Here is a 144,179-nt window from a genome sequence, read left to right on the forward strand (position 1 = left end):
TCTAATATGGGATGGTGACATCTGGCTCAGTGCATTAGAAAATCTTGACTCCCCAGGTCTCTCTGAACCTTCTGAGTCTGCAGAAAATGCACAATACTGCCCTCTTCCTTGAAAATAATACAGAAGCCTCTGTCAAGCAGGACAATGTGAAACCCCTCAGGATTTAAACCCATCTAATATTCTGGCTACAGGACCAATAACTAGAGTTAAATCACAATACAACTCATCTGTGGAGATGCTGGACCTGCTAACAAAAGATAGGAGGAACTGCAAGATCTCACCAACCTGGACTAGAAGCAGCTGGGAGAATATATACAGAACTGGGTCATGGGATACTGAGTGAAGGGAAGTTATAATGAAGGAAAGAATATCAACATGGGCTCCCATTTTTCCATGATACAGGACTTAACTCCTTTGGCAATCACTCTGGGAAACCATGACTTGGAAATTTGAAGAAAGTGAAGGTTTACACAAGTAAAGTTGAAATTCAAGGACTGATATGCAGACAGTGGGAAAATGAATCAAAAGGCTCAAAGCAGAGAGTGAGCTAGAATACACATACAACCCAAGGTCAGAAGACCCACCAGCTGACTGTGTTCTAAGGAAGGGTCTTGAGGACAGTCCGTTTATCAATGTGGTAAAGAACACTCTGGTGAAAGGGCACCAATTCACTGAAATTCTCATTGCTGGCTGTCCCTGTAGACTAGACCTGATGATAGGAGATGGTAATAGAGAGCTGCTTGCTGATGACACAGAGATATCAGGATTGCAAAATAATAAAGAACAGTGGTGGTATGTAACCATCAGAAAACAATGAAACTGGGGCTGGGGCTGTGGCTCAGTGGTAGAGCGCTTGCCTTGCATGTGTGAGGCCCTGGGTTCAATTCTCAGCACCACATAAAAATAAAATAAACGTATTGTGTCCACCTACAACTAAAAAATATATTAAAAAAAAAAAGAAAACAATGAAACTATAAAATCAGAGCGTTGTGGGGACAGGGTGACATGGGTCTGAACTGTTAAGAAAGCTAAAAAATTGGTTAATAGAAGATGTACTACTTAAGAACAAGATAGATGGGCAGGCAATAAGGGTTTGTTTAATTTATGCAATTCAGAGAAATAAAGGATGGATGATAAAACCAGAATGCAGTCAGCCCAATAAAAAGCCATGATCTCTTGGTAGGTTTCCAGGTCAGATTTAAGACACAGATCCAATGAATTAAGGAGAAACCATGTGTCCAGGAGGAAGGACTGCAACACCATGGGACGTGTTCATGGCCATGCTTCCCCTAACCCTTCCCCAGAGAGACGTATGGCTATTTACTCAGTTAAGTAGTCACTGGGGGAAAAGGGAATACCCAAACATTTGAAGGGCCACTGGACAAGTTGGCATTGGAATCTTGGAACCCAGTGCATTTTTGTGGACCATTGTTATCATGGGGACAAAAGGGAGGTCAGGTAATAAACAGAGTCGCAGTGGGTTTTCCGGGTCCAAAGATCCACCAGTGGTAATTTCCCTGGCCCCTGTGTTGGTATATGGCAGAATCTCCACATTGACTCCTTGACCTGAAGGATAAGAAACCACAGTGAGAAAGTCTTAGAAATTTATCTCCTGCCCACTGCAGCATCAAAACTGTATTATATCCTCATAGAAAATAGTACAGATTAACATTCTAAAGGATGTAGGTGTAGTGGTCCCCACAGTGGTCCCATTTAAGTCACAAATTGGCCACTTTAAAAACCTGAAGGATTACAGACGACCAAAACTTAATCTGGCCATATCTCAAAATGCTGTTGCTATGCCAAATATGGAAATCTTTGCTAGTGCAGATGAACAAGACCTTAAGTGCATTAACTGTAGTCAATGACCGAATGAATGTGTCTTTTCAATTCCTACCAAGATGGAGGATCAGAAACAGTTTCTATTTACCAAAGATGGACAACATTATATTCTTACCTTGAGCCACTTCTCTTTCCACATAAAGCGCATGACCTGGTTATAGTCCAAAGTTCTGCTCATTGTGAACATTCTCCTCACTGTTGTGTTTTAGGATCACCCCCAAAGAGACCATAGCAGAGCAGGGTCCATTTCCAATTTTATGTACCTCTCCATTAGCTGGTTGTAAGAGGCTTTATCACATATAGCTGTAGGTCCCGGCTAAAGGAGAGGGAATGATAAATTCACTTAGAATGTGTTCTTCTGCATTGTACCAATTGATTTTTGCCACCTCAACTCGGTTTAATCTTGGTACCATAGTTTAAAAGTGGAGCAAACTATTAGAACAACTCAGAACTTCTTGAGTTAGCACATTGAATCCAGATCCCTGGGGAAGGTGAGGATACATCTATCAGTCAGTGTTCAGCTAGAGAAACAGAATGAGAAGAAGTTATATATGAAGAGATTTATTGTGTGGAATTGGCTTACATGGTTGGGGAGGTTGGAAAGGTAAGTCCAGAATTCATAGGACCAGTCATCAGAAATGGCAGACTGGAATTCTTGGGTAGGAACCTTAGTTGCTAAACAAGTGGAATTTCTTCTTCCTCAGTAAAGCCTCAGTTCTTTAAAACCTTTTGACTGACAAACCTATCCATATAATTTAGCATTATATAACCTAGGTTAATCTCCCTTACTTAAAGAAAATACTTAAAGTAAGGGAGATTTGATTATGGATTTTAATCACATCAGAAAATACCTTCACAGCAGCACTTAGATGGGTGTTTGATTGAATAACTGGGGAATTATGGCACAGACAAGTTGACACATAAAACTGAACATTACAAGAAAATGTGGTATGTATACCCAGTGAAATACTATTCAACCATAAAAAGGATGAAATCCTGTCATTTGTGGCAATATGGATAGAATTGGAGGATATTATGTTAAGTGAAATAAGTAGGAACAGAAAGACAGATACTGTAATGTTCTCACTCAGATGCAGAACTTCAAAAAAGTTGATCTCCTGAAGAGGAGAGTAGAGTAGTGATCAGCAGAGGGGAGTGGACAGAGAGAGGTTGGATAGAAGTAGGAGGAATACGTTCTAGTGTTCTGTAGCACAATAGGTTGACTAGAGTGTACGATGGTTATTTTAAACCTTAAAATATCTAACAGAAGAGGAGTTTGAAGCTTCCCAACACAAAGAAATGCTAATTACCCAGAGTTAGTCATTATAAGTTGTATATGTGTATGAAATTATTGCATCATGCCCCACAATATGTACAATTATTACATCAGTTTAAAATTTGACCATCACTTTACCCATAACATTAAATTCAATCCTACTTAAAAATGAAATCTAGATATTTTACTTGATTAAAAATTCTCAGAATGTAGTCTCATACATTTCTGCTAATGTGAATTACTAAAATATTCTAATTCTTTTGTATTTAAGTCATCTTCTTCAAACTTGGCTTTTTCATTGAACCTTTGGGAAACAGGATTAGACTCCAAATATGGGAAGAAGGGCTCGATCAAGGAAGCTTGGTGGTGTGGAGGGCTTGCAGGGACCAAGTACTCTCACATGTTTTCCTTCCTAATCTCAGAATGCCACTCCCTACTCGTCTGTTCCTCAACTTTCATGTAAGAGACCTAAAAAAGCATTACGTTTGACTGAAGTTGCCCATCAGGAAATGGCAGGACCAAACTGTGTTTGCTTTCAGCCTGACTTTGCCCTGTAACTGGAAGAATTGAGTCCCTAGGTTTCAGTTTGTCTTGAGTTAAGCAGACAAGTGTTTGAGCTTGTTTGGCTGCTTCCAAAACAGAATATAAAACAGTTGAGAAATTCAGAGACGTAGGGATGGGGTAACAGCATTGGGAATCTCTTTAAAAACAGAATGACAGGAGGACGCAAGTGGAGGCTCAGCTTGGTCAAGTACGGGTCAAGTGACCTTTCTAAAATAGGATGCTTCACATCTAAAAAAGGGACAGATGTCTACCTAGGGAGAAAGGGGTTAAGTTCAAGGATAGTGTGATGGTTGGAGATGAAATGAGACTCGGAAGAGGTGAGGGACAGGAGTTGGGTGATGCTCAGGGAACAGGTAGCTGATTAGGAGTGGAATGAAGTTGTGGTCAAGGATGAGGTGAGGGTCAGGAATGGGTTGAGATCAGGGTTAGGAAAAGGGTTAGGAAAGGGGATAGAAATTGTGTAATGGTGATGAATAAAGTTACGGTCAGGGAAGAGGCTCATTATTATATCAATGGCATCCTATCTTTCTATATGTCAAAGTTTCAAGGCATCTAAATATTTTTTGTTAAATTATGAAACATTCTGACTTGGAGGGTAGGTTAGATATAAAATGTTGACGTTTGTTACCTGTTTCACCCCCTTCTGTGTTCTGCATTTATCACAGTGCGTGAGAAACTCCCAGACTCCCTCGCTGCTCAAATACGGGAGGCAACTCTTGACAGAGTGGCGAACAGAAGTGAGGAAGACCATTGCCCCGTGGCAGATGGTGGGCTCTGGCAGGCATGAATCTTCCAAGGAGCCACACTCATGTTCTATAGTTCAGTCACCCTCTGTTATGGCTTTTAGATATGAGGTGTCCCCCAAAAGCTCATGTGTGAGACAAAGCAAGAATGTTTAGAGGTGAAATGATTGGGTTATAAGAACTTTAACCTAATCAGTACATTAATCCTCTGATAGGGATTAACTGGGTGGTACTCATAGGCAGATAGGTAGGGAGTGGCTGGAGTCAGTGGGTGCTGGGGGAGTGCCTTTTGGGTACATATTTTGTGAGGTGAGCTCTGTCTGAGCTTTCTGGTGGCATGTCCTGAACTGCTTTCCTTCACCACACTCTTCAGCCATGATGTCCTGTCACATCTTGAACCCAGAGCAGTGGAGCTGGTCATCTGTGAACTGAGACCTCTGAAACCATTAGCTTCAAAATAAACTTTCCTTCTCTAAAATTGTTCCTGTCAGGTCTTTTGGTCACAGCAGAAAAAAAAAAAAAAAAAAAAAAAAAAGACTGAAACACCATTTTTGGAGCAAAGGGCAGTGGAGTCAGAAGTTGTGGCAAGAGTTTTTAGCCTTGACATTGCACTAAGGTGGTATATCCTTCTGGAAAAACCTAACCGAGATCTCCAGTTCTGCTCGTCCAGACTCCAGCAATTTTTTTTCTTAGTTGGAGAGTAGTTTAAAACAGTACAATCACCCTATAACTTACATTTATTTTCTTAAAATGATGTATACCTACAATTAGAATTAGGTAAATTTAGTGCAGATCAAGAAATATAACTAATATCAAATCTATTCTCCAGGGTTGGTATAATACCATCTCTAGAAATTTGACTTTCCTGTCCACCTGTTATAATTTTCTGGACCAGAAACATATTCCAACTCCTGGCACAGTGCCTGGTGCAAAACAGGGCTCCATATAGAGCACTGAACAAAAAATTACTGGTGGAAGTAACAGGCAGAAGTTTTATACCAAGAGAATCTGTTAAAGTGAACATTAAGAAAAATAAAAGTTGTTTTAAAAAGTTTGGGAGGTATGTAGAGGGAGTTAAATACACGAACACAAAGCAACTTCCAGTAGTTTTTTAAGCATCTAAATCTCTGTGTTAAGGCCCTTTCTGTTTCAAATACCTATGGTGTTTCCATTTCCTTCAGTAATACCTGACTGATAAGGAGGAAAGTTAATCGGAAGGAAGGAAAAGTAGAAAGGAAGACATTAAGTTTGATGACTTCCAATTTGCAAAGTGTGATTATAACCTAAGAGGACTAATTCTGGATATTGAAACAACAGGAACTGCTGATGGGAGAACTCTGATTTCTGCTTGGGTGGAATGTGGGAAATTCCACAAATATTATTTTCCATTTAGGATAGGGCTGATGAGAAAGTTGACTTTGGAAACTGTAGACCTTTAGGCTCGATTTTCACATTGGGATGGGGATGGAGAACTTGGAAAAGAATTAGGAGATCAATTTGTAAATTCTTTCATGGAAACTGGATAAACATGGCCTAACTCTATAACAGAGCAAGCACGTCAGGATGCTGTAAGGACCGACAGGAGGAAAGTTAATGTCGAGTTCATGCTACTGTCCTTATTCCAGAAGAATATTTTATCTTGTTTCTTTTTGTTCTTTCTTGATAGTTTACTACTAATTGACCCTAAGCCTAAAGACTCCATAGGAAGAGGCAATGGGATGATTTAAACTTGATTTGCAAGACTAGAGTCTATATTTGTTTTTCATGTGTTGTAATTATATGGTTAAAACTACCAGTTCTCAGCTCTTTGCACACTTGGCCCCCTTCCCCAAGGAAACTTCATCGTCTTCTTTTTTTTTGGACTGGGGATTGAACCCAGGAGTACTTAACCACTGAACGACATCCCCAGAGATTTTTTTTTTTTAAATTTTTGACTTTTATTTTGAGACAGAGTCTTGCTGAGTTGCGTAGGGCCTCACTAAGTTGCTAAGGCTGACTTCAAACTTGGTGGTCTTCCTGCCCCAACCTCCTACTTGCACCACCATACCTGGCTCCCAGGGAAACTTCTAACTTGTTCAGTTCTTCATAATTTAGAATTAGGTGAATGATCATCAGAAGGTATCCTCAGGTGAACATTAGAAGCTATCAGTTGTCCTATCTGTGGGGGCTTTGCCAATGTTTATCTTCAGTTTGTCTGGTGGTTGATGTCAGGAGAAATCGACATTGTCTTATATTCTGCTAACAGAATATCATTCAACCTTCCTTTGAGAGCAATGGGCAAAAAATCAGGCAAAGGGAAACATATTCATATTCTCTTTTGAATTTAGTTCTGGTGGAAGTTTGCTAAGTTAAAGTAGTATAGTTGTTTCTAAATTCTGTGACACATTAGTTTTATTATATTGTATCCTTGCTCAAAAGTCCTCAGGCTCTCTCAAGGTTTCAGGAGAAACACTCAAGCCCTAAAATGTCACTAAATGCTTTCTCTATTCTCCTCTCATCCCATCTCTCCAAACAAACTTCCTTCAACTCTCACTATCAACCCTGGCTCCCAATGAGTCCCATTCCTCTGGGTCTGCCCAGCATGCTACACTCTGATGGAAAGCTCATGCTTATGTCAAACCCATATATGAAATATATATTCCTTGTCATTTCATTTCTGTCCAAGTGTTTTCCATCTTTTAAAGAATGGCTCAAGGTCTTTCTGATGGCTCTCCAGGGTCTATAAAGAGAATGTACTTTTCTTAGTGAATCAGAAAGTCTAATGTTCATCTAACAATGTGTTCAAGTGGAAAAGGGAAACTCCTTTGTGTTCCTAATTATGTTCCCTTGAGTGTCTTCTCATTTTGTTATTATCACCACCAGCACCACCACTATGTTGACCCCTGGGTGAGCCATACTCAATCTGTGTATAGGCAAAATCCTCTCTCCTTGTATTTGCTGGGCACAATGAAACAATGACAGACCTTCAAAAGACTTTTCTTTATAACAGAAGAGCACAGAAGAAAAATAAATACCAGGTTTCAAGAAGCCACAAATAGCTCACTTTACCTAATACAATAACTCAATCTATCTTGCTATATTAGGATTAGGTTCAGATGCATTGGGCCAACACTCAAAGAATAGCATAAAATATATGAGTTTACTCACTCTCGTAAAAGAAGCCTGCTGGTCCATTATCAGTCATTCAGACCCTTAGTATGAGGGCTCCATTCTCAGGGCCACTTCAGAACCTAATAGGAATGCTAGAGTTTCAGCCATCATGTACACATTCCAGGCAGGAAGAAGAGAAAGGGCCAAAGGCCTCGCGTGTGCTCTCCTTTAAAGAGCCTTCTTGGGCCGAGTGTGATGGTGCACTCTTGCCTATAATCCTAGCAACTCGGGAGGCTGAAGCAGGAGGATCACAAGTTCAAAGCATCCTCAGCAACTTAGCAAGGCCCAAAGAGACTTAGAGAGAACCTGTTTCAAAATCAAAAATGAAAAGGGCTGGGATGCTGCTCAGTGGTTAAGCACCCCTGGGTTTAATTCCAGTGCCAAAAGAAAAAAGTCTTCTCAGAACTTTCCCCAACATCTCCCTTTTCCATTTGATTAGCCATAGTTTCAATTTCAAGGGAGGCTAGGTAGTATAATTTTTAAGCAGGGAAGATTGTTGCCTTGAATAAAATAGGGTTCCGTTAGTGCAGACAAAGGCTAGAGTGGACATTGGATGGGCAGCTAACCATCCCTGCCACAGATCAATTACATGGCTCAGGAGCCCTGTTCAGTAGATGTCTCAGCTCCACAAACCTGGCTCAAGCACAAAGCCCATCACTGCATTTTGCCTGTGTGCTCAGCATTGCTCTAGTCTTCATGTGGAGGTGTCATCTTAAGGGCCCATTACCTTGGTGCTTGCTCCTTATGCTATGGGTTGATTTAAGCTAGAAAAGCCAGGTGTTTTCTGGGCTGGTCATACTTGATTTTGGTTCTTGGCTTAGCAGTCATACCTCTTCTTAGGTGATTTTTAGTGAAACTCTCAATTTCAGGGTAAGAAGCTCTGGAATGGTCCTCTAGCATGGCCCATTGTTATTTCATGGTCTCCGGTGAATCACGTTCTTGATGCTCAGCCCCTTCGCAGCGCCTTCCTACAATGATGCCATGTGATATGCTGTGGTCAGTGGGACATCAGCAAGTGTTATGTTAGAGGCTGAGAAGTACTTATGCATTGGGACTTGCCTTCCTGGAAGGCTGCCACCACTCTGTGAAAACCCAGTTATCCTGCTGGAAAAGATGCAAGGCCAAGAACTGAGATGTTCTGGTTGATGTCTCTTGCTAACCTCCAGACATGTGACTGAGGCTCTCTCTCTCTCTGTCTCTCTCTTCTTTTCTTTTCTTTTTTTTTTTGCGGTGCTGGGGATTGAACCCAGGCACTCGGGCTTGCAAAGGCAAGCACTCTACCAACTGAGCTATATCCTAAGTCCCATGACTGAGACTATCTTGGATCTACTTGCCCCAAATAAACTGCCAGATGGCTGTAGCCACATAAGCAATCTCAGGCACAATACCGGAAGAACCACCCAGTTGAACTTAGCTACAGAATCACAGGTAAATAAATGGTTGCTGTTTTAAGACATTAAGTTTTGGGGTGGCTTATTATGCGGAAGTAGAAAACTGAGGCATCTTGCTCAGAGAAGTTGTGACTTGGGTTAGGTTGTGCGTTGGTCATACTCCTAACTACAAGGTGATAGTTTTAAGCATACACAGGTGGCCTTCTGTATCTCCCTCCTGTGGGTTCCACATTTGTGGATTCAACCAACTACTGATCAAAAGCCTTCAGGAAAAAATTGCATCTGTACTGAACATGTGCAGATATTTTTCCTGTCATTAATTTCTAAACAATACATAATAAGGGCTATTTACATGTCACTTATAGTTTTGTGTATTATAAGTAATCTAGAGATGATTCAAAATATATGGATATGTGTAAGTGATATGCAAATCTATCAGTTTATATGAAAGATGTGAACATCCATGGATTTTGATATTCATAAGGAGTCCTGGAACCAATTCTCCACGGATACCAAAGGATGACTTATTTTCCAATTAGCTCTCTGTTTTTGGTCATTCATCATCCATTTCTCCCTGTTTTGGCAACAACAATGGGATTTTACTTAGGGCAATCAATTATTAAGTAATCACATGCAATTCTTTCGTCCACAGTGTTTGAACAGAAAGAAGTAAATGACCTGGTTAAGATCAATTAGAGGTCAATTTCAGGCCTTGTGTTCAAACTCTTTTCATCTAGAAAAAAAGAGTCTGAAGCTAGGAAGGATCTCAGGAAACAGATTCATCTCTTCTCTTTGGTAATACAGACACACTAGGACAGGCATTAGAAACATACTGATATAAAGTAACTCTATTCTTCTGTAGCTGCCACCCACCCCCATGGTGAATTAGCATCTGTATATCAGACAAAACATTCGCCTTTGGTTAAAAAAAAAAAAAAAAAAAAAAAAAAAAAACTTTAAATTTGCACTAAAGAAAACCCTCCTATAGAGCTGGTGGAAGTGCAGGCTGATGCTGCCATTCTGCAGAGTAATCTAGCATACTAAGTAAAATAAAAATTCATATATCATTGAACCAGAAACTTGAACCTCGGGGAAATGCTCATGTGAGTCCATAAGGGAACACAGATGAAGATCCTCATGAAGGCAGTTTCCGGTAGCAGAGAATTAACACAGGTTTCAAAATCTTGGAGAATGGATAAGTAAAATATGGTAGAATATTAGGCAACATGCAGAAGTCATGAGATAAATATTACACTTAGTATGTGTGCAGACCTATCCACGTTTCTCTGAGAAAACAAAAAAGAATACAGAACAATTTCTCCATTGGAATGAAACATGCATGCACAAAGAACACTTTTTCAAAAATGTGAATTTATCTGTGGCTTATATTAATCACATTAAAAAAGATCCTAAGTAAAAGGCATGTGAAGAGAAAAAAGAAAGGGAGAAATCAAATAAGGCAAGAACCTATGGGATGATGATGAATGTGCTTAGGATTAAGGATATGGTTAATTAAAAAATTTGTACCTGAGGTTCAAAAAGAACCCAAAGGGATTCACTAGAACACTGAATGATTTGCAATTTGAGATAATTTATACATTTATATACACTTGAATATGAGAGCTCATCCACGAAGGAGGTTGTTTCCAGGTCAGACCTAAAGGCAATCAAGTCTGCGAAGCAGCAGGGTTCAGGTTAAAATAGTCCTCACTATTTCTCCAGGCAGATGGCGAAGGGAAAAAGAACAAAAGGGCTGAAAGGAGAATATATTTTTAGGTCAGATAAAAAGCAAAGAAGAACATGAAATGTTAAGGAGTTACCAAAAATCAAACAGGAACAATGTCAACTTGATGAGACAATTTTCTCCCTTAATATGAGGGTGAAAGTTGATGTCACAACATGATTACCAAAAATATGAGAGGGCAAATGACAAGAATTTTCCTGATGTTTTCCTCATGGCATTCTATTCTATTTTAGTCTCATGCATCAGCTATCCAAGATTTAATGCCAAGTGGAATGTACTTGCTGGAAAGAAATAAAAAACTGTATCTCACAACATTGCACATGGTGGTAACAGAAAATTTCCTTCTCACCTTTAATTCCTGTTCAGAGGATGATAAAAGATAATGCACTGATGTTTTTTAGAATGTGTGTACTGCATTTTTATCATTAGCAAGAAAATAATCAAGAATTAAATGTGAATGATGAGACACTGGTAAAAAAAAATCAATGTGCTAAGATCACTTAAAATTGGTATTTAGGCAGGGCACAGTGGTGCACACCTGTAATCCCAGTGATTTGGGAGGCCAAGGCAGGAGGATCACAAGTTCGAAGCCAGCCTCCCCAACTTAGCAAAACCTTATGCAAAATAAAAAATTAAAAAAAGGGGCTAGGGATATGGCTTAGTGGTTAAAGATGGGATGTAATTCAGTGGTTCAGTGCCTTTGGGTTCAATCCCTGGTATCTCTCTCTCTCTCTCTCTCTCTCTCTCTCTCACACACACACACACACACACACACACACACAAAGGCAGCAATAACAAAAAATCCATAAAAAATGAGTATTTGACCTCTTACATTGTTTACATAATCAGAAATCCAACATGACCATATCTGAATGTTCTGGAAATTTTGATTTTAAAACTTCATATACATGGATTTATATATAAGAGCTAATTTCTCTGAATTATCCTTTTTCCTTTTATTGCTTCATTATTTCTCTTCTAAATTGTGTTTCGTAATAATCTTTGTATTCTGTGGATACATCATTGGTAAAATAAAAATCTAAGCGTCTACATGTTGTTCTTGAAGGAGGGAATACAGGACTGAAGAAAAAAAGTTCAGTCTTTATGGCGTCTATATTTTAATGATTTAATGGTGATTTAATTTAGATTGTAAAATGTTCAATATTATGATATAAGATCAGACAAATAATTTTATGAGATGTTTTTGAAATTTGGCATATTATTGTCTTGATAATGTTGCTCTTGAACTTAGCACATTTGACATTATAACTTATCTGGCTATTACACAGGTTTAAATATAACATATCTTCAAACAAAAGAATAAATGTCCGATATAATAGGGTAAAGCTATAGAACACCGTAGGCTAAGGCCTACACATTGTAGGTATTTAAAAAAGTTTGAATTGAACAAAAGCATTAAGGTCTGGGTCAAACATTTTTTAATTAATTTTTTTATTTGTCCTAATTGGTTGTACATGGCAGTAGAATGCATTTATACATTTTGATAAATCATTCATAAATGGAGTGTAATCTCTCATTTTTCTGATTATACATATTGCAGGATCACATGGGTCACGCAGTCATACATGTACATGATATAATGATGTCTGTTTCACTCTACTAGTATTCCTACCCCACACCCCGTCCCCTCCCTTCACTCCCCTCTACCTAATGTAAAGCAACTCTATTCTTCCCTGTTCCCTCCACCCCCTTATTGTGAATTAGCATTCACGTATCAGAGAAAACATTCGGCCTTTGGTTTTTGGGGTTTGGCTTATGTCACTTAGCATGTATTCTCTAGCTCCATTCATTTACCAACAAATGCCATAATTTCATTCTTTGAAGCTGAGTTGTATAGCCTGTGTATTTAGTACATTATGATACATTCTGTTACTCCCTCATTTATGATTACATCCATGATTTGGAAATTAGATCCATTCTTCCTAATTTAATCCTCTTTGTGCTTTCTGATCCCTCCCCATCCTCAAAGTCCTGTGCCTTGCATGGCCTCTCCTGTTACCCACTTCATTTTCATTATTCCCCAATTGACCCTTGTCTCTCCTTATTCTCTTCAGTCCTCTCAGCCTGAATTTCTAGAGGAGCCTGATCACTTTTATGGGGAGGTGCAGGGTGGCAAGCATCAGCTCCTGCTCTCTTTGCCCAGTTATAGAGAAGAAAGAATATCGAGCAGACTTGTCACAAGCTTACCAGGAAATAGCTGAGACTGGGAATCCAGGGCCAATACCAAAGTGATTGCCAGAAGGGTTTCCCCAGGGAGGCCACTGTTAGCAAACAAACGTTATAAAATAAGGTCTGTTGTAATCAAGTTACACATAAATCATATTTTTTAGAGTTTTGAATTCATTTACTTATTTTTATTTTTATTTATTTATTTTTGGTACCAGGTCTTGAATCCAGCAGTGCTTAACCACTGAGCCACATCCTCAACCTTTTTAATATTTTATTTAGAGACAGGGTCTCTCTAAGTTGCTTAGGCCTTGCTAAGTTGCTGAGGTTGACTTTGAACTTAGGATCCTTCTGCCTCAGTGTATGGAGCTGCTGGGATTATAGGCGTGGATCACTGCACCTGGCCCTTGAATTCATTCATTTATTCATTCATTCCACAAACACTAATCGCTAATTACTTGGTGTAATATATATTTTTTAAATGAGCATTGAAGGGAATGTTATTACAAGGGCTGCTGTTTATTAATTTCCTACTGTATACTAAGCATTTAGCCCCCGTTTTTTCTCTACCTTACTTCTATAACACAAGGACAATACCTCCATTTAAAAAGTGTGTGAATAGAGGAAACTGAAAGTCAAATAGGTCAGACGATAATCTAGGAACTTATTTGTGAGGCTTCTGAATACATGCTTTTTTCATACTGCAAAACCCAGGAGACTGTATTTCAACCCAGAGAGACCTCCTTGTTAAATGGAAACACAATTCAGTGTGATCATGAACCAGGAATGTTATGGAAACTCAGATGGGAGAGCAGAATATTTCTGAGGCTTGGGTCCACTACTAAAGGCTTAGGAGGAAAGTAAATTCTAAGAGAGTAGGACCCAATGACTGTTCATGTTGCCCTAAGTGAAGTTTTCCAAAATTCCATTTTATATATTTATGTGCCTTCTAAAATGCCTTTTGGAAGAACACCGTGTATAACTAAAGAAACCAATTTAATGTAGTCTATATTGCTACCCACGAAGTTCAAGTACAGACACTTTGGAGGTAATGTAATGTTTTGTTTTGTAATATAATAATCTACACAAAATAAATTTTCTATAAGTCAGAGATACCTGGTAGCTTGCATTTCTTATGCCAGTACTGAGGTCAAATCACAGGTGAGCAAAACATTTTTCAGAAATCTTCCTAGTTCCACTTTGTCTCAGAACATCTTCAAGTAAATGGAAAAAAAGATTGCAGTTGATGGGCTAAATGGATAGTAATACAGAAAGTGGGTTTTCAAAAGAAGCCTTCTTAAGTCCACATTTAACTGCAGTTTCAGATGAAATTGAATCATAAATTTAAGTAGAAAAAACAATTGCTATTCTTTTAGTGATGGCAAAAAAGCCTAGATTTGTATAGTACAAGAAAAGGAGTCAAATAATAGAGTTCCTACAAGGAAAGCTGAAACCCAGGGGCAGTTTTGATTTGATTTTTTCAAGTCTGATGAGTTTTCTCCCACTTCTTAAACAGTTAGTTCCCTTTGAAACATCAACTCTATGTTAAAAATGAAGATCTCGACAGTCATTAAATTACAGAAATGCTCTTATGTGTCATGTTCTTTCATCTTTTCTGCCTCTAGGGGGAAGTGTGTTTTCAACAATTCTGTCCCCAGAAGGTATTTTCTTGTAGGCTGCCTATAGGCTTTAGGAGTGCTCTTGAGTGTGACTTCAGAGCTGGCTGAACAAGGAAGAGGCCCCTTGAAAATCTGAACAGGCCATTTTAAAGGTTGCAGCCAGGATTCTGAGGGAGCAGGGTTATAGAGATTGTTACAAATGGTAGAGAAAACTTCATTACAGTAGCATTTCTACTACATTACCTAGAATCCAGCTAGGTTCCCTATAGAGGTACTGTCTTTCTGGAGAGTAGCGGAATAATATATGGACACGAATTTCAATTCACAGAGCTGGAAATTAAACAGTTGAATACTCTATAGAACTCTTACCTCCTTATTTTAGTGGTTTAAAGTAAAAAAAAAAACAACATGTTTTTTGGATATTGATGAAAACATATCTAAAAAGTCTTAATTTTTATAATATCACATTTAGGACTATTATTGTCTTTAGACTTTTGATAGGCTAATTTTGAGCCCAAGGGATGAGTTATTTCTATTTTTTCACCCCTTCTTTCTTGTTTTACTTTGGTTTTATGATAGTATTACAAATTCTTATAAAATGGTATTATTTTCAGTTTTACAGGGCCCTATAGCTTGAAAATAGCAATCTATAAGATTAAAAAATTGATACAAATTAATGTTATTAAAGTGGGAGTTTGCTTTGTCTCTAACCCTCTTTTGTACTTGGTATAATAAGATTATTTCTAATCCAATCTCATTTAAAGATGTTCTCAAGGGACAAAGAGGTATTTACATGCATGATTTATACTTTTTCAACTAGAGAACTGGAGATGTCAGGCCGAGTGACTATACACAAACTCTCAGCTGGCTGCTAAAAAAATCTATTTGATGGGGGGAAAAAAAAACCCAAGTCTATACCATTAAATTTCATGTGCTTATATTACTTGGTGAGGTTTTCAATAATCGTGTGCCTGTTTGTATTTGAAGAACTTTTTTTGAAATCCTAATTTCTGTTCGTTGGAATTTTTAAGGGGTGTTTGGAATATGTGCAAGAGCAGGACCACCAGCTTTTTTGGTTGGACCCTCTAGTTTGTGGGAGCTCTTCCCTTCCAAAACTTCCATCTGTGGGAATGGTTGAGCTACAAGCTGGCGGTTGAGAGCGCCTATCTAAAGGCCGCGGGAAGGCTAAGGTGCTCACACTAACGTAATCGCACTGCCCTGCGGCTGACCTTCGGGCCAGGCTGGCCAGCGCCTGGGATAAGAGAGGCGTTCATGCCGGTCGCCACTGAAACCCCAGACTCTCTGAGTAAGCCCACATCACACATTGCAGAATCATATCGCCCTTGGCCGGTGTCCCCCAGACACTGGGCATACCGGGGAGTAATCAGAAACCTCGGTCCTTCACGTCTCCTGGCAACCAGTTGAAATCCATTAAGACCCTTGGAATTCTGGATTTAGCTGTTGTCCTGTTGTCTTTTTTTTTTTTAAATAACTACGATCCTATAAACAAACGTTGGTCAGGAAGGATTTAATTGCTGTGAAGCGCTAAATCTGTTTCCAGTGTGAGTGGATTAGCCTGTTCGTGGAATTAAATTTTACGTAGATGCCTCTTTTGCTACTGGTTAGCAGCTCTAACTAAATTAGTTCTCGCAGGAGTTAGACGCTCCTACTTTGGGATTTAGGCATCAGGGTGCATAATCTGAAATCTAAATGACTGAGAGGCTGAAACGTTACCCATAATTACGTTTATGATGCCAGAAAGAGCGATAAGGAATGTCGTTAACGGTGAAGAGAACTGATGCCAAAACTTGCCACATCTCCGGAAACCTCAATTTGCCTTTTCACGGTCACAAATGAGAGCAAGGGCCTCAATGTTTAGGAAAAAAAAAAAAAAAAAAAAAAAAAAAAGCAAAAGCAGCGCCTGGGACCTGGCACCGGAGTTAAGATGCAAGTTTCTGCCGAAAGAGGGCGTACGTTTAAAAGACTAATAGAAATTTGTGGACAGGGACGCCCAGTCAAATGAAAGGACATTTTAAAACATTTTCAATTTATTTTAATTTGCGGGACTTCAGAGTTAGAATTCTCTGGTGCAATGGAGCGCGTTCACAGCGCAAATGATTTCGGTGTGTTACAGCGTACAGAGGGTCCCTTCTGACCTGCCTGGCTGCGCGGCGAACTCCCTCCTGCGATGCTCCTCTGGCGATGGACTTCTACACAGTTGTTTCCACCGCGTCTCTACTACTGTTGTGGCTGTGACCACTGAATAGACTGGATCTGGGAAGCAGGACCCTCCTTGGCATCGCCAATCAGGAGCACAGTGCCTAGCGCGCCGGGGAGAAGCGGATGGATCTCTGGGAGTTCGGTCTGGTGGGGCGCGTTCGTCCGAACTCAGGGGATCTTCCAGGAAGCCGTTCGGGGAGACGGTCCCTTTATTTAGTTACCTGGTTTAGCAGAGTCTGGAGGACGTCTTGGCGATGCATTTCAAGCTTTGTGCCATTTCCAGGAGCCGAACCGTTCTCTCGTTTTCGGGAGCAACAAGTTTCACTTTCCTGCTCTCAGTGCGTCGGCGGAGGGTCTTTGTGAGGGTACACAGTGACCCTGGAACCGCTGCGACTCCCAGAGTGAAGCCGCGCGGCTCTGAGGGAGGGGGCCGGCGGAGTCCGGGAAGGAAAGATGAGGGTAATGCCCGGGTCAGCTGGGTATATTGGCTTCAAATGAGCCTTTTGCCCTGGGATCTTGCTTCTTGTTCCCTGACCTTTCGCCGGGGAACCAGGAAGGTCAGGTGCCGACCCGAGTAGGTTCACCAGGAAGGAATGTACCCTGATCATTAAAGAGGTGAGAGCGAACAGGACCTACGGATTTTTGCACGAGACCATCAATTTCGAGAACCACTCCCTTTCCCTAATCCTGCTGTTGTTTTTTTTGCACTGTGTGTGTGTGTGTGTGTGTGTGTGTGCGCGCGCGCGCATTTCTTTACTTTCAAACACATTTCCTTTTTTAAAGCCTGGAGCTGGAGAGAGCGTGGCCAGGGAGAGGCGGGGATCGTAGAGGCGCGCGGATCCGTAGGGGCTCCCGCCGGTGCAGACGTGGGCGGTTGCGGCTTTAAAGAACAGGCAGGCATAGGGCCGGCCAGCACTGAGGGCTAGGGGAAGGGGAGCGGCGGGCCGGGAAGGGGCGCGGGGAGGAGCCCTGATGTAAGAATGTTAATGAGAGGCTCCCCCCAGCCCAGCCCCCACCTTTCCCCACCCCCACTCACTCCACCCGCTGGAAATACAAGTCCGGCCTCGACGCGCCATGTGTGGTAACACGCTCCGCCGCTGCCACGCTATTTAAACGCGGGCTATGGATCCAGGAACCGGCGCGAATCAATGAGATCAAACGCGAAGGAGATGCACCGTCAATTACAAGCACTTGGACAAGTCTAACTTTTTTTTTTTCTTTTACAAATACGCTTTCAAAAGCAACCTTAGCAACGCCCAAATAAGAAGCCACCTCTAAGCAAATAGCATATGTATAAAGGGAGGGCGAATATATATATTTATAATAAGTATATATGTATATTACAGACGCACAGGTTTACACTCGGTGAACTTTTTTCTTTCTTTCTTTCTTTTTTTAAAAACTAGTGACATTGCAGAGAAGGACTGTTCCTCTCTATCTTTTGGCGCGTTAGTGAAGGGGGTATTCTGTTTTCTTAGATCGCCCAAGGGGGCGCAGGGACCTCGGAAAGAAGAGTGGGGAAGAAAGAGGAAGGGTGGGTGGGGGGCAGGAGGCGAGTCGGCGGCGAAGGCGACCGCTTTCTTGCGGCACGATGCCGTCCTTGCTGGTGCTCACTTTCTCCGCGTGCGTCCTGCTCGGCTGGGCGTTGCTGGCTGGCGGCACGGGTGGCGGTGGCGGCGGGGGCACGGGCCCAGGCAGCGGGCGCCGGGAAAGAGAGGCGCTGCCGCCTCAGAAGATCGAGGTGCTGGTGCTGTTGCCCCAGGACGACTCGTACTTGTTCTCACTGGCTCGGGTGCGGCCAGCCATCGAGTATGCCCTGCGCAGCGTGGAGGGCAACGGGACCGGGAGACGGCTTCTGCCGCCCGGCACTAGCTTCCAGGTGGCCTACGAGGACTCGGACTGCGGTAACCGTGCACTCTTCAGTTTGGTGGACCGCGTGGCGGCTGCACGAGGCGCCAAGCCGGACCTCATCCTGGGGCCTGTGTGCGAGTACGCTGCCGCGCCGGTGGCTCGACTTGCGTCGCACTGGGATCTGCCCATGTTGTCGGCCGGAGCACTGGCCGCGGGCTTCCAACACAAGGAAACTGAGTACTCGCACCTCACGCGTGTGGCGCCTGCCTACTCCAAGATGGGCGAGATGATGCTAGCCTTGTTCCGCCACCACCACTGGAGCCGCGCTGCTCTGGTCTACAGCGACGACAAACTGGAACGGAACTGTTACTTTACCCTCGAGGGGGTTCACGAGGTTTTCCAGGAGGAGGGTTTGCATACGTCCGCCTACAATTTCGACGAGACCAAAGATTTGGATCTGGACGACATCGTGCGCTACATCCAGGCCAGTGAGCGAGGTGAGCAGGAGCGCGTCCCGGACCCCTGGTCCTAACCCATCCTCTCTCCTCGGCTCTCCTTACACACCGGTCCTGTCCTCTGCAGATCTCACTGTTCCCTGCGGCGTTGAGGATCCCGGGAGGGTGCGTGCGGGGATTCTTCAGGTGTGAGCTGTCTGGCAGCGACCTTTGAGGGTCACCCATCGCTGTGTACCTAGAGGGTCCTGGGGAGTTGGAGGGGTCTGGGCAAGGAAAAGTCATCTTCTGCGGGTCCAGGTTTAACAGGTGCTGTCAAACCACCTGAGGTTTTTCTTGCCCGCTCCCTCTTTGCCAGCGCAGGGTTGGCGATTAGAGTCGCACAACCAGTGCCCTGCTCCAGGGTTTGAAGCATGCCAAGACCGAAAGAAGTTGTTACCCTGTCCATTGCTGTTGTGCGCTCCTACTTAGTGGAGGCGTCTTAGGACGCTGTGCAGCTGCGCGCCCCCACTTGGCTCATGCCCGGGCCTCTCGGTTTCCCAAGCTGCTCTTACCCAGACCCCAGGCTTCTTTTAAAGGCTCATTGTATCGCTCTCTCATTCCTTCCATGACCCCTCTAGTCCCTTATAAACAAGCTTCTGTGGTTTCCACCCAAAATGCCTCGTAGTGTTTGGACTCGGGCGACACTCATTTTCCCTGGCGCGTTTGGCATCACAGTGTAAAGCGCCCAGAACTAGACTTTGCGGCAGCTCTGGAGAAATGGCCATCGAATCTCCTTTCTACCTGACCCGCTCCGGGCCAAATTTTCTCCTCCGGTCTCTGTGGGGTTTAGAATAATACCCAAACAAGACAAAGAGCTCAAGACTGGGAATGGTGGCTATGGCTGCAGGGAGTAGGTGGTCGAGGAAAGGTAATCGCGGAAGCCCCCCTTGCCGCCCATTTTACTGCAGGTAGACTGCGAGGAGGCGGGGTGAGATTCCAGCACAGCGCAGTTTCCTCCTGGGTAGTGTAGGGTTGGCGTGAACTGCACTCCGGGAATCCCGCCTCTAATTTCCTTCAGTGCGCACGCGCTTGGAGTGCCAGTGGTGAAACCCCAGCAAAACTCTCCGCAACCTTGGTGCCACCGGGTGAGACTCAAAGCTGAGCCATGCGCGGGTTTTAACTACAGCTTGGTAAGGACGGGAACCTGGGCTTTGGCCGTTGGGGCCAGCACAACTTGAGGCTGGGAATCTCAGGAGCAGGTGAGAGTGGGCAGAGAGGCTATTGAGGTGGCGCTGTAGCCACCCCGCTTCCGAAGTTGGCCTCGGACTCGAGTGACACACCCTTTAGAACGAAGGGGCAGGAGGTGTTGACAGTAGGCTGCCTGGCATGTTTTGAGCATTCGAACTCCAGGCCGTCTGCGCCGAATCCCTGCCAGCTAAGCAGGCGGGGTGCCGGCTCTGCTGATTATGAAAAAGGGCATTTGTGCTCAACGCCTGTGAACTCGCCACGCTTGGCCTGGGATTTCACATGTTTCTCTCCACACTTGTAGTCCCCGGGTTACTGCAGCCTCCTTGCAGACCTCGGGCTACTCTAGACTTCGGAACCTGCTTCTTCAGCTCTCAGATTTCCAGGGCCAGGAGCTAGAAGTTGGAGACTTAGGACTGGTTGGGGTTGGGGGTGTGTGTCCCTCTATGGGCGAGATCCGCGGTTTGCAAGCACTTGTGTACTGCCTTTGCTGCTTTGGTTCCAGTGGGCAGTCAGACTTCAGCGCACGTGGCTTAGGGTACCAGGGAGAGGGGATCTGTTTGCTCAAGTGAGGGCAGATCTCAGCCAAGGGCCTCTCAGCCTCGCAATGGTTGCTGAGGCCATGGCACAGGGAGGGCAGTAGTCCCCTGGTGGGCCTGGGATGTTGGTGGCCTCACGCTTCAGAGGATTTGGGCTGCATTCTGCTGGTACTGCTATGTAGATATCTCTGTGTGATTGATATATATATATATATATATATATGTATATATATGTATATATATAAATAAATATATAGACATTACATGTAATTACATATGTAATTTGTGTATGTAATATAATTTATGTATGTAATATATATATACATATATTTATATATTTCAAAGTCTCATAGATATTACCAAGTCTCTTTGCTGTTTTTTCTTCCTGATTTTAATTAGTGATGAAAGTTGGCTGGGCTCACGTTTATATTTCACAGGTGATAAAGTTATGATTTTATGATTCTTACTTGAAAACATATTTCCAACAGGAACCTGAAATATATTCAGAAATATGAAATAAAATAGTTTCTTTCCTAAACCATTTTCCCTACCTTCCAAATTCCTTACTCTCAGGAGAGAAAGTTGCTTGATAACAAAGCTCTCCCAGGGGATCTTCCACAAACACATCAGTTATTACTTCACCATCAACAGTTAATATGTTAAATAGGGGTTCGATATATGGTTTCAGTGGAGTCTGTAGCTCAGCCACTCACTGGCTGGTGAACTCTACTATCGAACTGCTATTGAAGTCTGTACCTTGGGCCCTCAGGTAAAGGTGGGGTAGAGGGAGTGCCCCCATCTTTGGGAAGATGGAGGAACTAACCCATGAAATATGCTGAAACAGTGCCAGACCCATAGTCAGGGCTCAACATATGTGTAGTTTTTATCATAATGGTTGTTACTTTATATATATGATGATAAGCACCCTTCCTGAGAAGGGGTGGTCATGCCTTAGGAGAGAACCCTGGACTGAGAAGCAGATGCTTCAGGATCTGGTGTCTTAACTTATCAGCTTGGGGATCTGTGCAAAATATTGAACTTCTCTGTGCTGAGCATCCTCCCCTGTGTACAGAGACTCTGGTGAGAATCAGTCCTCTTCAAACTGATGTTCAGTGGTTCTGATTTGTGCATAAGCTATTTTAAAAAATAATGATCTTTATTTAAAATGGAATTCACTTGTGCACATGACCACTACCCTGATATTCCACACTTAATGATAAATTTATTTTTAAAAGACAGACTGAGGGTTGACTAGTTTTTTCAAGCAATGAAAGCCAGTCATTTTTTTTTAAATATACCTTAGAAGTGTACAAATGTAACTGACAGTATTTCCGTCTTTGGAAATTCCTTATTAAGCATTATAAACTAGAGCGGGCTTTAGAGAGTTCCTTTTCTCTCTTTTGCAGAGAACGTTTTTAGCACTTGTTTTTGTATTATATTGAGTTTATATTTAAAACCAAATTATGAATATTTGAATCTCTTAAATGGCAAAAACTGACAATGGTAATATCCCAAATAATAATATGACTAAATTTTTATTTGGCTATGGGCTGAACTGTAGAAAAACTAAAATACTTCAGTTATTCTTTCATCTTAGGGATTTACTATATATAAGTCAATAATTTTAAACAACTTTTCCTCTCATGTCTTTAGTTCATGCCACCAACATACACGTACCTGAGCATATTTTTTTAAAAAATGATGATCTTTATTTAAAATGGACTCACTTATGCATATGACCATTGCCCTAAACAGTCCACACTTAATGATAGATTTATCTTTAAAAAAACAGAATTAAATGATTTCTCAGGCAATAAAAGCCAGTGGTTGTTTTGTTGATACCACTTATAAAATGCAGAACTAGAAGTATTCTACATACAAGATTTTTAAAAAATTTTAGTTACTAGTATGTCATCAAACTGGGCCTAGATAATAACTGTAGCGATAATAGTAATTAATCAGTACAGGAATTATTTATTTTTAGTAGTCTGGGGTAAATGATCAAGTGGTTGATCAGCAGAATTTTTAAATAACACACTATGAGTGTAAAACAACTGACACAAAATAACATGGGAAAAGAGAAGCACTGTAGCCTGCAATGTAGAAGTTCCAGACCTTTGGAGCAGATAGAGCTTTGTGAACAACAAAAAAGAAACTGTAATCTCAGTTTTGCAAATGATATCCCTTAAGTGTAGGAAATAGCCAGAGAAACCTTTGTTGAAAAAAAATAAACTTTAATTTACCAGAATTAAATTTATAGTTACATAATTTAAAGTCAGAAAATTACACAAATCTTATTAGGAAAACTTTTATTGTCTTCTACTCCCCATTTCTGACTTTCCAGAGGCAACCATTTTTAGCTTTTTTAACTGTTCTGTAGATATTTGTCTTTATATCTCTAAATAACATGTTACTTTTGATTTTTTCAGTTTTAGGCCTTATCTCTTGGTATCCCCATGGAGATGAACATTGAGATCTCTTCGACTGTCTGTTAACCACATACACACTTTCTTTCTAACATGGACCTGTCAAAATTTTGTTTAGCTCAGTATTCAGTATCAATATTATTATTCTCTTTTAAATACTATTCACAGTTGAGACATACAGTCTACTAGGATGACATTTCCTTTCTTGCCCCACTTTCTGGTTTAGGGTAAAAATTAACAAAACAAAACAAAACAAAAATGCTTTTTAGTTCGTTTTTTAAAGTTTCCTATGGCCTTAAAACTAAATCATCTTATAATTCTGTTTTAGCAAGGTTGTGGTTGAAGTATACTGCACAGTCCTCATTCTGGGTTGTTCCTTTAATATCTTCCTTGGTCTCTGGTCACTTCCATCTCTGAGCTAGGTCCTTGTGTGCTCCTCTTTTTGCTTTTGCCCTTGTTTTGGGGATGTACGTCCTCCAGGAGCTTTCTGAGAAAGAATGAATGAGAACTGAATTTTGAGAACTTTCATGAATGGAAATTTCTTCATCCTGCCCTTAAACATAAGTATAGAATTCTAGGTTGGAAATCATTTTCTCCCAACATTTGACAGCATCATCCCATTGTTTCTAAGCCCTGATGTTACTGTTAGGAAGTTTGAACTGATTCAGATTCTGAATTTTCCCCCCTACTGAAAAGTTTTACAGTCTTCTCTTTGCTCCCAGTGTTTTAACATTTCATTATGATGTGCATTAGTGCCAGAATTTTGCCTATTACCCTTGGGTCACTTCTTTCCAGAAACTCATGTCTTTTAATTCTTGGAAAATTTCTTAAATTATTTCTTTGATGAGTATTTATGTGTGTGTGTGTGTGTGTGTGTGTGTGTGTGTGCATTGTGTTGTGTGTGTGTGTGTGTGTATTTTGTATATACTGAGCCATATCCTCAGTCCTCCTTTGATGATTTTTATCCCACTCCTTTTCTCTTTCTAGATTTTTTCCCCTCTTATTTGGATTGACCTCTATTTTTCTGATTTTTTTCCTATTTACCACCTGGTTTATTTTTTAATTTTTTATTTCTCATGCTTGGAGGGTTTTTAATTTTTATTTTTGTATTTCTTCCAAAATTACCGTTGAGTTTTGGTTTTTCATTTGTGCTTTTACATTTTCAGCTCACAGGATGTGGTACACTTTGTTTTGCCTCCATGCCGCGACATCTCTCTTTCCATTCTAAATTTAGACTTAAAAGGAACATAGGTGCAGAAGTCAGATGGAGAATTGAAAATACCTTGTTCATTATTGCTGAAATGGATTGGAGAACACGGATTTAGATCTGATGCCAAAAGGGCCTGCTTACTATCACTTCCTCCCCAAATTAGGCAGAGACATCCACCAGATCACAGTGCCTTGCAGCTTCAAGTCCCTCTCCAGGAGCAGGCCTCTTACCCTGTGACAGAAGTAGCCCATAACGTGTGCTCTCTGTAAGTAGACACATCTCAAAGGGGACGAAAGAGGACAGAGCCTGGAATGCTCAGTGTCTTCTTTCAGACTCACCAAGCAGACAGTCTCTCCTTTTCCTCTTGCTGGGAAACGTTACTGTTGCGGGTAGGTAGTATATATCTCTGGAGTATTCCAGACACCTCTCATACTTTCCAAATCTGTTTATGTCTCTTGTTATTATGCTGCTTATTATTAATTTAATTAGTTATTGTATAAACTGATGAAACATGAATAGGAAAACTATTTCAATGAAAACTATTTAAAACCTTTTGATAGACTGTATAAAGACAAGTTGCTAAAAATACTTGCTGTTCACTTAGGCATGACTAAGACAACTGAAAGAAGATTGGAGGACATCCTGAAAATTTGGGATTCTGCACTCTGACTGCTTTGGTAGTGTCATTAAGTACGTGCTTCAGCTTGCATGAACTTGATGATAATGTGGGTTTGGTTTATTCAAGAAAGACCGTGCCCTGTCCGTGAACTTGGGAATTAGGGGTTCCTTTTGAGAGTAAATCACATAGTTAAACACAAAATGGTAAGATTGAAAGTAAAGTCTGCATAGTTAGAAAAATGCTGTGCTATAACACTTTTGCTCAGACTAAGTGGGTACTAACATTTGAAGAAAGAATGTACCCTGCAGATGGCTTGGAGTGGTGTTGGAAGGAGAGAGAAGGAAATGGGCCAGGAGTATATAAACAGGAGAAGTGCCACAGAATACAGTGTTGGGCAGAGCCTGCCCATGACCTGGGGAAGCCTGTGCTCTTGCCCTGAGGTATAACCTCTTCAGTCATAGTGGTGTTGTCAGTGGCTGGTGCCTTTGGATGCCTGAATCCTTCAAAGGACCTCCTTGATTCTGATCCCATCCTTGCTAGCATCCTGTTGCTCATTATTTGGCTGCCCAGTTGGCATGCTGAGGGTACAGGGCATGTTGATACACATGTATTCATGACCATTCTGGTCTCCATGAAACTTAAATAATCTGCAGCTTAGATGATCTATACATATCTGATGTAGGTTATTGGAAATCTGCTCCTAAGCAATGACTTTACTCTTTATGTGCTGGCAAAATCAGGTTTTGCACATAGGGACTGAGAAATAGACCCTAGACTACAAGCAGTTGATTAACAAATGGTAAGGGCTGCCTGGTAGGCAGGCAGACAGACAGCTTTCTGGTTCCTTTTTGGAGGCGCTTACTCCTGGAATCCATATTCTTCAAACTCGTCCTTACCCCCTAGCTGACTATTTTGTGGAACATCTTGACTGTTTTTTTACTTTTTTAATTGAAGGGGCAAGATTTGAATGAGAGCTAAAACAAAGGTCTGTTATAATGAATGATTAGGAGTTTCTTTGGGAGCTTCTTCACTGAGATCTCATGATATCTGTTTATCTCAAATGTAAATAACTATATTTTCATGCACAAGCAATACCTGCTCCCATAGTTATAGGTCTTTAGCAGTTTTGCACTGTTTTAAAAACTTGTTCTCTAAAGCTTTTATCCTCTTCATGGAGCCCCTTTGTAATGTGAAATATCAGAGCCAAGACCTAGCACTCTTGAATTAATTTGTGCAGTAAACGAAATATCAGCAAGATCCCAACCTTCCACACAGGTTGCCAAAGCTGCTCAGGCACAGCCTGCACTTTAAACCTTTCAGCACCCATGCTTTTACAAAGAACATACACACCCTGGAGATCTGGCATGCATTGTGATAATGCGGTTTACAGCCCTCAGGTCTCTGTGGGTCTCTCCTCCACACAGGGTGTATGCAGCAAATACATGGTCGTGGAGTTTGGGGGCCATCAGTAGTGACCAGACTGGACAACAGCCAAGTCCTCACTTTACTTCTGCTGGTGTCACTCTTAGGTGTCAGGCAACAATCATCTGGAGCTGCTTAAAGACTCACAAATCCCATAGTGTGGCTATAAACTGAGAAGACATGGAAAGGGAACGTGGGACCTTGGTAACTATTTCCTCTGTGTGTTGAGACGAACCGAGAATAATGTTTTAAAATGCGGACAGCAGAATGCCTCTCTTCTGATCTGAGTTTGCAGGGAAAATGCATTGAGTTTTTAAGGAAAATGCATTTACCATGCTCTTGAGTATGAAGAGCAGTTGGTACCCTTTCTTATCTTATAATGAGAACATCTAGTGATTTATTTAATGTATTATTTAGGTAAAAAAAGCTTTCATTTGGAGATATTAGAATTGAACCCAGGGCCTTTCACACACTAGGCAAGCATCTGCCATTGAGCTGCTTCCCCAACCTGATGATTGTTTCTTTCCTTCTAAACATTTCAGGGTGTGTTTCCTAAGAACAAATATGTTTGCTTAAATAACCACAGTAGAGTTGTGAAAAGTGATAATGCAGTTCTATTATCTAGATTACAGATGTTAGTCATATTTCTTTTTTTTTTGCAGTGCTGGGGATTGAACCCAGGGCCTTGTGCTTGCAAGGCAAGCACTCTGCCAACTGAGCTATAGCCCCAGCCCCTAGTCATATTTCACCATCTGTTTTAACAGTGCCTTTTACAGCAACACACACACACACACACACACACACACACACACACACACGGTCCAGAATCCTGTTAAGTATCCTATATTGTATTCAGTGTTCTAAGTCTCTTTCAGTCTAGAATGTATCCTCAGCCTGTATTTGTTTTTCATGAAATTGACCATTTTAAAGAGCCCAGGCCAGTTATTCTACAGACTGACCCCACCTGGATTTGTGGCTGCTTCCTCCTGACTAGGTGTAGGTTGCCCACTGGACTTGTTCTGTCAGGAGGCTGGTGAGCCTTCTTTCCCTCAGTTGGTGAGGTTGGCTCACTTGTTTATGGTGGTATCTGCTAGGTCCCCCTTAATAGTTACTATGTTTTAAATTTTTAAATACAACTTTGTTTTATAGGAAGACTAGACAACATTAAAGATTATTTCCAAATCTTTGATTTAGAAAAATTTTCACTTATTCATCAATAAAAGTTTCTCAAGTATTTTTTATAGAAGCTGGCCATGCATAAATTAATAAATTTAATTCAACAAATATTATAATGAATTTTTCTTTACAGTGTTAGCATCAAAGAGATAAATATTAAGTGAAATAGTTTAAATGATTTATTGTTCTTTGAATTTGCAGGTACAAGTAATAAGAAAATATTAAAGAACTATTCCCCCTCATATTTTCTTTCAGTGATTTTGTTAATTTCCATAAAGTTACAATTTTCCCCTTTGTAATTATAGTAGTCTCCCCCTTATCTGTCGTTTTGTGGTCTGAGGTTTCAGTTACCTGCTTTGAATTGTGGTCTGAAAGTATTAAATGAAAAATTCCAAAAAATAAATGATTCATGTATTTTAAACACCTTTGTTATTGCATATTGTTATAATTGTTCTATTTCGTTATTAATTATTATTGTTAGTCTCTTACTCTGCCTACTTTACAAATTAAGCTCTATCACAGGTCCTTGTTTATAGGAAGAAACATGGTATGTGTAGGGTTTGGGATTATCCACAGTTTCAGGCATCCAGTGGGTCCTTGGAACATTTCTCCTGCAGAGAAGACGGACTACTGTAGAAAGTAATTTACGTGAGGAGATACCTCAGGACTATTTAACTGCTGTGTCCCAAGCCCAGTATCCCAAGTTGGTTTTGGTGTGCTTACTGTCTGCTGTGTTGGGTGTCTCACGAGTGTCGTTTGTTCTTCTCCCCAGTGGTGATCATGTGTGCAAGTGGCGACACCATCCGGAGTATCATGCTGGCAGCACACAGACATGGCATGACCAGTGGAGACTATGCCTTCTTCAACATTGAACTCTTCAACAGTTCTTCCTACGGTAACTCTACTTCCAGCTTCCCCCGCCCACTGATGCCAGGGTGTCAAAGAGGGTTTGGAAGGAGACGTCAAAAATTTGAGTTATGTCCATAGATGTGATTTCTGTAAATGAGATTTTGAACACTTCTGTAGCATATCATGATTTCTCAAGCTTTTCTTCTTCAAGAACTCAACAAGAGCAGAAATACACTATGTACCTGTGGTGCCAAGGCACATGTCTGGGGGTCATCATAGCTCACTCTCAAACTCCAAATGATTATAAACGCAGGCCCCAAAGATCCCTTGCTCAGTACTTTTCCAATTTCAGGTTGCTGTCATAATGATGGACTATCAGAATAATTTTAGTGAAATCTGGGTAGAAATTTAAACTTAATGAATGCACTGGAACATAACATCGTAGAATAGAACAAGGTGTATCACACAGCTTATGTATTGCTTCCCCCAAATTTTTATTTTAAGAAAGTAAGTGCATGTGTTTATATTTATTCACAGTGCACATATGCTTATATAGGTCACAATGGGAAATAAAATAACAATTACTGTACATTGAGGAAAAAACGTGAAAGCCACTGCTCCAAGACCGTCTTCCTTCCAAGTTCCTACACCTTAATGTAGAATTTTGGGAGCCATCAGCATAGAGAATTGAAAACATTTAATTCCTTACAATGGGTCTGGGCAGTTCCCAGGGTCCCTGTGATGAAGGCTGTTTAGGAAGATCACCATGGTCACGGATGTATTTACCTGAGATATGGTTAGGGCTCTCTCTGAATTAGATATGAGGGCTGTAGAGTATTTTCTCAAGCCCTAACACTGGCTGCTCAAAGCTGAGAAGTTCTAGGGGAACAATAAGTGTGCAGCCACACATGGCATGTCTATACTGAGTGTTACTTCTGGATTCTTGCTGATGATATGCGGTTAGACAGGATCTAAATCTTAAAACATAGTCGTTGTTTCCTGCCTTGGTATCTGTCCTGGCTTACTTAAGCAGTAGATCATTGTGTATACATAGAGACTATAACACACTTCTCATGGGGATAAAGAAAAGTCGACAACACAAAAGTAGACACTATTTTCAGTCACAGGTAAAACAGGAGATTTGAGGCTTGCAGGATCAACATGCTATGTTGCCCTCATGGCTGCCAGAATGATCTTTTTCTTTCTCCTTTACACAAATGGAGTGTTGCTTTCACTTCTTGGCCTAACATTAGAATGTCATTACATTATTGGTTGCAGCTTTGAACCAGTGGTTGAAACTGGTGAAAATGAAAATCATTAATTCTAAGTTTTGAAAGGCGGAAACTGCAAATAATAGAATTTAGAGGCAATGCATATTAATGCACATGGGTGCACATTATAAATGAGCAAGTGCATTTATAACGCACATTCACATTCATTGTGCATTTAGTACTTAAGGCAAACTTCGTGCTGGAGTTCTTCTAACCACAGATATGACTATTATTTTCCCCTGCTAATTATAATACATAAGTATTGTCGAAAATTTGGAAAATGTAGAAAAAACACAGGGAAGAAGACAAGTTATAATTATCCCACCCTGATGAAAGTCCATTGTAATTTTTAGAAGTAAGTACACCCAACTTTATAAACACACACACATAAACATATACATTTATTTTACAAAATATTTTTCAATACAATGATCATATCATTTACAGTAAGGCTACATAGTATTTTATAATATTGACAAGATTTCTTTAATTGTCTCTTATTTTTCAATATTTATGTTGTTTCCAGCTTTTTGCTGTTAAGAATGGTACCACATTAAGTAACTTTGTGTGCACACATGCATTCATTCACATATTTATACATATATATTTTCTGTAAGATAAATTTCTAGAAGAAGAATTGCTGACTCAAAGGTTATGTGCATTTAAGTTTTAACAAGTATTGCTCAGTTGCCCTATGAAGAGGTTTACCAAGTTACACTTTTGCATACAAAAGTATGAGATTATCTGTTTTTCTATATGCTTGACAACTTTGTATAATCTTTCAAATTATTTTATTTATTTGAATTTCTTGCTATATTCATAAGCAAAGTTATGTAGTTTTATTTTTTAACATAAATATTTTTAAATTAATTTTGATTTTTTTGGGGGGGTTCTGGGATTTGAACTCAGGGGCACTCAACCACTGACCACATCCCCAGCCCTATTTTGTATTTCATATAGAGACAGGATCTCACTGAGTTGCTTAGTGCCTCACTTTTGCTGAGGCTGACTTTGAACTCAAGCTTCTCCTGCCTCAGTCTCTGGAGCCACTGGGAATAAAGGTGTGTGCCATTGTGCTCAGCTTAAATTTTAATAATATAAAATCAGTCAACAGTTTTGTGACTCTTACTACATTGACAATGTGGTTCAACCACTACCTTTTAAATTTATATTTTAAAAAATATGCAAATCATAATTGTCATATGTTTATGGAGTACAGTGCAATGTTTTGATTATGTGTACAATGTGGAGTCACTAAATCAAATGAATTAAATATTTTTCATGTCATTTATGGTATTTTTATGGTGATAATTTCAAAACTTACTCAGTTGTTTTGGAACATGTTTCCCTTCTGTAACACTTTTGTTGAGTTTAGTCTCAGGTATCATATGGTTTTGGTTATTATTATCATCATGATCTTTTCCGTTACATTTTGTACTGTAGTTATATAGAAAAGCCTATGAGTTTTTATTTACTTAGCAAGAATTCCACTTATTGAATCCTCTGTTCTAATTGCTTTTTTTAAAATTTATTTTTATTGTAAACAAATGGGATACATGTTGTTTCTGTTTGTACATGGAGTAACAGCATACCATTTGCGTAATCATACATTTACATAGGGTAATGATGTTTGATTCATTCTGTTGTTTTTTCCTCCCCCCACCCCTCCCACCCCTCTTTTCCCTCTATACAGTCCCTCCTTCCTCCATTCTTGCCCCCCTCCCAACTCCCATTATGTGTCATCATCCACTTATTAGTGAGATCATTCGTCTTTTGGATTTTTGAGATTGGCTTATCTCACTTAGCATGCTATTCTCCAATTTCATCCATTTGCCTGCAAATGCCATAATTTTATTATTCTTTATAGCTGAGTAATATTCCAATGTGTGTATATATATATATATATATATATATATATATATATACATACCACATTTTCTTTATCTATTCATCAATTGAAGGACATCTAGGTTGGTTCCACAGTCTGGCTATTGTGAATTGAGCAGCTATGAACATTGATGAAGCTGTATCTCTGTAATATGCTGATTTTAAGTCCTTTGGGTATAGGCCGAGGAGTGGGATAGCTGGGTCTCTAATTGCTTTTGTGTCATTATCACATAACAATAGAAGTGTTTCCTCCTTTGATAGTTGAACATCTTATTTCTTATTCTTTTCTTATTACATTGGCAAGATCCTAAAAAATTAACATAACAGTGGTGATACTTAAGTTTCTAACTTCTTGTCTTGAAGTAGATGTTAAGTATATTTTTATACTTTAACGTATGTGAAATGTGATTTTGAAAATAAAGGATGAATGTTGATTTTGTCAAATGTTTTTATCCCATATTTTTAGTAAATTTTTTAATAATAAGCTATTAGAACATTCTTGCAAATAAGCATACTGTATTATGATGATATTTTGAGATGCATTACTGAATTTAAGGTTTTAATATTTTATTTGGATTTTGAATTTGTATTCATGAGTGAGATTGTACAGTAGATTTCCTGGCTTAAGGTGATATTGCCAGATTTGAATGTCAGGTTTGCATTAACTTTATAGAATGAATTGGGACACTTTCTGTTGTTTTAAATGCTCTAGAACAGTATTATATACTGTAGGTATATCCCTTGAAATATGAAAACTATCCAGCTCTGTATTTGTATTTGAAATTCACTTCTAGAGGTAAGTGTTGGACATCTTTTAACAAAAACCTTCTTATTTTCAAATGATTTTAAACTTACAGAAAACTTGCAAAATTAATACATAGAGTTTATGTATATGCTTTACCACACTTCCTCCATTTCAATAATAACTAAACCAATTATCAAAATAAGACAATTAAAATTTTTAGAGTACTACTAACTAAACCACAAACCTTATTTGAAATTTACCACCTTTCTTCCTAATGTTTGTGTTCTGTTCCATAATTTGATCCTAGTGGTATAGCTGGGTCATATGGTGGTTCCATGCCTAGTCTTTTGAGAAACCTCCATGCTGATTTCCACAGTGGTTGTACTAATTTACAATCCCACAACAGTATAAAGGTATTCCTTTTTTCTTCACATTCTCTTCAGTCTTTATTATTGCTTGTATTCTTGATGGCTGCCATTCTGAGTGGTGTAAGTTGAAATCTCAGTGTAGTTTTGATTTGCATTTCCCTACTTGCTAATGTTGTTGAATATTTTTTCATATATTTGTTGGCCATTCGTATTTCTTCTTTTGAGAAATATTTTTTTTAGTTTATTTCCCACTTACTTATTTTATTTTTTTTTTTGGTGTTCAGTTTTCGGAGTTCTTTATATATTCTGGACATTAATCCTCTGTCAGAAGAATAGTTAGCAAAGACTTTTGCCCATTCTGTAGGCTCTCTCTTAATTCTTGTTTCCTTTACTCTGAAAGAGCTTTTAAATTTTATGCCATGCCATTTATTAATCCTTGGCATTATTTCTTGAACTTTAGTGTTCCTATTGAGAAAGTTATTGCTTATGCCCATATGCTGAGTGTTAATCTTACATTTTCTTCTAGGAATTGCATAGTTTTGGTCTAATAACTAGCTCTTTGATTCACTTTGAGTTGACTTTATGCAGGTTGAGAGAGAAGAAATTTGTCTCATTCTTCTACATATGAATAACTAATTCTTCTAGCATCATTTGTTAAAAAGGTCATTTTCTCCAGTGTATGTTCTTGGCTTCTTACCATTGTATCAGATGACTGTATTCATGGGATTTTTCTCCAAGTCTTCTATTGTGTACTGTTGGTGTATGTGTATGGGGATTGCATTGAGCTTGTATATTGCTTTTGGTAGTATGATATTCTGCCTACCCTTGAATATGGAGATTTTTCCATCTTCTTGTGTCTTCTTCAATTTCTTTAGTGTCCTATAGTTTTCATTGTACAGGTAGTTCACTTCCTTGGTAGATTTATTCCTGCCTTTTTTTTTTTTAAGGCTATTGCAAATGGGATTGTTTTCTTGAGTTATTTCTCAGTGGATTCATTATTAGTGTATAAGAAAGGTATTAATTTTTGTATGTTGACTTTGTAACTTGCTACTTTGGTGAATTTGCTTATTAGTTCTAGCAGGCTTCTGGTGGAGCATTTTGGATATTCTAAATATAGGATCATATCATCTGCAAATAGGGATAATTTAACTTCTTCCTTTCCTATTTTTTATCCCTATTAGTTTCTTCTCTTGACTAATTGCTCTGGTTAGAATTTCTAGTACTGTATTGATTAGGAGTGGTAAGAAATGGGCATCCTTGTCTTGTCTCAGATTTTAAAGAAAATACTTTCAATTTTTCCCCATTCACTATAATATTGACTTTTGGTTTGTCATATGTAGCCTTTATGATGTTGAGGTAGGTTCCTTCTCTCCCTAGTTTCTTCAGTGTTTTTATCATGAAAGAGTGCTGAATTTTGTCAGAGGCTTTCCCTGCATTTATTCGGATGATGGTGATTTTTGTCCTTCTCTAAGTGATGAGTTACATTTATTAATTTGCAAATGTTAAACCATGCTTGCAACTCTGGGATAAAACCGACTTGGTCATGATGTACAATATTCTTGCTATGTTGTTGAATATGATTTGCTAACATTTTATGAAGAATTTTTGCCTCTAAGTTCATTAGGGATATTGGTCTATAGTTTTTTTTTTCTTTATGTGTCCTTATCTGGTTTTCATATGAGGAGGATACTGGCTTCATAGAATGAATTTGGAAGTGTTCCATCTCTTTATATTTTATGGAATAATTTGAAGAACATTTGGTATTAATCTTCTTTAGAGGTCTGATAGAACTTGGCTGAGAATCCATCTGGTCTTGGGCTTACAATGTTGGAAGGCTTTTAAAAATATTACTACTTCTATCCAGTTGATTGCTGTTGATCTGTTTACATTTTCTGTGTTCTTTTGATTCTGTTTTTGCAGGTCAGCTGAGTCTATAAATGTATCCACATCTTCTAGGTTTTCCAATATATTGGAGTATAACTTTTCAAAATAGTCCCTAATGATCCTCTAGATTTCTGTGATGTATATGGTGTTTTCCCCTTTCTCATGTCTAATTTTGTTAATTTAGATTTTTTCTCTTTTTGTTTTGGTTACTTTGATTATGGGTTTGTCAATCTTGTTTATCTTTTCAAAGAACCAGCTCTGTTTCATTGATCCTTTGTATTTTGTATTCTCTATTTCATTGATTTTGCCTCTGATCCTAATTTTTCTTCTACTTGTTTTGGAATTGGTTTGTTCTTGTTTTTCTAGGGTCTTGAGATGCATCATTAGGTTTTTTATTTGAGATCTTTCCGATTTTCTTATGTAGACACTCATAGCTGTAAATGTTCTTAGAACCGCCTTCATAGTATCCAGAGGTTTTGTTATGTTGTATCATTTTCCTTGTTTGATTCTAGGAATTTTTTAAAACTCATCCCCTGATTTCTTCTGTCATCCATTCATTCAGAAGTGTATTGTTCAATGTCCATGTGTTTATGTTTTCTGTAGCTTTTTTTGGTGTGTGTATGTTGATTTCTAATGTCATTCTGTCATAATCAGATAAAATGCAAAGAATAATATCAATATTTTGTGTGTTTGTTAAGAGTTGCTTTATGGCCTAAAATATGTTCTATTTGGAGAGTCCATGAACTGCTGAAAAGGAAGCATATTTTGCTGTTGTTGGATGAAATATTCTTTGATGTCTGTTAAGTCTTTTTGATTTATAATATTTTTTGGTCTAAAAAGTTTATCAAGTTTATGCATATATGACCTGTCTATTGGTGAGAGAATTGTGTTGAAACCACTCTATATTATTGTACTGGGGTCTGTCTGAGTCTTTAATTTGAGTTGTGCCTGTTTATGTAATTAGGTGCAACAATGTTTGGAGCATGAATATTTATGATTGTTATATCTTCTTGTTGGATTATTCCCTTTAAAAATATGACATCCTTGTCTCTTTGGCTAATTTTAGCTTGAACTCTGCTTTCTCAGATGTGAGAGTAACTATTCCTACTTGACTTCAGGCTCCATTTGCACAGTTTTTCAATTTCTATCCTTTAACTTTCAGCCTGTGACTGTCTTTGCCTCTAAAGTGAGTCTTTTGTAAACAATATAGAGTTGGATCTTGTTCATAAATTCATTCTACCAGCCTGTGTCTTTTGATTGGAGACTTGAGACCATTTGCATACCATGTTATTTTAGAGAGATGTTTATTGATCCCTGTCATTTTGATTTTTTTTCTTTTGGTCCTGTTTCTCATTTGCTTACTTTTCAAGTAAGATTTGTTTATTTGTGAGCTCTGGGGTTTGTTTTCTTTTGTGTGTTTCTTTAAGTATTTTCTGTAGTGCCATCTTAGTAGTCATGAATTCTTCTAATTTCTGCTTAATGTGGAAGCTTTTAATTTCTCCTTTGGTTATGAAGGTAGCATTAAATATTGCGATCTTCATTACAATTACTTTCTTTCAGGCTTTGGAACACATCACTTCAAGCCTTCCTGGATTTCAGAATTTGTGCTTAGAAATTGGAAGTAATTCTTTGATTAGCTTTGCCTGTAAATGTGACCTAATGGTTTTTCTCTTGAGTTTTTAAAAATTCTATCTTTGTTCTATATATTAGACATTTTAATTATATAATGTGTCATGGAGAGTTTCTTTTCTGATTTTGTCTATTTGGAGTTCTGAATTTCTCATGCATCTGGAAGTACATCTCATTCTCAAAGTTTGGAAAATTTTCTGTTATTATTTCTCTGAAGAGGATTGTTCTTGCCATTAGTCTTTATCTCACAGAACTCTTCAATTCCAGTGATTCTTCAATTTTGTCTCAGTGTTGTCCCAGAGTTCTTGCATATTCTGGTCATGGTTCCTATTATGATTTAGATATTAGGTGTCCCCCAAAAGCTCATGTGCGAGATGATGCAAGAACATTCAGAAGTGAAATGATTGGATTATGAGAGCTTGACTCAATCGGTGAATTTATCCCCCAGTGGGGATTAACTGAGAGGTAACTGAAGGCAGTTGGGGTGTGGCTGAGGCGGTGGTTTGTTGGGGGTATGCCTTTGGGGTATATATTTTGCATCTAAGCAGGTGGAGTCTCTCTTCTTCCTGATGGTCATGTGTGGAGCCACTTTCCTGCACCACACCCTTCTGCTGTGATGGTCAACTTCATCTTGAGCCCCAAGGAATGGAGCCAGCTGTCCATGAACTGAGACCTCTGAAACCATGAGCCCCAAAATAAACTTTTCCTCTTCTTTGTTGTTCTTGTCAGCTTTTTTTTGTCACAGCAGTAAAAAGAGCTGACTAGAACAGTAGTTTTTCTTTTCTTTGATACTGTTTGAATATTCAAGGTTGGCCACTTTGTCTTCCAGCTCTGAAATTTCTGTCTGCAGCATGGTCTGCTCTATTAGAGAGACTTTTGACTGGACATTTTATTTGATTTGTTGTGTTTTTCATTTCCAAGATTTCTCTTTGGTTCTTTTGCAATATGTCTGTCTCCTTATTGAATTTCTCATTCATTCCTTAACTCATTCTTTTTCTGTGTTCTCTTGGAATTTATTTTTATAATGAATCATTTTTATAATGATTCTTTTGAATTCTTATTTCATCCACTTCAATATCTTTGGAGTCATTTGCTAGTGAATTATGAACTTTAGGAGGACTTACCCTGTTTTTTCATATTTCTTGCATTCCTGTGTTTGGTTTTGTGCATCTCTTGGATGTATTTCTCTTCCATTCTTATGTGTTGACCTTTTTAGGGTACAGCCTTCTCTTGCCAAATGTCTTAGAGTGGTCTAAAATGAGACCCCTTTTAGTCATGGTATCCACAGCCTTTGTGTTAATTCTATTTTTGCTGTAGGAGTTGATGTTGATTAGTGTGATCTGTGGGTGTCTCCTGGCCTTTCCCACTTGGGACATGGTCATTAGTTGGGGTTTCTGTCTCTTCTATTCTATTCTTGTTATTAAAAGTATCGCTGAAGTTTGAGTGTGGTTAATCTGTGTGTGGAGCAAGGTGCACTGTCTGTTGGCTGGATTTAGCTCAGCAGCAAAATCTCTTCCCTGGGAATTTGTGATGTCCTAGTAGATTCCCAGAACCTCACAGAAAAAGGGGGAACAAACAATAGTAATAATAAAGCAAGTAGTATACAGTACTAAAATAAATACCTGGTGCCTACTATGACACCTAAAACACATTAACATAAAAATAGGGATGGTGGGGTCAGCAATGGCCAACAGCATAAACAAGAAACAATAGTTGCGAATTAGATCTTGAATTAAAGTAAACAGCAGTTATCAACTATGCCATCCACAGTATAATGACTTCAACAACTTGAACGGTGGGAGTGGGAGTTATATAAACCAAATAATTATAAAAAGATGGTAAAATATAGTTCTTTAAGAGAAAGAAAACAGGAAGGTGAAAGAAAGTTCAGAATGTTCAAAATGCAAGCAGAGAGAAAGCAGAAAAGATGTATCAAGAAGGGGGAGAAAAAATAAATTAAAAAAATAACAAAGTAAAAGGAGAGAGAAAAGGACAAGAGAATTTGACTGTTAGAGGGAGAAGTAAGGAAAGAAAGAGAAACAAGAGAAATAATCAAAACCAAAAGAAAACCAAAACAGGCAAGTAGAAAACCCTAACCCTTGAAAGATAAAAATAGTAATCATAAAAAATGCTAAAAATGAGAAAAAAGAAACAGACATGTATATGTATTTTCATCCATGAACCAGTCAGCACATCAAGAAAACACACACACACACACACGCATACACACTCACAGAAAAGGAAAAAAAGATTAATGAAAAATGAAAGAATTATCTCTACTGAGGTGGTCAAAGCTATTGATAAGGATGGGTGGTTACTACTTATGAACAGAGAATATGAACATGCAAACGTGCATGCACACAGGGGCTGAGGGTTATGAACCCCTTCCTCTTTTTGTGATGCTCACTGAGTTGCCAGGTGGAATGGCCTGAAACTGAAGCTGGTTGAAGTAGATTTCAACGTCCTTTCTTACAGTACAAGGTTGGGAAGGAATTCTGGGGAATCTGTCAGTAGGAGCTTTGTCTGGACACGTCAGTCTGTGTACTCCATGGGTGAGGCTGTAGAGTTCTGAGATGGGAGTCTCATGATTGGGACTTAGCTCTCGTCAGGCCGTAGGGACTTTGTTGGGTGGTAGGTTAGATAAACAAGCCCCTGGGGCTGGGAAGATACGGATCTCTGCTGGGGTCTGGATCTCAGGAACCTCTCAAAAATCATACTCCTGAATCAGGGTAGCCAGACCTTCTCTGCGTGTCTCACGTACTCTGCTGTCCATGGATACTGCCTTCCCAGCCTGTCTGCCTGAGTGTATAAACGCCCTTCTATTCAATGTCCTGACTTGCTGGGACAGTTGACAATATTTGTTATAATCTCCTGTTGTGGGAACCACACCAAGCGTCAGTGTGAACTTTTCAAGATGGCGCCCTGATTCTGCTCTCCACGTTCCAGTTGCAAAACAGCACTTTTCAAACACTGGTTTGCTGTGCAGACTCTGGATCAATTAAATTCAACTGCTCTTCTGTTCTAAGAGTTTTCCTGTGCCATATTTTATCCATTGTGTTTCTCTGTATTATTCCTCTCCTCTGTGGTTAACTGGCACTACTGCTGCTGCTGCTGCAGTCCGCTTGGCTCCCGTGTACTCTTTCTTTGTTCAATGCACCCAGGTTTCTGAGACTCTAAGATACTTGGCCTATCCAACTTTGAATTTTGGTGAATTCCCTCTTCCACTCACATTGTTCAGAAGCAGTACTCCTACTGCTTGGATCCCAAACCATAGGGCAATGAAAAATGCAACCTTCCTCTAATCTGCCATCTTAAATCACCTCTTGATTGTAGGAATTTTAAAATTTCCCCCATAATTTCTTCAGTGATTCACTGTTCATTTGATGGTGTGTTGTTCATTCTCCATGAGTTTGTATAACTTCTGTAGTTCTTCTTGCTGTTAGTTTCTAGTTTCAATCCACTGTGATCTGATAAGATGCAAAAATTATTTCAGTTTTTTGAATTTGTTATGATTTACATTGTGGCCTAATTTTTGATCTATTTTGAAAAAAGTTTCATGTGCTGATAAAAAGAACATGTATTCTGTAGCTGTCATATGGAATATTCTGTAGATGTCTATTGAATTCATTTGATATATAGTGTAATTCAACTCTAATATTTCTTTGTTGATTTTTTTGGCTTGGATGATTAATCTACTAGAGAGAGGGTTTTGAAGTCACCTACTATTATTGTATTGGGACCTATCTATCTCTAGCAGTGTCTGTTTTATACAATTTGTGTTCTGATGTTTAGTGCATATATATTTATAATCATTATATTTTCTTATTGAATTATGCCCTTAATTAATATGTAGTTACTTTCTTTGTCTCTTCCAATTGATTTTGGCTTAAAGTTTGTTTTGAGTATTGCTACTTCTGCTTGCTTTTGAGTTCCATTTGCTTGGAATGCCTTTTTTTATACACTTTTAAAAAAATACACTTTCAGTCTGCGTATGCCTTTGTAGGACGGGAGAGTTTCTTACAGGTAGCATATTTTTGTGTCTTGTTTTTTTTTTAAATCCATTTATCCAAACTATATCTTTTAATTGAAGAATTAAGATGGTTTACATTCAGGGTTATTCATGAAAGGTTTGTAGTTGTTCTTTTTTAAATTAATTTTTAAGTTTATTCTGATTTGTAAATGACAGTAGAATGCATTTATACATTTTGATAAATCATACATAAATGGAGTGTAAGCTCTCATTTTTCTGATTATACATATTGTAGGATCATATCAGTCATGCAGTCATATATGTACATGAGGTAATAGTGTCTGTTTCACTCTACTATCATTCCTACTCCCATACCCCTTCCCTTCCCTTCACTCCCCTCTATCTAATATAAAGTAACTCTGTTCTTCCCTATTCTCCCACCCCTTACGGTGAATTAGTATCCAAATAGCAGAGAAAACATTCGGCTTTTGGTTTTTTGGGTTTGGCTTATTTCACTAAGCATGATATTCTCTAACTCCATGCATTTACCAACAAATACCATAATTTCATTCTTCTTTAAAGCTGAGTAATATTCCATATATGTTGATTTTAAGTCCTTTGGGTATAAACCAAGGAGTGGGATAACTGAGTCTAATGGTGGTTCCATTCCAAGTTTTCTGAGGAATCTCCATGCTGTTTTCTATAATGATTGCACATTTTGAAGTCCCACCAGCAATATATGAATGTACCTTTTCCCCCACATCCTCACCAACATTTATTGTTGCTTGTATTCTTGATAATTGCCATTCTGATTGAAGTAAGATGAAATCTTAGAGTAGTTTTGATTTGCATTTCTCTAATTTCTAGAGAAGATGAATATTTTTTCATATATTTGCTGATTGATTGTATATCTTCTTCTGTGAAGTGTCTGTTCAGTTCCTTAGCCCATTTATCGACTGGGTTATTTGTTTTTTGTTATTAAGTTTTTTGAGTTCTTTATATATTCTACAGATTAGTGCTTTATCTGAGGTGCATGTGGTGAAGTTTTTCTCCCAATCTATAGGCTCTCTCTTTATGTTATTGATTTGTTTCTTTTGCTGAGAGGAAACTTTTTAGTTTGAGTTGATCCCATTTATTGATTCTTGATTTAACTTCTTGTGCTTTAGGCGTCTTGTTAAGGAAGTCAGATCCTAGCTACACATGGTGAAGATTTAGACCTACTTTTTTGTCTAGTAGTCGCAGGATCTCTGTTCTAGTGCCTAAGTGTTTGATCCACTGTGAGTTGAGTTTCATGCAGGGTAAGAGATAAAAAGTTTAATTTCATTTTGTTATATGTGGCTTTCCATTTTTCCCAGCACCATTTGTTGAATAGGTTATCTTTTCTCTGTGAATGTTTTTGGCACCTTTGTCTAGAATGAGATATCTGTGTTTATGTGGGTTTGTCCATATCTTCTATTCAGTACCATTGGTCTACATGTCTATTTTGGTGCCAATCCCATGCTGGTTTTGTTATTATAGCTCTGTAGTATAATTTGAGGTCTCGTATTGTGATGCCTCCTGCTTCACTTTTCTTGCTAAGAATTGCTTTGGCATTCTGATCTTTTATTTTTCCAAATGCATTTCATGATTGCTTTTTCTAGTTCTATGAAGAATGTCATTGGGATTTTAATAGAAATTGCATTAAATTTGTATAATGCTTTTGGTAGTATAGCCATTTTGACAATATTAATTCTGCCTATCCAGGAGCATGGGAGGTCTTTCCATCTTCTAAGGTCTTCCTCAATTTCTTTTTTTAGTGTTCTGTAGTTTTAATTGTAGAGGTCTTTCACCTCTTTTGTTAGATTGATTCCCAAGTGTTTTTTTTTTTTTTTTTTTTAGGTAATTGTGAATGGAGTAGTGTTCTTTATTTCTCTTTCAGTGAATTCATTACTGATGTATAGGAATGAATTTGATTTATGGGTATTGATTTTATATCCTGCTACTTTGCTGAATTCATTTATTAGTTCTAGAATTTTTTTGTGGAATTTTTTGAATTATTTAAATATAGAACCATATCATCAGCAAATTGTGATAGTTTGAGTTCTTCTTTACCTATTTGTTTACGTTTAATTTCTTTCTTTTGCCTAATTGCTCTAGCTAGAGTTTCAAGGATAGTGTTGAATAAAAGTGGTGAAACAGGACATCCTTGTCTTGTTCTAGTTTTAGAGGGAATTCTTCCAATTTTTCTCCATTTAGAATTATGTTGGCCTTGGGTTTAGCATATATGGCTTTTATGATGTTGAGGTATGTTCCTAGTATCCCTAGTTTTTCTAGTGTATTGAACATGAAGGGGTGCTGTATTTTGTCAAATGCCTTTTCTGCATCTATTGAGATGATCATCTGATTCTTGTTTTTAAGTCTATTGATATGATAAATTACATTTATTGATTTCTGTATGTTGAACCAACCCTGCATCCCTGGGATGAATCCCACTTGATCATGGTGCACTATCTTTTTAAATATGTTTTTGCATGTGATTTGCCAGAATTTTATTGAGAATTTTTGCAAGTATGTTCATCAGGGATATTGGTCTGAAGTTTTCTTTCCTTGATGTGTCTTTGTCTCATTTTAATATCAAGATGATATTAGCTTCATAGAATGAGTTTGGAAGGGTTCCTTCCTTTCTCATTTCATGAAATAATTTTGGGAGTATTGGTGTTAATTTTTCTTTGAAGGTGTAGTTGTTCTTGTCATTTTGTTGAATTTCTTTGGATTATTTTGAATATTCTATGTTCATTTCTTATTGTTTTGATGGTTTACTATATTGATAATATTTGATTCTTTTCATTTTTCATTTGCATGTCTGCAAATCTAGTAAGATTCATTCTTTTCCATGCTCTTGTGATTGTTCATCTTTTTCCCTCTTCTGGATGTAGGATTCCCTTCAATATCTTCTATAATACTGGTCTAGTGGTCATTTATTCCATAAGTTTATGAATATCTTGTAAGGTCTGTACTTCTACTTCCGTAGGAAGTTTAGCCTTGATAGGCACAGTTATTTTGATTGACATTTATTTTCTTTCAAGGCCTGAAATGCATCATTCCATGCCCTTCTGTCCTTTAGAGTTTCTACTGAGAAATCTGCTGAAAGGTTTGACTTTAAATGTGACTTGGCATGTCTCTGTTGCAACCTTTATTCTTTCTTTGTTCCGTATTTTTGACAATTTATCTATAATATGTAGTGGAGAAGTTCTCTTCTGGTCATGTCTATTTGGGGTTCTAAATACATCTCGTACCTGAGTGTTCATGTCTTTCCTAAAATGTGGGAACTTTTCTGCTGTCATTTCACTGAATAGGTTTTCAGTGCCCTTAGAACGTAACTCTTTTCTCTTCAGTATGACAGTTATTCAGATGTTTGAACTTTTAATGGTATTTCAGAGTTATTGTCTGTTATCTTCATTCTTGTCTTTTTTCCTTTGTATTTGGTAACGATTTTGGCAGAGTTGCCTTCAGACTCTGATGTTCTTTCTTTTGCTTTTGTTCTAGTTTGTTGTTAGACTTCCAACTGAGATTATTATTTGATTTATTGTGCTTTTCATTTATAAGACTTCTACTTGGTTCTTTTTCAAAATTTTTATCTCTTTATTGAAGTGCTCATCCACTATCTCTTCACTGACATGCTCATTCATGTCTTTCTTAATACACTCAGCTCTTTATTTGTACTCTCTTGGATTTCACTGAGCTTCTAAAAAATAATTCTTTTGAACTATTTGTCCAGCATTTCATCCACTTTGATATCTTTGACATCCATTATTAGAGTTATGAACTTTAGGAGTGTCTTATTGCCTTGCTTTTTCTTATTTCTAGTGATTCTGTGTTGAGATTTGCACATCTTTTAGGATGAATATTTCTTTCAGTTTTATGTTAGAGTCTTTTTAGTAAGCAACCTTATCTTCATGATGTGTCTTGGGATATTGGTTTGCAGTGTAGTGTTGAGTTTAATTCTTCAGAATACACTTTGGACTTAAGAATACACTTTTTCTCTGGTTGCTTTGATTGTGGTTAGTGGGTTTTGACACAATTCATACTATGTTGGAACTGGAGGGAGCTGCTTTTTATGTAGGTCTTGCAAGAGTGGGGTTCCTTTAGTTCAGGCAGGTATGTGTAGATAGCAGAGTATGTGGTTACTCCTACTTTAGGAATGGAAGCCTTTACCAGATGTTAGGTATTTCCTTGGTATCTGTTGATATTGATGCTGTTACTTGAAAACTATTATGTTACTGGCTGTTATAATTGTGGTGATAGACTTGAGAGCTTTTATCTTCTGTGTGGACACTAGTTCAGCTCCAGTTGTTTCATGGGGAGGGTCAAAGGCTGGGTCACAACTCTCCCTTGGTGGCATTCACTTCCAGTCTTGTCAGCAATGTGTGATCTGATAGGATATGGGAACCACTGATGCAGAGGTCCCTTGTAAATGTGGTGTTCACAATAGCTATATTGTTTCTCTCTGCTGTTGCTGTGTGGTGAATGTCTGGGGAGTAGGAATCCCCCTTGCCATACCTACTTGGGGTTGAACTGTTGGCTGGGGACTTTTATCCCTCCTTTTATTTAATATATATATATAGTTGTTGATGGACCTTTATTTTATTTTTTCATATGTGGTGCTGAGAATAGAACCTAGTGCCTCACACATGCCAGGCAAGTGCTCTACCACTGAGCCACAACGCCAGCCCTCCTCTTGTTCTTTATGTTGAAGTATCCACCAAGACTTGAGCAAGACTGGATCATGGTTTGAGTAAGTTGCAATTCCTCTCAGCTGGACTGAGAATGTAGCTCAGTGGCCAAGCACCCATTCAACAAGTTCAATGTGCCAGATTCAGTTTTTATCACCACAAGGAAAGAAGAGTGAAAAAAAAGATGAATAAAGTTAAAAAAAAAAAAAGAGGGGGGAATATAGAATAAAATAAAGTTAAAAAAAATAAAAATAAGAGAAAAAAGGTAGCAGGTAAAAAGTAAAAAAGTGAGAAAAGGGAGAAAGAGATGGACAGAAAAAAATTAAATATTAAAAAGAAGAGGAGGAGGTAAGAAACAAACATGAAACAGCAACAACAGAAAGTATTAATAAAAATTCTCCTTTGTTAAAATGTGCTAGTAGAATCTCCCATCCTATGCTGATCAGATCTCTTCTCCATGTCTTCTTAGGCTGTGCACCCTTTGATCAGAGCAAAACCTGGAGATTATTCACCCCCTCTTCTTTCCTTGTGGTGCTCCTCAGGTGACCTGCCAGAGTGATCAGTGACTGTCATCAGTTGTAGGGCAGAACACAGAACTCCCTAGAAACACATTCTCTTCAGAGCAGTTTGGGTTATGCACTCTGAGAAGAGGAATGAAGCTGGTGCTGTTGCTTCTCGGGGAGCTAGTGCAGAATGCAGATCTCCCCCAAAGTGCTCTGAAACTATGCCCTCAGAGGAAAGGGGGAACACCAGCCCTGTAGCATGCCCCTCCACCCCAGGTCCCTCAGGGCATAACCTCTCTCTGCCCATAGCGACACAGAGGCAGGGGAATGCTGCAGAGTGAGGTTATGGGGTTTCAAAGATTTGCGCTGTGCAGGGGAATGTTGGCAGGCTTCGAGTGATCCACCACCCACCGTTCTGGTGTTTGTAGACCTGACTCTCATGTACCATAACACGTGACTGCTTGCTTCTCCAGGCTTCCATAGCTGGCCTGGCAAACCACTGATTTCAAAACGAAGTGCCTTCTGTGCCTCTATGTGCTGATTCCTAAAGCAGTAAGCTCAGACAACAGGGCCTTTCTCAAATGGCTCCTGGCTATGGTACCATGAGAAAGTTCAGAGAACTTCTCCAGAGCCAGTTCACCATGCAGATCTTAGGACTGTTGTTTATTTAGCGTGTATTTCTGCAGGATGCTGGGTCCTGGGCCAGTGGTGCTCACAGGGACACTCCCCTCTCTCTTCTACTCTTGCGGGGGCCCTTCGCCTCCTTCTCTCCTGCTTCTCTGCCATTGGTGCTGGGGTTTTCTTTTACTCTTTGTTCCCTAACCCATGTCTCTGGGTTTCTCCATGTCCTGGCTGTCCACTGTTGTACTTTGGTGTTCTCCCATGGTCACCCAACTCAAGGAGCAGCTAAATTCTAGTTATTTTAATCCTGTCAGGTGGAGACACAGGGGAGCATTCTAATTGGCCATCTTGGGAAGCTGGACAACTTTTAAAAACTTGTTTTCCTATAAGTTGAGTTCTCTCCATCTTGAAAATTTAATTGCACAGAATTATGCAACTTACAAAAATACTTGAAGTTGCTGATTAAATCCCCTTCATTCATAAATCTTACACTGGTTGGTCAGACTATGGGGCGGTGGGTCAGTCTATCTGAGAGATTGAGTCACATATTAACTCAATTTTCTTTTGGGTACTGGGGATTGAACCTGGGGGTGGAAGCTAGAAAGGGTTTTTTTAGGACACTGAGGACTTGCTAAGTTGCAGAGGCTGGCCTTTGATTTGTGATATCCTTCCTCAACCTCCCAAGTCACTGGGATTATAGGAGGGCACCGCACACCTGACACTGACTCTTAATTCTAAGAGCTAAAGGTTAATATCTACCCTCAACCCTGGCAAAGTGACTTAACCCTGTCTCTTTGGTGAGCCTTAGTTTCTTCTGACAGCACTTGCCTTATGGCATCAGACTGAGTAATGAATGAGGGGTGTATGTAAAATACCTAGCAACCCTTTTGGAACACAACTTAAACAAATGTTAGTTTTATTTATTATAATCTTATATGTTATAGTTCTCTTTGGCCATTATACATGGTGCTTAAAATTATAGTTCAGTTTGCACATTTTTCTCTAGTAGGAGTTTTGTAGATAGATTTAGGGCCACACATTCTGTTATCAAACTAATAAACTTGTATCTACTATAACCTAAGGACCTGGGTTGGCATTGGGAATTACATCTGCATGCATAAGACCAAGACTCTCAATACAGTGATTTAAACAAAGGTAGAGGTTTATTCTCTCACTTGAAAGAATTCCTTAGGTGAAAGGTCCAAGGCAAAGATAAGAATCTATAATGTCATCAGGGATACAAGCTTCTTCTGTTTTCCTGTTCCCTCAGTCTTAGTGCATGGTATCCATTTTCAAGATCAAAGATAGTGTCCAGGGCTCCAGAAATCATGTCTTCTAGGCAAGAACAGGGGAAAGGCATCAGGTGAAAGGGGATCCTTCCAGTTGACCTGGCTCTTTCAGGGTTCTCCTGGAAGCCCCACTCATTAACCTTTGGTTACATAAGACTGGCTATCCCTGATTGCAAGGGAGGTCAGGAATTGTGTGCTTTGCTTTGGACTCACTGACACCCTCAATCCATTGGACAATCTCTCAGTCAGGAAAAAAGGTGAACGTTTGTAGAGAGGCAAGTGTCCATCTTTGTTCTTTTAGAAGAAACCGCAGAATCATATGATGTGCATATTCATCTAGACCAAAGTTCTGTTGTACATCATTAATAAAGGGCCTTCCTAGAGATTTTATGTTTTAAAATATGTTTATGAAAAGTTCTTCAATACCCACTCTCCCTATGCCTCCTCACACCAAATACTTATACTTGCTCTAGAGAAAGCCATCTATTTTAATCAATACTTCCTTGATAATGGAATTTTAGAATATTTGTTGGTAGTATGTTCATTTTTACCTAATTACTAGATTGTTTGATCTTGGTGAGCACTCAAAAAATTCAGATTTGTCCAAATTATATGGTTATAATTCAGTGAATAATATATTATGTGGGAATTCAAATGGTTTAAAACCAGATTTAAAAGATAGGTTTTAAAAATCAAGAGAAAATAATAGATACATTGCCCTATAAAGTTTTTAATAGTATCTATTGGCATTTTTTGTCCATTGTCATTATCTTCTTAGAATGTAAGTAAGGTGGAAAGTTATTTGGGAAATCCTATCTGGGATAGTTGAAATTGTTATTATTAAAATGATTACAGAGCTTTCCTGCCTTCCAAGAACTCAGAAGGCATTAATTAAGGTGCTTCCATGCTTCTAGTGGAACTTTCTGTGTGATGTCTAGCTTCATTCTGTGCTACTCAATATGGTAGCCACTAGCCACGTGTGGCTAGTGAACATTTGAAATGTGGCTAGTATGACTGACAAATTTTTAATTTTAATGAATTAAACAGTCACACATGTGTCTAGTGGCTACTATGTTAGCATGACACTAGTGCATCCAGTATTGTTTCCATCCACCTCTCCTGGAAATCCTATGCTCCCAGCTTTGATGACACGGCATTCTTCTGGTTCTGTTAGCTACTCTCTATCTCTTCTTACTCCTCCCCTCTAAAAATAGCCTCCCCAAAGTGGTGCCTGTGCTTAACGCTTCCCCTTTTTCTTCCTGTACCCTTTTATCCAGGGCAAGTAGACCCTGAGTTCTAACAGCAAGCTCTGTGGAAATGACACCCAACTCTTGTTATTCCTCACTCCCCTTTCTGACTTCAGACCACTGTTCCCACCTTCGGCCTGCCAGCCTGGTGGTGTTCCTTGGACATTCTGCAGTGGATTTATTGTGACCCTAACTGAAGCCATCATTTCCATGTCTGTGCCACACCTCTCTCCCCATGACCCCGCCATTTCTTCTCATGATCACCTGATTTCCTGTTCTCCTTGGCATCCTCCCTCTCTGTCATCCCTGCCTCTCTAACTGTTGTAGAGTTTTGAAATTCTTCTTGCACAGTCCTCTACTTTCATTCTCAAGCGTGCTAGCTCTTTTTATGATTATAAAAAGTAGTAAATGTTTGTTGTTGAAAACTTAATACACAGAGAAAAATGCAAAAAAATAGGAAAAGAGTGAAAGTCTGTCATAAACCTATGCACCCAGAGTACCAGTTTAATTTTTGGGTTGTGACTTCCCCCATGTGACCTCTCTCAACCTCTGGCCTGCATTACTGGGACTGTGAATGCTCAGCGTCTCCCCACTCTAATCCACTGCTATTTCCCAAGGCATGATTCTCATCATGTCACTCTTCTGTTCCGCCCATAAATCTCCAGAGGCACCCAGTTGTCTACTGAATTAAATTTGTCTCCACTGATGGGGTGTCACGCCAAGCCGACCTTTGCTTTCCTGGTGTTCAACAGCGTTGATATGGGAGCTGTTACTGACACATCACAGCAAGAAATGCCCACAAAAGCAGGCTGTGCTGGTTGTGAACGGTTACTTATTTCACTTGGCTTCGCTTCATGAAGCCCTGTTGTTTTCCTTCTTTCTTCAAGAAAACAAAACTCCAAAATTATTACCTGTTAGACTGGGGTAGACAGATTTATTGGACTAGATTTCACTTCTTTCCCCCCCAAAATATGTTTTTTCCATTTCTGTAACTGAGATAGTTGCTGTTTCTATATTTTCTAATTACATAGTATAAAGTCCTACCGGGCTAAGTATTTTCCTTCATGTGCCCCTGGAGAGAATTCTTGCCCTGAACTGAGAAACTCTGACTCTCCTTGCCTTAGAAATTTCACTTCTGTGGAGTCTCGAGACCTCAAGTCAATTAAAAATGAATCAATAAGTGTTTATTGCAGGTCTGTAAGAAATGGGCTCCTTCATGGGATAAAAATTTCCTAGGCATTCTTGAATTTGGGGTCTTTCTGGCCAATGAATTTCAACCTTAGCAAACACCACCACATTGTGTTTTGGAACTTAGGCACCCTGCTGGGTTTACCCTGCCTGGTGATGGTGAAGTTGGACTCACTAGCTCCGTGAGTCCAGGCTGTAGCCTCTTCTGGGTTCGGGAGGATTCTCAGCAGAGGAGGAGGACTTTGTCAAGTTTGGTTTGGTGGCTTGAAATTTAATCTACTGCTCATTGAGCATGGATCTACTCCTTAATGAATTATGTCCTCAGCTCTGTCTTATTTATCTTTTAACAGCTCCCTGGCACACAGTAAGCAATTAATAAATGGTTGCTATTATTAGGATTATGATGCTACTGATGCCTCCACAAACACATTCTTTGTCTCTGCTTTTTCTCATGCTGCAGACTGAGGTTTCCAGCTGCCCACTGGATGTCATGCACATTTGCACCTTTGCCCGTGTTGTGGACGCTGCCAGGCGTGCCTTTCCACCCTCCTCTCCTCCTATTAAAATCCTATTCACACATTTAGGACCAGGCTAATGCCTCCTTCTTGCATGAAACCTTCCCCCTGGTTGGAGCTCATTGCCTCTTCACCTACATTCTGCTCTGCTTCCTTGTCCCTTCTCCCCGACCTCTCCTTCCCTCCCTGGCATAGTCAGCTGTTAGTTCTACCCTGTAATAACTTTAGTCGTTTACATGCCTGATGCTAAATCTCTCTTGAATTTGATGGAGGCTGTTCAGGACGTTTTGATGCCCACCATGGCTATCACAGAACCCTGCATAGAACATGCACACAGTTAAAATATCTTTGATTCAAGCTGTGATAGAAATTCCAGAGCCTCCAGATCTTTATTGGAATTCTGGAAGAGTCCAGTGAGTGCCGTGGATCTGGCCACTTGTCTCAGAGACATCCTTGCTGCTTGGCTGTTGGGCTTCAGGCATCTGCTGTGTGCTGGGGGCTTGAGGTGCACAAATGACTTGAGATGGACTCCAACAGGTTGTGTTCCTTATTGTATTTTCAGAGATCTCCAGGAATTAGAATAATTCAGAGGAAAAAAATATCGAAAGCTGCATGTTGCTACTGTCTTTTAGTACCCTACAAGCCACAGGTTTCTCAAAAATGAAATAAATAGAAGAATAATGATTCTTATCCTTATAACTTGCCTTTGCTTTGGTGAAAGGCAGAGCTGTGAAGCAGCCAGCTATCCAGTGCCTTGGTTTCCTCATCTGTAAAATAGAAAAGATAATAGTACTCCTATTATAGCATCTCATGAGCGTACACAAAGGGCTCAATAAATAAAACCTTTATTATTATTACATCCATACTGAATCCATTTATTACCATCAGTGTATTGATGGAAATCATTCAGTAAATGAGATACAAATGCTTGTTTACCTCAGTTACTTTTCACCCTGCAGAGATGCAAACTCTGTCAAATTTTAATACTCATGCATATCCATTGCTGTACCTAGCTATAACCTGCCATTCCATGCCTACATGACATCAAGTTTATTATACCATGCAATTTGGTTCACCTCCTTGGTTGACTGTAGGTATTAAAAAATAAGTGTGAATGGAAAGGAACAAAGACTTACTTCTTGCTCTTGGAGTTCTGCAATTCTGAGGGGCTGAAAATTGCAGTTACATGGTTCGTACAAAGCAATGACATCAACAGAACTTCTCTTTCTCTCTCACCTTTCAAAGGAACATGAGTCCCAAGAGCCTTCTTCTCCTTTAAAGATCTTGACCTTGTCACATTATACCCAAGTGTAAATCTATAACAATGCCTTTTGCCCTGGCCACCTAAAGTAACATGTAGGACACATCGTGGTTGCAAAGAGAGAATGGCCTCTTTATGGTGACTGGCCTGGAATTATAAATATTTTTATTTCTCCCGTAGGAGATGGCTCATGGAAGAGAGGAGACAAACACGACTTTGAAGCTAAGCAAGCGTACTCATCCCTCCAAACAGTCACTCTACTGAGGACCGTGAAACCTGAGTTTGAGAAGTTTTCCATGGAGGTGAAAAGTTCTGTTGAGAAACAAGGACTCAATGAGGAGGATTACGTAAGTGCTTGATTATGAGCCCAGCCCTTCAGCATCCTGAAAACAGTCTTATAATTAAGTCAGAGGTGACAAAGTGTCCTGTTCTGAACCATTCAGAAATTCCGAGTTCAGGTCTGAATGTCACTGTTGCCCTCTGTGTTTTTTTTTTTTTTTTTTTCCTGCCCAGTTTTCCTCCCTCCTTCCCCGACCACAGCTCCATCATCCCTGCCCTTCACCTACACTTTTTCAGGAAGGAAAATTGCCTTTTTGTGGGGATCTGTAATGCTGAGCAGAATGTCTGCAGATGTCCCTCACCTATTCAGCTAGAAGGGTATCAGGACAAGATGACTGAAGGAGACCCCGGCTTCTGCATGCCTGATTTCTCCACAGCATGGCGGCAGAAGTTATTTTTGGATTTGGAAGTCCCCATTGGCAATCTGTCTCTGCTTTGTGGCTCGTCCTCTTCTCCTTCTTGCAGAGGGTGCTGTTGCCCCCTTCTGCCACAAGCTGCTTCTTTTTAAGTGTTCAGAGCTTCCCACTCCTGTAGTGCTGTTGTGACTGTTGCATTTTCTAAGAAAGAACTAAAGTCAGGAGCTTAGCCTGGGCTAAGGATTAAGCAGGGGAACTTGACTAAGAACTGCCAAAGGCAGCCAACCCACTTTCCTGGGTGTCAGTGTTTCACCACGGGTCTGAGGTGTCCACGGTGTCACCGTGGCAGAGTTCTTTGTCAGAGCAGGATGAATGGTGGGCCCTTGACCTAACTGAGTAGGTGTATTGATGCTCAAAACTCCTTACTCTATATTGTCCAAAACAGAAAAGAAGCCTCCTTAATGATAGGTGTTTGGCTTGGATAGTCCCTGCTCAAGTTGGATCATGACCAACTTTAAAAGAGGTGGTCACTTCCAAACAGGTCCTGTCCCAGGGTCTTTGTTGAAGTGTGACAGTGTGCTGGTACTGGTCCCAGACAGAACTGCACTCAGAGCCTGTAGCTAGCACTTCTGCACGCCGTGCAACCTTGGACAGATTACTCAGTCTCCTAGATCCAAATGACACTTCGCTGCTGGGAAGGTGCAGATAATTTGTCTGATGCCTTTAGCACTCTCCCTGTCAAAAGGTTGGAACTAAATAAATAGGACCTCTGTTATAAATAGTCTTATAAGATTATATATTTCTTTATAAGAATTTCCTTAACAAACATCTTATATCTTATAAACATATTTATCCATGTTTTCAATGTTTTGTATGTATATATAGTATAAACACATCATTTAAAATACCTTTGATTTAATTGGTGCTGTCAATTAAGTGCAAGCCACAAGTGTGAACCACATAAGTAATTTAAATTTTCTTTTTTTAAAATTATTTTTTACTTTTACAGACTGCATTTTGATTCATTGTACACAAATGGGGTATATCTTTTCGTTTGTATGCTTGTGCACGATGTAGATTCAGACCATTTGTGTAATCACACATGTACACAGAGTCATGATGTCTGTCTCATTCCATCATCTTTCATACCCCCGCCCCCTCCTTCCTCTTATTTCCCTCTGTGTAATCTAAAGTTCCTTCATTTTCTAATAGACATTTAAAAAAATGAAAAGAAAAAAAAAAACCCAGGGGAAATTAACTTTAAAAATACATTTTAGTTAAAGTAAAAATGTCATTTCAACATTTAATCAAGGCAAAGATTACTAATAAGATCTGATGTTCTTTTTATTGTACAAAATCTTTGAAATCCATGGTGTATTTGACACAGCATGTTAAGCCCTTGTTCAAGTGATTAATATCCACATGCAACTAGGTGCTATCATATTTGAATTAAGAAATCATGTTCTGAATTAAGAGAAAAGAAGGATTTCCGTCTCAGAGCCCAGGTGTTAAGGAAATCTATAATTGTATTGCCATGGTCTGTACCAGTTGCCTCTGGACTATACAGAGCACAGAGGGTACTGAACTTCCTTCCATAACTCTGCTGATGGTGAACTGTACCAATGTTGAAAATATCAAAATCTTACATATGCCTCTGTATCTTTCTTTGCTTTCTAAGTCCATATTTTGTGGCTTAAAAACTCAATAATTGTGTCAGTCTGTCTGACTTCTTCCTTGAGATTATTCAAGTTCTATTATTCAGCATATGTTATCAAGCATAACAGTACGCATTGGGCAAAAGTCAGCATCCCAATATACTTCCCGGTAATTCTTTTTGATCATAATTCTGTGTTCAGAATATCACATCTTATTTTAATGGCGATCTAAGCAAAATCTTATTGGCAAGGTATACCTGCTATAAAAATCCATAATACATTCCAAATCGAATACTAGTCTTTTAGAAATGATTCACCATTGTGGATTATAAAACTGATTTCTCCATGCTGGTGGGACCTTTAGAACTGACTTTATAAATAAATAAATATGTAGCATTATCATTTTAAGTGGAAGCTAGAGCTCATTATAGTAATTTGTCCAGTTCTGAAGACATGTGCATCTTTTGCATGCGTTTTAGTTAGTTGAACTCTTGAGTGCTGGTGGTAGCTGCTTGTCAGGCTGATTTGGACAGGTGACTGTGGTGGTGTCTTGGGAGAGAGCAATGGCAGCCTCAGAGCCAGGAACCACGTGACTTCCAAGCCAGGAGCCTAGGCTCCCGTGGATTCTGCACCTTGATCTAGTGCAGCAGAAGATGCTTCTCAGGGGTTGGTGGGCTTTGCTTGAAGCTCAGCTCTTTTCTAGGCCTTTTGCTTCTCTTATTTGTCTCATCTGCTGACTTAGAACTTCAGGTCACAGCGTCCTTCATGGACTCTTCAGCCTTTGCCCACCATCTCATGTCTCGTAACTCTGGTGGACGCTTAGGAGTTCTAAAATGTACCCTTATTTTCTAAAGAATCAATGGCCCGTGAATAGTGACTGTTTCGTTTCTGATTCTTGTACTTTTAAGTATGCTTAATTAAATGTGCACTTGGTTTAATTTATTTATTAAGTATATTGGATTAAAATGAAATATAATTAATTAAGTTAAAAATTTTAATGGCACTGGCTAGGATCCCAATATGATATTGAATATGAGTAGTGGTGGTAGTGATCTTAGCTTTAAAATGAAGAGCATGTAACAGATTTCATATCTTTTACATCACTACTTAAGCATGATTTTACTGTGGGGTTTTTGAGAGTCTTTACTAGTTTAAAAATTCCTTCCTATTTTTTGGTGAAGTTTATTAGGATAAATGAAAAAAAAATCACACAGCAAGCATTGAGGATTGTATAATGCAGGCTAAGGAAAGGTTCTTTGGACCTTGTTTTTTGTTTTAGGCATTATAAATTGTATTCTGCTCCTAATTGTATTTCATATGTGTTAGAATCACGTTCATATTAGTATATGGTCTGCATCCTTGGAAAGGTCATGAACTTCTCAAAGTGCAAAAAAATTTTGAAACTTAAATTTTTTTTATAGGCTATTCTGCAGTACTGGAAAGATGAAGTGGCAAAGTTTTTTAAAAAAGTGAGATTAATTTCCTATATTTTGTTAGCTAAATTTTGGTGGATTAGTGCAATTTCATTTCTGTTAAATTGATCTGTCCTCTCTTGCCCTCTTTAAAAAAAAACTGACCTTGCAACTGAGATAATTAAAGATCTACATGCAGTTTTAATGTGCAATACAGAGAAATTCCTTGGGTACATTGCCCAGTTTTCCCCAATAGTAACATTTTGGAATTTGGAAAATTATTTATAATCTCACAAGAGGATATTGACACTGATACAATGCACTGATCATCCTCAGATTTCTCCCCTTCCTTCCTTTCTTCCCTCCCTTTCTCCTCCCTCCCTCACTCCTTCCCTCCCTTCCTCACTTCCTTCCTCCCTCCCCCTTTCCTTCCTTCCTTCCTTCCTTCCTTCCTTCCTGGAATTGAAGCCAAGGATGTCCTACCACTGAGCTAGATCCCCAACACAGGGTCTCCCAGAGTTGCTGAGGCTGGGCTTGAATTGATAATTCTCCTGCCTTAGCCTCCAAGTTGCTGGGATTACAGGCATGTGCCTCTGTACCCAGCTCTGATTTCCTGCGTGTGTGTGCGTGTGTGTGTGTGTGTGTGTGTGTGTGTGTGTGTATTGAGTTCTATGCAATTTTATCACCTGTATGTATTTGGAGCTTTGAATTTTATCAAATGCCTTTTGTACATCTATTGAGATAATTGTTAGATTTTATTTTTTATTTGTTCTTTTTAGATCTACATGACAGTAGAGCATACTTAGACATATTATACATATGTGAAGTATAATTTATTCTAATTAGGATCCCATTCTTGTGGTTGTACATGATGTGGAGTTACACTGGTCATGTATTCATACATAAGTATAGGAAAGTTATGTCTGATTCATCCTAATGTCTTTCCCATTCCCATCTCCCTCCCTTCCCTTCATTCCCCTTTGTCCAATCCCATGAACTTCTATTCTTCCTCTCCCTCCCCTCCCCTGTTGTGGGTTAGCATCCACATATCAGGGAGAATATTAGCCTTTGGTTTTTGGGGACTGGTTTTTTCACTTGGCATGATAGTCTCCGGTTCTATCCATTTACCAGCAAATTCGATAATTTCATTCTTCTTTAAGGCTGAGTAATATTCCATTGTGTATATATACCACATTTTCTTTACCATTCATCTGTTGTAGGCATCTAGGTTGATTCCATAGCTTAGCTATTGTGAATTGAGCTGCTGTAAACCTTGGCTGTGTCACTCTAGTATGCTGATATTAAGTCCTTTGGGTATAAACAAAGGAGTTTATTCTGTTATAAAATTATAATGCAGTGAATTGCATTACTAGATTTTTCATAATTTTCTCCATCTCTGTATTCTTTCTGCCTCAAGACTTTGAGCTTCTCTCTCTCAGTTCATATTTTGGACAGTATAATTTTTAAAAACATATCTTTTGTTTTTTAGTTGTTCATGGACATTTATTTATTTATTTATTTATATGTGGTATTGAGAATCGAACTCAGTGCCTCACGCATGTGTGGCAAGCATTCTTTGTCACTGAGCTACAACCCCAGCCCTGGGACATGTAATTATGGCCAGTCCTTTACCTGCTTGTTCAGATGGAGCTCTTCAGGCTGGGCCATCCTAACGGCTATGGCAGCCTGTGAATTGATTTCTCTGGGTCAACTGTGTCCACTCCTGCTTTTCTGAACTTTGGTGGTTGGTTGGGCGGTGTGCATGTGTGGTGTGATAGCAGCTAGGGATGCTTAGGGCTGGCTCCCGTCAGGACTGGGTGTTACATGTGCTGCAACCACCTAGTTACTGGTGCATGTATGTTACAGTGGTGTCTCCACCATGTATATTCCTTTGGACAACATTTTATAAGTACATTTTCTCTGGCTTGTGAACCTGGTAGAAGCCTATCCATTCTGATGAACAAGCTTTAGCAGGGGCAGTGGCCACCCTTGGAGGAACCGTGCCCAGTGGTTGAACACGCAGCCTTGGAGTTTTCACAGACCTGGCTTTGCCTCTTACCAAGTAATTGTTTTCTTGGTCACATTTCTGAAACTGCCTTAGTTTTTACTCACTATTAAATGAGGACAATAATTTTATTTTTAAAAATTTATTGTTTTTTTTTTAGTTATACATGACAGCAGAATCCACTTTGATATAATTATATAAGCATAGAATTTCTTATTCTAGTTAGGATTCCATTCTTATGAACGTACATGATGATGGGATTCACTGTGTTGTTTTCATATTATACATAGGAAAATTATGTTAGATTCATTCCACTGTCTTTCCTATTCCTATCCCACTTCCATTCCCCATTGTCTAGTCTACTGAATTTCTATTCTTCTGCCTACCCCCATCTTATTGTGGGTTAGCTTCCACATATCAGAGAAAATAATTGACCTTTGGCTTTTTGGGATTGGCTTATTTCACTTAGCCTGATATTCCCCAGCTCCATCCACTTACCTGCAAATGCCATAATTTCATTCTTCTTTAAGGCTGAGTAATATTCCATTGTTATATATACCACATTTTCTTTACCTATCCATCTGTTGAAGGGCATCTAGGTTGGTTCCTGCAATACACTAGCGACATTTGGAAAGACCACCCCACTTCTCTGAGTCTTAGTTTCCACCACCGGACAAGTAGTGGGTTGGATCTGAGATCCTTCTGATTCAATAATGTCAAAAATACTAAGCAAGCATAATACAGGTTGAATATCCTTTATCTGAAATGCCTGGGACCAGAAGTATTTCAGATTTTTTTTTTTGACATATACCTGATGAGATATCTTGGCAATGGGACTCAAGTCTAAAGAAGAAATTCACTTGTGTTTCACATACACCTTATACACCTAGTCTGAAGGTAATACGGTACCACATCTTTAGTGTATCTGTATTTCAACTGTGAACACAGGCAGGTGGGAACAGGGTCAGGTGGGCAGTCTTCCTCTTGCGATGCTACGTCAGTGCTGAGAAAGCTTCAGATTTTGGAGCGTTTGGGGTTTTGGATTTTCAGGTTGAGGATGCTCCTGCTGTCACAACAGTTCCTTCATTAGCGTCATTAGCATGTTGATGGGGAAGGGGTCCTGTGCTTAGACCTCTCAGGTACACAAAACCAGGTGTTCAGCTGCTCGGGGACTGTGGGAGATGGTGTTGGGGAGCAGTGAAAGGGCCACACGTGGGGGTCCTGGAGATACTGTGGGGCTCATCAGACAGGAAAGAAAAGCCCCGCTGGAGAGGCCCTCAAGCATCAAGGGCTCCAGGCGTGGCTGCGACGAGGTTTTGCCCAGCGCTTGCCTGGCCATCTTTAGCAGTTTTTATTGGGTTGCCTACATGTGCCGTGGCTCTCGCTCAAGGGCATCTTAATGGAGCTGCTTGGCCTCTGCCACACGAGCTGTTCCAATTCCAGAGCCCTGGCATTTGGCTTTAGAAAGCGCTGTGTGGTGGCCAAACCAAGATTAGTTGCATCCCCTAACTCCCGGGCCAGTGACTTTCTTTTTCCACTACATCAGTCTGACCCTTTAAACAACAAGGTGCCCAATAAGGAGGCAAACCCATGACCCGGAGATTAAGTGTCTCAGGCACTGGGTGAGCCTGGCCGGGACCCCAGGCTGTAGCATTTCCTTCCTTTCCTTGCACGACCTACTCAAATACACACTTCTAAGATATCAGTTTCGTTTTACTCTTCTGCACCCTCAACGGAGTCTGGCTAAGACTCTGTCTTCATCTAGAGTGACCCGTTATCCTTATTTTTTTCTAAAGTGTAAACTTTTGTTTCCTTGATCATCAGATGCTGTTTGTGGAGCGCTCCAGGGAGCGTGATTGGCAGCTTGCTTCTGGATAGTGAGTGGGACCCTCAGGGGCAGGATCCTCACCCCTACAGATCCTAAGTAGGCATATAAATAAATACCTGTGTCCATGAGCTCCGGGGGCTCATAAGAGCTGCATCCCCTTGCTAGCACACACAGAAAACATCATTCACCTTGGTGTGACGACTCTGAAACACTGGCACACACAAGTGTGGGCACCAATTTTGGAGCATTGTGTGAAAATCTCCATTTTCCTCGGTAGATGAGATAAACCTTAGCAGGAGGCTACTTTTCACATTCATCCAAGTTTCTATGAGTTCTTGAAGTGGACAAGGTTTCTTGACTTAAGTTGCATTACCTTTTCATAATTATGCACAAAACTTGGGTATAAGTGCACATGTGTGTACTTTTGGAGAGAGGAGTCAGTATTCCTCATCTGATCCTTAGTGGGATCAGTGTAGCACAAAGCGGAGAATCACTGAAGGAGACCATGACTGGTTAGCATACCATTTGCTCAGTTATTGTCCTGACCCTGTTTATTCACATGGGTAGGGTATGATAACATTGTGCAAACAGGGTTGCATTGAAAAAATCACTCTCTGGAAGAGAATGAAAAACACATAAATGCTCAACTACTACCTCGTTTTATTTTAAAAAGTCACTTAGTTTTATTTCTGAGATGAATGAGGTATCCATCCATCCATCCATCCATCCACCCATTCATTCATTCATTCCAGAATAGAGGATCAGTCCAGTCTTTCCAATTCTGTTCTTGTGTTATGTCTTTAAAAGGTAGACTTAAATTTGTCCCTGCTACTCTTTCTCAGGTTAGACTGAGCCAACGTTGGAGACACTTTTTCCGCTCTGGCAGCCTCTCTGGCTTCTCCTCCCCGTAAATCCTGCTCTTGGCCTTAACCCGTTCTCCCTATTGTGTTTGGCATTTTTGAGACCCATTCACTGGCTGGCCCTTTAACAGCTGGCTGTGCCCTTCCATGAAGCTCACCTTCTTTCCTTGATGTTGTTGTTTAAATCAGGACAATACATGACTTTCCAGATTGGGAGGGCCCAACACAATGAGTGCAAATAACTTCCAATTAGAAATAACTCCAAGGGGCTGGGGATGTAGCTCAGTTGGTAGAACTGCTTGCCTCACACGCACAAGGCCCTGGGTTTAATCCCCAGCACCACACTTAAATAAATAAATAAATAAAAATAACTTCATAGTACCATGAGAGTTATAGACAAACATGCATTCTTTCTTGTTCTGCTCTTCTCTATTTCTGATTTTCAGTTCTTTGGGGCAATAATCCTTCATGTTTCTATCTGATTTTATTTCTAAAATATTAGAAATATTATAAAATATTTCTATTGCTTTTTTTGAGTTTTATAATTTGTTCTTTTTAGATATACATGACAGTGGAGTGTATTTTGACATATTATACATACATGGAGTAAAACTTACTCTAATTAGGATCCCATTCTCTATTGCTATTTTTGATATTTTAATATTGTCTTTTAATTTCCTAAAATGGGAAAATATTTACCTTTTTTTACATATTCTTCCTTTGCCAATATTGCCTTTTCCTCCCACTATTTTATAACACTGTTTTGGGTTAAAGAGATATTCACAAAATAAAATTTGAAGAAATGCTAAAAAAAAATCACATTCAGAACTTTTGTTATTATGCCCATATAAATATCCCTTTTGTATTCTCTGGAATTATAAATTGTCTTGATTTGTTATTTGCTTCCTTGTAGTCCTAATCAGAAAAATAGAACCTAGGCCAGATAATTCAACAGGAGGGTTTTTTTTTTTTTTTTTTTTTTTTTTTTTTGATACTGCTGGATAAAACCCAGGGGCACTTAACCACTAAGCTACACCCCCAGCCCTTTTAATTTATTTTTTTAATATTTTGAGATAGTCTTACTAAGTTGCTTAGGGTCTTGCCAGTTGCTGAGGCTGGCTTTGAACTAGTGATCCTCCTGCCTGAGCCACTGGGATTACAGGTGTGCACAACAGCGCTCGGCCTGAAGGAATTTAATAGGAGGAATTTACTTTACAGCGTAGGAAGAGCTGAGATGCAAAAGGGAAGAGTAAGATAAGTCAGAGATAAGCCACGGCAATAAGATATTAGCACCCCAGGACTGGAAGGTCCAAGAACAAGAGAACTATTACCAGAACTCAAAAATTAGGACTGTCCATGGGAGCTAGAAGCTTGCAGTAATACAGTCTCTGCTGGAGAATGGTATCCAAGGCCACAGGGATGAGGAGAAATAAATCTCCTGACTTTTCCTCCTTCTGCCTCTATGTTCCCACCCATTCTTGTTGGAGCTGTCATAGAGCTTTCTAGAAGCTCTGGGTGTGGGTGAAGCTTGTCTAGTGGTACACTTTACAGTAGGGTAATGTGTCTTTTCAAATGATTATACCAAATATAACTATCGAGAAGTTGTTTCCCTTAGGCTGGTCAGTTTCACTAGAGAATTCTCCTCTGAGCCCTTTTCGAGGGTCATAAGGCTGCACTGCATCCTGGGAGCCAGGGAAGGGGAGTGTCTCTTGCCTTCAGGATTGCACACTTAGCACTTACAGCTCGTTTTCAGTTTCATGTCTCAGCCAGTCTCCATGCTTGCCAGGCAGCCTCCTGTTGGGATCTCTCTGTTTTTCTTCAGCTCCAAATCACTCACCATTTCCATGGCATATAACTGAACATGCACACCCCACTGTTGTCCCACAGATTAAATAATGGTAGTGCTCTCTGTTCAGTTTGCATCTGCAAAGATACAACTGCTGGTGTAGTTTTGCAAGCACAGAATTAGATGCTACTTTTATAGAATGAATCAGAACTTCTCTGATTTATATCAGAGATAGCTTTTGGGGGGTTTTGTTTAAGTTGTTTTAGTTATAAAAATGTGTAGAGTTCATTTTTTTAATGAAATAATGCTGCATCCTTAGTATTTTGGCTTCCAAATTCAGTTTCATACTTCTTAATGCGACCTCTGTTCTTGACTTGGGGTAGAATTTGGTAAATACTGTTTTTATTTCTAACCAGGTATTCTGAGCAGGGGGTGATTTTATAACTTTGGATATTTGCTCGTTTGAGGTTTAGCAGGCCACCCATAGCTTGTTTTTTCTCCTTATTTAAAAGTTGAAAATTTAACTAATTAAACAAATATTCCAGCAGTGTCCAATGCACAGAAATATTGTCAGGGAGGTGAGATGTGTATTTGGGCATTCCCTCTGTCCCAGGTCTCCCTCTGACACTCCAAAATGAAATGTGAGGCTGAGGAGTTTATCTAGCCAGGGTATTCGAGCAGAGACAGGGTTTAATAAATAATTGTTTAAAGAGGCCAGACATTACATTTTGGAAAGTCCAAGACGTTGAAAAACAATGTTCTAATTTCCCTAAAGGAGGAGGAGGCCAACCACAATACTGTCAAAACCAGCTTGTATTTTGACACTGGTTTTGCACAGAAGCTGTGTGGGAGGTGACATTATTGAAAAGTTATCAGATCATCCATAAAATCTTGGCCGGACATTTCATCCCCTCTTGTCTTACATAATATCATTTAATTGGGACTGTATACTCTTACTGAAAAAGTTAAAAGGTAGTTATTCAGTCAAGTCAATGAAAGAAAAAGCAGAGGCCATGCAAGCTGTATTTGCCTCACTTGTGGCGACACTGTGCACAGACAAGCTTTCTGCAAGAGCTGCTTCAGAATGCGAGGAGGCTGCCCTCTCCCCTGCTTGCCCTCACCCTTTCTTTAAAGCCAGCCAGGGAATAATTTGTCCAAATGAAAAGGCCCTTTCAGGCACTGGAGGGCTTTGCTAATTGTATTTGAGAGAATAAAAGCAAACCACAAGCTGGCTTTTAACAATAGCAAAATCATGAGTTCACACGCCAGCATATTAATAAGATTAGCTTTATTGGGAAAATGTAATCAGATGGACAGAGGCGCTGCAAGAGGTTTTTTCTAGGCAAAGAAATATTTGTCAGCTTTCAAAACACATTTAAATAAAGATGTATTGAAATGAAAAAAAAAACACTTTAATTTTCTTGAAATTGTCCCTGTAATGTTTAAATAGCGTTAATTGTGCTGCATTAGAGTATTTGAAGAAATTGGAAATGTCCTAATTGAAGTGTTGTCTTTTTTTTTGTCTGATTATAAGAAAATATCCATTTACTTGTGCTTGTCACATGGTGGTAGGTGTGTGTTTATTAATTGCAAAAAATACTATTGAACTGGTATTTCTCAAAGTGCCTAGTGAAGAACCACAGTGCTCATGAAAAAAGACCTTCCCAAGCAATAAGCTTCATTTTGTCCTTTTGAAAGATAATCACTAATTTGTTGTTGTTGTTATGTGTTGTGATGTAATTAATTTGAGTTAGAAAGATATTTTGCAGTGGTGACAAAATACTCCAGTATGCATAACTAAAATAGCAATGCAGTTTGAAAGTATGTTTCATGATTGAGAAACAGTAAAGTATTTTCTTTCCTTTTATTTCTTTTATTGTCACTTTTATGTCTTTTATTGTATACTGTTAGAGTAGAAGAGCATTTCAATCCACTTGGCCAACTTTTTCACAATTGAATTACAACTTAATTTGTTTCCCGAATGGGCAGATCACTTCAAATATGGACCACAGAGATGTGACCAGTTTAGCTGGTGCAAGAACACGCACCAGCCTTAATAATTATAGCCATGATTATACGTGAAGGGGACCACCAAAATGGTGGAGGATGAGAACTCAGATTCCTTGCTTCGACTTTTCTCCCCCTTCCAACTCCCGTGCACCTCAGGGTCTCAGCATCCTTGTTCCTTTAGTTGGTGAAGAACTCATTTATGCAAAGATATTAGGGGTACAAAAGATTAACTTTACCAGGATGCTGCATTGAAAGGAGGAACCTGGAAAAAGTAGCCTGAAAGTAAGTGAATCTAAAGGTGGTATTTTGCTGTCAGGTAGAGGAGATGAGAGAGTGACCTCAAATGCCAGCATTTCCTCCTTGTGCAGGAGAGCTCGGCTCATAAAACGTGTTTTTCTTCATATCACCCGATGGCTAGGGCAGTGGGGTACTTTTCAAAACTTGAACTCTCTTCCATGAAAGGTTGCATGTAACTGACAGAACAGCAGCAAAATAACTGCATTTCAAACCCTTTGACAGGAACCAGAAGGGAACTCCCAGGTGTTGAGCCTTCCAGCTTGGAAGTAAGCTGCACTGCCAGCTGCCTTGGCCGCTGTACTAACAGAGGACTCTGGTGTTTGATGCTGACAGCAGCCACAGATTTTTAAAGTCTCAGGGCAGAGTTCTGGTTCATAAGGCCTAGCCATTGATGCTGCCGTCCATGTGGGTAGATGTGGTGAAGGAGCCCAACGCAGTGGTTCAATAAATATTAATTGATGGGCATTAAAACAATCAATGACCCCTGGACATCCCGTCCTGTGTGCCAGAGACTTCAATCTGTTAAATGGAGAAAACCACACCGAGTTGCTCTTGGAAGTTATGAAAAATTATTGTAAAGGAGTTTTAAAAGCTTAAGTGCGTTGAGTGACAGTGTCCAAAGAAAATAGCCCCGTCTGCTTCGAGAACATCCCTGTGGCCCTGCAAGGCGTGTGTAGTAGCAGTTTTAAATGACATCCTTCCTTGGGTCCAGCCAATGGTTAAAAGAGAGGAACTAGAATAATGTATTCCTGGATTCAACCCTCTTACTGGTTATGAAATCTCAAAGTAGCTTGTGCTTTAGGAAATTATTTTGGATTAATCTTTATCTTCTGACATTTTCCCCCTGCAGTGAACTTGCTTCATTTCATAAAGATGTAAAAATCTCACCCCTGCAGGCTGATTGGAGGTGGGGAGTATTTTTTTTTTAATAGCAAACAATTTAATTTTTGGCTCTAATTTGGGAATCTTTATTATTTCTTCTATTCAGTTATCTCTGGGATAAGTAGTAAATCTGAAGTCTGACAGTTGTATCTCTACCCTATCCTAGAAATATTAAAGGGATTTAATTTCTTTATTAATTAGCAGTCTTATATGAGATTGGCATACTAATTTGCCCATTTTCATCATATGGATTATATTCATTTAAATTTTAGGCCATTTTTCTTTTCTATACTTATGGCGACATGTGTTTGTGGTCCCCATATATCCAAAGATTCCTTGAGTTGAACAGATTTCGGATTTGGTTCATTTATTTGGTGTCCTCTAGGAACAAATATAGTTTGCTGACCTCTTGACCCCTGTATCACCAGGCATGTGCAGTTAGGCCTGAAGATGGTTGTTGTTTGAGTCTCCGTGCACACTATCAAGCTTGCTGCGCTCCTCCTTTGGGTAAAATATTGTGAGGGTGAGGACAACTCAGTGCCTTTGTAGTGGCTTTTGGTGGATCAAAACAGATGGGAACAGATGAGCCTCTTAGATGAGACAAATACAAAGGAATCCAAGCTTAGAAACAGGAATGCGTTAGACGCACTGAAGGAATAGTGCAACAACTCGGCTCGAATGGAGGGATTCCTTAGGAAAATAAATTGGAAAGATCTCTCTCTTTTTTGAGGTTTGCTCCTCTGCTTGCCGCCCACACACTGTGGTCTCCCAAGTTCTCTATTTATATTGCTGTGTGCTGCTGCTTCTTAGATGACTCCTCCTCTCTCCTTGCAACACAAATGCTGGTGTGTCCCAAGGTTCTTCCTTGTCTCTCTTCTCTCTAAACACTATTTCTGGGCAGTGCCTGCGCCTGTGCAGGTTGGTTACCTCTATGTGGATAACACCTACATTTATGTCTTTGACTCCAACCTCTCTCCTAAGTAGCAGTACCTCACTCATAATTTCCTGTTGGCACCTCTACTTGAATGACCCTGTGCCTACCTTCCTCATCTCCTTACTGGGGACTGCTCCACTCAGAGCTCTAAGACCAAGCAAAAAGCAGAAGTCGAGGAGGATGGAATTCTGAGTCCAAAGAGCTGGTTCTGCACACAGAAGAGTCTAGGAAGGATAGGGGATCTCCAAATCCATGACTTCAAGGATTTGGAGAGTAGAGCAGTTCCAGGTGATGATAAGGTTGAGGGTCTTGCTTCTTAAATGGTGGTCCATGGAACAGCAGTAGTAGCATCATATGGGAGATGGTAGAACTGATGAAGCTTAATCTTCCTTCCTGACTCCTGCTGACTCAGAATCTGCCTTTGAACAAGATCCCAGGTATCCTGTATGCACATTAAAACCTGAGACGCATCGATTGAGAGTGTGCCTGAGTGTGAGTTGATGATATGTGTTATAGAAATAGCTGTCAGGAAACCAAGAGGCTGTGGTGTTGAGTGAATGGATGGTGGACCAGAACGTTGGGGTGGCCCACTGTGGTTGTGGTAATGTGGGTGCAGAGGAAGAATGTGAGCCACCGCCAGCCTTCTTGATGCATTCCTCCTGCCCTGATTGAGGGAAGGCCCTGGCACCAGATCATGGTGATGTTTGACATAGACTTTTGGATGTGTCTGTTTTTTGAGATGTGTTTTCTGGTTAGTATGTTTTATCTTTTAAGTTTTGTGTCTCTGCTCTTTTTAAAAATGTTTATATTAGTGCATGATAGTTATACATAATATTGGGCTCATTGTGACATAATCATACATGGATGCGATATAATTCGCTCCACTCCAGTCCCCAGGGCTTCCTCTTTTCTTGCCTCTCCCTACCCCATTCCCTTTACTTTACTGGTTTTCCTTCTATTTATTTATAGTTTTTTTTTTTTTTAGATTGGTGCTTTATAGATACACATAGAGGTGCAGTTCACTGTGATATATTCATATGTACATAGCATAATTTGGTCAATTTCATTCTGTTCTTCCTCCCTCTTCCCATCCCTCCTCCTTCCCACTCTGTCCCCTTCCTCTATTCCACTGATCTCCCTTCTATCTTTCTATTTTCTCATGTCTCAATTCTTAAAAAATTATAGCTGTTCCTTAAATAATGAGCATTGACTTTATCATCAGTGAATTTAAGAGACTAAGCCTTTTTTTCCTGAATTCTTGTCAATTTACAATTTTTTTCAGAAACTTAAAGCTGACTTTAACAATCCAATATCCAATATTACCACCCCCTCCATTTTTCCTGTTTTCCTGGCAGTTAAAATTTTGCTAGGGAAAAACGTCCTCATTCCTCTCCTTCCCGAAGTGCAGATAACATCTTGGCAGTCTTTATGCATAATCGAGAAGTCAAATTAAGTCTTCTAAAGAAGAGGCTGATATCTTTGGCTCTCTGGGTATGAGTTAGGTGTTTATGGAGGAGCTTTGCTTGATCCAGTCATTAGCTGATGCTGAAGGAGCTTGTTTGGAGTCAGGCAGCGACGGTCCTAATCGCACTCTCCCCTCCTCTCTGCATGACATCGGGCCAATTAGGCAACTGCCGTGGGTTCGGTTTTTCATTTACACAGTAAAGTGTTTGGACTCTATGAGCTCCCAGTTCCTTTCCAGTTTTACAGCTTTGTGATTCTGTAATTCTTTCAGACTGCTAAGAATGCCTATAAGGTTAAGATAATGCATCTCTATAAGACATATGTACTCAGGAGTCTCTTATTTTATGGCCAATGTATTTATTAAGCTCAGGTCATTCTACCTTTCAAAATTTTGGAAATAGCTTCATGATTCAAAACCATCACACATCTGCACCCAGAATACCCTGCCGAGTTTGGGTGGCTTTCTTCAGGGAAATGAGTTTCTGCACATTAGTAGAGCTTGTCAGCCCTAAACGTTTTAAAAAATAATTAGAATATCTTTTAATGGAATAAGAGAGTGAAAAAAGTTTGAAATAGGCTAACGAGATCCATCTCTTCAAAATATGAAATAACATATAGCATGATCCAACCTTGTGAAGATAATGGGACATTATCTTAAGTCCATTTGAGACTTAAATGATGTCTCAAACTGTAAACTTGAGGCAATACTTTAGGATAGTTACACAGAAGTGCTATTTTTCCTAATAATTAGTAATTATATGGAATTCATTATTGTGTTGTTTCTAAAGACTATTTTAAAATGGGTTGGAGAATGATTTAGATCAGTTCATTGTGATGGGTCCCAAATGGGAGTGAGGGATCATTTGGAATGCTGCCCTATTTCTTTTAGGTTGATATTTGAGATCTGTAGATGTCTTTTTTTTTTTTTTTTTTTTTTTGCGGTGCCGGGGATTGAACCCAGGGCCTTGTGCTTGTGAGGTGAGCACTCTACCAACTGAGCTATCTCCCCAGCCCTAGATGTCTTTTTTTTTTTTTTTTTTTTAATTATTTTGGTTAAGAAATAAGGAAACAGTATTGAACTGAACAAAACATACATGTTGACTTTATTTTTGTGTATTTTCATGTGTTCTAAATGCACTCACCGACTGTAGGAGAGCTTCTGTGATTTTCCATGTTTTAGTTGTTCATGTAGGGAACTGATTAATAAATATACTTTAAAAAATAGCACATTTCCAATAGGCTCACAAGTAGAGGGCCATGACCCCATCACTCGCCTCCTGCAGTTATCAGCTCTAACTTCATCTATGACGTTTTCCCACCCTCACTTTGGATACTTCCAAAACAAATCAAAGGCGTCGTTCCATCTGTAACTATTTTAGTATGTGTCTGAAAGATAGGCTCTTTATTATCTTGTCAAAATGGAATTCATACATAGTTAACCGCATAGATTTTAGTTGTAGAATTTGATTAGCTTTAGTAAATATGTAAGACCTTAAAAGCACCACTTCATTCAAGATCTAGGACATTACACAGCTACTTGCTTTTCCTTTGTGTTTCTTTCCAATCAATTCTCATCTGCTAAGCAACCATTTTTCTTATTTATATGACCAGACTTTAATTTTGCCAGTTCTTGAATTCATAGAGCACATACCTTATGAATGGGATCACATATTAAATGTTTTTGGGTCTGACTTCTTTTACTCCATATGCTGTTTTTGAGATTTTGCCTGCTGTTGCAGATTATTGTAGTGTCGTCTTCTTCTTTTTAAAAATTGCTGAATAATATTCCATTGTATAACTATACCACAGTTTGTTTTTTCTTCTGTTGGTACATAATATATATATATATATATATATATATATATTATATACATTTTATAAAACAAACTATGATATAGTTATACAAAGGAATAATATAATATAATATAATAATATTTATATTATTCCCCATAATTTGGGATTATCATTACTAATGCTGCAATGAACATTCTTGTATAAGTCTTTTTGTGTACGTGCTTTCATTTTTTTTGAGTAAATATTTAGGAATGAAATTGCTGGTTGTAGCATAGAGGCATGCTTAATTTTATAAGAAACTGCCAAAGTAGCACCATTTGATGTTCCACCAGCCAGGAATAAATGAGAGTTTTATAACCCTTCCACACATGCTGTTGCCTGCATTTTAATGTTAGCTATTGTGATGGATTACAGGGTCATCTTGTTGTGGTTTTAAATTGTACTCTGCTGATGACTAGTAATTTACAGCCTCTTTTCATGTGCTTGCTGGGTACTTCACTTTGTGACCTGTCTTCTGTTGTGTTTTTGCCCGTGTAAGTTGGGTTATTTGACTTTTTATTATTGACTTAAGTTTTTTTCAAATATTCTGGATATAAGTCAGATATATGTGGAATGAATATTTTCTTTCAGTCTTTCTCTTGTTCTTTAATATTTTAATGGTGCTTTTTGATGAACAGTTTTCTATTTAGATGAAATTTTTTAATGTATTATTTTGGTATTGTCTTTAATAAAAACCTGTCAGCACCAGTGTCACAGTGGTATTCTCTTGTGTTCTTTCAGAGCTTTATAAAAGTTTTAACTTGTATGTTTAGGTCTATGATCTATTGCAAATGCGTTTTCAGATCTGCTGGAGTGAAGAATCAAGTTTTATTTTTTATCTTTTTTGTTCTACCACCGTTTGCTGAAGGCTTTATTTTTTCCATTGAATTGCTAAGGCATCATAGTCAAAACTGAAATGACTGTGTCTGTGTACTGTGTGACTGTGTCTGAAATGACTCTACTCTGTTCCATTGATCTATCTGTTTTTATACCAATCCATCCTTAAATACTGTAGCTTTATAGTAAATATTGAAATCTGGTAATGTGAGTCCTCTGATTTGTTTCTCTCTTTCAAGTAAGTTTTGCCTATTTTAAGATATTTCCTTTTTATGTATAAATATAGAATCAACTTTTCAATTTCTTTAAAAAAAACTTCCTGTGATTTTTGGTTTGGATTGTTTCGATCTGTAGAACAATTTTGGAGAAAATTGAAATCTTAAATATACTGATTCTTCTAATCCTTGAACATAAGATATTTCTCCATTTATTTGGGCCTTCTTTAATTTCTATTAGCAATGCTTGCAGTTTTCTCTGTGGAAGTCCTGTACCTTTTGATCGATTATTTTTTTTGCTAATAACTTTATCTTTTGATGTTGCACACAGAATAAAATAATCCCCTTTCATTCTTCATTGCTAGTATGCAGAAATTTAACTTGTTTTTTTTGTATACTGGCATTGTATTGTTTGTTTGTTAGATTGGTGTATTTACTACTGATATATCTACATAGCCTCTTTTGCTTTCACCACTCTGGATAGGCTTTTAAACCCACTTAGTGATTCTTTTCTTTTTCAATATTGTATTTTTCAATTCGGAATTTTCATTTGTTCTTTTTTACAGCTTCCATTTCCCTGCGGAAATCCCCCATCTGGTCATTCTTTTTGACTATCTTTTTCTTTAAGTTGTTAAGCATATTGATAATAGCAGCTTTAAAGAACTTATCTGATAGTTCCAGCATTTGGATCATCTCAGGGTCACTTTCTAGGCATTCTTTCCCTGACTACAGGCCACCTCCATGCCCTGCATGTCTAGTAGTTTAAAATTTTATACTGAATGCTATGATTATATGTTATAGAGAGTGTATTCAGTTATGTTTTTCTGAGAGTTAATTTTTATTCCAGCAGGCACTTAAATTGCTGACTAACTTCTTTGAATGCCTGGAGACTTGGTTTGGCTACTTTTTAAGGGGTCAATGTTTTGGTTTTACTTTTTTAGTCTTAGGATCTTAGTTTTCAGATATAGCCTTTACTCCTAGGGTGCCCACGGTTCTCAAGCATCTCTATCTTGATTGCGGAAAACCACAGTGCAGACATTCCATTGATCTTCTAACCTTTCATTGAACTTATTGTTGTTTCCTCCATGCCTGGTTCAGGTTAGGGATCAACCACAGACAGTCAAACTTTATAGATAAATTTGGGTGTTTCCTTTTCTGGGTGCTTTCTTTTTCCTAGGATTTATTCCCTCAACTTATGTCCTCAGTGTTGGCTCTCAATTACATCCTGAACTCAGAAGCCACAGATCCTGTCACGTTCTGCTTGAGTCCCACCTGCTCCTTGCTTCTTGGACCAGGGAGAAAATTCATGTGAATTTGGTTTCATGCAGTGTGGTTCTGTCTTTCAGGGTCCACATCTTCTGCAGCTACATCTGCTTTTGGTCACTTTCTAGAACTTTCAAGTAGCTTTTTAAAAAGATTTGTCCCAAGCGTGTAATGGTTATTTTGTAGAGTTAAATGGGTACAGTCTATTTTGCTACTACAAAAGCTCTCTTTAAAAACACTATTATCGTACCCCAAAGTTGACAATAATTCCTGAACTTCATTCATAAATAGTGTCCAAAATGTAGGAAATTAAGTTTCTTATGAGGGAGATGATAGTTTAACTTGATAGCAAACTTGATGGAAAAGATTTCTCAAGTCGAAAGGAGCTTTCTCATCCACAGATTGAGTGTTAGTTTCAGGATGTGCTTCTCCATATTGACCTGGAAATCTTCCTCTGGGCAATAATTCCTGAACCAATTTTATGGCAGTCTGACCTGGTAAAGAGCAAAGAAGACCTTTGAGCAGCTAGAATAAATAGGAAGTTATACTCTATGTATGTATGATGTGTTGAAATACATTGTACTGTTATGCATAACTGAAAAGAACAAATAAAAATTTAAAAATGTGATTTATTAATTTTATCATGGGAGAATCTCTTAAGTCCTCATTTGGAACTGATTTACCCTTTTTGCTTTGTTTTTATTTGATACAGTTTCTTGCTATGTTGCCCAGGTCAGCCTTGAACTCCTGGACTCAAGTAATCCTTCTGTCTCAGCCTTCTGAGAAGCTGGGGCTACAGGCACATGCCACAGCACCTGGTTTATCCTTATTTTTGCTTTTTAACTTTTTTTTTTTTTTTTTTTTTTTTGTGGTGCTGGGGATTGAGCCCAGTGCTTCACCCTAGACAAGTGCTCTGCCACTGAGCTAAACCATCAGCCCTACTCTTATTTTAAGTACGGCTGTAACAAGCCTTGCAATTTCTTTACAGACCATTAATATTAGCAAAGGAGAGAGAAGATGGTATGCTAGAGGGAGGCACAGTCAGAGTAGCAGGAAGTGACAGGCGACAATGGAGTCACCTCAAGTGCAGTTTCTGTGTTAGGTGTGGGACTGGGTCAAATATACCTATGGTATTGTTTGTCATCAGGGAGCTTATACAGTGTCAGGGTGCCCAGGCATGCAAAAGCATTAAATTGGCTAGTAATCCCAGCTACTCAGGAGGCTGAGACAGGAAGGTCACAAATTTAAGGCTAGCTTGGGTAACTTAGTGAGAACCTGTCTCAAAATAAAAAAAAAAAAACAGTAATAATAAAAAAGGTTTGGGGGGTGTAACACAGAGATAGAGGCCTGGCCTAGCAAGCATCAGGTCTTGAGTTTCAATCCTCAAGGGGTAAAGAGTGCAAAATCAATGAGTGCGATGACACAAGTGTGCACTAAGGGAACTTGCAGAAACAGGAAGAACCTGGGTGGTTCAGAGTCTTCAAAAGAAACACGTTTGAGTGGCTCATAGAAGGTTGTGTGAGGTCCTGGGCACAAATAGAAGCCAGTCTTAAAGAAAATGAAAGATAACCTATTAAAGGTACTATTAGCAAAGATAGGTGTGGGATTAAAGAAAACCCATAAAGGATGGCAAAGAACTCCAAAGCTTGCATAACTAGGAAGCTGTTACCACCCCAGACCGTGGGGGGCTCTTCTAGCTAAGCTTTGCTTGTGTCTGGATTCCACATGCCAATTCTGTGACTCCTGTGCTCAGCCTCCACTGCCATCCCAGTCACTATGGGAGATGAATGGGGAGTCATAACTTAATGATCTCCCAAAGACAGATTTTCTTTAACAAGCTATTTTTTTTCTAGGTGATGAGAGAGAAGAAAAATCTGTCTGCAGGCAGCTCCCTCTAGGCTGTAAGATCTGTTAGTTTGCTAGTCCAGGGCATTGCTACATGGATGCAGCTGATCCCAGGATAGAGACAGATGTTTGGGAAACTTAGAGTAAACTCCCACCCCAAGTAAGTCATAACTTCAGCTTGGGAAGAAAGAAATCTCTCAGACACGACAGTGATGCTTCAGCCAAGCACAGAACTACAGGTGGGGATCTCAGCTCTCTCCCTGGTATGCTACCTAACTGCCCTTTGCATGCCCTCAAAGTTCAACCAAGATAAAGGAGCAGATGTTTAGCTGAACTTCCTGCAAAGCTAAAAAAGTCAGCAGGTGACCAAGTGTGGATTCTGTGAAGATAAGTCCAGTACAGAAAAGCAGATGTTGGGATGTCTATCAGTAAGAGTGAGGCCCCTCTGTTTGGTGTTAAGGAGTTGGGGATATCACTTGATACATGACAGTTTGCTGCTGTTACCCTAAGTTGTAAACTTTTGATTTTGTGATTTAATAGGAAATTGAATGAAAACAGATACTTTATTTTTGAAGAAAAGAAGTTGCATGTAAAATGTCCATCAGATGTAGAATACTCTTTGACCTTTCAGCTACCCATACAGCATTCCTAGGCCACTTCTGCTGTCTTTCATCTCTATTGGTGCAGGAGAGCTGGACACCGTTCCTATTCAGGGTCTTCTTGTTAATTGGACAATGTAATGCTATTATCCTTAGCTGTCGAGGGGGAAGGTCAGGTCATGGATTTGACTCATCTTTTACTTGCTATCCATCCAAATTTTGCTTTCTGCCCTCTGTCCTTCAGCTGAATGGGAGGTTAAAAGGCATGTCTTTTTCCAAGGACTCCTAAGAAATTCTGCCCAACACCCGCAGCTTCCCTGTTTTGCATTGGGAACCCCTGGTTTGTGGCAAGGAAGGTAGAACCACCGAGTGGCATGCGTGAGTTCACAGGCACACCACAGGCGGCACCCTGGAACTGCCTCAGCACCCCGGAACTGCCTTCCCTTCCCTTGAACTCTGGTAGTGTTCTTCCAGGAGCCTCTGTCTGAGAGTCACAGGCTTCCTCAGGTTCGCAGGCGTCCCCAGGTGGCAGGTGACTCCCTTTTTACACAACATCCGAGGCATGCAGCAGCCTTTGCTTGTTTGTTTGGAAAACAAGCATTGAGAAATCCATCTAAACGTGAATTTGCCACCCCTCCAGAGAAATGAAGGTGCTGTCCAGAGTCACTGATAGGAGCCAAGTCGTGAAGGCCAACTCTTTATGCTCAGTTAAAATAAACAAGCAAACAAACAAAAAACCAAACCAACTCTGTGAGAGGGAATTCTTAAAAGCACTGAGAAGGTGGCTGGCGGGCACTGTCAGGGACGAAGGCCCTCAGGGTGGTGCACTCCTCTTCCATCTCTGTGTTTGTATGGAGCAGCTGTGCTCTGCAAACTGTACTGTTCTCTTATCCAGCTGTTCAGTGTCTAGCAGGGCAATAGCTGCCTTTAGGAATTTGACTTAAGATTTATGACTAGTGATGGTAAGGGAAAACTTTCTGGCTAGAAAGGGTGCTAACTGTTAAATTGCTCAGGTGAGGAAATCCCATGTTCTATGATTGGAAATAATGGCATGATCTGTGTTCTTCAGGACTTTGAGGTACAAGTAATGTTGGGTCCAGTGGCAGGGGGACAGACCAAATGACCTGGTTCCTTTCAGCCTGGCGGTCCAGTGGAAGGTGTTCTTAAGACAACTTAATACTCTGGGTTTGGTTTTTTTTTTTTTTCTTCTTCCTCAGTTTTCCCCCCTTAATTTGCACTTCCAATTTTCAGTGTCTGTAATGTGCTAACGGGCTTTCCTCCCACTGAGAAGCACGTGTGGGTGTGAGAATGTTCTCCTGGAGAAAAGACCGTCCCTAGGGTTTTGCTTCTGGCCTGAGGTCTTATGAGGTAGGTGTTATGAAACCTCCTCCGCAGCAGGCTGGGGTGCCAGCAAACCTGGGCGGGTCAGCAGCTCACCTGCTAATTTTGGCAGGAGAGGGAGACACTCAGCCACTTTGAGAGGAAAGAAGGTAAATGTCGCGAGGCACTTGTAAATCACGATAGAAGGAGTTTTCAGACCTGGGCATGTGTTCAGAACTTACCTGTCCTCTTCTTTCCCGGAACCTGTTAGGACAAATAATCCAAGTTCATCCTTCTCAGGCGGATAATTGTTTTTCCCATCCTGGATTGTACAGGGCATGCCAAGAAGGAAGAGAAAGAAAGGCCAGACAGGGTGGTGCTGGGGCACACGCACAGAGCTTCAGGTGGCCAACATCAGTGTGGGAGCCCTGGGTAAGGATTTTGGGAAAGAGACAGGAGGGGGAGGAAGAGAGGTGGACAAGTGAGGCCACTTGTCCTTCCCGACTTAAGCAGGGATGTTCTGGGTACCCCAGGATCCAGGAGCTTACAGAGCACAACCTCACACACAGAACGCAGGGAGACTGAGAAGACCAGTGCTCTTTTGGTCTTCAAAGTAAGGAGGGGATTAAACCAGGGCTTTCCTAAGACGCCTGCATTTCTGTGATTCCATGACTTCCTCTGTAGCAAGGTGGTTTCTGTACCAATATCAAAGAGAAGGTAGACCTTCTGAAAAAGAAGTGTGGCTTTGGAATTAAATGACACAGCTGAAGTATATTTATTAAAATTCATCTCCATGCATGCTTTCTTAAGCCCTGATGACTTCATGGCTCCAGTGAAAATTTCATATTCCTTCGGGAAATTGAATTAGCACAGCCAAAGCAGCAGAAATTTATCTTTGGCTAGTGGATGTTATTTCTGTATCCTTTTTTGTCTGAGAAAATAATGACTCTGAGACATAAGCTTGACATCTAGGAAGAAGTGCCAGCATCTACCAGTGCTTTCACTGTCCCAGGAACTGTTTTAGGTTATGGGCCCTAGTTCATTGAATCCCCAGAAAAGCTCTGTGAGGTGAGTGGGTTCTATCCCCTACTTAGGGGTGAAGAAGCTGAAGATTGGAAGGTATAAGTCATGTCAGGGCTGGACCTGGACTGTGGACCCCGCAGGCCAGCTCCGCTCTGCTGTGAACCGGCACTCTTTCTCACCCTCTACCTCTCCCTGAGGGTCAGTGGGATTGACCAACTTGGGCTGTACCCATTGTACTGGGCAGAATCAAGGTCACGGCCATGTGGGATCTGCCTGGGGCACCAGGAAATGAATGAGGAGCTATAATTTCTATTTAGTATAAAATGGGTCAATGAGATAGTCATGGCGGTAAGTTAGCACTTGCTTCCTGAATGCTGCTCTTGGGACCTGGAAGCTAAGCAGGATCCCTCCATTTGTGATTCTCCATCTCTAGGCAGCCACAACAACAAAAGCCAACGGCAGGTGCTGATTCTGTCAGGTACTATTCGAAGTCTTACATTTGCTAATTCTTTTCACCCTAACAGTCACCCGTGTGATATAAGTACTGTTATTTCCCTCATATTCTAGATGAAGAATCTGAGGCTGGGAATGGTGCCAAAACACAGTGAGGCAGTGATAAGGCTGCAAAGGGGTCCCGGGCTCCTGAACCATTATTTTAAGCTACTTTTCATCTCCGGGACTTGGCAGATCTGAAATGTCGGCTTCTGGAACACAAAAGGGACTCAGCGTCCTTAGGGAGGGGGCGAGGCCTGGAGGAGCAGGGCGTAAGCCGAGGACCCTTCTGTAAAGAGTGCGTGCTTGATCTGAGGACACACAGGGCCAGCTGGGCTTCTCTTCCGCTGGGGCAAGTAGTGCCTCACACAAGAGCTTCCTGGTAGTCCCCCGATGGACGCCCCGTTCATTCTGCTGCCTTGGCATTCCATCATTGGCACTTCCTCCCAACATAAGGCGGCTTGGGTTTTTGAGCTTTCTGTACAGAGTTTGTGGATTAGTGTTTACACCCACTGTTTCAAGGTCGCGTTTGCTCATTTCATGTCCGGTGAGTGTTACAATGGGTTTAAATGTGGTATTGGGACTTGTCAAAAGGTGCTTCGAATCTAGCTAAGGAGGGAATAAAATAGACCACGGTGACCACAGGCCTGCTGAAGACAGCCCAGGTTCCTTAGCGTGGCCTCCTGAGTCTCAGAGCTCTGAGTCGCCTTCTCTCTGCCGGTGTCCCTGTCCCAGGGGGACCCTGCTCCTCCCACGCCCAGCCTAGCAGAACACTTTCAGTACTCAGTACACCAGGGGGTCAGGATATGCGGAGGCCCTGTGCCTTGCCCACATCACTCTATCTTCCATACTTCCCTCAACCTCCTACTCGGCAGAATACCTTTTCACTTTTAAAAAGTTCAACTTTTGCCACCCCTGTGAGGCCTCTCTTACTTGCTTTCCCCAATCCATAATATTGACTTCTCTTTCTCTTGCAATCATACTGTACCCTGAACAGACCTCTAACACAGCACTGAGAACACTTCAGAGTCCATCAAATAGTCACAGTAGTACTATCATATTCATTGACTGCTTGGTGTGTGCCTGCATCATGACATTAAGCATTTTAGGCTGCTTATGCCAAGTGATTCTTGCAGCCACCTCTTGAAGCAGGTGCTAGTCTCAAGGTCAATATATAGAAGAAAGAAACAAAGCTCAGCATGATTAAGTTGACAGCCCCAAGTTCACATAGCCAGTGTTTCTTCTTATGAAACTGTAAGTTTCTGGAGGGCAGGGCTACCTTAACTCGAGACAGAACTCGAGACAGAACTCTACTAGGAAGCACCAACAGCCCAAGCTTGTGATCCATTTCTGTCCTGGGAACTTGGCAGGGGTGGAAAGAGAAACTGAGCTGTCATGGCTAATAGAGGTGGGACACCAACCCTGGCCCCTCAGGCAGGCAGAAATCAGAGTGTACATTCTTCTCTGCATCTTTAGCACTAGCTTGTTAGTGGGCACTGGGTAATAGTTGAGTCTGGATGCATGGGTCTCTGCTGATCTTGTAGCGTATTCCACAGTCAGAGCCTGGAGACATCAGGAGGCTGTTGAAGTGAAGAAGATCTTGGTGGGTGGGGGGTGGACTCACGTTGGCTTGAAGTAGAGATTAGACATGTGGAAGGAGAACACCTGTGAGAGGCAACTACTGGCAAAGACCGAACTGCCTGGAATACTTCACCTGGCCAACGGGTATGGTTTTCCTGGCTTCTGGAACGTCATCTGCTCTCTGAACACCCACACTGGGGAAGAGTTTTCCTCACTAAGCCAGTGCCAGGAAAACTATAGCACAACTCTTATTAATTCCCCTCTGCTCGCCCCCGCCATTGCTCACAGACCCCCGACGACTTGTTAGCCATTGTGATTGCTTATATTATATGGTCAGTGTGAGTCAGTTGGTGCTTGGGCTCACCCAACAGAGGGATTCCTTTACAGGTTAACATGTTCGTCGAAGGATTCCACGATGCCATCCTCCTCTACGTCCTGGCTTTACATGAAGTACTCAGAGCTGGTTACAGCAAGAAGGATGGAGGGAAGATTATCCAGCAGACCTGGAACAGAACATTTGAAGGTAGGGATTTGATCTATGTGGCGACAGCATTGCAACACACTGGGCAGCTGCTTTGGTGGGTCTGTTTCTTTCTGTTGCAACGGTGGGAACTTTCCAGCATCTTGTTTTTCCTAGCTTTAAAGTGTGGATAAAAATCAAGATCAACCCACTTCATAGGCTTGTGAAAAATGAAATGAAATTAGGCATGAGGACCTGCTTCGAGAAGGCCCCACTAAAATAGGAAATGTCTTGCTCTTTTCTAATTGTTTAGGTAATAATTTTTATGCTTTTTCAATTTACTTTGAACACAAACTTCATTCCAAGCAGAACAGTTGGTTTGTGAAGAGCCCTGTGGTCAGTTTAAGTGTGAATCCCAGATAGACATTCCTTGTTCAGACTGTTGGTGTTTGTGAGCTCAGAAGACACTGCTGCCCCGGTTCAACCTGGTGATTGAAGGTGGTGTGCAGGTCTACCTGGGCCCTCTGCTTTTTTTTTTTTTTTTCTTTCAAAATGGCTAATATTCCTCTCTCTCTCGCTCTGTCTCTGTACTGGGGATTGAACCCAGGAGCACTTACTACTGAGTGATATCCCCATTTTATCTTTTTATTTTGAGACAGGTTCTTGCTAAGTTGCTTAGGACCTTGCTAAGTTGCTGGGGCTGGCCTTGAACTTGCAATCCTTCTGCCTCAGCCTCCCGAGTTGCTGTAGTGTTGCTTTCTTAAACACAGAGAAGTATAAGGACGACAACAGCAATGGAAGGCCTATAATCTCAACACTCAAGCAACCTCTGTTGACATTTACAAATTTTATAAGCATGAGACTGTTCCTTGGCTAACAAATTTAAGCAGTGTAAAAATGTACAAAATGAAAAGTGAAAGCTTTCCTTTCCGCGCTAGTGCTATTTCCCCAATGTGAGCAGTATCAACGTTTTCCTATATGCTCCTGTCTAAAAGTATTTTATGCCTTCTGCCAGCATGTATGCATTTTTATATCTTATCTAAAGCTTTTACACAAGAAGGATCGTACTATGAATATCATTTTTCATCTTACATTTTTTCTACTTACATGTCAGATAAAAGAATTTTCTGCATAAGCAACTCATAGATCCAACATGTAATGACAGTTTATATTCTACCCTATGGCTATGCAAGAATTTGTTTAACCAACCTTTAGGTGTTTACAATTTTTCTATTGTACAGTTTGCTGTCACAGACTTCTTGCACATTTTGGTGAATTATTGTGACTATTTCCAATAGGGAACTTGCCTAGTTGTGAGATTTCTGGGTCTCAAAGTACATTGGTGCTTTATAAATTGCATTAGATATTGCCAAATTGTCTTTCAGAAAGATCTGCTAATCTATATTTCTGCCAACAATGTACAGAAGAGTACGGTTTTCCTCTAACCTCAAAACTAACAAAAGAATCTGATATGGGAATATTCATTCATTAACTCATTCAACAAATATTCATTGAGTACCTACTATGTACCAGGCACTGTTCAAGGTGCTGAGAATTTGCCAGTGAACTAAAAATGTTCCCTGTGATCAGTTGAGCTTACACCAAGTGGAAGGAACAGACAGTTAAAAAAGGCATTCCATTTCAGGGGTTCAGGGGTTATAAAATGAAGCAGGATAGGGAGTTAGAAGCTGCTGGTTCAGTCACCAGGGAAGGTCTCCCTGAGAGTGGCAGTTGATAGAGACTGGAGAAGGGGGAGAAGTTATGTAACTGTTTAGAAGCAGCAGCAATTGCAGAGAGCCTCAGTGCCTCTGGTTGCAAAGTGCAGTGTCCCTTGAGGGGCAGGGAGGTCTGTGTGACTGACTCCCCGTGGGGGCAGTGTGACAGGAGTTGAAACTGGAGAGCTTGTGGACCCAGATGCCTTGCTGAGGAATTGGGCTCCATTTGGGTGACATGGAAAGCCACCCCTGGGTTTTGGGTGATATGGTCTGTCTTATGTCCACTCTGTGGAAAATAAGCTATGGTATGTTGAGGGGCATCTTCTGAGAACCATCAATGTAAATGCAGATGGCAGGACCAGGGTTCAGGGACCTCATCCCAGCCACTGACTAATAACCTTGGTCCTCTGCGCGTCTCTTTCTTCACCTGCTTGGTCACAAGGTTGGACTAGCTGATGACTGACAAGGGCCCTTTCAGTTCTATGTCATGCTAACTCTTCCTTTGACCCTTTTATGGATTGGGGTATGCAAATGTATGTCTTTGTAATCACACTAGTGAAAAATTTCATCAAGAACAACTACTGCCAAGCCCAGGTTTTAGGCACTTTTTATTTATTTTTTAATGAGGGCCTCCTATTTATTCTACTGTCTCACCTTGTTCTCAGTCAATACAAAAGTCAGGACAAAAACGAGGGGTCAAGCTCCAGTTAGTGTTGTTTGGGTAGCAGCCATGGTGGATTTCATTTCTCCATGGTGGTTGCAGTGGATGCTGTGTCTTACTTGAAACCAGAGTGACATCTCCCTAACTCTAGGCTGATAGTTGGATGTGGGTGAGGAAGTTTCCAGAATGCTTTTACCTCTCACTGCCTCAGCTGAGGAGCTGGGATGAAACAGGGTAATTCAAGGGGCATATTAGGACAAGGTCGAATTTCCCAGAAGCTGTGCACAATACGCTGAGAAACCGGTGTGTGGGGACACAACCTTGGTCGGCCACATCCCATTCGTAGCTATTACTCACTACTTGGTGTGGTCATTTGTTCTTGGTCTTTTGACAGAGGGACAGGAGCCAGAGTTGGGGGATGCTGGAGGGCACCAGTGAGGGAGGTCGTTAAGGGAAGGGCAGGTGCCCACAATGGTTCGAATATAGTTTTATTTAGAGCCAAGGCAGGGGCTGGATTTTCCCATGGGCCATCTTGATATTTCCATTCCAGGGTGAAGTCTACACAGCCCATATGAAATGTGTCCTGAAACAATCAATTGTATAGTTTGGTCTAAAATTATCATCTCATATGTCCAAATGTAAAGATAATTGAAGCCAGGATAAGTTTTGAGTTTGAATGGTTTGCAGAGCCCATTTTATTTGCTAAATGATGATCCATTTGAGGGTAGGCTCCAAAAGAACTCTTAAGATATCGGTATGAAGAAAAACCTTAACCTTCCTAAAATTAAAAACAATTTTAATTTTAGTGGTCCCCGTAAGTGATCATTAAGTTGTCAAGGTAAAAATACTCTGGATGTTATTTGACAAATTTGGATTTTATTGCCTTGAAACCTGTGATCAACTCTCAAGACTTTCAATAAATGGCTTGGGAAGAAGCTGAGTTTCCTCTGTGTGAGAGGTCAGAGTGACAAGGTAAATAGGATTGTGGCTCAGACCTTGAGCTCCATCCACTACAGGCAAATAGAAATGAGGGTGGAAATTCTCATTACTTAAGTACAGGAAAATTCTGCTGTCAGCCTGACAATCTCGCCTTATGTTCGATACTCACAGGTGAGATCTCACTTTGCTAATTGGCCACCCTGAGGGTTCTCACCCCCTTTCTTAGCAGAATTTTTGTAACTTAAAGGTGTAATGAGGTCTTGGATTACTAGGGCCACCTTGTCTTATAAAACACTCTGAAAAACACTTAGCAGGACACACCATCTCAAACACCTCTGCACAGTATGATAAACGGTTTTGGATGGCCAATATGACCGGAAAAAAATGTGTAAATATACATACTTATAAATATATTATATATATTATTATGTATTATATATATTTATGTATGTGTATATATAAAAATATATTTTTAAACATATTTATTGCTTAAATGCTTTACAGCCTGCCAAGGATACACAAGTTGAAGATAGGTATATTCTTCGTAACCAGTCTATATTAAGAAGACAAAAAATCAGGATGAATGGTAACTCCATTCTGTTTCCAGCAAAGTAGACCAAAGTCTGGAAAAATCAGTGGACCTTCAAACCACAGCCCAAAGGACAGTAAACCCAAATACTTGCCCTCTCCAAACCACACCAGAGGATGGAACTTTCCCTTGGGATGCTTTTCCCCAGACAACCATTTTACTGGAGCAGTCAGTACTTCCGGAGAGTCCCAGATCAATAGAAATGCCAATTAAGAATTATGCAGAACTCCCCCACAAAGAGAACAGATAGCTTAGAACATGGCTAATGTATGTATTTTCCAGCTTAATGAATAAAAACGAGAATGTAAGATGTATTTAAATCAGCCCATGGTATGTGGCTGCTTTTATTGATTAGTTGCTCCCAGCTGCCATTGCCGGCCAAAGCAAGTGTGTATGCCAGTTTCCTCAGTCTGGCCACCTGTTCCAGTCTTGTATCTTACTGTGCTCCTTCGTGCACACGGGCCTGCTCCTTGGAAACCTCATATTTCCTCTGGTTCTTTTTGGCCTCTGTGCCTTTGTAAATACAAACAGACCAATCTTTCTGCCTATATACTCACACTTCTCAGTTGCTGCTTGTCTGAGTGACAGACTTCCTCCCACGTACCTATAAAATCCCTACACTTTACTGAATCTCCTCTCATTCTCCAAATCCATGTGCTAGTTCCTCCTCTGAGTGACTGGGCACGGTTAAGTGTTTTCTACAGACCTCAAGAACAGTAACAATAATAGTAATTGTAAGATAAATGCACAATATGCATCTTTAAAATATCTGAAATTCAGAGTGCTCCAAAATCTGAAACTTTTTGAGTGCTGAAATGACACCACAGGTGGAAAGTTCCTCACCATGAAAGTTGTTTTTCATGCACAAAGTTATTTGAAATATTATGTAAAATTAACCTTCAGGATATGTGCATCAGACGTCTATGAAACATAAATGAAATTTCTGTTTAGATGTGGGTCCCATCCATAAGATAGCTCACATTTTATATGCAAGTATTGCAAAATATGCAAAACCCCAAAACCCAAAACATTTCTAGTCCGAAACATTTTGGATAAAGAATCTCAATCTGTGGTATTAATAATAGCAATAGATATAACAACAGAAGGAGACAACTAACTTCTCTTAAATATGTGTCAGAAGTGCTGTACCTGTTTTATCTCATGTGATCTTCTCTCCAGCCCCTTGGGAGGGAGGTATTGTGATGCCCGTTTTACAGTTGTGAGGACTGAGGCTCAGAGGGATAAGTACCATGCTCAAGGTCACAAAGGTAGTAAATATTAAAGCTGGAATTCAGGGCAGTCAGGCTCCCAGGAGAGCGAGCTAAATCCCCGTTCAGCCTGTCCCTCTTTTGAGCAGAGTGTGTCTGGTTCAAGTTAGCCTCAGCTGCCACACTAATTCAGCACCTAGTCATCTCCAGACATGTGCATAAAGGATAAAAAAGAAAAGCACTTCAGCTATTGGTTCTGATGACCCATGAAGGGGCCCCTCTGCTTTCCCGTATAGGAAAGAAGCCTGTGTCAAGCATGCTCACTGAGTCCTAGGCCTGGACTGATTTTTCTTTGGGACCATTTGTCCAGTGATAATGGAACCTTTGGCAAGGCCGTGAACGTACCCCACCTCCACTGCCCACTCGGCCATTTTTTTAGAAAAATTGTTACAAAATTCTGGAATAAGCATGCTGCTTTCAGGATTAGCCTTAATCTTTTTTTTTTTTTTTTAACCATATTCTCCCAAGAAGATCATTTATTTCTCTTTCTTTTCATTTTTAAATGGAGAAATGTTAAGAATTTAGGAATGCAGACACAGATGAAATTGCAATGTCTTTCCAAATGCCAACAAAAATGCCGAAGTCTGATGAGATTCCCTGTGGCATGAATTTGTTTAAAAAAATCCTCTCAATTCATTTTCTGGTTTTTCTTGTCAGACAGAGGTATTTTAAGTAACCAACTTGGAGTTCCTCACCTCTTGTCCTGTAGGTATTGCTGGGCAGGTCTCCATAGATGCCAATGGCGACCGCTACGGGGACTTCTCTGTGATCGCCATGACGGACATTGAAGCAGGGACCCAGGAGGTGAGCAAACAAGACTTCTGCATCCATAGCTCCTTCTGCAAGTGGGGACTCTGAGAGCAGATTGTACCGGTGTCCAAAGAGCTGTCCCCAGAGTAGCCTTCAGATAAAAATGAGTTGAAAACTTGGGAGTTTCCAAGTAGGTAGAGCTCACTGTTGATTGAGGGTGTCAGGGAAGATGTCAGGAAATGGTTCCATGTTTATTCTCTCTGGGGAAATTCAAACTTGGCAGTGATCAAGAATCACATGTAGTCCTATGGGACAGGGGCACTGGATGAAAGAGGTAAAGTGAAACTATTTGTCCCTTAGACTTTGGAATTTTTTTTTTTTTTTTTGTGGGAGGGTGGTTGGTTATAAACTCTGCACGTGTTGATATTTCAAAAGATGGTCTAGTTTTGGGATAGCATCTGAAGTGAAAAGAGGGCCCAAAGATGAGTCTCTGATGCTCACTGGGGGTGTGAGTTCTCTACCTCAGTTTCTTTAGCTGTAACGTAAAAATCTTATCTTCTTGCTGATCTCACAAGACTGTTGTGAGGCCCCAATAAAATGAAACCTAGAAAAATACTGTACACACTTGGTGGTAAATAGGTGTATAAGAATCATACAAACTTGAGATGCTCCAGCGACTAATGCTATTTCCCCTTTGTTTCTTTGATGGCTTTTGTCCAGGGTCATTGTTCTTGTTGCCCTTCATGGTCTTGGCATGTGAACCTGTCACTCTTCCTCCTGTACACGTGTGCCTGGCCTTTGTGCAGGAGGCACAAGGCAGCAGGAGTCACTTCACTATTTAAAGAATTATTTTTTTATCTTTTCGGTGGTTTGGGGCTCATCTGTAGTTCAGTGTCCTCCTCAGGAAAAGATGGGATGTAAAATATCCCATAATGGCCCACTGTGAGGCTGCAGACGTGGAAGTGTAGAAGGAACTTGGTAGGTAACACATCAGTGATTGCTCTTTTTGTAAGGATCTAGAACTCTCTTTACTGTGACCCCACATGGCCTGTGAGAGCCTGCTGGGCCCCAGTCAGGAGAGAGATAGAGAGAGGGAGTGGGGAGGAGATACCGCCTGGAAGTCATGCGCCCAGACAAAAGAAAGACGAATTCTGAGAACACTGGTGGGAGGGCACTCGCAGATCCTGGCTCAGGTAGCAGGTCTGTCGTCTTAACCAGAAACTGAGGGGTGGCCCTGAAGCTGAACCAGGAAAGAGTAACAGTTTTTCAGGGGCCTCAGGAGGCAATTGAAAGAGTGCAACCTGGTAATGGGGATAGAAAAGGGGTGAATTTACTGGAGAGAAGAGTGTGACCCCTGAAAGACTATCCTATCAAGCAAGTGAGGTAAAACAGGAAGTTCTTCAAAGATACTATTTAATGCTTTAATTATATACAAAACTAACTGAGGGATGTGGAAAGTGGACCTGTCATGTGCTTAGCTTGGGTGTTCAGTGGCCCCTGGCTTTCCCTCACTCATCCTGTGAGCCGTGACCTACTTGGGTTTCAGGCTGACTGACTGCGTGACTGCTCTGTGGCCAATGGGTGCAGTAATGCCCTCTCAGAGAGCAAGGGGAAAGCCATGGATTCCAAGATCAGGTTTTGTGGGGGATGGGGAGAACTCTTCCCTTTCCATTCGGTAGTGTAACTGCAGAATACCAGGGCTAGCTCCTCACTCCCTGAAGAGGGGAGCGGATGGGGGCTGTCTGGCCTCCTGGGTACCTGGAGGCAGCCTGTTTAATTCAGGCTGTGCATCTTGGGGACTAGCAGTGTAAGCCCTACAAGAACTTAGTGACTCTTTGGGAAACAGATACCTTTGGCCTTTCCTTTTGTTAAAAATAAATAAATTTTTTTTTTGCCTTTTTTGTAGGTTATTGGTGATTACTTTGGAAAAGAAGGTCGTTTTGAAATGCGTCCTAATGTTAAATATCCTTGGGGCCCTTTGAAACTTCGAATAGACGAAACCAGAACTGTGGAGCATAGCAACGGCTCTCCTTGCAAATCGTGTAAGTTCAGAGACTTAATTTGCTATGTGTTTCCTGCTCTCGAGTCTAGGATTGTGCCAGTCTCACGTGCAGACCTTCTCTGGGAGCTCCCAGTCTGAAAGCTTCCATTTCTTTTCCTGAGGTGATAAGACATGTGGGAACAGTTCATGAACTGGTGCCCACCTTTATCAGAGGCTTCTAGGTCTTTCTTCCCTTCCATCTGTCTCTTCCAAAATGGTAGAAGCCTCTTACTATAACCTCTTACTATAACCTCTAAGTTATTTGAGGTTTCCAATTTAAAAATCAAAATATCAATTACTAAACTTCTGATTTTTGGTTTATAATTAATCTTTCAAATCCTCAAAATCAAACAGATAATGCTTTTTAAACACCTGAAAATTTCACAAATTGGCAAATTGGCATGAAACGTTATTCATGAAAAGTCTCTGTACATAAACAGAAGTACAAGTGAACATTCTTATAACTCACATAGGAAGGAAAAACCGTTGTTTTAGATCCTTTATAAGCTGGAGATGCCGAATCAGATGAGGATCCATCTTTCAGGAAAGTTTATCATTTTAGGTGAATATACATATGCTCATTATATTTTGCAACCATTTTTTCAAATTATGAAGTATGTATATACAGGCAGTAATTATGGGAAGGAATTGAGGAAGAACTGTACTAAGAACATAGTTTCTGGTGTTAGTAGACCTGGCTCTGAATGCTTACCTTTATCACGCGCTGGCTTTGTGACTTAGGAGTATTCCTTTAACTCTTTTAAAGCCTCGATTTCCCCATACGTAAATCAAAGAAATGTGCCCAACTCTTAAATCCTCTGTGTGAGGACTGAGATAACACACCTAAGGCCTTACATTAAACTCTTTATATATGAGCTAGTTATTTATCATTTTCAGACAACTGGGACACTACCAAACATGATCATTTCAAATTATCATTCACATGTTCACAGAGTTATGTAGGACATTTCGACGTGCAGCATTGGCCTTTGTGAGAGCATATCTAAAAACAGAACGCTGACCCAATGGCTTTTTCACCAAATCTTCTAGCACCTTGAAGTGTCACCATCCCTCTGTGAAAAACAGAAGTGCTGGGTCCAAGCTGGGGTCCGGCTGGTTGTCCTTGACTATCAGCTTCAAAGCCCGTGGCTCTTCCTGAAGTCTTTGGTTTCCAGTTTTCCTCAAATCCTTCTCGAATCTGTTTCTGTTCCATTCTGCCCACTCTCTTGCAGCCGTATGTTTATCTAGTGCTTTCCCAAAACCTTTTCTTAAGCTTTACACTAAGTGAGGAAACAGATAAATTTTTTTCTTAAAAAGAAAGGAAACTTTGCTTCGAGAGGGAGATTGAGAGATGCTTTCCAGTGAATGAAACGTTCATTTCTACCCATTTCTCAAAATGGACCCTGATTATCTGTTTCTTTTTCAAGCAGGTGGCCTAGAAGAGTCAGCGGTGACGGGAATTGTTGTGGGGGCCCTACTTGGTGCTGGTTTGCTGATGGCCTTCTATTTTTTCAGGTGGGAATCATTTATAAAGTTAAAATTCACTCCCTCTACTGCCTGTACTAGTTATCCTTGCACAGTGCTCCTTGTGATTTGTCCATATCTTTCTTTCACCCAAGAAACTTGGAGGTTTAAAGATCCAAACCCTTCCTTTGGTGTGACCTCGGGTTTGATGGTCAGTGGGTTAACAGAGTGGGTAATGGGGTCATGAATTTCTGTTGTAATGACCCCCAACCCTGGGGAACCAGAGAACTGCTGTGACCCTTTGATCGCAGATATTCTGACAAGCATTTCTGCCACCCACCAAAACTATAAATAGAGAGGGAATCTGGACAGAGGGTGCACGGGACTTTCCTGGGGCCCCAGCGTTCTCCAATTCAGAAATAGGTGCCTCTTCAAGAGGAGGAGGAGCTCTGAGCATCCCATGCGCTCAGGCTGCTCTGTGCACTGTACCTGGAGGACTCACACCCTGGCTTGCCCTGTGGCTAAGCCCCAAGCCCTGTAAAACTGCCTTCTGTTCATGTGTCCAAGGTGCTAATGCCCCATTCTGCAAGGCGGTCCGTTCCTTTGTAACCCCTGATGGTTGGTTTTGTGGCTTATTTTTAAGGCCTCAGACCCAAGATCCTCTTTACTTTTGTGTGGAATTGTAACTCCCAGTGTGTGTGACCCTTTGTGGGAACAATTGTGCTCCTGTTCCTTCGGTCACGGTACACTTCATCTGACGTTATCTGAGCACATCCTGGGAGTCAGACAGTGCCTCTGTGGCAGAATGGACAAGACTTCACCCACAAGGCACCCAGGGAAGAAGGGGAAGGCTTGTTCTACGGTATTTCGGAGAGCATGCCAATTTTTGTGCTTGAATAGAGACATAACGCCTTGGGGCACTCTACTTTAATCTCTGACCAGGGTTTCATATTCTGTCACTTCTCATTTATCAAACCAAACCCAGATGTCCCTCGAGGGCATTCTTTGTAAGAGAAACCATAGTATTTTGTAGCCAGAGAGGTTTTATTACTACATTTACTTTCCCTTTACCCAGGAAGAAATACAGAATAACCATTGAGAGGCGAAACCAGCAAGAAGAAAGTAACATTGGAAAACATCGGGAGTTGCGGGAAGATTCCATCAGATCCCATTTTTCAGTGGCTTAAAAGCAGCCCTCTCCCCCCTCCCTCTGCTTGAGATTCTTAAGGAGATAGCTGGGACGAAAGACATCAGTGGAACAGAAGGGGCGTTCTTGAAGAATTCATTCTTTTAAGCAGTTAGTCATTTTTTTCTTAAAATTTCTTTAGAAGCTCAGGAACGATTATTAATCACCATCAGCCTCCTTGCCTTTCATCTCACGACAAAGAAATAGAAGGCGATAACGTCACTCTGTTAAATGTTCATACTGCTGGGAGGGCATACGATTAGATTTATGTTTTTAAAATCTGATGTCTCCATATCTGGACGGTTTCTGGGGGCATTTCACACAAGGATATAAAAATGTGGTTTTCTTCAATGAAATGTTTTGCAGCTAGAATAAAATCATTTTTACGAGTAGAATATTCTTGGAAAGAATTTAACACCCAATGAGAGGAAACCATAATGAAAAAATTCAAGGTTGGAAATAGAGAGTTCGTCTCTGGAGCTGGTGGACAGGCTGTGGTGGAGCAGGGCTCTGTCCAATGTCTACATTCAGGTCTGACTTCATATCTTCAGAAAGGATCCTCCCTGTCTCTCGCAGTGTCTCCTAAAAGCTACTCTGGAAAGTTGTAAATATTAGTGAGGTAGGAGGATTTTTACAAGAAAAGCAAGTCTAAAATGTTTCTTTTTTTGATGTAAAAAAACCTCTATTTCGCACTAACATTTTATTTTTAAGTATTTTAATCTTATATTTTGGTATTAGAAAAATGTGTCTATTTTTTCATTTTGAAGATTAAATTTCACTTATATTTTAAAAGAATGGGTAAAGTGTACAACAAATCAATGATGCTGAAAGATACTTCTCTCCTTGTTTCCCTCTTCCTCTTGGCCAGACGCTAATTGCTGCTTTAATTACAGAAAGCTAGAAATGTATTCAGGTTATAAATGCTACAGGAGTCATACATTTCCAAACCATTGTGCATTTTTAACTGTTTTAAGTGCAAACTATTTTAGGGTTATATCCCTTCCAATTCTGGCTAGATTATGAGTTTCAAGATTAGGAATAAAAAGCTATTTGGAATTAAGCAGAGTTTTGTAGAGAGGTAGCTGTTTTTCCTTAAGAACAACTAAATAGAGAGTGAGAATTTGACAATAAGCATAGAAATGAAAAATTTGAAAAAACGCCTACATGATATTTACCAAAATTCAAAGTGGTGATTTTGGCTGAAAGACAGAATCTAAATATCCACCATATCCACTTTCAGTCAGCTCCATAGAGCTTCATGGCTACCCACTAAAGACCATGTTAACAGTGGGTTAGGTGCAGACATAAGGAATTTGGAAGCACTTACTGGATCTCTACCTTGCACCCTGGACTGTGCACAGAGGTTTAAACTAAGGTTGCCAAGTTCACTTATCATTTGTGGAGAAAAGAGACAGTGGGGGAGGATGGGCAGCTGACTGGTGAGTTACCATCTTGTAAAATGCCACCAGGGCCTTTCCTCAGCCATATTTTGAGGATCTGAAACACAGTTTTAAGAATCATCTTCATATCATAAAAGGCCACAGACAGGTAGGAAGACGGAGTCTGAACAGGGTCTTGGTGGTGCACAGAAGGGCAGCAAGCTGGGTGCAGCAGGTCCTGGTCCGTGGTCTGCTTCCCCGAGGGGACCGGTCGTTACTCCCACTTCACCCAAAGCGTACAGATTATTTCTACGGGGGACAGTTTTCCCTCTGTTGTTTAGAAAATGGGATGCAGGTTGCGAGGAGGGCGGGGAAGACAAGTCAACTATAGTCAATGGGAACAGTGACGTTGTAGGTCCCCACGCTGAACGTAAAGGAAAAAGTGCAGAATTCTAAAACCCATAGGAGAAAAAAGTAGTCAAGACAGGCAAACTCCAGAAATTCTGACGTAGGAAGATTGTTTGAGAAGTAAAACACAGGAAGAGAAGTGTTTGATGCTAAGGGCTCCCCAGAGCCAAAACAGGAGGGGTGGGGGCTTGGGGCTTGCATGCACCTTGGTTATGTGAATCAGAGAACTAATTTCTCTTTAACCCTTATTTTTCAATAATGTATTTCGTATATTTTAGAGAAACTCATTTTCTGTTATCTTGTATTTGGTAAGAACGTTTACCTTTCAAACCTAGGTGCTTAATAATCTACCTGGTTGTTCTCTTTGGTTATAAACATTTCTAATCTTTTAGAATTTACATAGTGGCCCATGAACACCAACAGTTTTAGAGTAAATATCTTTTTTTTATACTTCAGATAGAAAAATAGTTCTAAATTTAATATTATATCCCTAGATAAAAATCTTAAAGGCGAGTGATAATTTTTTTTTAAAAAAAATGGCAGATCACGAGGTTTCTGGTATGTGGATATCATTCTCTTCTAATTTTAAAGTATTTCTAGTGTTCTTAAGACTGGTTGCTTATTTACATCTCTAATTGTTTTTTTCTTCCTCGAAATCTTCACATGAATTACCAAAACTCCATTAAGTTCTGAAAGTTCCATGATGGGAAACCTTTGCTCAAAGTATAGATAGGCCCAAGGTTGTCATGCATTTAGACCTCTAGAAGGTTGTATTTTGGGATTTAAATTTTTAATTGCTATGCATTATCTTCATACTCTGCCAGTAGCCACAAATTATATAATAAAATAAATAGGGCTTTAGTTCTTACAGTCATTCTATAAAGTTCTACCCTGAAATCCAAGGTGTTCAGATTTCAAAAGGGATGTTTTATCAGAATTCTTCAGCTGGTCACACATAAGCTCCCATTGATACAGGTCAAAATGAGCCTGTACTCTTTGCTGTTGGGAATAAGTGTGGATTTTATGGCAGTATTATTGTCTTAGATGTTGAGGGTGGGAGAGGAACTCAGAGACAAGAACTTTCCCCACCTGACAACCTGTGTCTGGCAAGAACTTCCTGTATAGAGTCCATATTTCCCTGCAGCCTGACCACAGATTTTATGAGAAATCCCCTGGAAACATGGCATTTCTCTGAAGCACCATCAACTTGTTTTTTCCTGAACCACAGATATAACTCCGTAGGCCTTACAATAGCTCTTTACAGGTCAGAGCCATATTTAATGGAGGGAGGGGAGAAATATATGGAAAGAGAACAAATGCCTCCCTTTCTCCTCCCTTAAGTTCAAAGACTTTTACTTTGTAGTGCCAGAGTACTTCCCCCTGTTCGCAGGCTTCGAGGACCATTAAGTGCCCCTACCTTACCACTTTTCTTCTGGTTGGGACTGATTTGGGGCCTAAGATATGCAGTGGGCAGTGAAAGTCAAGGCCAGGGTAGCCCTCACACTGACAGCGGTGTTTTCAGAAGCAGGTTCAGTAGAATTGTCACCTTCCTGGAAGTGAGCACATGCTGGCTATTTGTGGACGTCTCTTCAGGAGACTGAATGGAAGACTATGCCACCAGTATTAAGGGAGTGTTCATAAACTGGAAGGAGCAAGCGCCTGTGTTTCTTGGGACACAAAGAACTCAGATGCTGAGTGGATGCAGTCATAAAGGCAAATACCAACCTAAATTAGACTCCTTGATCTCCGTGTCATGGGTTTTGTTTAGTTACACCCTGTGGTTCAGGGCCTCCTAAGGAAGCTGGTAATGAGCTGAATTTCTTGTTCAGTGGAAAAAACTGAAACTGTTTGAAAACACAGGATATGTTTAGGGACAGCGTGGAAGCAGAGGGAATTAGATGGTGACATTCAGAGGGATGAGTTTCTTTTTCAGTTGGTCTTTAGAATGGAAGAATATCCAACAACTTAGTCTCTCTCCAATAGCTAGACACAGCGGGAGCTTCAGCCACCAAAAGAAATGGAAGAATGTAGTTTCACAGGCTGTCACTGTCTTTACCACCCCAACCCCACCCTCCATCCATTTTGGCTCAAAAGACATGTCAGCATCTTGCCTGTGCACGTGAGAACCTGTGCACAGGCCTCCAAACTTCCTCAGAGGGAAATCGGCAAAATGCTGCTGGTTGTAAGAAGGTAGCTGGCTTTTCTTCAGAACCCTTATACTAACTTGAACACACATGCCCTTGGGACAGTCCAAGCCTATGATGTGCATCAACTCCAACAAGCCTGACTTTGGTTTTCAGCATGCAGATTTCACAAATATCTTACAGGCATACCCCACAGCTAGACTGCAGGATTAAAATAACTTTCAAAAGGTGCTGGGTTGGAGTTTGTTCAAATTTCTCATTAACCACTAATGTTAATTCATACCAAAGGCAAAGCATTTTACACCAGTTGATGCTGTTATGTTCATGTTATAAGCTACTTCAAACACCGTGAAAGGGTTTCAGTGGGAACTGAGTCTCAGAAGTAAAAATCTGTACATTATAATATATCTCTTTGATGTGTCAGGTGTGCGATAATTCCTAGTGGAGAGATTTGAACAAGTAGAATAAAATGTTGCATTGCTTTGATTCACATTTAAAGACTTAAATTTCTGTGCACAAGGAAGAAAGAGTCCACTGACTACACAATGTGTAAATTGTGTAAGTCACAACACAGGCCACCAAATTATTTTTTATTTGTTATTAGAACAAAGCTGTTCTAATGCATAATTAATATTGGTCAGAGAAGACCAGGAAAGGGGCAAATTTGGATTTTGAAATGGAGTGTCTCATTTATTATTCAATGCCAAGATCTGAAAATGTTCAGTGTGATCAAGACAGCAAGAAGTGCCCCTCACCAGCAAGGAGATGATGTGAGTTTGCAGACTGATGTATCTGGGAATTGGAGCTTTGTTCCCTGTGCGTTATTGAAACCAAGAAGACGTAGGATAGATGTAGTGGAGCATCAGTTCTGTGGTCTTTGTCTTCTGGGCCATATCATACATTGCTAGCGTAAATATAGGACTTCCAACCAATACAATCTACCACAAGTCTGGTAGAAAAGTAAAAGTAAAAGCTGCACAAGCTTCACACAGTTTATTATTCTAATGTAAGTAGAACTATCTGCATATAATGTGATTTAATTTATTGTTGTTTTGTGTAGAAAATGAGAATTAATGACTGTGGATATAACCTGTTTTTGTATAATATATTTTATTTCTGGTGCAAACTGGTCATTTAAAATACTACTTCATTTTGTGTTTGGATATAAATGTGTATGTGTTCTTGTAAATGTTTCTATTAAGCAAGAATACCACATACTCAGAGTATAACGATGTGTTCTCATTAAAAAATACAACCACGGAAGCATTTCCCTGTGTATAATTCAACCAACATACACTGCACATGTCCACATGTGGACATTCTGCTTTCTACCCTCTGAGTGCTTTCTATTCTAGGATTAGTGTAAGTAGAAGATCAATCAGGGGGCCTGATGGATGTTTGAATGATACCCATGAAAGGACTCAAGAATTTCTGCTCAGCAAAGGGAAATTTAGAGAAGTAAGAATATATTATTTAAACAAGGGGCAGACCTTGAATTAGCAGGCAAAAGAAGAAATCTCCATGAGTAATAACCACTCTCTTGCATCTCTCCAGCTGGAGAACACTCATGGTTCCAGCTGACCTCACTGACTCATGTTACGATGTCCCTCTTCCACTTTAAAGAGATTCAGTCCCTTCTGTCATTCTCAAGAGCTCCCCAGTTTCCAGGGTTAAGCAGAAACTGCCCTCCAGCACCTGCAGTTGCCTCTGGGTTGCTTCACTCTCTGAGAAGTTACTTAGGACTTCTTTAAACACATAGCAAGTCCTACAGTTGGAGCGATGTCCCCTGGTCCTGCTGTTGCCATCATTGAGGCCTCCCTCAACCCTACAGCTGGCATGTTCACTGGTGTCCACATTTGAGATTCTGCAGCTTGCCTGACTATCCTAGTCTCAAAAGAACTTGACTTTACTTGGGGACATTGGGCATCTCAGGGCATGGGGCGGAGGTCCTGCAGATGTGTTTTGTTGGACAGTGCCTTTGGGCAAATGCTGTCCAATTTGTCCAAATCCCTGCCCTCCCAATATTCTTAGATCCAGGTTTCTTCCCTAATTTCTATGACAGCTTGAGGATTGTGAATCTGAGTGTGGCTAACTGGCAAGCGCGGGGCTCTGTGCCATCTCCTTCTTCCCACCTTATTCTTTTAGCTTCACAGCTTTCAAGCTGCCCATCTCCAAAGAACTCCCTGACACTAGATTTATTTCTCTCCCTTTGGCTTCCTGGTCTAATGCTGATCCCAAAGGAAAATATTTCCTCCACAAAGGAGAACTCAAAAGACTCCATAGGGTTCTGCTGTGTTAATACTCCATAATGATTCTGCTTTGTGAAATCAGATCTTAAAACTGGGTCAAGATCTTCAATAGCGTCCCATAAGAGAAGCTGTAGAGCTTCAATCCTGCTCCTCCATCTGCCAGCTCTGAGACTTTCCCACGTCACAGGACCATTTGGAGACTCAGTTTTCTCCTTTGTACAATTAGGATAGTAACTCCTCTGTGAGGTTTTTGGGCAGTACCTGATATGTCCCAAGACGGGAGCCATGAAGATTTTCATGAGGTAAACCCTACAAGTGCCCCTCGACTTCCTGGCTCCTAGTGTCAAGACTGGCTCATCTCTAAGGCTCTGGTGCCTTCTTTGTGTGTGACCTCAGAGCAGATACACACCCTTTCTAATCCATATCCTCATCCCATAGCCAGGGACACTAGGCATACACAAGATGGTGTGGGCTCCTAGCTCAGGGCTTGGATGGCATGGATCTTCATGCATGGCATGCTGGCCTAAGCCCTGTGTCCCACACAATCATTACCGTAGTCCTGTGAGACCAGCACTGTAGTCACCTCTGAGACACGGAGTGGTTAGATAACTTACCCCGGTCACCTGCCCAGGAAATGACAGAGTCAGAGTATGACAGTAGGGACTCCAGCCTGAGAGCCCAGGTGCCTGTCTTATCTGAAATACATGCCTTCCCCCTTGTTTTGTATCCCAGTGACTTAGAGATTTCTGTTGGTATTTCCCTGCTTGGTGGTGTCCCAGCCCAGATTTCTAGTAGATATCTCTGTTCTTCTTTGAGAAATTTCTCACACTCTGACTATAGTCAAGTGATTAATAAGTCCCCCTCAGACCTAAACCATTGGCAAAACAAATATCTCTTTCTTTGGAAACTTTTCATAGCTTTTTCTCAAAATGTTGAGAAATGTTTTAACTAAATGTTTCTCAAAATATTTTAACTACAATTATAAGCAGCTTCTATGGTGAAACATTTTGACTTCTCAGCTTATTTTAATAATAGCAATGATAGTGATAGTGATATGCCAACTCTTCAGAGGTCTTTACTTGGTGGATCCTTATAAATTATTGTATGGACGCATTTTGTTTTTCTTACTGTGAGCCTTTTCTAAACTAAGCTGCTGTTACTTAAGAGGAAAAAAGAAAAGCCTCTAACTCCAAATCCTGCATATTGGCATGGGTTCTTTTTGCATTTTATTCTCATTTCTACTGAGCCATGATCCTGTATGTTCTCATTCAAGGAAGCTTTGGCTCAAAGGCTATTTTTAGATCTTATTTAAAAATTGACTGGCATTCTCTGGTTCCTCTCTATCATATAAAAGAAATGAAGCCCCCAGTGGTGTGCTGGAGCTGGCCCACACCAGCTTGTCAGAACAAAGGATGAAGTTTTCAGGAATTTTGTGAGCTGATTGTTCAACAAGCTTTTCTTAAAAAACAAAATTACAAACACCTACAATTAAATTCGTGAAAAATCAAGGTAATAAAAACTCAAAACACATTACTTGTTTTTTTTTTTTAACCACGTTTTCCTATGACTGTATGTGGAGTTAATTTACTCTACTTGTACTGTGGGAAATACTTTATCTCAGTGGGCTACTGTGCATCTCTTCCCAACTCTGTGTCCAGCGATGTCATCGGCATCTTGGAATGGCTATGGTGCAAGTATTTATGCCACGGAAACCAATACATGCTGCACGACAGGGCACAGTCCCCTCAGCCCTGGAGGTCAGGGATCGAGCAGAAAGCTGCTGTCCACCGTTCTCTTCTTATTAGGTGGACAAAACTCAACCCAGTAATGGCACTTGTATTTCACAGATAAAGATATGGATGTTTTGGAATTTAAGTGATCAGTTCAGTAAACCCAGGACGGGAACCCAGGCCTTCAAAACCCTACCTTCTGGTCCTTATGTTAGAGAATGAGAGATACCCTAAGAGAAGCCTTGGGTTTCAGGAGAAGCTTCCAGCTTCACGATGTCTCTGTTCTGAGGGTTCTGCCAAAAGAGCAAAGATTTCGATTCCTGTAGTAGACATCCTTAAAATAGCAAAGGACTCATGGCTTCAACTGAAAATTCCATATTGGTATCTCACCAGAAAACCTCAGTATTTTAGTGAGATGAGGGTGTGCCTTGCAAGTTTGGGGAGTGGCTGGGAAAGGGAGGGTGACATTAAAGGATGAGAACTATTAGGAATCTTAACAATGGGAAGCTTTGCAGTGAATCTTGTAGGCCTCCTACCTCCTGAGTTTACATCGACGTCCTGACACCACATATCCACCCACAGCACACATGGCAAAGTTGGAAACCTGATAAAATATACAGAAAATCAAAATTCAATGCAAAGCAATTGAGATATAGTAGCTTTTAAAGTAAGATTGAGTCCAAACCTTTGTGACATATGAAATATGATATATATAATGTAATTAATCTAAGTACATTCATATCAGACAGAGAAATTTTTACAGACTTCCTTGAGTAATTACTATAATTTCCTTAGAAAATTTAGATTTTGTCTCAGCCTCCATTTTGGAAACCATTTGTTTTAACTATACAAATCCTCCGAGGCCAGTCACAGTCTTTAAAAAATACTCTTATAGAACATTCAGCACTTAATATACTTAATTTTATTCCCATAAAATTTATAAAATGAATTAATAACTGATAATATCACTTGGTTCATATTTCTAGGATATCATCTGCCTACTCCAGGTATCACCTTCAAATTGACGTTTTTCTCTCACCTCCCTGGCCCGACATGCTTAGTCTCTCCACAAGCAACACATCTGTGCTTCCAGAATGATATTTCTACTCAAAATAGTGTTTCACACCCAACATCCCACAACTCAAACTTCATTTTCTAACTTAGAAACTCAAGTACATTGTAAATGTTTCCCTCAGCAACCATAATATAGTGCAAAAAATTGAGTGTCCAGTGGCAACATTATGCTAAATAAAGAAGAGCAGAGAACATTCTCCATACTATGCTCTAGACTTGGGTAATCACACTGCAACACTTTCTTGACTTTATAAACTATGAATGATGCTTTCTTGGATACAAATGAAGGACTGGGAAAGGCAAGAAGTGGGAAGCGATTCCATCGAGGGCTCCATCCTCTTCTGGAAAGTTGGGGGCCATTTCATTGTTGGTGAGTTTTTCTTCATCACTATCGTTACATCCAAATGGATATTGGGGAGTGAAGAGACATTATGTGGCTTAATTTAGCATGGAACATGTAATAAAGAAAAAAGAAGATCTTTCCAGACAACCTAGGTAGATTTCCTACTACCTTGCTCATGTGTCACGTAGAAGATACAGAGTCCAGGCACGTCCTCGCTCACTGAAAGCCACCTTCTAATCACTTCCCCATGGTCACTGAAGAGGGTTCCTGAAGAGAGCTGGACTTCTCACCCGTGCTTGGAAAGCCCATGGTAACCCAGCTGTATTGGTAGTTCCCCATAGGCTTCATTCTTTAAGTCCCTTTCAAACATCCAGGGAGACATTCCTGCAGCCTACTTAGGAAACTATTTCTTGAGGAACGGTCATCACATTTCTGAGAAATTATGGTGGCAGCTGATCCAAAATCTTGGCCTTGAACTTCAGCCAATGTTTTCTTGACTCCAAAGTGTCCTGCCAAAACAAAGTAATTGCACAGCTGACAGAACCTCTCTTGTTACCTCTTAGGAATGGCCATAATTCACAGCCGGCAATGCCGATGGGGGTCTCCCGGTGAACATACAGCTACCCTGACGCACGTCAGTGAGTCATCTCAGGGCTAACTGACTTTCTCATATTTACCGTCTCAGGGAAACATGGAATTCCTTGTTTGTGGAAAAAGAAATCCCGATCAGGAGCTCTGTTCTTACTGTTAGCATATGCTCCTTTCCCCTTCTAAACGCCCACTAGTTCCCTGCCCTAATGGTTTGCTGCCACTTCCTGTGATCTCCAGTTCTTCTCCCAGGTGCTGGCCCGAGTCTTGAGGTAACCAACACCAAGTTGTCACTATGGAGATTTGTCGAAGGACAGGCTTCATGTTTGGCTTCAACAAAAGGCAAAGTCCTTCCTTATAAAACGAAGAATTGTTTCATTCTGTGGAAGAATATTCTAAGCTTGATTGTTTTATTTTTTAAGGCAAGGTAGATTCTGGGATCAGATATTTGGTGTTATAGATCCTAAATCTAGAAGCCTTGGAATGGGGCAGGCCTGGAGAGCAGAAGATGTACATCTGAACCTAGACTTGCCTAGCCTCTCTCCTCCCTATTCAAGGTCAAAACCACCTACTAGTTGTTATGATCGGAAGTACCAGATTTTGAAAGGAGGGAAAGAAGTGGCACCTGAGTTCCCAGATCACTATTTCCAAGAAAGACATGAATATTCTTCCCCCTTAGTAACCTATCTCTCTCCCTTGCTATTCCTATCTATTGGAAAGCCCTCCATCCTCCTGGAGTTGGGAAGTTGAATTGTAGGGAGATCCCACTTCTCCACTCTTTGGTCACTGAGTAAAGCTCTTCTTTCCCCTCAACATTCTTCTATCTGACTTTGATTTTTCCCATGGGATAAGTTTCCAGATCTCAGTACCAATACCTCTTGCATTCTAAGGTTATTATTTTAGCTGTATCTTTATTTACATTTTGCAGCCCCAAGAGTCCCTAGTTTCTGGGAGGCACAGGCAATATAGACCCCTAAAACTCTGTGTTCCTCCCCTGACTCATTTTTCTGTTGTTTGTGAGGACATCTTCCATCCAGGTCCAGTCTTTCCTGAAGTTAATTGCCAATGAAGGTATTGGTGACTCTTCCTCTCTCTCCTTTCTTTTTTATTTTGTTAAAAGTATGACATAAAATGTACCATCTTCCCCACTTTAAGTGTACCTTTCAGTAAAGTGAAGCATGTTCACATAGTCGTAAGGCAGATCTCCACAGCTTCTTCATTTTGCAGACCTGAAACTCCACACCTGTTAAACCAACTCTACTTTCTGTTTCTATGAAATTTGCTACTTTAGATACTTTATGTAAGTGGAACTGTACAGTATTTGTCTTTCTGTGTCTGCCTCACTTCCCTTAGCATAATGTCCTCAAAAGTCACTCATGTTGCGGCATGTGACCGGATGTTCTTCCTTTTTAAGGCTAATTAATGCTCCATTGTACATTTATACCACATTTGGTTCATCTGTTCTGTTGATGGGTATTTAGGTAGCTTCCACCTCTTAGCTCTTGTGAATAATGCTGCTGTGAACATAGGTGTGCAAGTATCTGCTGGATACTCTGCTTTCAATTATTTTGGACATACACTTGGAAGTGGAATTGATGGGTCATATGGAAGTTTTAATATTTTGAGGGACCTCCATGCTGTTTTCCACAGTGATTGCACCACTTTATAATCCCACTAACAGTGCACAAGGGTTCTGGTTTCTCCACATTCTTACTAACACTTGTTATTTATTATTATTTTTTGATATAGCTGTCTTAATGTGAGTGAGGTGGCACTATCTTTCTTACACTTCTCCATGTAATCTCTGGATTATGACTGCTTTGAAAATAATCCAATCAGTTAACCTTGGCTAGCTGAGTTCAACTTTCAAGGTCAGATAGGTTGAAAAGTATTGAAAAATTGCTAGTATTTTGAACAAGACTGGAAAACATCCAGAATATTCATGTTTGGTTTTCATCCAAAGCTGTCACTCGGGTAATATTCATTAACAAATTCCACCTAGTTTCATTACATAAATGTGGAAAGTTTTCTTCTTTTTCCTTTTTAAAAATTTTGTTCTGATTAGTTATACAGGACAGAAAAATGCATTTCAACTCATTGTACACAAATGGAGCACAACTTTTCATTTCTCTGGTACATGATGTGGTCACACCATTCATGCAATCATACACGTACATAGAGTAATGTACCCATCTCATTCCATATCTTTCCCACCCCCAAACCTCCTCCCCTCTCTTCACTCCCCTCTGCCCAATCTAAAGTTTCTCCATTCTTCCTTTGCCACCCCCCACTCTGCCATTATGGGTCAGCATGCACATATCCGAGAAAACATTTGGCCTTTGGTTTTTTGGGATTGGCTTATTTCACTTAGCATATTCTCCAGCTCCATCCATTTACTTGCAAATGCCATAATTTTATTCTTCTTTAAGGCTGAGTAATATTCCATTGTGTATAGACACTACAGTTTATTTATTCATCTGTTGAAGAGCATCTAGATGGGTTCCACAGTGAGCTATTATGAATTGAGTTCCTATAAGCATTGATGTGACTCTGTTACTGTAGTATGTTGATTTTAAGTCCTTTGGGTATAAACTGAGAAGTGAGATAACTGGGTCAAATGCTGGTTCTATTCCAAGTTTTCTGAGGAGTTGCCAGACTGCTTTCCAGAGTGGTTGCACCAATTTGCATTCCCACCAGTGATGTACAAGTGTACCTTTTCCCCCACATCCTTACCAACATTTATTTTTGCTTGTATTCTTGATAATTGCCATTCTGACTGGAGTGAGATGAAATCTTAGAGTAGTTTTGATTTACATTTCTCTAATTGCTAGAGAAGTTGAACATTTTTTCATCTGTTTGTTGACTGATTGTATATCTTCTTCTGTGAAGTGTCTGTTCAGTTCCTTAGCCCATTTATTGATTCGGTTATTTGTTTATTTGGTGTTAAGTTTTTTGAGTTCTTGGAGATTTTGAGTTCTTGGAGCACTCTTTTGAGTGCTCTATCTGAGGTGCAGGTGACAAATATTTTCTCCCATTCTGTAGGCTCTCTCTTCACATTATTGATTGTTTCTTTTGCTGAGAAGAAGCTTTATAGTTTGAGTTCATCCCATTTATTGATTCTTGATTTTATTTCTTACACTTTAGGAGTCTTGTTAAGAAAGTCAAATCCTAAAATGTTATGATGAAGACTTGGCCCTACTTTTTCTTCTATTAGGCACAGGGTCTCTGGTCTAATGCCTAGGTCCTTGATCCACTTTGAGTTGAGTTTTGGGCAGGGTGAGAGATAGGGATTTAATTTTGTTTTGCTGTATATGGATTTCCAGTTTTCCCAGCACCATTTGTTGAAGAGGCTATCTTTTGTACAGTGTATATTTTTGGCACCTTTGTCTAGTATGAGATAACTGCATTTATGTGGTTCTGTCTCTGTGTCTTCTATTCTGTACCATTGGTCTACATGTCTGTTTGGTGCCAATACCATGCTGCTTTTGTTACTATAGCTCTGTAGTATAGTTTGAGGTCTGGTATTATGATGTCTCCTGCTTCACTCTTTGTGCTAAGGATTGCTTAGTCTATTCTGGGTCTCTTATTTTTCCAAATGAATTTCCAAATGAATTATTGCTTTTTCTTCTTCTACGAAGAATGTTATTGGAATTTTAATAGGAATCACATTAAATCTGTATAACAGTTCTGGTAGTAGGGCCATTTTGACAATGTTAATTCTGCCTATGCAAGAACTTTCCATCTTCAAACGTCTTCTTCAATTTCTTTCTTTAGTGTTCTGTAGTTTTCATTGTAGAGATCTTTCACCTCTTTTGTTAGATTGATTCCCAAATATTTTATTTTATTTTTCTGAAGTTATTGCAAATGGGGTAGTTTTCCTAATTTTTTTCAGAGGATTCATCACTGATGTATTGAAATGCATTTGATTTATGGGTGTTTATTTTATATCTTGCTACTTTGCTGAATTAGTGTATTGGTTCTAGAAGTTTTTTGGTGGAATTTTTTGAATCCTCTAAATGTTGAATCATGTCATTGGCAAATAGTGGTAGTTTGAGTTTTTTTTTCCTATTCATATTCCTTTAATTTCTTTCTTTTGCCTAATTGCTCTAGCTAGAATTTCAAGAACTATGTTGAATATAAGTGGAGAAAGAGGGCATCCTTGTCTTGTTTTAGTTTTTGGAGGGAATGTTTTCAATTTTTCTCCAATTAGAATGATGTTGAGCTTAGCAAAGATAGCTTTACAATGTTGAGGTATATTCTTATTATCCCTAGTTTTTCTAGTGTTTTGAACATGAAGGGGTGCTGTGTTTTGTCAAATGCTTTTTCTGCATCTATTGAGATGATCATATGATTTTTATCTTTAAGTCTATTGATGTGTTGAACTATATTTGTTAATTTCCATATGTTGAAGCAAACTTGTATCCCTGGGATGAACACCACTTGATCATGGTGCACTATCTTTTTAATATTTTTTTATGTGATTTGCCAGAATTTTATTAAGAATTTTTGCATGTACGTTCATCAGTGATATTGATCTGAAGTTTTCTTGCCTTGATGTATCTTTGTCTGGTTTTGGTATCAGGGTGATACTAGCCTCATAGAAGGAGTTTGGAAGGGTTTCCTCTTTTTCTATTTCATGGAATACTTTGAGGAGCATCGGTATTAGTTCTTCTTTGAAGATCTTATAGAACTTGACTGAGAATTCAACTGGTCCTGGGCTTTTTTGGTTGGTAGACTTTTGATAGTGTCTTCTCTTTCATTGCTTGAAATTGATCTATTTAAATTGTGTATGTCTTCCTGATTCTGTTTGGGTAGATCTTATGTCTTTAGAAATTTGTTGATGCCTTTGAGATTTTTCTATTTTATTGGAGTAACTATTTTCAAAATAGTTTCTAATTATCTTCTGTTTTTCAGTAGTGTCCATCATGATATTTCCTTTTTCATCATGAATTTTTGTAATTTGAATTTTTTCTTTCCTTCTTTTCATTAGTTTGGCTAAGGGTTTATCAATTTTATTTATTTTTTCAAATAACCAACTTTTCATTTTGTCAATTTTTTAATTGTTTCTTTCATTGCAATTTCATTGATTTCATCTCTGATTTTAATTATTTCCTGTCTTCTACTACTTTTCATGTTGATTTGTTCTTCTTTTTCTAGGGTTTTGAGCTGCAATGTTAGGTCATTTATTTGTTGACTTTTTATTCTTTTAATGAATGACCTCAATGCAATGAACTTTCCTCTTAGCACTGCCTTCATAGTGTTCCAGAGATTTTGAATATGTTGTATCAGTGTTCTCATTTATCTCTAAGAATTTTTTTAATCTCCTCCCGGGTGTCTTCTGCTATCCATTCATCATTTAATAGCATATTATTTAGTTTCCAGGTGTTAGAATAATTTCTATTTTTAAATTTTATCATTGATTTCTAATTTAATTCCATTGTGCTCTGCTAGAATGTGATAGTATCTCTATTTTTTGTATTTGATAAGAGTTGCTTGTGGCATAACATATGGCCCATTTTAGAGAAGGATCCATGTGCTGCTGACAAAAAAAGTGCATTAGTTTGTTGACGGATGAAACATGCTATATGTGTCTGTTAAGTCTAAATTATTGATCATGTTATTGAATTCTATAGTTTCTTTGTTCAGTTTTTGTTTGAAAGATCTATCCAGTATTGAAAGAGGTGTGTTAAAGTCACCAAGCATTATTGTGTTGTGGTCTGTTTGATTCTTGAAATTGAGAAGGGTTTGTTTGGTGTATATAGATGCTCCATTGTTTGGGGCATAAATATTAATGATATGCTTTGTTGATTTAAGCTTCCCTTAAGCAGTATGAAATGCTTCTTTATCCCTTCTAACTTTGGCTTGAAGTCCACTTTATCTGATATGAGGACAGAAATTCCTGCTTGTTTACACAGTCCATGTGAGTGATATGTTTTTTCCCATTCTTCCACTTTCAGTCTGTATATGTCTTTTCCTATGAGGTGAGTCTCTTGAAGGCAACATATTTTATTGCTGGATCTTTTTAAAAAAATCCAATCTCCCAGTCTGTGTCTTTTGATTAATGATGTTAAGCCATTAACATTCAGGGTTATTATTGAGATGAGTTGTAGTCCCAGTCATTTTGGCTTATTTTTGGTTTTTAACTTGACTTGGTTTCTCCTTCAATTGACTCTTCCTTTAGTTTAGTACCTCCCTTTGCAGATTTTCATTGTTGCTTTTCATTTCCTCCTCATGGAATATTTTGCTGAGAATGTTCTTTAGTGCAGCTTTTCTTTGTAAATTCTTAAACTTTTGTTTATCATGGAAGGTTTTTATTTTGTCATCAAATCTGAAGCTTTATTTTGCTGGATATAAGATTCTTGATTGGCATCCATCTTCTTTCAGAACTTGGTAATGTTATTCCAGGACCTCCTATCTTTGACGGTCTGGGTTGAGAAATCTGCTGATATCTGAATTGGTTTCTCCCTATATGTAATCTGACACTTTTCTCTTTTTTGAGATGAGGGAGGGTTGGCATAGTCCAAAGACTATTTTTAAGCCACCACGTTGTTTTCCGAGGTGCTGGAGATTTGAACCCAGGTCCATGCGCACAAAAGGCAAGCGCTCTGTGAGCTGAGCTATTTGCCAACTCCCTGACACTTTTATCTGTCAGTCTTTAAAATTCTATCCTTATTCTGTATGCTGGGCATTTTCATTATAATATGCCTTGGTGGGGATGTGTTGTAATTTTGTGCATTTGGTGTCCTGTAAGTCTCTTGTATTTGATTTTCAATTTCATTCTTCAGGTTTGGGAAATTTTCTAATATCATTTCATTGAAAAGATTGTACATTCCTTTGGTTTGTATCTCTGTGCCTTCCTCAATCCCAATAATTCTTAAATTTGGTCTTTTCATGATATCCCATAAGTCTTAAAGGTTCTGTTCATGGTTTCTTACTATCTTCATTGTGTGGTCAACTTTATTATCAAGATTATATATTTTGTCTTCATTGCCTGAAGTTCTGTCTTCCAAGTGATCTAGTCTGTTTAGTTTGTTGGTTATGCTTTCTATTAAATTTTTTATTTGGTTTATTTTTCCTTCATTTCAAGAATTTTCTTTTTTTTTTTTCCAAAATATCTCTTTATTGAAGTGATCTTTTGCTGCCTGCATGTGCTCTCTTACATCATCCTTTACCTTGCAGATCATTTTAACTAGGTACATTCTGAACTCCTTCTCTGACATTTCTTCTACTCTGCTGTCAATGGAGTCTATTATTATAGTATTTTGGTTTGTTTGGGGGTGCTTTCTTCCCTTGTTTTTTCATGTTGTTAGTGTGTCTTCCCCTCTAGCTGTGTGGGTCCAAGGCATTACAGTTCCTACTTTATATACTTATAGTGTCCCTGCAGGTTTCCAAAACCTTGCTTTTAAGGGGGAGATTAATATTAATAGCACCCAATGCAAACAATAAGCAGCTTTAAACCAAATAGCTCCTATTAAGACATTTACAGTTTTGTCACAATAAACAGAAATGATGTGTTTTCTTATTATCTACAATATAAACAATAGGCTTGCAAAAGGGTCTATAGTTTCTATTGGTGGACAAAGAGAGAACTGGGGGGGGCGCATTTAGGATGTGATGTTTGTGAGGCAGGAGGTGGGAATATAGAGGTATTAGGTCATAGGAAGAGTGAAAGAGGGATGCAAAGAAGTTGACTATTAGCAGGAGAGAAGAGAGGAAGAGAGTCCCGAGAAAGAGAGAAGTGAGAGAAAACCATAGAAAGTAAATAAATAAATAAATAAATAATGTAAAATAAAAAAGAAAAAATATAAAGATAGAATGCTATACAACAAAACTATAATATACTATTTAGATATCACAATCCTCAGTAGCCTGATACATGAAAATTACTTGGTTTAAAAAATGGGAATGTGAGAACAGGAAAAGAAATAAGAAAAAAAAAAGAAAGAATATCTTTCAGGAAGGAAAATTGAACAATTGTTTCAGTTGGAGTTTAAAATCTTCTGTTTCCTTTCCTATTCGATAGGTGGTCTGTCTGGAGTTTGCTGGTCTCTCCACCCTCAGGATGGTGAAGGTTACTAGGGTGGGAGGGTTAATCTTGGAGGCAGAACTCCTGGAGGTGGGGTACAGCAATTGCCAGTTCCCACTGGAAGACTGCACCCCAGGAATCTCCTTTTGAGTCCACTTGTGTGATGTAGGATTCTGGTCTTAGCCCCTTACATTGCCTGTGGATCCCACAATTCCTGGTCTCTAATGTAGTCTTTAAACTCTATCTCTCCAACCCCTGCCCTTTCAACTTCCCAATCAGGAACCTCTCTCTCTGGAGGTCCTGCGGGCTGAGGGCTGGGACCTGTGTGCCTGTTGGGGAGAGCTGTTCTGTGTTGGGCCCAATCATTGAGAGCAGTGGGCTGACCACATAGTTGCAAGTACTGGACCAGGTTATTGGCTGTGGGAGTTGGGGGACTAGAATTTGGGAGCCGAGGGGCCCTATTGATTGCCAAACCAGTTGGGACCAGGTGATGGGTGGATGCCGGATTGGGAAGACAGTCAGGGACTGGGCTGGTGTCAGTTCCCAGCAAGTGCTGCCTGAGTTGGCATTGGGAACCCCGTGGGTGCCTGGCTGGATCAAGATGATCTCATACTCTCTTCCAACCTACCAACCAGGTGCTAGGCTCTCTCCTGCCTCTGTAGCAAGATGGTGGCTATTAGCACACCTAACAAGGAGATCTCAGGAGTAATAAAGTCTGCAGGGACCTTGGTCATGGTATTCCAGGTCCTGCCTGTTGCCCTAGATGGAAGTGACCATGTCCCTAACTGGTGGCAGTGGTGGTGGCAAACCTATAGGTACCTTGGTATTGGGCTTCCGGGTTCCTGTTGGTGTCCCAAGATGGAAGTAGCCCCAACTTAAGATGGTAATGGCAGCAGTGGAAGTTAACCTAAGATGGTGGTGGAGATGTTTCAAGATGGAGGCGTCCACTTTCAGAGATGGGGCATTGAGGGCGGGTCATGTGGTGTCATTGGGTGACTTGTTTGGATATGCAGCACTGTGGCCAGTAGTGTTGTGGTGGGGGGCTGCCACCAGGCCATGTCTGGTGTCCCAAGGTGGAGGCTACCACTTGCAGGGGACTAGGAAGTGGCTGCAGTGTCTCAAGATAGAGGCAGCCTGGGGAGCCCCATGTTGGTAGATGGAGCCTGGGGGGGTGCAGCGGGTCTACCGGGCAGCAGTGGGCGGGAAGGGCACACAGCAGCAGTGGCCTAGAGCTTCATTTACAAGCATTGTTTTTGTGTGTTCCTAATGATGGGAGACCACTTCATCTTGGTTTCAGATTTTCTCCTGTGAGCTTATCATAGGGTCATCATGTCATATATTTATATTCTTGAATTAAACTAGAATGTCGGGAATCCATTCTCCTCTGATATTATGTCTTGATCTCTTCTCAAGCTGAAGTAGCTGATTTGTTTTGGAGGTCACAAAGACCAGTTTGGCTACCTGTACAGAATGACCACAAGCAACATATAATTTTCTTCTTAAATGACTTTCTTCTTCATCATATTTTATTTGCAGCAGATTCCAAATCAGAGCTTGGTACATTTAGCCTGGCAACCTTGTGTTTCCCAAGGAAGGAAAGGGCAACATACCTCTGGGTATCTCATGTTGCCTTTCAGTGCAGTTTACCTCTCTTCTAAGGTATGGCTCTTAAATAAGAAATCACACTTCTTTTATTATTTCTTGATCGACACAACAAAGATCAAAACAAGGGGAGTGTGTCCGACTAATGATTGATGAATATGTTATTTTATTGGTACATAGTTCAAAAGCAACACAGTATGTAGACATGCTTGACAAAACACAATTAAACATTTTAGTCAAATACAGTTGAATGTTTCTGATCTTGAAACTCATTGACTGTTGGTGCTTTGCAAATAAGTTGGTATAGGGTTATGGGGTCATGATGCTCTTTGACTATATGAGCAGGGTCGTGGTTTTCAAAATTGTGCACGCTGGTGAGACAGTAGATCCCCTAAACATTATCTTCTCTCACTTGAAAATTCCTTGCAAAAATATCTGCCCTATAATTATACCTATATAGTCATTATGTATTCTTTGAAAACAAGTCTGATCAGTGAACATTGGGTAACTCAGTCAACTTTCAGGGGCAGATGGGGATTCAAATAATCTTCAAGTTGCAAAAGCTTTCTGTTTTGTTTTTCAGTGCTGGGGATTGAACCCAAGGCCTCATGCATGCTAGGCAAGCACTCTACCACTGAGCTACATCTCCACCCTGTGTAGAAGTTTTGTATAAGTGTCTTCTGATCAAGATTAGGAAACATCCAGAATGCTTATTTTTGGTTTTCATCCCAAATTGTCACTCAGCTAACATTCACCATCAAAATCCACCTGATTTTATTATATAATTTAAGGTGTTAATGGATGTAGATGGATAGTTGGGATTAATCTTAAAGGAACTTCAGTATTTAATAACTGGATATTAGAGACTGAGTCTTCAAAGAGGACAGAGAATGAGAGGCAATTGTTAGCCATATTGGAGTACCATGAAGAATCAGACATGTGTTTGGAAGTGCTTGGAAGTAGCTCAGCAAGGCAAACGTGACTTCTGCAGAAGGGTGTGCTACTGAACAAAGTCTAGCAAGCAAGTGCACTTGTGTGGGCAGTCTGCTGGTTTTTATCTCTACTGCAGCACCGCTTTGATACGCAGAGCTTGGGGTTGCCATCTACACGATTGGCTGATTTTAAAATTGGGGAGGACAAAGGGGAGGGCTGTAGTTAAAATGGGTATGATTGAATACATTTGGGTTATCTTCCGGAGACCACATTCAGGAATTTAGATAGATAAGCTATAGGTTGCCTTTCTTACATCCAAATTTTACATTTAATGATAAATACTATATTCTGAAAATGGACCACAGGACTTTCTATTTCTCACACAAATGTAGAGGCTCTGAACACCCTGAAGCCAGACCATGGATTTTGACTTTAGAACTCATAGGGTATAATATTAGACTTGAATTGTGAGAATCCTCCTAATTCTGAGAGCCCCAATTATGAAATGATTCTGATTATTCCATGTTGTGATATTAAGGATAAATACCATTGATTTTTTTTTTTTTTTTTGCTTAATCCTGCCAAGCACAAATAATCCCTTCTGCTTTTGACCTTTTGGTTTTTAATGGCTAGGAATTATGTCTTATTTATTTCTCTACTTCTCTTCCCAAACTATGTTCCCTAATAGGCAATGAGTTTTTCTTATAGATGGAAATAAATACATTCTTTGGTTAAAGAGTGTTTGGTAATACTGAGTGAAATTGCTAAAATTTTTCTTTTGTTGAATTCTTAGATATGATTTAAGGAATCTGATTAAACTCAAAGGTACCTAAAAAGCCCACCCTGGAAAGACCTCCCTATGGCTCACAGAATGTGGCCCTGGTGAGCTAGCTGTCTGTTCAAGGTTGTAAGATCAGGACTACTCACAGATTTCTGATTTCTGATTCAATCTGATGATCAAAGCATACAAAATAAAATAATCCTTATCCTGTCTAGGCATTCTTATATTCCCAAAGCTGATAACTTCCCTGTCTTTTATAGCACACCCTGATTGGATCTTTCTTCAGTGCAGTGAGAAAGGAATGTTGAATGGGTGATTGCAAATTTCAAAAATGGATTCAACATCAAAGATTAGCAAAATCTTCAAGATGGTCAGTTATCACCTTGGGTGCTACCCTAATTTGTTTAATGATGACTGATAAACTATGAACTATAGTTTGTTTGGATGACTGAAATCCATCCAAAACAATACATTTGACATTTAGTTGAGTTAATTACAAAATTCAAGAGGTGGGCAAAGAATTAGTTCATTATTCTTATGAACCAACTGAATAAAACACAGAATGAAATATTAAATAAAATCTATATTTATTAAAGCATTTTATTTGCTGGGTTCTTAAACATTGTTGCTTCTTTTTACAAGAGGAAAAAAGTTATATGTGCACATGCTTTTTGATTTTACCTATATGTTTCTAAGTAATTGATAGTTTCAATATTAGACAATTTGTAATTATCAATTAATTAAGAAAAATTGAATTAAATGATTCCAAGTCTCAGGTTTTTGAGAAATCTAGGTTGACTTTTCTGTGTTCACATATCCAATAGTGCCTCAAAATTCCCTTTTAAGCCAGCAACCATTAAGTTACTCTTAAACCCACACTAAGTACTATTTAACATGGAGGACAGAAAGCCAGATAGGTTTGGGTTTTGGTATCAGTAGTGTCTTTGTTGTGGAAAGATGTCAGTTCCCAAATTCTCACTACACTGTACAGACGTGTGTACTTCAGGCAACTTTATAGCTCAGAACCCACTCCTTGGGGACTTATAGCAACTTGTAAATCCATGAGGAATTTCTCAGCAAAGTTCTATTTCTTAGTTTATTCATGGATTAGCTTGTAAGAGTAGATTCATTCTAAGGCTCTAACGAGCAGGGTTTTTTTTTTTTTTTTTCTCACATTGGAAAGAACACTTACTTCTCTTTTTCCAACATTCAGCTTACGATGGTTTTAGAATTTATGTTCTCAGTTATATCCCTCATTGACTTTGAAAACTGAGAAAATTCTTACCATGGTTCTTCCCAGAATTCAACTCTATTCAAAGCCTGTCTTTATGTAGCATTAGAAAATGGAGACACACAAAACTATTCTGCATGAGTTTGTTGATCTGGTTTACTTCTAGGAACATTGGCTTTGCTCTTATGACTAACCAGAGGTCCAAGACAGTGGTTTAATAACCAAGTAATATCTGTTATTAGGGGTGCAGAACATGAAGAGGATTTCCATGCTAAGTTTCTGAGTTGAGCTGAGGGTAAGTTCTTTTTTATTTCGCTAGAAAAATCTTGAGTTAGTTTTTTTGTCTAAGCTTGAGTTAGTTACATGCCTTCAGAATAATGTCCACCAAAAGAAACTTTAAAGTACTGATGACCCATAGTCTACTTGGCTGGATATACCAGTATCATGCCTGTGGCTAGTCAGGGTCATTTCATTTAATCAACTTTTCTGATCAGTATATGGGCTCCCATATACTGAGAGTTGAATTTTATGTAAGTCTTTTTTTTGGTCACATTTTTTATTAGTACATTATAGTTGTATATAATAATGGGATTTGTTGATACACATTTGTACACACACACAATATAAAGGTATAATTTAGCCAATATTACTCCCCTGCAACTACCCCCCCTTACTTCCCACCACTCAGTCTTTTTTCTCTACTAATCTCCCTTTGTTTTCCCTTTTCCTCTTTTGTTTCTTCAAATAAGAGAAAACATATGACCCTTGACTTCTGAGTTTGACCTTAACATAATTGTCTTTAGTTTAATCCATTTTCCTGCAAATGACATAATTTTATTTTTATTTATGGCTGAATAAAATTCCATTCTGTATATATGCTATATTTTCTTTATCCATTCATCTGTTGATGGACATACCTAGGCTGGTTACATCAGGTTGACCATTGTAAATTGTGCTGCTATAAACATGGGTATGCATCTATAACTGTAGTTAAGATGACTTTAATTCTTCAGGATGAATACTGAGAAGGGAAATAGCTGGATCATGTGGTGTTTTCGTACTTAGCCTTTTGCTCAGTATGTAGTTGTACTAATGTACAGTCCCACCAACAATGTAAAAGTGTTCCTTTTTCTCCACATCCTCTCTAGCATTTATTATTATTTGCTTGATGATTGCCATTCTGACTGATGTGAGATGAAATATCAGCATCGTTTTGGTTTACATTTCCTTAATTGCTAATGATGTTGAACATTCTTTCCATGTATTTGTTGGTTATTTTCATTTGTTCTTTTGAGAAGTGTCTGTTTAATCCATTTTCCATTTATAGGGCTATTTGATTTTTTGATGTAAAGTTTTTTGAGCTCTTTATATATTCTAGATATTAATCCTTTGTCAGAAGAATAGCTAGCAAAGATTTTCTCCCATTTTGTAGGCTCACTCTTCACATCCCTAATTGTTTCCTTTGCTGTGCATGAGCTTTTTAACTTTATGCCATCCCATTTACTACTTGGCATTTATTTCCTGAACTTTAGGGATCTTATTGGGAAAATCTTTGCCTGGGCTTGTATGTTGTATGACCCAATATTTTCTTCTAGGAGTTGCATAGTTTCTGTTCTATTTCCTAGGTCTTTGATCCATTTTGAGTTTATTTCTATGCAGGGTGAGAGATAAGGGTCTCGTTTCATTCTACATATGGATAAGCAGTTTTCCCAGCATCAGTTGTTAAAAAGGCTGTCTTTTCTCCGATGTTCATTTTTGGCACCTTCGTTAAGGTTAAGATGACTATAGATGAGTAGGTTTGTCTCTGTGTCTTCTATTCTGTACCATTGGTCTGTGAGTTTGTTTTTATGCCAGTACCTTTTGGATTAAAACTGCTTTTGTTGTTCTGGGTCTTTGATTCTTCAAATGTATTTTTTAAAGATTTTTTTTCTACTTCTTTGAAGAATGTTATTGGTATTTTGATGGGGATTGCATTGAATCTGTACATTGCTTTTAGGAGTATGGTCATTTTAATAAAATTAATTCTGCCTGTCCATGAATATGAAAGGTCTTTCTATCTTCTGAGGTCCTCCTCAATTTCTTTCTTTGTTCTCTATAGTTTTCCTTGTAGAGGTCTTTCACCTTGGTTAGATTTATTCCTAGGTATTTTATTTTATTGAAGCTTTTGTGAAGGGAATTGTTTTCCTGATTTCTTTTTCAGAAGATTTGTTGTCAGTATGTAAGAAAGTTATTAATTTTTATATGTTGATTTTATAACCTGCTATTGTGCCAGACTTATTTATTAGCTCTAGCAGTCTTTTGGTAGAGTTCTTTAGATCTTCTAGGCATAGAATCATGTCATCTACAAACAATAATAATTTGCTTCTTTTCCTATTTTTATCCCTTTTTTTTCTTCTTTTGCCTAATTTGCTCTGGCTAGAATTTTTCTAGCACTGTATTAAGCAGGAGTGGTGAGAGTAGACATCCTTGTCTTGTCCCAGATTTCAAAGGAAGTGCTTTTAGTTTTTCCCCATTTACTATGGGGTTAGTTTTTGGGTTTTCATATATAGCTGTTATGATGTTGAGGTAGGTTCCTGCTATCCCTAGTTTCTTCAGTGTTTTTATCATGCATGGGTACTAAATTTTGTTGAAGACCTTCTCTGTATCTATTGAGATTATTAAGTGATTTTTGTGCTTTATTCCATTTATGTGATGAATTACATTTATTGATTTGCATATATAAAACCATCTTTGTTTCTCTGAAATAAAACCACCTTGGTCATGGTGTACAATATTCTTAATATGCCATTGATACAATTTTCTAATATTTCTTTAAGTATTTTTGCATCTAAGTCTGTCAGATATATTGGTCTACAGTTTTCCTTCCTTGATGTGTCCTTATCTGATTTTGGTATGAGTGTGATGCTGGCTTCATGGAATGAATTTGGAAGTATTTCCATCCCTTTCTATTTCATGGAATAATTTGAGGAGTATCGGCATTAGTTCTTCTTTAAAGGTTTGGTAGAATTCAGCTGAGAATCCATCTGGTTTTGGACATCCCTTAGTTGGAAAGATTTTTATTACTGCTTGTATCTCATTACAAGTTATTGGTCTGTTTAGGTTTTCTATGTCTTTGATTCAGTTTTGGCAGATTGTATTTGTCTAGAAATGTATCCACTTTCTAGGTTTTCCAATTTTTTTTGTAATATAGGTTTTAAAAATAATCCTTAATGATCTGCTGAATTTCTGGGATGTCTGTGTGATTTCTCCTTTTTCATCTCTAATTTTATTATTTAAGGCTTTTCTCTCTTTTTCTTTTGGTTGGTTGACTAAGTGTTTATCAATCTTGCTTATCTTTTCAAAGAACCATCTCTTCATTTCATTTATTTATTTATTTATTTTTTTGTTCTCAAGTTCACTGATTTTTAGCGCTGATCTCATTTCCTTCCTTCTACTGTTTTGAAATCTGTTCTTCTTTTTCAAGGGCCTTGAGAAACATCATTAGGTTGTTTATTTGGTGTTCTGTCTTACTTTTTTGTGTCGGCACTAATAGCTATAAACTTTCCTCTTAAAACTGCCTTCATAGTGTCCCAGAGATTTTGGTATATTGTATCACTATTCTCATTTGAGTCCAAGAATTTTTAAATTTCTTCCTTGATTTTGTTTATTGCCCATTCATCATTCAAAAGAGTATTGTTCAATCTCCATGTGTTTATGTAATTCTGTAGCAATTGGTCATGTTACTTCTAATTCAATTCCATTATGATTTGATATGATGCAAGGAATTATATCAATTTTTTAATATTTGCTAAGAGTTGCTGTGTGGTCAAAATATTGCCTATTTTGGAGAAGGTTCCATGAGCCAGCTGCCATTGTATGAAATATTCTGTAGATGTCTGTTAGGTCCATTTGATTTATAATAATATTTCATGTCCAAAGAGTCTTTACCAAGTTTATGTCTGAATGACCTATCTTTGGTGAGAGAGGTGTGTTGAAATCTCCCAGTATTATTGTACTGGGTGTTTAAATTTGAGTCTTCAATTTGAGTAGTGTCCCTTTTATGTAATTTGTTGCACCCCTGTTTGGGGCATAAACATTTATTATTGTTATATCTTCTTGTTGGATTGTTCCCTTTATCAATATGAAGTTACCTTGGTCTCTTTTGATTAATTTTGTTTGAAATACCCTTTGTTAGATATGAGAGTAGCTACTCCTGCATGTTTTCAGGCTCCATTCTCAGAATATATCAGTTTTCATCCTTTCACTTTCAGTCCGTGACTGTCTTTGCCTGTAAGGTGCATCTCTTGCCAGCAACATATAGTTGGGTCTTATTTTAATCCCTTCTGACTGCCTATATTTTTTTCCTCTCTTTTTTAATTTGTTCTTTTTTTTTGTAAGTCAAAACATAATTTATATACAGCATTTTAAGTCACTTTTTACAGTTCTGTGAGTTCTAACAAATAAAAGCAGTCACAAACACAACTGCCATCACAATCAAGAGTTAGAGCAGCTTCCTCTCCCTGGAACTTCACCTGCCCCAGAGTCCACCTCTTTGTCCACACCCAGCCTTCAGCAAGCAGCAGTCACTCTTCTCTATCCCTAAAACTGAACATTTTCCAGGGCCTTCATGTAAATGGAACCAACACCATAAAAACATTCATTTTAAGGCCAGTTCCAACTATGTGCAAAACATGCATTAAGAATTGATTAATATGTTAAAAAAAAAAGCTATCTGGATTACAGCAGTTAAAATTTGGAAAAAAAATCTTCACTATTTCTTTAAAAAGCACATAAATTTCTATAGTATTAAATGCTGCATAGAACTTCTGAAACAATTTTAGTGTGTTTAATTAGATGTAATGGGCCATTCTCTGACTTTCATTTGAACTGAGGCTATGGTAATAAAATATTTACTATTATAAGCAATAACATTCAAATGAAAGCCCTAATTTTTAAAAAAATAATTGACTAATACGTTTTAAGTATCACTAAGTGGCAGAGGAAAGCTAAACATTCTCTAAAATATGCCAACTGACTATTTCTTCTCTCAAATCAGGCCTATTCATATTCCCAAGAGTTTTTTTTTTTTTCACTTGTTCTTTTTAGTTATACATGACAGTAGAATGTATTTTGGCATATCATACATGCATGGAATGTAACTTTCCGTTCTTGTGGTTGTACATGAAGTGGAGTTACACTGGTCGTGTATTCATATTCAAACAGGAAAGTTATGTATGATTCATTCTACTGTATTTCCTTTTTTATCCTCCCTCTCTTCCCCCAATTTCCCTGTTCAATCAGGTAAACCTCCACTCCTCCCCTCCTGCTGTGAGTCACATATGCATATTAGAGAGAACATTCAATCTTTGGTTTTTGGAATTGTCTTATTTCATTTAGCATGAGAAGCTCTAGTTCCATTCATTTATCAGAAAATGCCATAAATTCATTCTTCTTTATGACTGAGTAATAGTTCATTGTGTATATATACCACATTTTCTTTATCTATTCATCTGTTGAAGAACATCTAGGTTGGTTCCAAAACTTAGTTATTGTGAATTGAACTGTTATAAATATTGATGTGGCTACATCACTGTAATCTGCTGATTTTTAGGCCCTTGCATATAAACTGAGGAGTAGGATAGCTGGGTTAAATGGTGGTTCCATTTCAAGTTTTGTGAGGAATCTCCATATTGCTTTCCAGAGTGGTTGCACCAATTTGCAGGCCCACCAGCAATGTATGAGTGTACCTTTTCCCCCACATCCTCGCCAACATTTATTGTTGCTTGTATTCTTGATAATTACCATTCTGACTGGAATGAGTTGAAGTCTTAGTGTAGTTTTGATTTGCATTTCTTTAATTGCTAGTGATGTTGAGCATTTTTTTCATACAATTGTTGATCATTCATGTTTCTTTTTCTGTGAAGTATCTGTTCAGTTCCTTAGCCCATTTATTGATTGGGTTATTTGTTTTTTTTTTTTTTTTTGGTGTCAATTGAAAAGTTAAGACAATTTACATTCAATGTTACTGTAAAGAGATGTTTATTAATTCCTGCCCTTTTGATTTATTTATCATGTTTAATTTGGTCCTGTTTCTCATTTGCCTAGTTATTCTTAAAATGAGATTTTCATATTTGTGAGCTCAGGTTTTTTAAAAATTTTTATTTGTGTGGTATTTCTTTAAGTAAGTTCTGTCATGCCACTTTAGTAGTCATAAATTCTTAGTTTCTGTTTATCTTAGAAGGTTTTTATTTCATCTTCAATGAATGATAGCTTTGCTAGATATGGCAGTCTTGGTTGACATTTATTTTCTTTCAGTACTTGGAACTCATCATTCCAAACCCTCTTGGCTTGTAGTGTTTGTGCAAAGAAATCATAAGTGATTCTGATTGGCTTGCATCTAAATGTGACCTGATATTTTTCTCTTGAGACTTTTAAAAATTCTATACTTTTATATGTTAGACATTTTAATGTGTTGTGGAGAGATTTCTTTCTTTCTTTTTTTTTTTTTGAGGGTTACCAGGGTTTGAACTCAAGGTCACTTGACCACTGAGCCACATCCCCAGCCTTATTTTGCACTTTATTTAGAGCCAGAGTCTCACTGATTTGCTTAGTGCCTTGCTTGTGCTGAGGCTGGCTTTGAACACACAATCCTCCTCCTTTCGCCTCCTGAGCCACTGAGATTACAGTCTTGTGCCACCATGCCCAGCTGAGAGAGAGGTTCTTTTTTGATCTTGTCTCTTCAGGGTTCTGAATGCCTCCTATATCTGGATGTCCACATCATTCTGAAGGTTTATAAAATTTTTCTGTTATTATTTCCCTGAAAATGTTATCCATTCCATTATCCCACATCTCACAACTGCTCCTCAATTCCAGTTTTCTTAAATTTGTTCTTTTAATGTTGTCCTAGAGTTCTTGTATATTCTGATCATGGTTAATTATTGTCTTTTCTTTGATACTGTCTGAATGTTCAAGACTGACCGCTTTGTCTTCCAGCTCTGAGATTCTGTCTTTAGTGTGGTCTATTCTTTTACAGAGATTTGAATGGTTTATTTGATTTATTGTGTCTTTCATTTTGAAGATTTGTTTGGTTCCTTTTCAATATTTCTATCTCCTTATTGAATTTCTTGTTCATATTCTGTACTGACTTCCTTAATTCATTTAGTTGTTTTATGTGTTCTCTTGGAATTCATTGATCATTTTTATAATGATTATTTTGAATTCCTTATCTGAGATTTCATTGACTTCAATATTTGGGGGGTTATTTGCGACCTTTAGGAGGTGTCGTGTTAGCTTTTTTTTTTTCTTCTTCTTCTTCTTCATATTTCTTGTATTCCCTTCTTCTTCTTCTTCATATTTCTTGTATTCCCATGTTGGAATACAAAAAAGAAACAAATATGTATATGAATATATTCATATGTATGTATATGTCCATGAAGCAATCAGCACAGCAAACACATGCACATGAAGTCAAAAACCAATAAATAAATAATAAAATAATAAAACAAAAGAAAGAAAAAATATTTCTAATGAAAAATAAAGGAATCATTTCAACTGAGGTGGTCAAAATAGAAGATGAGAATAGGTGGTCACCGTCTATGTCTTGACTGTATTTCTGTTTCTTCTTGAGCTATGTATTGAGAGTGAGAGCAAGGCTAGGGGTTGTTAACCTCTTCCTCTTTTGTATTGCTCACTAAACTGTCAGTTGTAGTGGCGTAAGACTGAAGCTGGTTCAAATAATTCTCAGCTTCTCTTCTCCCCAGGGTGAGGTAGGATGGGGTGGGAAGAACTGTCAGTTGGAGTGCAGATGGATGCACTCCCAGGGTGGGGCCACAGCAGAGTTCTATGAATGGAGTTCCTGCAGCTGGAACTTAGGTCTAATCAGGCCTCAGGGGCTTTTTGGGTGGTGTTTGCTCTGGAGAGATTAGATCAGCACAATCCTAGGACCTGGCAGTTGCCAATCTCAGTCGGGAGTCTGGATCTTAGGAACCACCCAAGGATTCTACTTGTGGGGCAGGGAAGCCAATCCTTCACCCTCTGCTGCCTATGAACACAGCCTTCATAGACTTATTCCCTGCATTCATATTCGCCTGTTCAGATTCCTGATCTACTTCAGCTGTTCATGTGGGCTGCCAGACTCAGAAGAGAAGAAACTGGACTCCCCTTTGCTTTTCCAACTTGACTCCCCTAGAGCAAAATATTCTCTATGCCTGTTTCACTCTCTTTCTGCTAGGTACACCTTGGGTGACATGGAAGGGGCTTGCCAGGACAGTGTAGCCCTGTTTGCTTTGATCTCCTGCCTCCCACAGTAGCAGCTACAGGACGGTTGCTTCAAAATGGCTCCTGCCTCAGGTCTCTGTGGCCAGCTGGGAAACATGGGACACTTTTCAAGTACCATGCACAGTGCAGCCTCTGGATCAGCTAAGGGCAGGCTGCTTTTCTGACCTCAGGTTTTTCCATACTAAATCTGTCTGTCGTGTTTCTCTCTGTGTTCTCCCTCCCTCTGTGCTGACCCGGCACCACGTCTGCTGCTGCCAATGCTTCCACTACTGACTTGACTCCAATGTCGTCTTTCTTCTTTGTTCAATATGTTCAAATTTCTGAGTCTTTGACTGACTGTCCAATATTGAAATCCCTCCTTTACGCAGCTTGCAGAGAAGCAGCACTTCTACTACTTGAATCCCAAGTCACAGATAGACTAGGAATGTGGCCTTCCTTTAGTCCACCATTTTGAATCTCTCATGTTAGTCTTTGATATTTGCTAATTTCTGTTCTATTATTTCAAAGTAATTGAAAACTATTTCACTTAATTCCTTTGTGCTTCACCTCAATTCAAATTAGTTTCAAAGATATTTCTCCTTTTGGATGAAAAGACATAAATTCTCTTACTTGAAAGGTCCCTTGAAGATTCCCAAGTACAATGTCCTCATTTACAAATGAGAAAACTTAGGAAACAGGCACAGTGGATGGCTGGTCAGGAAACTACTTGGTTGCAGTTGCCTAGTTCCTATGTCTTCTGAGTTGCCTGACAAAAGCGGCAGTACAACTGAAGCAGGGATCCGAACCCGGGCACAAGTCTGTACAGTTTATTTCTTTACTACATAACCCTAGGTCAATATTCTGTACTATGAACCAGTTGTCACACAAGTGGCCTCTTGAAACAACATATGTTTACATCTTACAATTTCTGAGAGTCAGAAGTCTGATAAAGGTTTAGCTGGAGACTCTGGATTCAGGCTGCATCAAAGCACAAGTCAGTCTGTGTTCTCATCTGGAGGCTGGGGAAGAGAGGCATCCACTTCCAACTTCATGTGACTGTAAAAACTGGTTTCCTTTTGGCTGTTCACTACAGATGGTTCTCAGTTCCCAGAGGTCATCCTCACCTCCTTGCTATATGATTTTAGTCAGTTTTACATTGTTGAAACCAAAAGACCTGATAAGAATAACTTATTGGAAGAAAAGGTTAGTTTGGATCATGATTTCATAGATTCGGTCCATGATTGGTGGACTCCATAGCTCTGGACCCAAGGTGAGAAAGAACATCATGGTGGAAGGGCATGGTGGAAGAAAGCAGTTCAGGACATATGTGGCAAGCAGGAAGCAGGGAAAGAGAGAGAGAGAGAGAGAGAGAGAGAGAGAGAGAGAGAGAGAGAGAGAGAGAGAGATCTATCCACCAGAGACAAAATATAACCCAATAGGCAAGGGCACACCTCCAGAGACCCACTTCCTCCAACCACACCCTACCTGCCTATAGTAGGATGGTCACTCAGTTAATCCACATCAGTAGATTAATCCACTGATCCATTAGGTTATGGCCCTCAAAATTTAATCATTTTACTTCTTGCATTGTTCCACACTTTAGCTTTGAGGGACACCTCATGTCTAAATCAAAACACATCTGCACCTCCAAACATGACCACTTCCTTTGTCAAAGTTGATAAGGGAGAATCTCTAGAAAGATGGAGTCTTGTATGACTTAACAATCCTGGGAGAGATACTGTATCAATTTTTTCCAGATTCTATCATTTAGAAGCCTATCACAAGTAGCTCCCAAACTCAACGGGAAAAGATTTTATAAGAGCCCAGATACCAGAAGATGAGGATTATCAGGAATCTCCTTTGGATTTGCCCATTACAACCCCAAACCAAGAATTACTTGGGTTAACATATGAATAAATTCTAGGCAAGCAATATATTTATTGTGGATCATTGTTAATTTGAAAATATGCTTCCAGTGCTACGTCTATACATCATTCAATAATTTTATTCTTTTTATCAATGATTTCATAAAGACACAAAGGGCAAATACTTCAAATTTATGGATGAATGAGATCAGAGTATTAGAAAATTATTTGTATGACACAATTAGGTTCCAGTTTTATTTCCCTGCTAATGTAATGAGGATAGTATTTTTGATGCATAACAAAGTGATTTTTTAAATTTGAAATTGCCTGTATGTAACCTTCTACTCATCTAGAGGCCTAAATTTGTCTTAGAGGAATTAGAATTATTGCAGTAGAAATGCAAAGGCAAAGGCCTATGCTCAGATATTATATTCCAATTCAGAACTTTTGAGTTTACAAACTGACAGTATTTTGAAAGACAGAGCTTGGTAAGAGAGAATAGATATTTCTAAACTCTTTTAGCTTTCAGTAATTTTTGATCACTGAGTTTTAATATAAGTAATAGGGAGGAGAGAATTTAGGTATGCTTAGGATACGGAGGTCAGATGCCAGGGCACTCAGAGACTCACCTCAAGGTCAAAAGTTCAAGGGTTGTTTAAATATCCAGAGAGGCTTATAAAAACCCAGACATTTTGGTGATAATTGTCCAGTTTTCTTGGGAGTACCCCAAGGTAACCTGCCAACTTTGGGGATCGGCCTTACAGTTGGATGCACAGACATAAATGGCAATATAGCGTGTCACTCATGAGGGGACAGGTCAAGAGAAGGACCCGGGGTGCCACTCCGGACTCCCATGATATGGCTGTATTCTTCTCTCAATCCAGAAGTTCTCACAAGACCCAGGGAGGGCACAAAGAGGAGCTGAGAGAGCTTGGAGTCAAAGCAAAGGTTCACAGTGACAATGTGGAACCTGCTGGAGCCCAATAATCCTGAAAAAACGAGCAATGGTTAAGGAATCCTTTATGTCACGATGAAACTAATTATGCTGCAAAACTTAAATGCACTAATTAAAACAAATGAGCAAAAAAGGAATTCTCTTGTCTCTGTGTGTTCTGAGAGTGGGATTACAGCAAGGGCTCATTCTTCCCCTTATGTCTTAGATAAGACTCATGGATGCTGTGTTTGATGAGATCACACAGAGATCCTCCACATTCCCATTCTTTGCCTCATAAATGTTGCCAAACTGCTTATGACCAATCAATCAGAACAAGATGGTTGTTAATTACACTTCAGTTAGGATTCCCTCCTTCCTCCTGGCCTTTGACTTAGGTCCACCCTCAGCCCGAGGTAGCATGTAAACCCTCCATAGAGTAAGCTGGCCATGGAATAAATATCCTCTGATCTTCTGTTTCATCACTCCATCCTTTCATCCTGCTTCTGCACACCTGATTCTTTTCAACCTTGTTTATTCTTTTCCATAAAAAGAAGACCCTTTTCTATGTAACTTTTGAGCCTTGTAGAACTAATGGCCACAGCATCTACCCTTGAAATAAACCTTTTGAACAAAGTCTCTCCTTACTAAGTCTGGATTTGTTTTTGTGTTACAACAGCATCTAGTGAGTTTGTGACCAGAAGCAAATGGCCAAGACCATTGACTCCAGCTGTGGATGACAGTTTGCTGCCCCAAGGTCAGATGAGACCATCTGTACCTCAGGGATGAGACTAAAGAAGTTGCCCCATAGGGACCAGAGAAAAATCATTTGAATTTGGAACCCCTTTCCCATGATATTCTGGAGAACATGAGCTCAAATGCTCCAAAGAACTGACAATTTACTCAAAAGAAACTGAGTCATTTCTTCCAGCTTAAAAGTCTTTTATGAATGAGATACTGTTCCTGAAAAAAATTTTTCTCCTTGCTACTCTGTCACTAGCTGTTACCAAACATTGACAAAAGCCATGTTTTCTTAGCATAATTGACAGGAGTATGTGCAAATTTGTGACCTGACGCACCAGAATTATGAATCAAATGAAACAAGATGATATTCCACAGCAGTAAGTGTAAGATCCTGCCTTTGAGTTCAAAGACATGTAAGTACAGGATGCGAATTTTTTGGTTTAGGAGCAACACAGCCACATTCAGGAGTCAGAAATTAAGGGTTGCATTAGTCAGGAATTTTTTAGTTGCAACTTACAGAAACCCAGCTGGGATTAGGCAAAAGGGCAAAAAGGGAATTTATTGGCTCTCAGAATCCAAGAACAACCAGACTCAAGGAAGGAAAGGGAGGCTGCTGGGTTTCAGGGCTAAACAGGACAAGGGACACCAAAGCCCTGGGGCTCTCTCCACTCCTTGTCCTGGCTGGCCTCTTCTTGGGTGGCACCCTCTTTTTTGGGGTTTATTCTCTCTCACTACAGACCAGCCTTCTGCACAAGGCAGGATTATGGCCTTTAAATGCTCTGAGTCTCACCTCTTTTGACTTTTGCTACTGGACTTGAGAAAGGCCAGTTATTTCAGAAATAGCTGGAAAAATTTTGCAGGGAGTTCTGATAGGAACCTGGTAAGGATGCCCCTGCAGCCAGGAGAGAGAATCATGTAAAAAAAAAAAAAATCAATTCTAAAAACAGCTGTTTAAATGTAAATGCTTATGGGGAGGGGAAGATAAAGGACGCTTTCAAATTTTCAAGAGGTAAAAGGGGTTTTTGGAAAAATAACTCCATCAAGTTGACTGACGAGCATTTGGTCAATGTTAATGTTAAGCCGGTGTGTTTTCCAGAGATGTCAAGAGGCTGGGAGGCTACATGTATGGATGCAAAGAGTGGAGGGTGCAGCAGTTACTCACCTGGAGGCTGGGTTTTCATTTGGGGAGGGGGTCACTCTTAAAGGAGATTAGAGATCACAGAAAGGGAGTTGTGGGGAGAGTACCAGGACTAGAGGGGGGCAGTTCAAACCATTCCATATTATTGCTGATGTTGCTATCGAAGGGACCCCTAAAAAACCCGGGAAATTTAGGCTGGAGAGGAGGAGGCCTGGGACACAGTGTCTACGAGTGGCTGTTTCTCCTCCTTGGAACTAATACATGGAAACTTCAGAGCAAGAGATTTTGATTCAACAGAAGGACTTCCTCACAGTGAAAGCTGTCCTGGATGGCTGGGCTGCGTGCAGAAGCAGTGAGGTGACCATTTGTGGACACAGGGCTCCTCTCTTCATGCCTCTTCTCCTCATTCACGGACACTGTTTATTCACTTACAAGTGGACAGTGTTAACCAGGAGACAAGTCCTGCAAGAAGAGCAGCTGGTCCTTGTCCCCACACTTGGCACAGTGCCTGACGGGTACTAGCACGTGTGTTTGCTGAGTGAATACGCAAGGGCAGTGTGGGTGAGTGAGGAGGTAGTCACTGTTGCTGTGCCCTGGAGGTGACCACGGCACTCCCTGGAGGTGACCACGGCACTCCCTGAAGGTGACCACGGCACTCCCGAGGAGCTGACACTGTTACCCGAGGCGGCTGATCAGATGACTGATGCTCTGCCCGCTTGCCCAGTGTGAGAGGACAGGGGACTGGTGGGGGTAGAGAGGGTTGCTGGGACGCAGAGAAGGTCTTTTTACTAGAAAGACCAGAGATGGGTCTTTTTACTAGAGAGAGTTGGGCTCTTTTTACTAGAAAGGGTGACCAAGTCGAGAGGAAGAGGAAGAACTTTACCCGAGGGAGGGAGAGGGCCCCGGAGGGAGAGAAGTGGGGCCTGCCACTCCTGGGTGTGCCCTGCGGCCGTGGGGTGCCCTGGCTCTGCCCCTCCGTTTCCACAAGGCATTTCCCATCCCTGCCCCTGATCCATGCAGGAATGGAGGCGGGGACAGCCAGGGAACTCCAGGGGCAGCCAGGAGACCTCAGTCCAGGTTCTCTCCACCCACAAAAGGGGAGGATCTCAGAGCTCACTAACCTCCTCAAAAGAGCCCCTTCCTTCTCCTTCCTCAGAGCTTTCCTGGGCTCCCTTCCCCCAACCTGCCCTCCTCCTCCATCCCACCAGAGGCCTTCTCTACAGTGATGCAGGGGGCAGTGCAACACACCCTAGAGTAGGCTCAGCTTCATCAAGGCCTGATCTCTGTTTTAGTGTGCTACCCTTTCAGGATTCACTTCTATTTCAATAAGAGAGACCGTCTTGGGCCAAAGCAATGCCATCCTCAATGGTAAACTTTGGGCATCCTCAGTAGGACTGGGAGAATTTGGAGGGATTGTGATAAATCTACCCCTTATCCACAGGAATGTTGCTCACATCGTGGGTGATGGATTGGGAAATTAGTTTCACGGGTCACAGCTGGTGATGTATGTTAGGTTTTGTTTTGCTGAGCTGGGTCTTGCACATACTAGGCAAGTGCTCTGCCATGGAGCCACACCCTCAGCCCACAGCTAAGATTTTTTTTTAAAGAAAAATAGAATGGAATAGAACAGACAAAATATCAGAGTCCATAGCCTATAGTAAAACATAATTTTGGCGAATATTTGTATATGTCTGAATCGTGTATGTAAAATATGTTTTTTGCTTTGGGTTGTTGTCAGAGCACACATTTGAAAAATATCATCTTAAATTTATCCTCCAGAAAAGTACCTGTTGGTTTTGATCTGAATAAGTCAGTTTTGTCTTATCATCAGGACAGCTGTGGCTAGTCCAATCTGCCCTGTGGTGAATTCTAAGAATATTTTTTCTTTTTCTGTATCCTGTATCAGAGGACTGAAAGTCACTCATATTTTCCAAGACCTCTCAGGAAATGAAACAAAACAAAGTACTAACAATGGTTTCCTACCTACCTACCTAAGCAAGTGATTTTTGTTTGACATTACTGCAGTAACTATTGCAAATGAAAACTTGACTCCATGTTTCTAAGTGCCTTTGAGGATTGGAGTCATTAACAATGCCTATCCACCACCCACAGGAGCAAATGTGGATTTCCTATTGGACTTTTTTCTCTTTGCCAAAGGCGGAGGCTTGTTTAAATTAAATAAGGTCACTGTTCTTGTGAAAGAGACACAGGTGCTGCTAGTAGTGTTGGAAAACATAGCCCTGTTCCTTGAGGCTGAGCCCCGCAGCCCAGGACACCAGGCGGTGGGAGTGAAAGAGTGGGTTTCACGATGATCCCACTTTTGGGCAATAGACATGAAAGTAGTAGTCCTGGAGAAACGGCTGTCTGCCAGAACAGCCTTCTGAGCCCTGAACAGAGGCATAAAGAATTCCTTTACACCAAGTCAAGAGGATGTCTGAAAAAGTTAAGTCTTTCAAGTTCAAGGCGAAAGAGATTCTCTGGAAGTTCAGAAGGACAGGTTTGAGAATTTCTGCCCCAGGGAAACCACCCAGGATTGTAAGCTGACTGCTCGTGTGATGAAACTTGCCCTGAGTCTGTGCCACCCAGATGCAAACCAAACCAAATAAAAACAACCCCAAACCCACAACCATTCTTTGGCCAAACTGACAATGAGTAATGATTAACAAAATGTTCTTTTCCTTGGCTAGGTGCCTAGGAGAAAGACTGTTTCTCTTAGGTGGCTTAATGAGGACTGTCTTCTCTTCATTCCAAGGCGGGATAGCAGAGCTGTTTCCTCTCCTACTGGTAAAGTTCTGGATCTTAGATGGTCTTATAGGCCAGGCCGCCTCCTAATTACATCCTGATCATTTTAAAAGTGAAACTCCAGAAAGCGGTGGGACAGTGAGCAATCCCTCCCATTTCCTGGAACTCTGGGGCCCATGATAGTGACTGTCCTAATATCATCTTTCTTTCTTTTTTTTTTTTAATTATTTGTCTTTTAAAAATTTTTTTCAGACTGCATTTTGATCCATTGTACACAAATGGGGTACATCATTTTGTTTCTATGGTTGTGCACAGTGTAGATTCACACCATTCATGTAATCACGCATGTACACAGGGTAATGATGTCTGTCTCAGTCCACCATTTTTCATACCTCCTCCCTCTCATTTCCCTCCATGTAATCTAAAGTTCCCCCACATCTTTCAAGAACTGTAGAACATATCCTTAATGATTCCTCCCCGAAATTCCACATTACTTCCGTCCCAGTAGACTGTAGTCACCTCTAAGAAGTCACCTCTAAGCCTTATCCGTTATCTGAATTTTAGTATGAATATTTTCACTTGCAAAGGAGTAGGTGGGAAAGGCTGGTTACCAAATGTTCTCAGTATTTCTCTCACATGTGGCCCTAAGCAACTCAAACTGACTTGTTCTTAGTGTAATAAACAAACACAGGTTTATAAAGAAGCAATAAAATTAAAAAGTGGCAAACAGGGTCCCAATAACTGCTATTTTAGGAAGACACAGACCACTGTGCTTATCAGAGAGAGTGAGGTACTGCTGTCAAGACGCTGACAGAGAAATGGCAACCACGGTCTTTTAAATAGAGGGGTTGGCTTAGAAATGAATGGCCTCTCTCAGATTCTTACGATGTTACAGGAATCACACCAAATATGATCCAGGTTTTATTGAAACAGTTTATGGACCAGAGAAGTATGTTTGGAGACACAGTTGAAGAAAATTCAGTAAAAGCTATGAAATGTAAACAAAGCTTAAAGGTCTGGAGCCTTCCATGAATGCCTACAGGGAGTCTTTCCCAAGTGGAGTTCTTTGGGAATGAAACTTTGGGTTCCAGTTTTTATCATTTGCAGCCTGATAAGTGCATCTCTCTTCTGTGCATGCTGGGCATCTGTGTATGTGATGTAATTAGCAGAATGTGTAAGTTTTTCAGGTAAAGAATTGAAGGGTGGAAGTAAAAATTAAAGGGAGGGAAAGGGAAAGGGTGTAAGTGGAGAAAATAAAGGGAGAGAGAAATGAAAGGAAGGAAAAAATAAAGAGGAAAGGAAGGGAGGGAAAAAAAAAAAGAAAGAAGAAAGAGAAGGAAAAGAGAAGAGAAAAGAAAAAGGAAGAAAGGAAGAAGAAATTTCAACCAGAGTCTAGAAAATAGAACATAGACGTGAAAACAGACTTGGTTTGTCCTGCTCCCTGGTGTAGCTGTGGCTAGGACCATGTCTGTCCCTTTGTTCTAGGAGCTGCAAGATCTTGTAGGTGTGAACCTGGGGTTATGACCAGGAATGGGATTCTAAAATCTCCAGTGCTAAGAACCCTCTTGAACCAGTCGATTGGAGTGACTCATAGGTAAGAGAGCAAGTGAGGAGGGAGAGAGGGCGCACAGATGGCGGTGAGTGAGTTTATTCCTGATACACGCGGCAGATGCTCTGCAGGCTGTCCTAGTAGTAGACACATAAGGCTAAGTACCTTATGAACTAGGTACTCACAATAGCTGTTGGGTGTGGTTGGATTAGAGTCTGGGGTGGCAGAGAAGTAGGCACTGAAAGACTTAAAACAATAAATGATTTCCAAGCATAACGAAAATGTTGAGGTTCCAAATTGATGTGCTAGGTGTAAGTCGTTTTATTTATTTCCCGGGGAAGCTGATTCAGTGAGGATCATGTTAGAAACATGCGTGTTTTCTTTTTCTTTCTTTCTTTTTTTTTCTGTTCCCCTGTGGCCATCATATAGTTCCTTGCTAATTCAAGACTCTCTAGTATTTTCCCCTGGTGACCTAGAGGCCAAGCCAGAGGCTTGTCTCCTTGCTGGGAGGGACCACCTTTCCCTCCTCCTGTTTCCTCACTGCTCATTTCCACCTTCGTCATGCAGTTAGGACCAGGCAAAACGTGGACACCTGCTACTACTTACCCATGTTGACTGGAGACCTGTTTTTTGGTCACTGAATCAAAATCTCCCCCTAGAACCTCCATTCTATTTTTCATATTTTCCATCTCATTTTTGGGAGTGCGGTGACCACCATGGATGGATCAGAGAGAATGAAAGGGGAGTCCCGGTAACCACATCCTAAAGTCCTGAGTTGGAACTGGGGTTGTTTTTCTTTCAAAAGTAAAATTGAAAGTGGTGATGAGATTTCATGGTACTATTAGTGTAGTACTACATTCTTCAAGTACAAGATGAGTTCGGGAGGTATCTGGGGGTTGGCTCAGAATCTGACCACAATGTTTCCATGGTAAATTGCTCACTAATTTGCCAGTAATCAACTTAGAAAAGACTATTAGAATCGAGATACATTCACTTAGAACAGATGGAATTGAACATGCTCTAGCAATCTCACATTTCAGACTTTGCACAGAACTCAGAAGCCTCTTGCTTGTATGAATCAGGACCTTCAAAAAACGTCTATTGAATACATCCTACTCTAGCAGACGTGCCCTGATTACAGACAGCTCTGCCCATAGGGAAAGAGGCAATAAAGTCTAATACTCTGGTGGTGCTAACACCTTCACGATATTTGTAGAAGGAGCAACCTTGGGCCAAGTGAACAAGAAAAGAGGAAGTTCCGAACCACTTCCAAAGGGTTGAGGCTGAAGAGCAGATGTCTCTGGACTGCCCAAAAGTCTGCCACATGGATCAGCAGTGCTACCACTGCCGAAACCCCAAGTCTACGACTCAGGGTGGTCTGGAAGGGAAGGATTGTTTTCCTGAGAGTGGTTTCAAGAATGTAGCTCCTCACCTAATAAAAGGAATGTGCAATGATTAACTGGGTCTAATATTAGTATCTGCAAAATAAAGTGCAATTGGGCCTGGTAGGAGACAGAACAAACCTTGCATGCACACGCTGCCAGGTAAAATCTGTTCTTTTTCAGTCATAAATCTTTCTTGGACGCCAGAGAAGAATTTTACTTCCGTCAGAAACACTGAATGAACCAAAGAGAAAGAACATGTTGTTTTGGAGATGAAAGCATATTGAGTTTAAAGTTCTTGGTGTCTTTTCTGCCTGTTTGGCTGGCATCTTTTGCATGGTGTCCTTGACTTGGTCAAATCCTGCATTGTTTTGCACAGGATGGGACAGAAGTGAGGAAAGGTCAGGACAGGCCATGTGCTTCAGGCTTTTGCTTTAGTCCGAGAACTTGCATTTGACATTGAGCTTCACTCTTCTCCAGCTGGACCATTAAGCCTGTTTGAACAACAAACTCTTGAAAATGGTGAAGAATACTTCAATAGACTTTAGGATATTCCTAACATCAAGAGCACCACTAATTGTGAGGCAGAAGTTGAACTGACATCACCAAATAAAGTTACCATTCTTGCTGTACTAAAATTCAAATTAGCAGTAGCCACTTTATTTATATTATCTGACTTTGCCTTCATGAATCCCTTTGATATAGGTCAGTGGTTCTCCAAGTATGGTCCTCACAAAATCAGTATCACCTGAGGACTTGCTAGAAATGTACATTATTGGGCCCCACCCCAGACTTTTTGGGCCATAAATCTGTGTCTTAGCAAGCTGTCCAAGTAATTAAAATGTACTCTAAGTTTGGGAACCACAGGTGTAGGAGACATTATCACCATATCACTATAGTATTTAAGTGACATCATGAATCTTTTTTCTTTTTTTTTTTTTTTTTTTTTTTTGTGGTACTAGGGATGGAACCCAGAGCTTCTCACATGCTAGGCAAACACTCGAACACCGAGCTACATCTCCAACCCTTTTATTTTTTGAGACGTTGTCTCACTAAATTGCCTAGACTGACCTTGAACTTAAAATCATTATATCATGAATCTTTGAAGTTTCTTATAGTAAAATTTTTTCAATGTTAAATTCTAAGTTCCCAAGAATTTTCAGTACCATTTACTCAATGGGCAATCAAGAAATGTTCCCTATAAATACTGAGTCTCTAATGAAGTAGGCTTCTTTTCCCTTCCTTCCCTCTTTGTCTCCCTTCCTCCCTTCCTTCCTGTCTGCCTTAAATCACTATAGGGCATGTTCTCTTCTCCTTTACATGTATTTTAGTTGGGCCAATAATCAAGGGGACCTTGTCCCACCTGCCACTTGGAAGCTACTTAACCCAAGCTGACCAATTAAAGCGTGCCCCGTCCCCAGACACAGAGATTTTAAAGGGCCACAGTCTCCCTGGGTGTGGAGAGCAATTTGAACTCTATGATAGAAAGATTTTCCCTATTACTGAGTTTGTGAGCAGCAGGTTAACTTGGCACTTCAAGAGATACATTTTCTTCTGTGTGGAGAGAGTCTGCCTAGGAATGAAGTCAACTCAGAGAAAAGCAAAGTGTTGGAGAGAGAGGGGCAGGGAGGGGAAGCCATCTTTTTAATTCCTAGATTCACCATGACCTTGACACCAGGATCAGCTCTTTCCTTGAACTTCATATTCATTTCAACATTCCCTGAGAATATTTTAACTCTAGAGCCTTGGGACATCCATATTAATGATTCGTTTTTTCCTGAGTACAAAAATTAAAAACAAAAATTTGAACCGAGTAGAACAATGTCCTTTTAAAAAATCAAAGTCCCTGAGGGATCACCCACTTCCTTGAAAATGACTTATGTATGTATCCCTTCTTTGTTTCATCTATACGCTAATGAAATGGGATGCTCACTGGCATTTTTTTCTTGCTGTCTCAGATTTGCTAGAGGCCCACAAAGTCAAGAACAAAAAGTTAGGCACCAATATCTACATTCTAGAGTGAAGTTATCAGACTGTTTTATGCAAGATTTGCTAAGTTGGAGATCTAGGACTAGGTCTGCCATTATTAGATTATAGGAGGAGCTATATTAAAAAGTCTGTGAATTCATGAAGAAGTCACCAAGGCCGGGGCACATTTCTGAAGACATTTTAAGCATGGTGGTGAGAGCAGAGAATACGCACTCTCACTTTAAGCCGCATAGGGGAGGGGCTTCCAGAAAATCCCTCAGAAACTGTCGTATGTATCTACTGGAATTTGAGGGTGCAGTGTTTGTTATGTCGTTCAGCCTTAAAGCTGGGTGACACCATATGCAGGGCAGTTGAGGGAAGAGATGGGACCACATTCATGGTTTGATTTGACTTGATAAAGTCAAATAGGACTTGATCTCCCTTCTGACTGTCTGCCAGGGTTTCCAGAGTGGAACCCTTGCCAAAGAGAATCATCTGAGCAGAATGCATCTTTCTGGGTTAGCAGATACTGGGAAACATTCCTCCATCATGTCCAGCATGGACTTCTCCTCCAAACTCATTACCTTTCTTCTATATGCTCCTGAGTCATTGCTCCCATCAAGCAATGTCTCCATACAACAAACTCAGGCACAGCACAAAAGTGGTTATTCTTGGGTGAAGGATTTTGTAAGATGAGTTATATGGGCAATGACTTTAGTGATTGGCTTTCACAGACAGTGGAAATCTTTATGGTAATTTCTAAGGCTAGGTTCTAGCTGGCACTAGAACTTTATGGAACTACATGTATTTTTCTAGACTATATATGTACCTTTGCATCCCCAGATCCTTCTCCCTGCACCCCAGAGAACCCCACTGCTTAAAGCTCCTGAGTTCTGTCTATGACATTTCCACATACTGAGTGGCCTCTTTGAACATCTATCCCTAGGTTCTACTTACTTATAAATATCATAGAGATACTGTTTACAACAACTCTTTAAAAAAAAAAAAACCTTTATTAGCTCTTAACAAATGCATTTTTATCACATTCCATTTACTCCTTATAGTATCCCTGTGAGGTATTATTGTCTCCATTTTGAAGATGGAGGACTAGAAGTTCAAAAGGATTGAGTGATTTGCTCATGTCACACAGTAAGTTAGTGGAGCCAGGACAAGAGTTCAGATTTTTCTGACTTGTAATATCTATATTCTTTTCCTTATAACCTAGGTTTCTCAGTTGCCGGTTCTCTGACACCAAGGTCACCCTCAGTTCCACCAGCTTCAACCATTATTTCTGTTCCATATGGCCATTGTTTCTCCTCAGACTCCTTAGAGTTACTTCAAACTCAGAAATTTCTAGCAACAGAGTTACATTACAAGTACCTGGATCCTGGTCAGATTGAGAACTGATGGCCTACAAATGGATTTTGGGGAATAAATATCCTTGGCAAATTAATTCAACTTGAATACTTGAAATGCCTTAACTTTTCCATAGAGGTCTTTCCTTCCTTACTTCCCTACCTCCCTCCCTTATTTCCTTTTCTCCTTCTCCTCCTCCTCCTCCTCCTCCTTCTTCTTTCTTCCTCTCCTCCTCCTCCTCCTCCTTCTTCTTCTTCTCTTTCTCCTCCTCCCTTCTTCACCTCCTTGTCCTCCCTCTTCCCTCCCCGATTCTTCTTTTTAAAGAACAAAGGTTCCCTCTTAACAGAAAAGAGTCTGAAATTCCCATTTGTGGGATGAGTGAGATTTCTGAACCAACACCCCAAACCAAAAAACAAAAAGGACTTTCTTTTATCAGAGAACATGAGGAAATATTTGAAAAATGTTGGTAATTTAAAATACTTTTGAAAGTCATTGTTTTATTTCCATCCTGTACATGTATACCATATTTACTTTTCCTATTCCCTTATTACTCTTAGCAAGTTCCATCTAATTATTTTTGGTAGCTTTTTAGTTTAAAATAAAGGATAATCTTAATATCATTACTTGCTTTTGCTATCATTTTTAAAAGGTGACATTACATAATAATGGGAAAAAAAGACTCATGTGTCATGCATGAAAGTCTGTTTTTATGTGCCTGTGATGGCTCAACAGATACTTGATGACTTTTTACAGCTGGTTCAAAATTCGAAATATTCTTAAAAAAATACTTTCAAGTATATTCGTTTTAATCTTAATCTGTTTAAATATTAGACTTCCTGATTTATATGTTCACTGAAAGTGGCTTGGATTAACAACATTTATTATTGGTTTTTGGAGAAAAAAGTGACATAACTTCATTTCATACGTCCAAAAACGCAAGACTGAAAACAGCATTTACGGTAAATGTTTACATACATAACCTCACTTGACCTTCAAAACAGCCCAGTGAAATATTGTCATTACTTACAAGGTGAGAAGCTGAAGTTGGAGGCCCTCATTCTGCAAATATTGTTAAGGTTTACAGGGCCTCGGAGAGGAAGGTGCAATGGGGCCATTGGGTCCAACCTGGGAGCTTAAGAGGGACATTCATTTTGGCTCTTATTGACTGGAGGTTTTGTCTCTGGAAACAGGGTCTGTCCTTGTTTCTGATGCCAGCTTCAACCCAGAATTACTCTTCTATCTTTCTCAAAAAGCCACACTGCTGTCATTTCAGAACTGTGATGGGCAGAGTTACTGAGAGATGGCGAGCTGGTAGGGGTGCCAGATAAAATATAGGACACTCAGTTAAATTTGAATTTAAGAAAAACAGTGAATGATTTTAATATAAGTACTTACCACATGATATTGGGGCATACTTATACTAAAATATTATTCACTGTTAATCAGAAATTGAATTTTAGGAGGGTGTTCTGAATTTTTATTTGCTAAATCTGGCAACCCTCCCTTCTAGCTTCCTAAAAGCTTTAAGGGCCAAGCTTTAAGAACAGAGAATCCACTAATAACACCAGGGAGGCAGAAAACTAAAGAGCTCAACTCTGCTGCATGGGGTTTGTATCCTGATTCCATTGCTTACTGGCTTCCTTCACCTTCCTGACCCTTGGTTTCTTCCTCTGTAAATCAGTGGACAACAGCAATCCTAGCTCCTTGGAATTGTTGTGAGAATTGAATTTCTATTTCCCTGATTGCTAAAAATGTTGAACATTTTTTTCATATATCTGCTGGCCATTTTCATTTCTTCTTTTGAGAAGTGTCTATTTAGTTCATTTGCCAGTTTACTGATCGGGTTATTTGTTTTTGTTGAGGTAAGTTTTTTTTTTTTTTTAATTCTTTATGTATTCTGGATTTTAATCCTTTGTCAGAGAGTCATATTTATTATTATGGGTTTCAACTCTGGTTCATGAAAAATGAAGGGTATTGCATTTAGTTTAAGATAAATTTGAATATAGGTATGTTTATTAAATTTTGTTAGCTACTTTATAAAGCTTGTGAAGTTTTAATGCCTAATGCATTGTATACTTTTTTTTTTTTTTTTTTGGTACCAGGTATTGAAATCAGGGGCACTTAAACACTGAGCTATATCCCCAGCCCCTTTTTGTATTATATTTAGAAATAGGGTCTTACTGGGTTGCTTGGTACCATGCTAAACTGCTGAGGTTGGCTTTGAACTAGTGATTCTCCTGCCTCAACCTCCCCAGAGCTACTGGTATTATGGGTGTACACCACCGTACCCTGCTATACCTTTAATATGTACATTTTGCTGAGTTAAAAACCAATTGTTCTAGTACACCCTAAAGTTCCTGAATTTAGATATTAGTTAGAAAGCAATTTTGGTAAAAATGCAACTATTGTATACTCAGAAGAGTGAAGAGATGGTGGTTTTTATCAAACATCATTCTATCTGTGTATATCTATCTAACTTTATATTTACATCTGTACAATGCAAACTTTTCTGGATTTGTCTCTTTAATTTTTGAATTTAAGATTAATGCTATGGTTTGAATAAGTATTCCCCAAAGCCCCCACCTCCCTGGTCTCACCTCCCTCCTGGCCCATGACCCCCACCTAGAAGCCTAAAAGCAGTTTTACCTAGTCATAGACTTGAAACCTCCAAAATTGTGAACCAAAATAAACCTTTTAGCTTTATTAGTTGATTTAGCTCAGGGATTCCTTACAGTAAGAGAAAACTGACTAACACAGTTACTGAATGATTCTATCTGAAATTTATCAGCCTAGTAATAGCTGTACAAGAGGGTGGAGGATGTGATGAGGGAACTCAACATGTATAAGCCGTTTGGATTTTTCTGATGCTTTTAGAAGTCTAGTGGTGATTATATACCTGTCACCATGGGAACCTACAAAACTGAGTACAATCCAAAGGGTTTACAATTTATTTGAGAGTGGAGGGGTGGGAAAAAAAATTCACACAACTAACCATGGGACCAAGCGGCAAATGATAAAGGCCTGATGATGAGTACTGATAATGTACGCTGTGGGACTAGGTGTAGTCACAACCACAAGCAATGGCGCCAACTGCCACGTTAGAGGGTGATAACATTGAAGTAAGGTGCTTTCCTATTGAAGTTTAATTTTTCTTTTCTTTTCCCCTTCTTATTTCTTTTTCCTCTCTTCTGTTGAATACAGACCTTTGCATTAAGATCAACACAAAAGGTGACTTTATTTATTTATTTTTTGGTACAGGAGTTTAACACAGGGGCACTTTACCACTGAGCTTCATCCTCAGCCGTTTTTATTTTTATTTTGAAATAGGGTCTCTCCAAGTTACTTAGAACCTCACTGAATTGCTGAGGCTGACCTTGAACTTGTGGTCCTCTTGCCTCAGCCTCCTGAGCTGCTGGGAATATAGGCATGTGCCACCATACCCTGCAAAAAGTGACATTTTAAAAATAGTATTGTCTCATGATATTTCTAAGCAGCATGCTTTGTACTTTAAAATTTTGATCATTGTATAAATTGCAAAATATAAAGAGTATGTAAAATAATCTTTTAGCTCAAATGAAAATTAAAATTTTCCATATGAGCTGCTTTTCATATTAAATGAATGATTTACTGGTACACAGTACCTTTCAGTGCCTGAGGGGATATGATCAACTTGTCCTGTTGGAATTTGCTGATGGCATTAGTCACCACACTGTTCAACAAAGTCATCTGCTAGTATGAATCAAGAGCCCAGCTCTGTCTCAGTAATCCTGCATCTGAAAACTAGTCTGAGAAAATAACAAGAGTCAATCACACACACATAATGCATGTGTGCACGTATCCATCTGTTTATCTAAAACACTTGGAGAAATGTTTGTACTTGTTAGTCTCATAATATTTCCTGCGTTAGAAGAAAGCAAGACTGGCTTTGCAAGTGGGTCCAGTTGCACAGGTCTCGCACTCAGAAAGGGATTCCATACTTGGGTTCTCGTGTTCCATGGTCGCCGTCTTGCAGTTCCTAATAACTTTTTTCTTGAATTTGTGCTATGTTAGTGAAGTCTGATGGGACGATAGGGTATGCACAGGGCCTTTAGATACTTGTGTTCCTATCTCCTGCTGCCTTCCCTAGATCCTCTCCCAGTTATTGCTACTGTCTTCTGTCCCTGGTGGGGCTTGGGCATGGGTAGAAGGAGGCTTGAGGTCAAGTGCTTGTTCCCCCACATTGTGAGGTGAGGTGCTGGTCACCTTTGAGGGTCTCTATTTACTTTGAGAAGATAGTGCAATGTTAATTAACAAAAACAAAATAAGACAAACAAGAAATGACACCTTGACAAACCAAAAAGAGACCACAGAAGAAAAGAAAAATTTTTCCTGCTCTTTTGGACAGAGACCCACATTTTCTTTTGTATTAGGTCCCATATATTATAAAGTTGGCCCTGGAAGAGAAATGCTGGAAGGTGAAATTCAGTCTTTGGGGTCCCAATTCAGCTTTACCAAGAAGTTATTCTAGATGAAACAGGACACGGGCAAAAGCATGCACTTCACTTTATTATTTTAATCGTAATCTTTAATTTTTGCTAGAAAAGTAGCTGCATTCGTTTTTCCACGTCACTTTAGACCCAGGTTGCAAGAATCCAGCCAGGAAGGGAGAGAATGCTCTCAGGGCTGGGAGGGTCCCACGGGCAGAGCCTCCAGCTTTCCCCACACTGGTAATTAAACACCTTCAACTCTCAACCCTGAGAATCACTCCCCTCTGGAGTGTGTGTGTGGAGGAGGGAGGTGTGGAAACCGGTGCTTCCTGAGTCATCTTCTGCAATAATTGCCTATAGTTTTCCTCTTTGTTTCCTTTTAAATTCCAATTAAAGAACTCTTCCCATTATTTGTATCAGAGTTTCTTGTGTGTGGAGATTTTTTTCTTTAAGGAAAAAAAAAAAAAAAAAAAAAAACACCTAAGGTAGATCCAGCACACCAGGCAGACCCATCAATCTCGTCTGTAATTGGGGCTGCCCTTGGTGAGTGGTCACTTGGGAGGAAATTGCTCACCCCAGTGGAGTGAATGAACCCTTTCAGGGTCCTGGGCCTCCACGGGGGCCCCGCCGTGGCCTCCTGCCAGACGGCATCCTCGCAGTGCCTGGCACGGCTGCAGACTCAGATTCAGCCCAGAGAGCAGTTTGTCCCCTGTTCATGTAGATAAGCATCTGTTTGCGCTCCCTCTTCCTGGTTCAGCAGAGCTGGGGTCCTTTTAGAGAGGCATGGGCTTCTACATGCTTAGGGCTTTTGGTGACAGGAGTGGGGAAAGTTCTCACCAAGGCTTTGAGGACCTTTGTTTGACAAAGGGAAGAGTGAGCAACAGTAGTGTTGTGACGTCAAGATGAGGCTGATGAGGCCTTTCCTCCTTCCAGTCCATTAATCTCAGGGCCATTTGAAGCCTGCTGTTTATAAAGTGCCAGCTCTCTTGGCAGGTGCTCCATAATTGTTCTGAAGAATTGGCATCACTTTTCTTTCCTCCAGATATTTCAAATAATGCCTTGCTGCCTATCCAAATTAACAACGCAAGGCCGCCCCTTTTATCTATCAGAGGCGCTGGAGATAAATAGATTGATAAGGAAGTGGAATTCCCATGTTTATGCTTGCAGACAGGTTAACTGAAAGAACATTTAGCTGCCACTGCTTCCTGTTTTTTCGAGAACCTTCTGTTTAGCAGGCCAAAGACTGGGTTCACATCTTCAGTATTCTGCACAAGATTCTCAAAGCAGAAAGCCTCTTGCTCCTAAATGAATCCCATGGCACAAATGTGCATGTACCTAGTAGCTACTGCTCCAAATGACGTGGAACCTTGGAGAAATCTCCGAATCACTTTTCTGAGAAGGGGACTGTGATGTAACTATCATAGAAGAAAGGACCAGCAGCGTGAATACAACACACCAAGTCTTCCTGGGTCCATCCATCAGAGAGGACCCTAGAGGACCCTTCTAGGAAGGGCAGAGCTAAAGGAGAGGTCTTTCCATTCGGGCATAGTGAAAAGTCAAAGACTGCAAAAGCACACGGAGATGAGCCCAAAATTTAGTTGAGGACAAGACTGTTGAAAACTATTCCAAAAGCACTTTGTTCCAAATCTCGTAACAATAATCACCTTGGATTATGGTTTTGTGTTGACTTGTAGATCTCTCCCATTTGCCTAAGGCCTTGAAGCTCAGTATCAGGAATAAATTGAATCCTTAAAGGCTCACTGAATGAAAGGGATAAAAAGATTCGCTTTCGTATGTTGTGAGTCTAGAATGAGGAGGGGCGGCCAGGCTGTGCGACACCCTGAGCAAAGCGCTTAATGTACTTCTAAGTCCTCTGCCTCAGAATGAGGATGCTGGAAGACAAAGTGCTCCCCAGGGGGCAGGGCACATTGCCACACCCAGAGAGTTTTGAGCAGCATTAAACAACTTACGGTTCTTGATAGATGAGCTAGGAATTTGGAGCATATATGCCCCTGGGAAATGAGCCAAAACACTTCATGCCTGTATATCTTCAATCTATAGCAACAGCTTGGATGAATTGAGGTTTTTGTCAGCTCTGACTCTTGTGGGGCTCCTCCCTGGCCAAAGCTGCTTTCCTTCCCTTTGGTGTTCTTAGTTTACTCCCTGGAAGAGCGCAAAATGTTCTGCGTGGAATTTATCCTTACTTTTCTATGGCAGGTGAGGAGAGCCCAAGACCAGGCCTCAGGGAGGTGGAAGCATCCAGGTGTGCAGCTTCTTCATTTTCCTACATGAATTTGACACTTTAATAGTCTGAGTTGAGCAAACTGAGCTTGGAATCTTTGTCCACTTGGGGAAAATCATGCATTGGAGAATAGAGTCTATGCAATTCAGTTCTACTCAAGCCTGTGGACCAGAGTCAAAGGTCACAGCCCAGTGCCTTAGTATTTTTCATCAGTCTTTTAAACAGGCTCGTGAGATGATGTGGTTGTCTAGAGTGACATTCTTGCACAGGTGAAGCTGACAGGACAGGCACGTTTATCAGGGAATGAAATTCACACCGGGCATGGACATGTTGGGCTGTCTCCTTTGTGGCTGGGATCATTTTCTTATAGCCCGGGCTGTTTTATGCCTGGTCTACCTGCTGGACCGTCGCTATTGTAGGATCCCAGCAGCCTTCCGATTCCTCAGAGGCAGATGAAACTGTCTTACCCCAGTTTGTGCATCGTTGAGGACAACCTGGTGTGGATGTGGCTTGCACAGTGGAGGAGCAAAAGAATAAAATCAGAACACTTTCCTTTGGGGCGTCTTTGGTGGGGTTGATTTACACCCACGCAGTGGAACCTAGCAGAATGATGGCCCTCCAAATTGCCTAGTGCCTCCCAGCTTCCAGTAGCCTGTTCCCTGGGGCAGACACGAGACCACCTCTGAGAAGGATATTTAATGAACAGCAGTCCTCCCTCTGCAGATTCCGACTCAGTAAGGAAATCTGTCCAACAGAGAAAAGGGAGCGAAGCAAAGGGGGGAACCTGCATGAGCTCACAGTGTGAAAAGGGTACCCTCGAGGTTTAACCCTTTCTCAGGCCACTGCAACCCTTGGAAGGAAAGCCCTGCCCTGCCGAGGGCTTCCTCTCTGTCCATGGTGGCTTCCCTTTGCCTAAGATCCTAAATCCTGGTCTCCCTGACATTGTGTCACTTAATTTATTGCCTTCCCAGCTTCACATTTTATTCCACTCTTGGGTTTTCAGAGTGTTATGATTTGGATGTGAGGTGTCCCCCAAAAGCTCACATGTGAGACAATGAGGACAGTCAGAGGAGAAATGATGGTGTTGTGAGAGTCTTAACCTAATCAGTGACTTAATCCCTGATGGGATTAATTGAAGTGGTAGGTTGTGGCTGGGGGAGATTGGAATTGGGCATGGTTTTGGGGTTTATATTTATATCTGGAGAGTGGGTTCTCTCTCTCTCTCTGCTTCCTGATGATGTGAGCTGCTTCCCTCTGCCACACTCTTCTACTCTTCCACCATGATGCTCTGCCTCACCTTGAGCCCTGAGGAATGGAGCTGGCCTTCTAGGGACTTAGACCTCTGAAACCATGAGTCCTCAAATAAACCTTTCCTCCTCTATAATTGTGCTGGTCAGATCATTTAGTCACAGCAGTGAAAAAACTGACTAAAACATCGATACACCCAGTTGTATTCAGTTTCTGCTTTTGTTCAGAATACTTGTGATATCCTTGCACACTGTGCTTCCTTTGTCTGAATAAAACCTTCTTTAGCCCTTAGGATTCAAGTCAAGCATCACCATGTCCACAATGTTTCTTCCAGACTCCCGAAACCGGATTAGTTTGCCACCCACATACCCCGTGCTTATCTCCCTGGCTGACCTGATGATATTTTTGTATAATTATCTGTCTCTTCTCCTTCCCTATTGTGAGGAAAGTGATCCCCCTCAGGAAAGAAGAATGTATTCCTTCAGATGCTGGAGCGCCCTCAGCTGTCTGTTTTCCTCAGGGATTGCTTTTGTGGAGAAGAGCTGTCTGAGCCAAGTCACGTCCCCTTTTTTGGGGTGATCACCACCCAATGACTTATCAGTGCAAAGGTGGGGAGTTTCTGTCTTAAGCCCATGTGGGTTCAAGTCTTAAACCTCACCTAGCTCCCAGCTCTTGTCAGGGTCTGAGGTGTCCCTTGAGACTATGTCCCAGCTCAGCTTCTCCTTGTGGCCTCCTCTCTGCTTCCCCATGGGTGTTGATCCCGAGAGATCCCTCACAAGCCTACTGCATGCTTATCTCCGTCTCAGCATCAGCCTCTGGAGCCCTGCTGTGGGACACTTCACTTCACCTGCTCTGCGGAGTGATGATGGGGACCGTGCCTTTTTCACCTTTGTATTTTTAGTGCCTGGCATGGAGTCTGGTCTCAATAACTGTTGGTGGGCAGATTGAATACATGAGGTCAGGTGAGAGAGGCATTTGATATCAGAAAAATGAGTTGGTTATGGTGGTGCATGCCTGTAATCTCAGTGGCTCAGGAAGCTAAGGCAGGAAGATCGTGAGTTCAAAGTCAGCCTCAGCAACTCAACGAGACCCTGTCTCTAAATAAACTATAAAAAGGGCTGGGGATGTGGCTCAGTGGTTAAGTATCCCTGGGTTCAATCCCAGGCCAAAAAAAAAAAAAGGAGTTGCCAGGTATCAGGCGTGGTGGCACACACCTGTAATCCCAGTGACTCAGGAGGCTGAGGCAGGAGGATCACAAGTTCGAGACCAGCCTGGGCAACTTAGTCAGACCCTGCCTGAAATTAAAAAACAAAATGGTCTGGGGATGTGGCTCAGTGGTAAAATGCCCCAGGTTCAATTCCCGGCACGGAAAAACAAAACAGAACAAAACAAAGCAAACCGCAAAACCAAGGAGGCAGGCAATCAGGTTCCTCTGGTTTCCTCTTGGTGTAGAGCTATTATCTGAGAACCTCAATCATTCAACATGGGAAGAGGCCTGGACTTTGCCTTAACAGATGTGGGGTCAGGTGTTGTTGCTGTTCCCTTTGTAGGTGGATGTATTGCTGGACCCTACCAGGAAACAAACGGTGTACTCAAGTCAGGTGATCTGAGGACAGTTCAATGAAAGGGACGCCATGGTGTGAATGTGTCCCTCGGAGTTCATGTGTTGCAAACTTAATCCCCAGTGTGTCGGTACTTTAAGAGGTAATTAGGCCACAGTGGCTCTGCCTTTGTGAATGGATTAATGCTGTTATCATGCGACAGAGTTATTTGGGGAGTAAATTCCTGTTGAAAGAATTAGTTTGACTCCCTTCCTGTCTCTCTCCTCTCTCTCTGTGTCTCTCTCTCTTGCCCTTCTGCCTCCTTCCGTGGATAAGGAAGCATGAAGACTCTTTCCAGAGGGGGGTCCTTTGACCTTGGGCCCCAAAACTCCAGAACTGTAAGAAATACATCTCTGTCTTATATAAATTACCCAGTTTTTAAAACTAATACCTTCTTTCATTTCATTTTATTTTGTTACTTTTACCGTTTATTCTTTTCTTTTGGTTGTGGTCACTGTGTAAATTATAAGACCTGAAGGCTGGATAGTCTGAATGCTCTCCACTTCTCCCTCTTTCTCTCCCTCTTTCCTCTTTCTTTCACAAATACATGCATTAAGTTAATAGGAAGTTACTGAACTCCTGTCACATAGAGGACCCTCTTCCAGGCAGTAGGGATACAGTAGTGAACAGACTGGGAAAAACTGCTGCTTGTATCCTAGTGGGGGAGGTAGGCAATAAACGAGATATCTGGGTGACATTAATATCATGTTTGATGTTG

At 40.0% G+C, this 144,179-nt stretch overlaps 1 protein-coding gene across 2 annotated transcripts; it reads left to right on the plus strand.

Moving 5' to 3' along the window:
- Positions 1-17,374: 17,374 nt before the first annotated feature.
- Npr3 (natriuretic peptide receptor 3) lies at positions 17,375-94,694 on the plus strand. Of its 2 annotated transcripts, none has more exons than XM_047555573.1 (8): positions 17,375-19,084; positions 28,431-28,553; positions 51,778-51,944; positions 78,821-78,956; positions 84,775-84,869; positions 86,722-86,857; positions 88,284-88,371; positions 89,396-94,694. In XM_047555573.1, exons 1-8 carry the CDS (start codon positions 18,328-18,330, stop codon positions 89,505-89,507), a joined length of 1,614 nt encoding a protein of 537 aa, XP_047411529.1. In that variant the 5' UTR covers positions 17,375-18,327; the 3' UTR covers positions 89,508-94,694. The 2 variants fall into 2 exon arrangements, with proteins under 2 accessions (XP_047411529.1, XP_047411530.1); XM_047555574.1 differs by having other exon boundaries at positions 88,287-88,371.
- The last annotated feature ends 49,485 nt before the right edge of the window (positions 94,695-144,179 follow it).

This window comes from Sciurus carolinensis, chromosome 6, assembly GCF_902686445.1.
Source record: "Sciurus carolinensis chromosome 6, mSciCar1.2, whole genome shotgun sequence".
Lineage (NCBI taxonomy): Eukaryota > Metazoa > Chordata > Mammalia > Rodentia > Sciuridae > Sciurus > Sciurus carolinensis.

Bases quoted from the DNA above. Each gene is read 5' to 3' on its own strand.
- Npr3 (XM_047555573.1), top strand. From the start codon at position 18,328: ATGCCGTCCTTGCTGGTGCTCACTTTCTCCGCGTGCGTCCTGCTCGGC. The intron at 78,957-84,774 runs GTAGGGATTTGA...CTTGTCCTGTAG, and splicing joins CTGGAACAGAACATTTGAAG to GTATTGCTGGGCAGGTCTCC. The intron at 88,372-89,395 runs GTGGGAATCATT...CCCTTTACCCAG, and splicing joins ATGGCCTTCTATTTTTTCAG to GAAGAAATACAGAATAACCA.